Here is a 123,568-nt window from a genome sequence, read left to right as displayed (position 1 = left end):
TAATGCTTCAAAGTGTGTTTTCCAAATTATCTGGTAAAATAATCACTAGTTGAATAAATTTTAATATATTCTTGTACTTAGTTAAATGGGTCTGGCATGTTAATAATTATTTAAAAAAATTATGTTATATGTTATAAAATCTAAAAAAATGTGACTGGATAAATTATAAAAAAATTATTTTTTTTGTATTTATGTATCTCAGTATGGCTATGATCTGGCTCTGCCAATAGAGATTATTCGTTCACCTTGTCAACTTGTAATATGTGAGTTTAGCAAAAAAAAAACTTGTAATATGTGAGAAACTGGTTTCGACACCGCACCACCGATGATTAGAATAATGGTATTTAAACACTTTTGCCACCGGTGGTTAATAATAATAGCTTTTAGCACTTTGTGCAACCCATGCTACTAGGTTACGTGGCCATAGCCTATTGATGGGATTCTAGTATTAAGTTTTATGAAAATGATAATAAATTTTAAAAGAAAAATATGTTTATTGATCATTTATTTTCTAGTCAATATTTTGTGTTTTAATTAAATATTTAGCATGTTTTGACCCCACTCTGGGATATTATGTTGTTTACTGAACTAGTGTAGCTCACCATCATATTTTTTCTATTTTTCATATCCAAATGCATGATCGCATGAGACTGGGGAGTGCGTTAGATTTTTCTGAAGATACCTTCAGTTGACGACATTTTAGTCGGATTAGTTAGAGTGATTAATTTGATTATGTTAATAGTTAGTATATGTTGGCTTATGACACTTTAAAACTATTGTAAGAACTATTTGTTTAAGTTACTAACAAAATAAATTTTCATAAATTAGTATTGCTTTGATATGATCTGCAGCATTGAATGCCTTTATGGCCGCCTATAGGTGTGTACGTTTGTTGTGCTCTGGGTTCAGGGTGTGACACCGGTAATGGTTGCTACCCACTATCATACTTGGGCACTGATATCGGTGCACTAATAAAAAAATAGTACTGGGATTTATGGGCGAGTAAAAAAACCATTTCTTTGTTCGGTCTTTTCTCCTCCCCTTTTTGATGTCATACTCACATATATGCTGAAGTTGTAGATGGAGTAGAAGTTTGCTTTTTGGACTATGCAATGGGAATTGGCTGTTCGCTAGTTACTAGTGTGTTTTGGTAAAAGTTAGCCGATGGGATCCATTGTTTATATGTCTAGTACCAGAAAGTCCTATCCAGTATCATTAGAGATAAACTTAGTAGGTGGAATCTTTTCCAAGGATGATGCCTCTTACAAAGATAATTTAGGTATTGCTGGCAGTCCCTTTTATTCTCATTTGACAAAGTGAAAATGATTACGTATTCTATCCCGTGACATTGAGGACCATATTCCATATGATTAGGCTTTTACAAGGGTTGCAACACCTATCATGCTAACTGGACCTTTTTGCATATGTATCCTATGATGATCCATTAACATTTCTCAGTTCTGCATTGGACGATTACTACGGTTATTTTATGTGAAAGCTCAAAGCTCCATTCTCTGTTCTAATACCTTGCTTATCAAGGCTGAAAACTTCTGAACCAGAATCTTCTGATGAGGGTAGTCTTATTTAAGCAATAACTTAGAAAGTGGGCAAAGCCTTTCCGTCGTAACCAAAGACTAGTTTTACAAGTTAAGATTGAAAGTGAATTTAGAAGTCCAAATCTGTGCTGAAAATAGGAATTTAAAATCAAAGGCAGAGCAGAGGAAAGTTTAGACTGCTAAGGTTACTATAGATTGAGGAATTATTTTGTATTTAAAGGATCAAGGTAGATGTGAGGCCCAGCATCACTGGGCCAGATTGTTGGCCCGACCCGACGCTAAAACAGAGGCTCGAAGGCCTGTTTCGAACCAAAAGCAGGTTATGCCCTTAGTTGAACATATTGGAGTCCTCCTCCTCCTCCTCCTTGGACACCGCCGGAGGCTTGGAAACCCTAGCCTTCGTTCTATATTAAGGTTTTCCTTCCCTTCCATGATGCTCCACCACTGAGAGTTCTCCCTCTTCCTTCCTCATTCTTCCCCTTTCTTCCTTCTACTTCATCGATTCCTAGCACCGTGCTCGTTGGAAATTGAAGCCAGAGAGCTTACCGGAGCTCGAGGTAAGCTTTGATTCTTCTTCCCCTCTCTTTTACTCTATGGTAGGATCCTTTGCAATCGGATTCTGCCGGTAAATCGGCCGAAAATCGGTCGAGTTCCACTTCCATTGTTTTTCTGGCCCTTTTCTTCCTTTCTCCGGCCACGGCATTGCCGCCTCTTGACGCCGGACCGCTAGTCGAGTCCCCCAGCTTTCCATCCTCCACTCTTCTCGATGGAGCCATGGCTGTTAGTGAGCAGCCAATGGCCAAAAACGGGGAAAAGCACCGTTTCTCCTATTTTTCGTGCTTTTTTCCTTTGATTCTCGCCGCCGCCGTCTGTCCACCACCCTGCCTCTGATCGCCAGTCTTCCCTTGTTACTGGTCTTCTGGCTAATGTCCTCCTGGCTGTGGCTCTCTCTCCTTATTCTTCTTCGTCTTCCTCTTCGTCCTCTTCCTTTGTTCTTCTTTATTTTTCTTTGTTATTTCTCTCTCCTCTCCTTCTTTCTCTCTCTAGGCAGGCTCAAGGATCTTGGTTTAAGCTCCTGTCTCCCTTTGCTTGGATCCAGGTTGGCCCCAAGGTGGAGGCTTTGAACTGCCGCAATACGCGGGTGGGATGTTGGCCCGTTATCTCAGCCTTTACAGAATCTCTCTAGAATCGTTCACCTTTGATTTTTATTGAGTCACTTAAATCATATCCAATCTTGATAAGTTGCGTTCACTTTATTGGGACCAACTGGATAAGTCGGGCACCATCGCTGACCCATCTTGCCCTTCCTTCATCCTATTTGGATACGAAGTCGTGTCCCCAATAGTACCTTAATTTTTTATCTTTGTTTGGTTTCTATAATAATGATAAAATTAATTATATTTTAATAATATTAAAATAAGTGAACCTGACTTCTAAAGTGAAAGATTAAAATTTTTGAGGTTTATATGATTATTATAGAACATTTTTAACAAATGCTAAAGATCTTGATGAAGGAAACTCTAGAGGGATGGTTGAGTCGATTTTACTTAAAACAATTGATTTAAGGTTTCTAACTTAGTGGAGCATTGAGAATTTTTTTTTTTTTTGATTGTTTTTACTTGTAAGAATTTGACTTGGAATCATCTAGTTGAGTTAATAAGAAAATTAAGATTCAATTCATTTTGAATTATAGTAACTAGCCTATATAAGGGTTTTGAATGTATCAATTGACTCGAGGGTTAAGATGGATGTGCTCGAGTAAATTAGGGGATGAGAATCAATAATTCCTTTTTGGGCTTTATGTGGAAATTAAAATTTGGATCTTTTTAGTCCATAATACAAAGTAGTTTTTTGATCAAAATTATTAGTGAATTTAAAGAATTTTGATAGTTTGAATCAGATTGCCCAACAAAAGTGTATGGTCTGAATTATTTTTCTAAGTTAGTGAAAGTATTATCTTTATGATTTGGCAAGTTTCAATAACAAAAGCATTGATCTATTTCTTTGTATAGTAGGATTTCTTTGATAAATGAAAGGGCAATATTTTGATTTTTTTGGATGTGCTGCACTATCTTAGGTTCCCTAATTTTATGTCGTGCTAAGAAATTTTAGCATCTTGAGACTAGAATTAATGGATCATCAATTTTTGATCTTGGATCAGCAATATTTTGATGTAGACCTATTTTCTCCTAAATTTCAAGTTTGAACTTCTTCAATTAATATAACCCTCCATCTGATTGAAAGAAAGGAAGTTATCAATTGATTTTTGATGAATATCTACTAGGAGTGGATTAGAGTTGTTTATGATCTATTTTGTGATAGATCGATTAATCAGGAGTGGTTGATATTTTGACAAACCCTCCATCTGATTGAAAGAAAAGGAGGTTATCAATTGATTCTGATGAATATTCTACTAGGGAGTGGATTAGAGTTGTTTATGATCTAATTTTGTGATAGATCAATTAATCAAGAGTGGTTGATATTTTGACAAACAAACTTGATATTCTTATTTAGAATTAAGACGCTGATTTTTGTTTATAAGAGAGAAGCTTGATTTACATCATCTACAAAAAAGTATTTACAACAGATTATGTTTTTTGATTTTGACTTTTAACTCGAACTATGGTGAGTTATTATTGGGCCTGTTCCAAGACTAGAAGCAGGTCATAGTTGCTGTCTTTGTTCCCTTGCAACCCCACATACCTTGCGCTTTTAGTGTATGTCCTTTTCAGTTGCCCATGTATACATCACACATGATACGAGTTCTCTTTCAGCATCCAATTGGTGCCTGTGGGGCACTATTAGAAGGTGCCAGTTATGTTAAAAGTGAAACCTGTTCTTTTTCTTTATTTCCCTCCTCTCCTTTCAATAAAAGTTCCACTGTGACAAGAGTTTATGTGGGGAGCACATTATTGGAAGATCAATTTAGACGCCGAGCTAGATGTCACCCTCCTTTCTACTCACTCTGTCAACACATTATAAAAGTTGTTGGCTGTTGCCCATCACCATTGGCACTCATTGATTGCAGTACATATTATGCAAGAAACTAGGTTAGTTTTTAACTTTACATTTGAAAAGGTTAATATGATCAACTTTAACATCAGATATGATGATCCCATGAAGCTAGCTTCTTCCAAAAGATCACTGAGAGTATATAGTATATATTTTGAATAAGGTAAGGCAATATTATACACATTGCAGGGAAAGCGAGACTCCTTGAACAGGCATATGGAAAGGAGACCATGACTCTTATCGCATGAGATTCCAGCTTCCAAGCCCTTTCCCAATCATTTATTATTATGAAATATTATTGTAATTTTATGGATATAATATAAATTTATCATTTCATATTTCCAACATTGAGTTTTTTTTTTCTTGTTTCTCGCTTTTATTGTTTCTTGCATCTCTTTCACCTTATTGAGGGTGATACATATGTCGAAAATTTATTTTTTATTGGAAACTTCTGGGCGTCTCTAGCAAATTCTAAATCATTTACTCTAGAAACTCTTGCGAAAAAATTTACCCACGATGGTATGCCAAGAATGACCAAGGTTAGAACTAGAAAATTTATTAGGTGGACCAGATCTACTATGTAGTCACATTACTAGTACACATAAAAAAAAAAAAAGGGAGAAAAATAAAGTAATTTAGCATGGGGCTATGAGCTGCGCATCAAATAGTTTGTATACGGTTTGGGCAGAACCATTTTCATTTGGTTTGGAACGCCATGGGCAACAAGAACTCATGCACAGATCATTAAGAAATATGCATGGCTCAGTTCAACAAGATCTCAAACATATTATGCAATAAAAGAACTAGCAACGTAATCTAGAGAAGACCCACAAAATAAACCTATATAAACTATATAAAAACAATCTTTCCATAACATGTTAGTTTCTTTATTAATATAAATTATTAGCTCAAAAGGAAAAGAGACAACCATGCATGCATAAAATGCCATGCAAGGTGATGACTGAATATGTAAAAGTTATTACTAAATAAAAATTAGTTACTTCAACTCTAGTAGGGTTGTGAAGATATAGTGTACTAGTTCCAAGTTGGTTCCGGTTAAGATCAAGCCTGTCCATATTTATAACAGATTATGTTTGTTGATTTGGACTTTAACTCGAACTATAGTGGGGTTATTATTGGGCCCGTTCCAGACTAGAAGCAGGTCATAATTGCAGACTTTGTTCCCTTGCAACCCCTCATACCTTGCCCCGTTAGTGTGTCCTTTTCAGTTGCCCATGTGATACATCACACATGATACGAGTTCCCTTTCAGTATCCAATTGAGGATGACCCAATTGCCTGTGGGCCAATATTACTCTGCATCTTGACTCTTTAACCTCGACTCTAAAATCGGATCCTCTTATGAAATTCGAATACAGAAGTTGATCTTGTTCGGTTTCTTTGCCTACATCTGAACATCCCATTTCTAGTTGGATTGTTTCTCATATACGCGCATTTGAAATGAATGAATTTTTTGCTAGAGAAAGCCTCTTTTATTAATGAAGAAAATTGCCAAGTTACATTTGGGTTCGAACTTAATCAAACTTTTTCAAAGACAGCTGGATTATTACCATTGTTTCTAAAATCTTTCAGAGGTGAAAATCTATAGTCACGCGAAAGTATTGATTTCACCATCTTTTCCACTTCCTTCTCCGAAACTTCAAATAAATCTGGACAGCTACGGTATTAGAAGGTGCCAGCTATGTTAACAGTGAAACCTGTTCTTTTTCTTCATTGATTGCAGTCCATATTTATGCAAGAAACTAGGTTAGTTTTTAAGTTTTCATTTGAAAAAGGTAATATGCTCAACTTTAACATCAGATATGAAGATCCTATGAAGCTAGCTTCTTCCCAAAGATCCCTGAGAGTATATAGTATATATTTTGGAAAAGGTAAGGCAATATTATACACATTGCAGGGAAAGCGAGACCCCTTGAACAGGCATATGGAAACGAGACCATGACTCCTATCACACGGGATTCCAGCTTCCAAGCCCCTTTCCAATCAACAATTCTATTTGCCCGTTTCACAAAAAAAAAAAAGAAAAAAAGAAAGGAAAAAAAAAAGATAAGAAAGAATTGCCGGGGGGATAGGAAGCCATGAACAGCTTCTCATGTTCAACTCGCAATTCTTGGAGGAAAAAAGAGGAGGAATTCTATGATTCAGCTGCTCCTTGGTCTTGGCTCCCAATATTGACCAGCATCAAAAAGCTGTAGAATTTCAACCGCGTGGATGGAAAATTAGGTAATGATCTCATCCGGCAGGGCCACAAACCTGGTTCGCTTCTGAAAGTTCAAAGGAAAACAAGAATAAGGAAAGCTTCCATAGAATGAATAGGTATTTGAGTATTGCATCACAATCAAGAAAATCCATTTCTCAATTATAAATAAACAACCCATGTGAACTTTATATGGTCCGTTCTATAATCAACATTGTTTTTGATCCCTGAAACTTCTTCATCACAAGTGTTTTCAGAAAGACCCAGTCAGCTATAAAGATTAATACGATGACCTGTTCAGGTCAGCTATATGCAAGTCAACCATCAGAGGAGAGAATGGTAGAACCAATCCATGAGGTTGATCTGATTGACTACAAAGTTCCTTTGAATCTTGTAGCTAAAACAAATCATCCTCTAACAAGCATCTTACCAACTTTATCATTAAATTCTAGATTATCATCAAGTCCCCTCATAATACGATACTTCTGTTTGTCTGAATTGCTACGATCGTTCTTTCATTTTCCGGTCGCCCTTATTGTGGAAATTGGACCAAAATACAAGACTATAAGAGCAGGAAAAGTTATGATTGTTTACTATCTGTACAATAAATGGTACACGAATAGGTCAACTGAATCAAGTGGGAGTTCGATCAACTTGTCGCGAAGAATAAAAAGATATTGATCAGCCAGAACATGTTGACTTCTAAATCCTTGAAAGCCGGAGGATATCTAGGATCATGTGAAGGATCCTTGATGTATCGATGACTAGTACCAAATTAATTTCACGATCCTATAGGTTAAAGAAAGGGCACGTAGTAGAGATCAAACTGGTTGACAGAGAAAGTATATATGACTAAGATTTATCAGCAGAATTGGGTCCTTCATTTCATATATGTCCTCGATAAATTTCCTTATAAATCAAAGCATCAATGGTCAAGCATACCAAATCAAGGCTATCTAATCAAAACAGTTGTGTGGCACCCCACTGAGCATCATTTCGATACGACATTAAACATTGTCTATGTATCTCAGTAATAAAGGATAAATCATATGAAGTACAAGTAAAAGTTCTACATTCAATCTCTTAAGCAATGAACAGATAAAATATAATGGGGTGTTGGGATGGCCAGCTACCCTATCCGTAAAATTTATGGTGGGGGCTTACAACATTGAAGCCTTGGATTCAACCAAAGAAAGGAGACAGGGTAAGAAAATGGCAGAAGGGAAGGAAAAAACAATAAATTATGCAATCCCCGAAATTTTCAGGAACACCACAATTCTCCCTCAATTGATGGGAAGTCCAATGGATATTATAACCAGGAACCTGAACGCGTCCAAAGAGGACTGCCATTATGAATAATGTATCAGAAATATTAAATTGTCTTGCAAGTTGGTCTCTGTTTGTTTAGGGGGTTGCAGGTTGATAATGAGTTTAGTTATCTCCTTAAATTCTTTAAACCTTGACTTTGTTGGGCAAATTCAGATGAACTGACTTGGTTAGTACAATCTGTACCCTAGCTACTGTTCACCACAAAAAATTCACCAATATATCCGCATGGTTATTGTGTGCCTGATTTGTGTTATGTATGTAAATTAATCCATGAAAACACCATCTGGTTGGCCAAGGCTAAAATGGCATTCTGTTGTTGAGTGGGGTTTCTTAATGCTAAATGTATCAAAGTCGTATACAAAATTTGGGCTATGCCTCGTCAGTAACTGAACCACATCATTCTGATCTCCTTCAGATCTTCAGTTACTTTGAAAAATAATAATTCCAGGAATCTGGTGCTATTGTGCTTTAAATTCGGACACGACTCAATTTATCCTATTACAAATTTAATTACCTTTGTGCAACCAAATAATTAAAAAAAAAAAAAACACATTCCTGATCTCCTTTCCTGACATTTTTTGAAGTATGCAACCCAGAAGGAATTGGAGATGAATCTTATTCCTAACCGAACCAGCAAACCCAATGTCCTTCGGGGTACCATCTTCCATGATCTAAAATAAGCACAGACTTTTTCTACCAATGTTATTCTAGAAATTTTCCCCAACAAGAAAGAATCAAGGCCTTCCTTATTCTATTAAAGTTCCATGGTTTTTATTCAGCGTTGTACTAAAAGTCGCCCAAATGACAATGACTCAGTTCCGATAGCCAACCCAGTGAGTTAAACCGAGCTCGCCAGATGGGCAGCAGCAAGCCGAATGATGCAAACGGCAAGCGCAAAAAAAAAAAGAGGAACGGAAAGAAAGAAAAGAAGAGAAAGCCATACCTCCTTCCGCCGAGTCTTCGCAGACGGCGGTACAGCCGCCGCCGCCTTCGCCGTGTTGCTGTCTTTAGAGACGCAGAACTCCATGATCTTCTCGGCAGCCTCAGCGCAATCCTTGCTCTCCTCCATGAGCTTTGCCACCTGAGACTTTGGCAGCCTCACGCGGAGGCGGACCATGCCGTCGGTAACGGCCTCCACCGAAGATGGCTTGGTGGGAGTGAGGTCGGAGACGGAGCGGCGGGAGAGCACGAGGCTCTCCAGCCGCTCCTTGGCGCTCATATGGAGCGCCCCGGACCAGGCGCGCCGAGGGACGCGCAGGTCCGGGCGACAGGGAAGCTCTACGAGGAAGTAGAGCCTCCCCGGCTTGAGGGGAGTCTCGGGTTCGAGCGGCCGAGCCCGAAGGCCCAGCCGCTTGACCTCCTCGGACTCGAGAAGGGTGTATCCCGGGTGATCCCGGAGAACGTCCCCGGCCTGGGTCGGGGGCTTGGGACGGAACGTAGTCCCGTCTATCTTCATCACCTTAGCCGTCCTCTTCTTGCCCCCTATGCTGTTCCCATCTCCTCTCTTCGCTTTGCGTGTGGAGTAAATTGGTGGGATGTGAAGAGGGAGAGGGGGATTGCAGGGAAATATATGGGCGGGCAAGGAGGTAGAGAGTCGGGGCAATTTGACGATTTACTTCAATATATTTATGTTCTAAAACAGAGTTTTTTTTTTTATTTTTTTAACAAATATTGTGTTGAGAAATCTTTTTTTTTTCATAAAAATGATAATTTATATAGCTCTAACATGAGTATATCCTGCCAACTTACGAAAAAGTAAAGAGTACAAAAGAGAATAAATATCTCTTGTCTGTGTTGAGAAAGCTTTGATGATTCTATCTGGAGCAATTAAATTCAAAATTTGAGACAATGTCTTATTTCTTTTATTAAAAAAATTTAATAATAACGTAAGCTAAAATGAACCTCGTCACTTGGTTGGGCTGCATTTGGCTGGCTTGCTAGAGATAGGGATTAGTGAAGGGTCATGTGGAATTAGTAATTGTGAATTTCTATTCAAAATGCATAAAATGTTTCTCCTGGGATCATCAAATTTAAGAAATTAATGTGAATTAATAATTGCTTTCATTTAGTTAATTATATATTTGTGTCGTTAATGACATATGTATACTTGTTAGTTGATATTGCATATCTTGGTTGTTGGTAGCGCCTAAAGTCTTCATTTTTTATATTTTTTGCATGTATGTTAATGATTTAAATATGGACCAAATCTATACATATACTTTGTCAACTGTGTTTGGTCTATGTAGACCCAATTTGAAATGAAATATCCAATAGGTCATAAAATAAATGCTAAACTTTCCCCACTTCAACCCCTAAGAAAATGATTATGTTTGGTCTTGTGATTTTGATTAAGGATCAAGCTTGGAGTGCCACTTAGATAAAGCTACAAAGATAAATGAATTGGATGATGTTGAACATGGGAGATGACCCTGTCACTCACTCAAATAGCTTTGGTTAGATTGAAACCAGAATGGGTTGGAGTTCTACTAAATCTAAGTTTAGTTTCAAACGATTATCCTTTAATTTTTTAGTTCAGGTCAGTTAGGGCTAATGGAGTATGATAGGTAAGATATGAGGATACTGGTCCACCTTGCATCAATAATAATTTTACATACATTATGAGCATTCGAGAGAAACCAATTGATGGAAAATGTTCGTTTGTTTTGAGTTTAGGCCTGCCTACTAGGTGTACTAAACAAGGCTTGGTACCATAAACTAAGAATGCTAGTTAGTCTCCGATCTCAATATGTACAATAAAACCTGAGTGTATATCGTAAAATTTCAATGTTCGTAATGTTTGGGCTTGGGAAAGGAGGGAAGGTGGAATTGGTTCCCTCCCCAATTATGATGGCACCCTCTTAGAAATTTCCATGCAGTTATCACCAATCTAGCTTCTTCCATCATCCTCAGTAGGTGGTTTGTTCTAGATTTAGGTATTTACATAATGCTAGACTGACAAAAGTTAGACAAAGAACACTGGAAAATTTTGATTAGTGCTCAAAAACTGCTACCTATTGGAGGTGGAGGTGGAGGAAGAATAAGACTTCGTCTAGTTCAAGAATAGGAAAAATTGAAATTTGAATTATTCATGCGCTTAAAATAATCACTTCTTTGTTTAGGTAAAATTTCTTATTCAAGATATCTAGGACTAAATGTATTCTTGCTCATGTAAAAGAGGGTCTTGTTTTTAAAGTAATTCTATTCTAATCTCTTTTTTGAAATTGTTATTTCAAGAACAAACAAGTTTGACCAAAATAACTGTTCCCATGGTATACCCATTTGTTTCCGACCTAATTAATTAATAAAAGCAGGTTTTGAAAGGAATGAGGCTCAAAACATTAATTCCTAAGCCAAAGAAAACCTAAAAGCTAATAAGTAGGTGATAACCCTAATTTTGCAGGATTGTTAATGTCGAAGGAAACAAACGTGATGGTCCTCTTACATTAGTTTGCTCTGGTATTTCAAGAACAAACAAGTCTGACCAAAATAACTGTTCCCATGCTATACCCATTTGTTTCCAACCTAATTAATAAAAAGAGGTTTTGAAAGGAACGAGGCTTCAAAACATTAATCCCTAAGCCAAAGAAAACCTAAAAGCTAATAATTAAGTGATAACCCTAATTTTGTAGGATTGTTAATGTCGAAGGCAACAAAGGTGATGATCCTCTTACATTAGTTTACTCTCGTATCGAAATGGTGACGCAAAGGAAATAAATTCTTTCATGAAATTTCATTTCATTGCTTTTTTGTTACTCTTTGGGAATGTCTTACTATAAGATTTATCGAAATACAAGTGACACCTCACATGCTATTTATAAAAATGTACTCTAATGCCCAAAAGATAACCATATATTATGCACTTATGAGTTTCTAAGAAACACTATTTGGAAACTCTTCCAAACATTTCATGAACATTCTACAAAAATTAAGTTGCTCCAAGCAAGATAAAAACAGACAAAACCGTATCCTCCCAAATTAAATACAGGAGCTAACCCGCGTAGTATCAGACACTACAAAACCTGAAACGCAAAGCATCATAGAGCAAAACATGAAAAGACTCATCATCAGCCCAACATGAAGAAACTGGCAGATCCGGCGTTCCTCTTCATTCACCATGGGAGGAACTTTAAGTGAACATGCCTACCCGAGAAAAAATTCCATTATTCCTGGATCTCGAGACTTCCTATAATATAGCTACTGAGCAAGCATCCCAAGCCCTGATAAGATCTCTTTCCAGTTCTTTCTCATCTGCAAGTCGTTAGTCAAGATCCAATAGTTTCAGTTTTCCCAAGAAAGTGAAACAATATTAATTACGACTCTACTTGAACATACAATATCTTCACTTAATGTTTAACACTTCATTAAATTTGGTTTTAAAATTCAATAGTTAATTGTTTGAGTTGGTCTTCAGCATTTTTGCTCTCATTCCGATAGAAGATCCAAATAGTCCAAATGGACAAGCAGACATTATTGACCCACATACTTCATCCACCTTGTCAGCTATATATTGCATGGTTAAACTAGCTCGAAAATGCCAAGCAACCAAGAGATCTCGCCAAAACAGCGAACCTTCCTACCTACCTCTAATTCTTCAGCACTGATTAAAGGTGAGTCCTATGCTGGCTAGTTTGTAAAGATCTCAATCCTAGAGATTAGAGACCTTTTTTTATCCCTTGAGAACACAATCCTAGAGACACTAGCAGCAGGAGAATAAAAAACAAATGTTTAGAAAAACGGGAACCTAACCGCTGGACTTAGGGGACCAGTAGATTCAACAACTACCTTAATTTCAGGAGAGGGGGACAAAGAAATCCTCGAGTCACGAGGGCGAAGCCCGTGATGTACGGCGGTAATGGCCGTGTTTTGTAGTGATCGTCTCTCGAGGAAAAAAAAACCCAACCGAAGACATAGAACTGTTGGAGATTGGAAGTTAGCACGAGAGGAGCCGGCCGGTTTGATTTGTCAATGGAGGGGTGTTGCACACATTGATGATATGCTTGGTGAGAATGGAATCTCCGAATAAATAAGGTGCCACCCACCTTCTCCTTTTGCTGCTTCTATGCTTTTGTCGGATGAGACTACTTTGTCTTCTCCGCTTAGAATTCTTTGCCTGAGTATGTTTGATTCTGTGGAGCTAATCAGATGTCTTTGTGCTTGGATAAATAGATAAAGTATTGACTTCTTCTACCTTAGGAAGGAGACACTGGTATACTGGTAACAAACTTTTAGAAATAGCACCTACTTCACAATTAAGAAATATACACCTACCACAATTTAGAGCATGATGCTTTCTGAACTCTGAAGTTTCATCTAGAAAGCCATATAGGTGTATTGGAGGATATACGTTTGGACGTCTGCCTTCGATATCCATGCTGCAATTAATCTTGAGATTTTCAGGTCCTTGTCCTAACGGAATGGAATGCGGGAGTTTTCGATATCCATGCTTGCAGTCTCGAGATTTTCAGGTCCTTGTGGTTCCTCCAAAATGTGAAATTGTAGATTACAAATTTGAGAAGCATGGAGAATCCTAATGGAATGAAATGTGGATCATGTTGGATTATTTATAATTAAATAATTCAAAATTTTATTGTTTTAAAATAGTCCCATGTTGAATATAAAGTTAAATGAGTACCTATGTAAATATAAATTCTTATATTAGATAGCTAAAAAACATAAAAACTTGGTTCGTTAAGTGGATAAAATTTAATTGTTATCTTTATTTCTTTGTCCCCTCAACAGAATTGAGACAGTAAATTGATTGACTTAAGTGCATCTTCAAGCATTTGAGAATAGATGATGAGTTCACCAAATGTAATTAAGACAGATTTTCATCAATCTATTTTGCTGAGTTTCATCCTATCTAGATTTGGTTAGTTGAGGTTTAACTTTGGTTTTCCTTCATTAGAGTGCACTGCAAATTAAGAGATTGCATGGTAGCTCATTTTTTAACCATTATCCACTATTTATACCAGGACAAAGTAAACACTGCTCTAAATGGAGTGCCTCGGTTAGCATGACTCGAACTCGGTAACATCTATAACTTAACTATGTTTATTTATTATGCATGCAAAAAGTTATTTGTTAAATTGTCATACCTCAAATCCGAGATATAGCATGACCATGTTACTGAGGGATATAACCCACTATAACATGAAGCCAACAAATACATTTAGTTTCCAAATCCATCACAAACAAAATATAGTAAAAAAGGTCCAATTGAATCATCCATTAAATAATAAAGCCAACATTGGTTAAGAGCGTCTAAATCCAAATATTGATATTAAAATCATAATCATAAAAATTCAGAAAATTACTAATTACCACTTTATAGCTAATTAAAGCACTATCATTCTTTTACACAATCACCAAGCTTGCTAGCGCGAACTCCAAGCCTGTACCATCTTTCGTTCCTAGTGACCCTATTCATCTAGAAAGAGAAAAGAAAAAGTGATATGAGCTACATAGCTCAGTAAGTAAAATTTATACTACCTTACCAGATCAAGCATAATTTTTATGACAATGCATCATTTAAAAAAAATAATAGATATTACAAAAATAAAGTATTACATATGCAATAACCAACTAGTCTCATTAATTTTGGCATTCATGCCAACTAAGTATTACATATTTTTTATGAATAAATGATCAAGATTGACCAACTATATATTACTATGCCTATGCCCTGTAAACTTAACGTCATTATCATTGGGACTAGACACAAAGCATATAGAAAATTCAAAAGTAACTTAAAAACCTTTATCACATAATTGACTTATACTTAAAGATTATGTTTTAGACTTTCTACAAGTAAAACATTTTCAATAAATGAAGAGGGAGTGATACGAATTTTACCAACTCTAATAATCTTTCCTTTGTCGCCAAAGATGAATCACCCCTCCTTTCTTGTTTCAGAGAAATGAATTGAGATTCGTGCCCTATCATATGTCTAGAGCACCTATTGTCGAAGTACCATTTTCTATTTGCTCCATAGGCTGCAAGAAATACCTGCATCATGGAAGTCAAGTTTTATATTTAGTACGCAAGCTCTCTTGGGTCTTCGTAGGTTAGCAATTATGGTTTCTTTTCGAATCCATATTTTCTTGATAGCTACTTTAACATTTAGGTTGTTCGCTTTAAGATTACAGGTAAAGTACTTGTGCCTAGTGTTACCACATTTAAAACGTCATCATTTTTGTTTGATAGCTTGAAGATTTGATAAATATTTTCTTGAAGGATTTTTGTTTTAACTGAGGGTTATAGCCTAGGCATGCTTTATCAAATACTGTTTGTTGGCTACCTAAAATCATTTTTAATTTTTCAAAATGTAATATAAATTTATCTACAATTGGTTTTAATTTATTCACTTTTTTATTTAGGTTTCGATTATCTTCTAGTAAAATTTGTTTGGATTTTAAAATATTTTTATTCTCACTTACAAGAGTTTGATTTTTCAGTTTTAGTTCTTTATTTTTTGACTGAGCTTTTTAAGTTCATTTAATAGATCATAAAAAGCTTTTAGGAGTTCATCAAAAGTAAAATCATTTAGAGGTTCAGAAGTTACCTCATCCTTATGAGCTATGAGACATAGGTTTGCTGCTTCTTGGATTTCTTCTTCTGAGCTTGATTTGTCGCTTTCACTCCAAGCAACGACCATTGCTTTTGTTTTAGTCTTCTTGGAAGCAAGTGAATTTAGGCTCTCACATTCTTGGTAAAGACCTGAGAATCTTCCTCATTGAATTACTGTTAAAATATGATTTACCAAAAGATTCAAGACCAATAATAATATTTATAAAATAAGAAAATATATCAGAAATAGACTCACTTGACTCCATTTTAAACAATTCATAATTATGTACAAGCATATTAATTTTAGATTTTTTAACCTGGTTAGTGCCTTCGTGAGTTTCTTCCAGCCTATCTCAAATTTTTTTAGCAGATAAACAAGTTGAAATATGATTAAATTCATGAGCATCTAATGAACAATATAAAACATTCATGGCCTTGGCATTCAGTTGAGTCATCTTTTTGTCTAGTTCATCCCATTCTCCATCGAGTTTGAGAAGAGACATCATTAATAATCTTTGTAGGTGTGTGAGGTCCATCAACTATGACTCTCTACATGTCATAGTTAGTGCAGTAATAAAAATATACATGCAATCTTTCAAAAAAGTGTAGTTTGGTGCCATTAAATAGAGAAGGTCCATTCAAAGACTGACCCTCGAGGAGAGAGGTACCAATAGGGGCTGCCATAGATCTTTTACTCATTAACAGTTAGGTTAATGAGAGACTTGAGTATCAGAATCTGATATCACTTATTGCCTAGCTATACAGCCTAAGAGGAGGAGTGAATTGAGTTTTTCAAACTTTTAGCTAACAGTACAACAGAATTAAATGCTTAACAGTTGAATATTTATTTCAGTAAATGAACTTTAAGTAAATATGCAGAAACTAAATCAAAAAAACAAGCAAGAAAACATAGAAGATTTATAATGGTTCGGTGCCAATCCTGCATCTACATCTACTCTCCAAGACTTTTTTCTTGAAAATTTCACTATAATCTAAGCCCAAATTACAACCTAGTTTTTTTTCCGAATTCACAACCAATCCTAGTTGATTTTCTCAGGATAATCAACCAAAACCTACAACCGATTATTTTTCGGGTTCATAGTCAACCTAGTTGATTTTTCAAGCAATCAACTACAACCTTTTTATGAGCCTATCCTAGTCTCAACACAATCCAATTTTACGTTTGGATGGATCTTTTCCTAAGTTTCAATCTCTGAAACTTGTTACAGCAAAGAATAGAAAGAAGTAATTACTATTACAATAAATATAGCTCGACTCTGTTAGTTGACTTCAAATGCTCTTGAAGGCACTTCATCAACTCTCTAATGTTGAAAATGTGATCTTTTAGCTTTTAATAATTTTTTTGTTTTTTTTGAAGCTCTCTTTTTACTTTTTCTCTTTGAAGCTCTCTTTTTACTTTTCTTTCTTGCTTGAGTGATTTATCTTTGTTGTGCTTGAGATTACTATTTTATTAGATGTTTCTAAGCATTTATACTCTTTGGAAAAGGTTGGAATACTTTTCTAGCCATTAGACATGTAATAGAGTCGTTGAGAGAGGAAAACAACCATTTAGACTCGTAAAAAAACTAGTCGTTACAGTTGTTAGATGCAGAGGGGTTGTGTTGCCCAAGGTGACAATCCAAGAGGGGGGGGTGAATTGGTTTCTTCTAAATTTTTGGTACTTTTAAAACTTTCTAAATTAAGTGCGATGGATGCTCTCTTAGGTTATTTAAGTGAGTTAATCTAATGCCAAGAAGAGAAGATAAAGCAAGAGAAAATGAAAGCACAAACACAATGCAAACACACCAATATATAGTGGTTCGGTGCTCTCCTTAGCACCTACGTCCACTCCCCAAGCGTACCCTTGGGAATTCACTATAATCTTGCGGATTACAGTTGGATTGTTTTCCGGGCTCACAATCCAAAAACCTTGTTGGTTTTACGGGCTCACCAACGAACCTATACACTTGGTTTTCCGGGCTCACCAAGAACCTTGTTGGTTTTGCGGGCTCACCAACGAACCTATACAACTTTGGTTTCCGGGGTTCACCAAAAACCTTTGTTGGTTTTGCGGGCTTACCAACGAACCTTTGTTGGTTTTGCGGGCTTACCAACGAACCTTTACAAAGTGTTTATACAAATGAAAAGAAAAGATTTAAACTCCTAGATGAGCATATAAAGCAATATGAACAACAAGAAGAGTTAGAAAGAAATTATCGCTTTGAAGTCGCTTTGCTCTTCTTGGTCAAGGAAGCTTCACTCTTCAATGGGGAGGAGCTCTTAATGCCTCTTTGAATCTGCTCAATCCCTTTCTTTGATTCTTGAATGAAGCTCTTGATGAAGCTTGTCTTGCTAGGGTTCTCTCTTGATGCACTTGATGTATTTTTCCCAAAGCTTGCTTCCTCTGATGAATACTCCCTCTTAAATACTTCTCCAACCTCCAAATAGTCCTTTCTGACCGTTGGATTGAAGAAACTAGCCGTTTATAGCCGTTGGGAGTCCAAAAGCATTTCTGCACAACTAGCCGTTATGTTCAGCCCGTGTTTGGGTCGGCTCAACCTGTCCTTGGGTCGACCCAACCTTCACTTGGGTCGACTCAACCATTTCTTGGGTCGACCCTCTCAGAAAATACAGAAACTTGAAATTCAGCTTTCTGTTGCCTTGGGTCGACCCAACCTTTCTTTGGGTCGACCCAAGTCAGCTTCAGAAAATTCAGAGCCTTGAATTTCAGCCTTTCTTCACTTGGGTCGACTCAACCTTTCTTTGGGTCGACTCAAGGTTTACTTGGGTGACTCAACTTCTTCTTGGGTCGACCCTCTCAGTAAATCCAGAGAGCATTCTTCCTTTGCATTTTGAGGTTCTTTGGAGGTTGGGTCGACTCTTGCTTACCTTGGGTCGACCCAACTCACTGTTCATTTGTGCTGTTTTTGCAGGAGTGTGCCAGATGATTCCTCGATGTGCCGGGGTCGACCCAATCAACCTATGGGTCGACTCAATCCACACTTTGCTGCATTCTCAAGGTTAGTTTCATCCAAATGAACAAGACCATATATATATTTCCAATTAAGCAAATGTACTGAGAGCAATGAACTTATAATGAAGTATCAATTTTAACTTATAGCATACTCTAGAGAATTGCTTGTTAATCATCAAAATAACACTATCATCCTCAATCTCCCCCTTTTTGATGATTACAAAATAAAGAGTATAAGCCTATTGATACTTGTCTTTAAAATCAGTTTATAAAAGGGATTGAATTTCAGAATTTCAGCTTTTCATATATATAAGTGAAATCTCCCCTATATCATTCAAAATTTGCCAATTTGATTTTTTGAATGGCTCCCCCTTTCATTTATAATTCATTAGCAATGAAACTTCAAAAATTTGAGATAAAATAAGAGTTTCAGCTTATGTATCGGGGTGAGAAAGGAGCGTGCCAAATTCTGATTTATATGTGCCAAATTCTGAATTATGATAGAAATTTTTGATTTGATGATTTCATTGTTACAAATTGCTCCCCCTTAGATATGTAAGCTTTCTTATATGATTTTCAATTTGTTTGCACATTTATTTCTCTTTTCTTTTCATAACTTCTTTACTCACTCTTTCTCACAAAGTAATACTCTTTCTTCTCCCTTTATATACTCTTTCTTCTCTTCTCCCCCTTTTTGTTATCATCAAAAACATATATATGGGAAAAGATGCAATAAAGAACAAACTTCAGACTTCATTGATCAAAATAGGAACATTTTCATATATTAATGCTCAAAATGATGAAAAGTACAATGTTCCACAATCAAGATTTAAAGATATAAGGGAAAGACAAGATTCATAGGGGAAAAAGCAAGATACATATGAGAAAAGGCAAGATACATACGAGAACTAGATTTCTAGCCTAGGCTCTAAATATAGATGCTAAGATCAGCCTAGGGAGACTCTAATTGAGAGTGGGAAAATAGGGTTTTCGGAAGAGGACAAAGGGTAAACAGTGCCCTAGATAGCTCACGGGTCCCCCTTTTAACAGTGGGGTCCCGACGTTGGGTCGACTCAAGAATTTCTTGGGTCGACTCAACGTTGGGTCGACCCTATTCTGGGTTGGGTTTGACCCAAGTGCAGAATTTTTCTTTTCTCTTCCTTTTTGCTTCTAAAAATTTTCCTTGCTTCCGATCCTTATAAATTCTTTCTGGGACAATGATACATGAGTAAGAAATCTATAGATAACAAGTTTGACTCATGTTTCATAGATTTTTAGAAATTGGAGGAATGTATCATGAGACTACTTGCTCCCTTTTATATTTCTTCAATAAAAAGGATCACATATACCTAATTCTTTCCTTAGCATGCAGAATCTATCTTCACTCAAGGGTTTTGTGAGTATGTCGGCTAATTGTTTTTCAGTGCATATATGCTCAACACATATGTTTCCATTTTGCACATGATCCCTAATAAAGTGACATCTTATTTCTCTTTGTTTGGCTTAGGAATGAGATATTTACGATGTAAGCCGGAAGTGATCTCTAAATGTAGATTCCAAGGATAGTTTTGAAATCAAGTGTAGATGGAATCTTTTTCAAGTTATTTTAGGAGTATCAAGAATAATATTCAAAGAAAGGCACGGATGAAAATCCAACATTTTTTTTAATATATTAAGTATATAGCAAAATGAGAGCAATCTAATTAATTTTCAGAGTATAGTATAAGATCAAATAAAGATCAAACCTTATATACTTGAAAAACATAAGATTATGTTGAATCCTTAATTCTTAATGACTTTAAAGTTCTTTCATGATATAAAAGTATTGGGGCATAGACACCAAGACATGAATTTATGCAATGTAGGATATATAAAATTCAGGGCTTTGAAAGTTCTTTTAAACCTCTCTTAAAGACTTTCTTTTACTCCTTTAAAGATCATAGCATCAAAATCAATTAAAATGAATTGGCTCATGATTGAAACACTAAAGGCAAGCCAATAAGAACTCATTAGTAGATTCCAAGTAAAATTTCCAATACTAAGACAAATGGAATCCTTTTCACTTAGTTTTCAAAACAAGTGATTTACCAATTAAGTACAGATAAAAATCCAACTTTCAAAAGATATTCAACGAAGCACAAAGTTTAATACACTTCACATTTAGTATTCTTTCTCTTATCTTTAGTTGAATTTCAGATTTTAATGATAAACGTGAATAAAACTGAACCTTTATGATATCAAGAATGTAGAGTGATCTAGAATTATTCAAAATTTATAGCAATCACTCTTTTTAATCTTTTAAGAACAAGTTATGCTTCCTCTTAATCTTTGAGAAAATGTACTGAAATATTAATCATTTACATTTTCTTTCTTTTAAGAATCATTTGAGTGAGCTGAAATATTTCTAGACTTGAGATCATTCACTCTTTTAATAATATATATACATATATATTTTGATGAAAGTCTTTAACAATGTAGGAGAGGAAAAAAATATATAGATGATCATTGAAGTATATGTATTTATAGAACTCAATTTCTTAATCAAGGTTTTTCAGCAATATAATATATGAAGCACAATAAATCTTTTCAATATCAAAATAAAATCATATATTAAAAATATTTGTTTGCAATCAAGATCATCAAAAGACACATCATTCAGACCAATATTAGTACACTTTGAAGATAAGAAATGATATGTTTCAGATGCGTATCGGGGCAAGCAATCAAGGCATCAGAATTATTCTATTTTTCTTAAGCTGTAATTTTATCTAGAAATTCATGTTGAGTTTAAGCTTTTATATAAAATCAGATTCTGAATTTCATAAAGATTCTCAAGGAGGCTTTCAAAGTTGTAATTTGAGATATGTATCTTCTCATTGTAGCTCATCTTAAATCATTACGATTGAAAATACATATTTCAAGAACATTAGAGCACATCCAGAATCTTTGTAATTCATATTAAATTTTGGTACAAATTGGAGGACATGATGTTCTAATGTTAGGCAAGATAAAAGATAAATCAGAATCAATTCATTTTGCCTAATTTGCAAATTCAAATTATGCTTTTCTTTTATTTTTCAAAATATATTCATTAAAACAGAATGATGTTGTTGTTGGTAGTAATATGTTTCAATCAAATTTTATAGGCATGAAGCATTACAAGTTATATTCAGGAAAGATCTTTGGTATTTGAATATTGAAGACACATAATTCAAAATATCATGTCACATGCAAAACATAATATGCATTAAGTCATAACATCATGTATTAAAACATTAAGAGCAAGCATGTCAAAGATCAAAATTTATTCTTTTCAAATAAACTCTCCCTATTTATATATAATTCTACACTGATTTTATCCTTAAGGTGTGTTTTCAAGTGATCGAAACTTCATTTGGCTTTTCACAAGCTTTATATATACTTTTATTTATCTTGTCATTCATTTCCGTATTTTTGAATTTCTTCCTTTAACCATTTAGTGAACATTCTAATCTTCATTTCTTTTGGTATTACTTTTCTATGCTCTATACTCTATTTGCTCCCTATCCGGTGGAGTTGGAAGGGGCACGAGGTACTACCACTAGCCTCCCTCTTGTGCCGTCCCTAATATGCCCTACACCGAATAGTTGGGTCAAATAGTGCCGGGTACTACCACTAGCCTCCCCATTGACACCATCCCTATAATGAGCAATGTAGAAATGTTCAACTGTTTTCTTTAGCAACAAGATATTCACTCCAAACTCTCCCTATTTAAATATAATTAATTACGGATTTTATCCCTTCCAAAAGAATGTTCACACAAGTCTCACAAATATGCTGAATATATTATGCTTGCGCTGCTTTTACTTAAGATTGGAGTATTTACTTAGCTTTTACTTCTTCTGAGCAATGTTCATTTTCTTTTTCTTTATCTCTCTCTCTTTTTGTTATTTTCAAGTAGTTACATGAAAGAGCAGAATAAAGAATTAATCTAATATGCTGCATATAAATATATATCATGCAAACAGCATTTTCATTATGCCCAATGATTCATAGCTTATCACAAGTTATTTTGAATTAGAACTTGAGGCATAAACTTGTGTATTTCATGGTTATGCATTATACAGGCAAAAGTAAACTTCAATTTAATCACCATGAAACAATATCATTAGCATGAGAATGAAGCATGATATCAAGATGATAGCAATTAAATGTTTAATCATGCTACCATATAATTTCAGACTATTGATTTTGCTCAACTAACTCACAAGAGAAGAGTTTAGATTACCAGTGCATTTAGCATTCTTCAAGCCAAATACCTTTTAGATTCTTTACCCTTGGCTGAAGAAAATCTCTCTCCTTTTTTGTTTGCAAAGGAATGTTTATTGTATCTTTCATCAAGGTGTCCTTCAAGTTGAAATTTCTTGCTCATAAATCCGTATCATATAATAAACTCTTTTTTTCCTTTCTTGAAGGAAAGTCATTAGTTTCTTCAAGATACAAACATTCATACAATATATTTCTTTAGCTAGATGACTTCAACATAAGATATGAAAATATTTGAATATTAAGTCACTTTACTCAAGAGATTGTCTAAATATAAGCAAGCACAAGTCACTTGAACTAAAGAGATAACTTCATTAAGTAAAATGGTTCAAGGACAAGCATGTGAGGCAATAGAAAAGATTCATCAAGATCAAATCAATTTCTTATTGTCAGAAGCAATTTAGCTTAGATTCTATTGCTTAAGATAATTATTAATAAGATATACCAGTTAAGTTTTAATCAAATTATCTTAAATAGTTGTGTCTATCAAATTCTGATTGTTACATAGAATCAAAATGATAAACTATATTCTCAATAAAGGATCTAGTTTTAATAAGAATAGTATGAATTGATATCTCTACAACTAGTATCTTTTCATTGAATTTCTATTATGCATTGCTTGAAGAGTAATATCCAAAGGAATATTTGTTTTAACCAGATTTGACATTATTTCATAAGAATATATCAAGCATGACATGTATGACTGAAAAAATATAAAAGATATACCAATATATCATTTTCTATTTTTCAGAAGATCAAAAGGAGTTTTCTAATAGAAACCATATGTATGACAAGCAATGATGATAGCTTTTAACAGAAATCATTTAAGTAGATGACTATCATACAACATTGTCTTTTTCATTTCTTCAAGGATTCTATCAACTCTATTTTTTTATGGTGTTCTTGGTGTAGAAACAATTGTATTCAACATTATTTTCTGTGCACAACTCAATAAGATTGGTTTTCAAAACTATGCCATGATACAATTTTATTTTCATAGTTTGCAAACCTTTTTCATTTGAACCCTTTTTGTGAGTTTGTGCCAATGCAGAAAATATTTCAATTTAAGTGTCAAGAATAAAACCAACATTAGCTTTGAGAAATCATCCATAATTACAAAATTAGAAGAGCTTATCTCCTAGGTTCACAATCCTAGAGATCCAAATTTCTTATGAAGAGTTTTCAAAGGCTAAAAGGTGAAAAACAATATTTTCAGATTTAGAAATGATTCTAGTTTGTTTTTCTAGATGACATACATAGCAAACTTTGACCTTGCAAAGAATAATCTAAGTGAACCAATGACAAGGTCTTTTGAGATCAAGTCCATACTAGTATGAGTTGATTTTATATGCCAAAATTAGACTCTTTAATCTTGGTATTCTTAATGCATAAAAAAAAATTATACCAAGTAGACATTCTTATGTTTGTGATCAATAGAAGATAATGTCATGGATAAGACCTCTCAATCAAGCATATAGAGAATTTAAAAGAGTTATTCTAAGAGTATTGATTAAGCAAGTTATCCATCAATAACTGAAGCATAATATAGAAAGATGGAGTGATTTGGATATATTTTCTTTTCATGCCAAAAGTATCACTTATATCACAAAAAATGATTAATACCTGCAATTTATGTTTAATTGATACTAAGGCAAAGAGAATGATGATATATGCAAGGATTACTAATTTTATTATTCTTTTCATTTCAATTACTTTTCTTAAGTATATTTTAAGTTTCATTCTTTAATATATGTCTAGAGCACCCAATGTCTAAATTAACATCTTTTGGTTGGAGCCTTGAGTGCTAGATATACTTACAGAAAATATTCAGATTTTCAACTTAGGAACCCAAGCTCTTTTGGGTCCTTGTAGGTTAGCTATTATTGTTCCTTTTGGAACCCAAATTTTCTTAATAGCTATTTTGTCCATAGACTTGCAAATTTAGGATTACAAGGAGTGAATTTCTGCATCATCTTGTTAAATTTGACAAACATAGATTTAACATGAGTAGTAGATAAACTTACAATTTTCTGTTTTTGCCTATTAGGTTCATCAGATAAATTAGAATCTGTTTTAGGACAGATAGTAGAGGATTTAACACACATGTCATTAAGGGATTTTTGTGTGTACCAAGATTGATATCCTAATCCAGCCTTTTCAAATTCAGCTCTTTGATTATTTATCATTAAGTTCAGTTTTTCAGAGCTGATAGTAGATTTTTCAACTATAGACTTAAATTTGTTAACTTCTTTAGTTAGCCTTTCATTGTCTTCTGAAAGTAATTTATTATTTTTCTGAGTTATATCATAGCTTTCAGCAAGAGATAGAATTTTCTGATTTAGCTTTTTATTCTTTAACCTAAGCTTCTTATATTCAAAGTATAGATCATGAAGAGCATCATGAAGTTCATCAAATGTAAAATCAGATTGAGCTTCAGTATGTACTTGATTTTTGAATGAGAAATCACTTTGTGTTCGAGTACATACCTCATCTTCAGGTGCTCCAAAGCATAGATTTTCAGTTTCAGTTTGATGCTCTTCTTCTTCGGAACTAGTTTCAAATTTACTAGAAACGTTAGTGCATTCATATTTAACTTCAAGCATATTCCATATTTCCTTAGCAGTTATGCAAAAAGATATGCTATTAAGTTCACTATCATCTAATGCACAATATAGAATATTCATGGCTTTTGCATTTTGCTGAGCCCTTTCTTTATCATGATTAGTGTTTGTGTGTAGCCCATTGACTATGATACTCCATAAATCGTAGTCATGTGCTTGAATGAAAATGCGCATGCGTGCTTTCCAATATGTGTAGTTTATACCATCAAATAGTGGAGGTCTATCAATTAATTGTCCCTCACTCATAGAATATCCCACTTGGGTTGTCATGATCTTTAACTCTTGATTGTGAGATCAATGAGTACTATTAGAGCACCTTGCTCTGATACCACTTGTTGCCCAAGGTGACAAGCCAAGAGGGGGGGGTGAATTGGTTTCTTCTAATTTTCGGTGCTTTAAACGTTTTCTCAATATAAGTGCGGTGGATGCTTTCTTAAGCTATTAGAATGATTTAAACTAGTGCAAAGATAGAAGATGATGCAAGAATAAACGGAAACACAAGCACAACACAAACACAACAATATATAGTGGTTCGGTGCTCTCCTTAGCACCTACGTCCACTCCCCAAGCGTCCCCTTGGGAATTCACTATAATCTCTCGGATTACAGTTGGATTGTTTTCCGGGCTCACAATCCAAAAACCTTTGTTGGTTTTACGGGCTCACCAACGAACCTATACACTTTGGTTTTCCGGGTTCACCAAAACCTTTGTTGGTTTTGCGGGCTCACCAACGAACCTTTACACTTTGGTTTTCCGGGTTCACCAAAAACCTTTGTTGGTTTTGCGGGCTCACCAACGAACCTTTGTATTTTGGTTTTCCGGGTTCACCAAAAACCTTTGTTGGTTTTGCGGGCTTACCAAGAACCTATGTTGGTTTTACGGGGTTACCAACAACCTACGTTGGTTTTACGGGCTTACCAACAACCTACGTTGGTTTTACGGGCTTACCAACAACCTACGTTGGTTTTACGGGCTTACCAACAACCTACGTTGGTTTTACGGGCTTACCAAGAAACCTTACAACAAGTAGTTTGACAAACAAAAAGAAAGATTCAAACTCCTAAATGAGCATATAAAACAATATAAACTACAAAGAAGAGTTAGAAAATATTTATCGCTTTGAAGTGGCTTCTCTCTTCTTTGTCAAGGAAGCTTCACTCTTCAATGGGGGAAGGAGCTCTTAATGCCTCTTTGAATCTGCTCAATCCCTTTCTTTGATTCTTGAATGAAGCTCTTGATGAAGCTTGTCTTGCTAGGGTTCTCTCTTGAATGCACTTGATGTATTTTCCCCAAAGCTTGCTTCCTCTGATGAATACTCCCTCTTAAATACTTCTCCAACCTCCAAATAGTCCTTTCTGACCGTTGGATTGAAGAAACTAGCCGTTTATAGCCGTTGGGAGTCCAAAAAGCATTTCTGCACAACTAGCCGTTATGTTCAGCCCGTGTTTGGGTCGGCTCAACCTGTCCTTGGGTCGACCCAACTTGGCCTTGGGTCGACTCAAACATTCCTTGGGTCGACCCTCTCAGAGAACACAGAAACATGAATTTCAAACTTCCTTCACTTGGGTCGACCCAACCATTCTTTGGGTCGACTCAAAGTTCACTTGGGTCGACTCAACTTCTTCTTGGGTCGACCCTCTCAGTAATTTCAGAGAGCCATTTTCTGTCTGTCTTTCTGTCTTCCATTTGGGTCGACCCTTCTGGTTTGGGTCGACTCAAAGTTCACTTGGGTCGACTCAACTTCTTCTTGGGTCGACCCTCTCAGTAATTTCAGAGAACCATTTTCTGTCTGTCTTTCTGTCTTGCCTTTGGGTCGACCCTCTCAGGGTTTGGGTCGACTCAAGCTTGGGTCGACTCAACCACTGTGTGGGTCGACCCTCTCAGTAAATCCAGAGAGCATTTTTCCTTTGCATTTTGAGGTTCTTTGGAGGTTGGGTCGACTCATGCCTACCTTGGGTCGACCCAACTCACTGTTCATTTGTGCTGTTTTTGCATGAGTGTGCCAGATGATTCCTTTAAGTCCCGGGGTTGACCCAATCAACCTATGGGTCGACTCAATTCACACTTTGCTGCATTCTCAAGATTAGATCCATCCAAATGAACAAGACCATATATATATTTTCAATTAAACAAATATACTGAGAGTAATGAACTTATAAATGAAGTATCAATTTAACTTATAGCAAGCTCTAGATAATTGCTTGTTAATCATCAAAATAACACTATCATTCTCAGAACCCAAAAACCATAAACAAATCCTAAACAAGGATCTCACAAAAGAACTTAATGATCTAAAAGCAGAAAATCAAACACTAACTAAAGAACTTAACAAATACAAACCCTTAGTTGAAAAATTTACCTATAGTTCTGAAAAGTTAAACATGATACTTAATAGTCAACGAGCCGTATTTAATAAAGCGGGGTTAGGATATAAACCAAGAAATAAACAAAAACTTCTTAGTAACTTCTTTGTTAAAGCTGGAAAAACTAAAACTAAGAAAATAACCTGCTTTTGTTGTGGAACTATCGGACATAAGGTAAATGTATGTGACTATAGGAAAAGTAAAACAAAAAGGAAAATAAAAAGGGTATGGGTTCCAAAAGGAACCAACTTGACTAACCATGAAGGACCCAAGAAAACTTGGGTACCTAAGATGACATGATTTACTTGTGTAGGAGTGTCTTGCAGCCAAGGTCAACAAAAACTGCTGGTATTTGGATAGTGGCTGCTCAAGGCACATGACGGGTGATAAAGATCAATTCTTCACCCTCGAAGCTAAGAAGGGAGGTGCTGTGACTTTTGGAGACAACAACCAAGGTCACATCATTGGTATTGGTAAAGTTCAAATCACCCCTTCTACTTTTATAGATAATGTTAGATATGTTGATGGTCTTAAGCATAACTTGTTAAGCATTAGTCAATTATGTGATAAAGGATATGATGTTATGTTTAAACCATCACTATGCATTATAACAAATCCTAATGATAATAGTTTAGTTTTTAAAGGGATTAGGCGTGGAAATGTATATGTTGTAGACCTAGAAGATCTTGCAAAACATAACCAATGTTTAGTTGTTAATGAAACTAAAGAAAATGATGCTAGTTGGTTATGGCACCGTAAGTTAGGTCATGCAAGCATGGACACAATAACTAAACTAGTTAAAAGAGACTCCGTGATAGGTTTGCCAAAATTAAAATTTGAAAAGAACAAAATATGTGAAGCATGTCAATTTGGCAAACAATCTAGGAACTCATTTAAATCCATAAAATGTGTCTCTACTTCTAGACCTCTAGAATTATTACACATGGATCTATTCGGTCCAACTAGAACAACAAGCCTAGGTGGAAATAAATATGGTCTAGTCATTGTAGATGATTATTCTAGGTACACATGGGTTCATGTTCCTAGCACATAAGGATCAAGCATTTTCTGTCTTTAAGAAATTCCATAAAGAAGTAACCAATGCTAGAGATAACTCAGTAATAGCTATTAGAAGTGACCATGGTACCGAATTCGAAAATCAGTCATTTGAGGAGTTTTGTAGTAAAAAGGGGATAACCCATAATTTTTCAGCTCCTAGGACACCACAACAAAATGGAGTTGTGGAAAGGAAAAATAGAACACTAGAAGAAATGGCTAGAACTATGTTATGTGAAAGTAAACTCCCTAAGTACTTTTGGGGAGAAGCCATTAATACTTCTTGCCATATATTAAATAGAGTTTTGTTAAGACCCATTATAAAGAAAACACCTTATGAACTTTGGAAAAACAGAAAACCAAAAGTTAATTACTTTCATGTTTTTGGATGTAGGTGTTTTGTTCATAATAATGGGAAAGATAATCTAGGTAAATTTGACTCTAAATCGGATGAAGGAATATTCTTAGGTTATTCTACAACTAGTAAAGCCTATAGAGTCTTTAATAAAAGAACCTTAGTTATAGAAGAATCTATACATGTTGTTTTTGATGACTCTAGTGACATCTCGTCTAGTAAGAAGATTAATTTTGATGATGATGTTGAAATACTTGAAGAAAAGATAGATGAGATGGGATTTCAAGATAATAATCAAAAGTTGATTGAAGGAGAATCATCAAGCCAAGAGGGTATTGTGGATCATGGGCTAACTAAAGCTTGGAGGTATGCTCATGGGCATCCTAAGGAACTAATTCTAGATGATCCATCTCAACCCGTTAGGACTAGAGCATCCCTTAGGAATTTGAATAACCATCTAGCTTTTGTTTCACACTTTGAGCCCAAACATATAGAAGAAGCCGAAAATGATGTAAATTGGATAAATGCAATGCAAGAAGAACTAAACCAATTTACTAGAAACAAAGTGTGGAATCTAGTAGAGAGACCTTCTGAATATCCAATTATAGGTACTAAATGGATATATAAAAATAAGCTAGATGAAAATGGAATTGTTATAAGGAATAAGGCTAGACTAGTAGCAAAGGGTTATAATCAAGAAGAAGGCATAGATTTTGATGAAACCTTTGCTCCCGTAGCTAGACTTGAGGCTATTAGATTATTATTAGCATATGCATGCTCTAAGGACTTCAAACTATATCAAATGGATGTAAAAAGTGCTTTTTTAAATGGGTATATTAATGAGGAGGTATATGTAGAACAACCCCTGGTTTTGAAAATCATCAATATCCCAATCATGTATATAAACTAAACAAAGCACTTTATGGTTTAAAACAAGCACCTAGAGCATGGTATGAGAGGCTTAGCAAATTCCTATTAGAACATGAATTCTCTAGGGGAAATGTAGATACATTATTTCTGAAAAAGCAAAATAAGGATATGTTATTAGTACAGATTTATGTTGATGATATCATTTTCGGTGCTACTAACAATCGCCTCTGCGAAGAGTTTGCTGATTTGATGCAGAGTGAGTTTGAGATGAGCATGATGGGAGAGCTGAACTACTTCCTCGGGCTTCAAATCAAACAGTCTGAAGGAGGCATCTTCATCAATCAAGCTAAATATATCAAGGAGATGCTCAAGAAGTTTGATATGGAGGGAAACAAATCAATCAGCACCCCCATGAGCTCATCATGCAAATTAGACCAAGATGAATCAGGTAAATCTGTAGATCAAAAACTTTATAGAGGTATGATAGGATCTTTACTGTATCTTACTGCAAGTAGACCTGATATTATGTTTAGTGTGTGCATGTGTGCTAGATATCAGGCTAATCCTAAAGAAACACACCTAGCTGCAGTTAAGAGAATTTTTAAATACTTAATAGGAACTAAGAACATAGGGCTATGGTACTCTAAAGAATCTAGCCTAAACTTAATAGGATACACAGATTCAGACTTCGCTGGATGTAAGCTTGATAGAAAAAGTACCAGCGGGTCGTGTCAATTTTTAGGAGAAAACCTTATCTCATGGTTTAGCAAGAAACAAAACTCGGTTGCATTATCCACTGCAGAAGCTGAATATGTTGCAGCCGGGAGTTGTTGTGCTCAAATCTTATGGATTAAACAACAGTTAGAAGATTATGGCATTAAACAAGATAAAATTCCCATTAATTGTGATAATACAAGTGCCATAAATCTAACTAAAAATCCAATTCAACATTCAAGAACTAAACACATTGAGATAAGACATCACTTCATAAGAGATCATGTATTGAATGGTGATGTGACACTCCAATTTGTTTGTACTGATAATCAATTAGCAGATATTTTTACAAAACCCCTAAGTGAAGAGAGGTTTAGTGTGCTTAGGAGGGGATTAGGAGTGATTGATCCATCCTAGTGGTAGTTTCCACTAGATTCATTGATTTTGATGATTACAATGTGGTTAAATAGAGCTCCTTTTCAATGATCATCAAATCATATCTTAATTAGGTGATTTTCCCTCATTTGGCACGATTATAGCATGATTTTTAGGTGCGTGCCAAGGTTAGAGATGACTCGAGTAAGTTACAGAGCCGGCTCCTAAGGGGGAGTCGACTCGCGCATTGGCGGGAGTCGACTCGCAAAGATGGCAGCAGAGGGGGAGTCGACTCGCATATTGTCGGGAGTCGACTCGAGGCCTACAGGCGCATAAGGAGAGTAGACTCGCGCATATTCTGGATTCGACTCGAGGTCGAGTCGACTCGCGACTCAGTGGAGTCGACTCGCAGTCGGGATCCGACTTTTTAACCCTAGGTTTGTCGTTTCGAAAACACTTTTCTCTCAAGCCGCCACTGTTCAAAAAGCCCTAGAGCCGACTCCTAGGTCGTCCTCGATCGTCTCCAACCCTTTTTTCGTCGATTTTTCACCGGTTCTTGGGGTTTTCGTCCGTTCCTAGGTCGTCTCCGGTCCGTCCCAAGCTTCCTCCGTCGACCCTTCTCCGTCCTTTAGGTTCTTCATTCCATTTTAGGTCAAAATGCCACGTAAGACCGTGGTTAGGAAGAGGTCCCGTCCCGAGGCCGGTCCCGAGCGGCGCTCCAAGGCGCGGCACGATCCCGCGAGGCAACCACCTCCGGCTCGTTCCCCGCCTAGGGCGGTTCCTGCGAGGCCATTGGCCGGGAAGGTCGTTTCCACCGGGAGGTATGTTGATTTCGACTTCCTCTCCCGGGAAGGGTTCACCATAGGTGAAAGACTTAGGGTCCAGGGCTTAGAGTTCTTCCTTACATTGGACCTCCCCACATATCCAGGGCTCGTTAGAGAGTTTTACGGTACCGTCCATCGGGGAGATGGGGGTATCGAGGGCACAGTAGCCGGTGTCCCTGTGTTTGTCACGGAGGATCTTATTGGCCACATCCTCCACCTTCCACTAGTAGGGGTGGCTCCCACACATCCCGAGGACAGAGTTGAGGCCCTTACGGCCGTTCTCGGGCATCCACCCCAGTCACCCGTAGACGAGGTATCCGCCAGCTCACTACCGATTGAGATGCGGATCCTCTTGAGTATACTGTCTAGGTCCATCTTCCCTAAGACAGGGAGATTTGATTTTGTAAATGAGAGGGACCTAGCTCTTATGTTCTATATGCTTCATGACACCCCAATCAACTTCCCTAAACTCATATATCGATACATGTGTGAGCCCCTAGATAGACCTAGGCTCACCCTCCCATATGGCATGATATTCACCCTTCTGTTTAGGGAGTACGAGGTTCCCATTCCTGAGGGGGAGCCCTTTCGCGCTTTGCGATGGACTGATCGCACGCGTGCGGGGACCCTACACAGGATGGGGTTTCGGAAGAGAGAGGGGGTATGGGTTAGGAAGTCTACCCTCACCGCTCAGACCACCAGACCTTCACCCAGTCCTGAGCCCGATTCAGACTACCCAGACCTTCCAGACCATCCAGACCTTCCATCCACTCCTCCTGCTCCTACCACCTCCGCCGGACCTTCCTCCTCGGCACCACCCTCTATGGCGGTCCGGATTGATCCTGAGCAGCTCCGGGAGCTGCGACAGGAGATAGTCAGAGAGGTGAGGGATGAGCTACTTTGGGAGCTCCGAGGTGCGGTGCCTGCTCCCACTCCTGCACCCGTATCTTCTCAGTTGGTCCCTTCCTTGACAGCCGTGACTGACATGACGGCTCATGTACGGGAAGAGATCTACAATGTCCGGAGTTTGGTCCATGCCCAGTTCCAGAGCATGAGTGAGGTCACGAGCACCACTCGACAGATGCGAGAGGACATAGGTCGTGACATGCACACCACCACCGAGGGGGCCGAGCGCTTGTCGAATGTACTCATCGACAAGCTGGACGCACTTCAGACGTCAGTGACTGGGCTTCAGACGTCGGTGACTGAGCTCTCCACTACACATAGCAGAGCCACTACGTCTATTATCACGCAGCTCGGACATGTTACAGATGCAGTCACCCTCCTCATGGAGCAGAGCCGATTGAGAGGAGGAGCACCATCCTCGAGAGGAGGAGCCACATCCTCGAGAGGAGGAGCCACCTCATCGAGAGGGGGAGATACATCCTCGAGGGGGGGATCTTCATCCTCGAGGAGACCATAGATGTTCTTTTTGTTTTGTTTTGTATTGTTTTGCTTTACTTATTGTATGCTCAAATGTATTCACATTCATATCAATACAATGAGTAGACATCTTATCTTCATTTTTGTGCCATTTGATGATTGGTTGTGCTATTTGTGCCATTGATTGTGTGTGATTACCTCCTTTTTGATATGATGACAAAAAGGGGGAGAAATATGTATAAAATATGTAAAAGGGGAGAAACATGGATAAAATATGTAAAAGAAATAACATGGATAAAATATGTAAAAGAAATCAATAAAAAGATAAACTCTTAAAAAACACACAAATTTGTTCTAAGTGGATTCGGTACCTCGAGGCTCATTATCTCTCTTTTGGGGCTCCTAATGGAGTAATCTCCAGAATCTATTCAAGGGATATTCGGAGATTAGCTGAATCCTACTCATGAACAAATTGACAGATTTTCCCTCTAAAAACCAAAAAATTCAGTTCAAAAACTTCAAAGCATTAAAAGAAAATTCAGAGAATCAAAACATAGTTGAATGCATATGTTGAGGGGGAGAATCTGAATTTTAATCAAACTAAATCATTAATGACATATAAGCCAAACAATTGATTGCATAATATGAAGGCTTATATAATTCCAAATGAAAGGGGGAGTTTTAACTCCGAAATTTAATGTTTCACTTCTTTCAAGCTTGGATAAATTGAATTACCAGACATTTGAATTCATTTATAGATTTTATTTCATTATTTATTGAGCAATTCATTTTACATATACTCAATGTTTTGTCATCATCAAAAAGGGGGAGATTGTGGAGTGATTGATTAAAACCCCATTTGATTTTGATGAGCTCAAAGCATTTGAGTATATCTTTTAATTACTAATGAATTCAATTGAGTGTTTCAGTGAAAATCCTGTCTAAGTGTCCCAAGACTTGGTTCATAATTGTTGGATAAGTTAAGGAGTCTGTTTGAACCAATGTCTGAGACTCGAGTCGACTCCCGAGTATCACGAGTCGACTCCAAGCGTATCAAGTTCACTGGCACGAGCTCGAGTCGACTCCAGATGAAGTACGATCGACTCCGACTGAGAAAGAAAAAAGAAACAGAAAAGGACAACTCAGAACCTGTCAAGAGTCGACTCCTGAAGTGCGTGAGTCGACTCCAATGTTCACCAAGTCGACTCCAGGGAAGTAAGAGTCGACTCCAAGCAGTCACAGGCAGAAAAGTCAGAGAGCAGTTTTCGGGTCTGAGATCGAGTCGACTCCAGTGGAACGCGAGTCGACTCCGAGGTTGACAGTCGACTCCAAAGAAAGCAAGAGTCGACTCTCAGCGGTACACAAAGAAAGTCAGAGACCATTTATGGACTCTGAGATTCGACCTCGACTCCCGCAATACGCGAGTCGACTCCAAGACACCGCGACCCAAGACAGACAAAAAAACCAAGTTACTGCCTCTGAATCGAGTCGACTCCCAGACAGCTCGAGCCTCGACTCCAAGACAGCTTCACGTCAAAAGAGCAAGACCATCTTTCGGAAACTGAGAGCCGAAGTCGACTCCAAGGAAGTTCGAGTCGACTCCAAGACTGGACGAGCCAAAAGACAGAGGATCGAGAGTTCGCGGCTCTGAGATTCGAGTCGACTCCCGGGACAGTCGAGTCGACTCGAGTGAACAAAATCAAAAATTGATCCACGGACTTCAGTGGAAGCACGACTCCAAAATTGCCAAGTCAGCTCAGAAGTTGACGAGTCGACTCCAAGGTCAAGACGAGTCGACTCCCAGTCGTGAAGGCAACTTTAATTCAAATTTGGAACAGTTGCCGAGTCGACTCCGGAAAAGCTTGAGTCGACTCCCGCTACAGCCGAGTCGACTCCTGATCGCGCGAGTCGACTCCAAACCCACCAACGGTCATATTGTCAGGCTGCGCAGAGTGTTCAGAACGGAGCAAAAAATGACTCTAACAGCTAGTTTCCGTGGGGGTGGCTTAAATACGCCACAGATTGACAACATACACAGAGAAAAAACAACTATTTCTCCAAACTAAAACTATCAAGCATTCAAGCTCTGCAACGTGCCTTTCAACGAAAAAGAGAAGATCTGCATTTACTGCTTCCAACTACATCTTCCCAGCAATTAAACGCCCTTCTCCTCATTCAAGTCGACCCTATCTTCAAGAGGAGAACCAGAAGTTTAAGAAGCCATCCTCATCCTCCAATCTAAAAGCGTTGAGGCTTAACTTCAAATCCATTGTTCATATTGTTTTCATCTGCTTTTTGAGAAGCTCATTTTCTGTTTCTTTCTACAACTTGTATTTACTTGGTCAATGGGGATGAATCAAGGGGATTGAGGTTGGTTTGGTAGCCGAGTTAAAACAACGTGTGTAAGGGTCGATTGTGATCCCGGGAAAACAATCGGGGGTGGTTCTAGTCGGTGAGCCTGGGAAAATCGATCGAGTTGTTGTTGAGCTCCGTAAAACAACAAGTTGGTTGTGAGCTTGAGAAAACAACCGCTGTAATCCTAAGGGGATTATAGTGAATTCCCAAGTGAGACTTGGGGAGTGGACGTAGGAGCAAGGGTTAGCTCCGAACCACTATAAAACTTGTGTTTGTGATTGATTGTCTCTTCTTCTTCTCATTTCATATTACTCACAGCACATAGTAATTAATTAAATAACTTGTAATAGTTTTTAATTAATCATCCATAACGTTTTAAATTATCTAAATTATTTTAAAACCCAATTCACCCCCCCCCCCCTCTTGGGTTGTCTATCTGGGCAACAGCTGGGGAAAGTAAAACTAAGAAAATAACCTGCTTTTGTTGTGGAACTATAGGTCATAAAGCAAATGTGTGTAATTTTAGGAAAGGTAAAACAAAAAGAAAAATTAAAAGGGTATGGGTTCCAAAAGGAACCAACTTGACTAACCATGAAGGACCCAAGAAAACTTGGGTACCTAAGATGATATGATTTGCTTGTGTAGGAGTGTCTTGCAGCCAAGGTCAACAAAAACTGCTGGTATTTGGATAGTGGCTGCTCAAGACACATGACGGGTGACAAGGATCAATTTTTCACCCTTGAAGCTAAGAAGGGAGGTGCTGTGACTTTTGGAGACAACAACCAAGGTCACATCATTGGTATTGGTAAAGTTCAAATTACCCCTTCTACTTTTATTGATAATGTTAGATATGTTGATGGTCTTAAGCATAACTTATTAAGCATTAGTCAATTATGTGATAAAGGGTATGATGTTATGTTTAAACCATCACTATGCATTATAACAAACCCTAATGACAATAGTTTAGTTTTTAAAGGAATTAGACGTGGGAATGTGTATGTTGTAGACCTTGAAGATCTTGCCAAACATAACCAATGTCTAGTTGTTAATGAAACTAAGGATAATGATGCTAGCTGGTTATGGCACCGTAAGTTAGGTCATGCAAGCATGGACACAATAACTAAACTAGTTAAAAGAGATTCCGTGATAGGTTTGCCAAAATTAAAATTTGAGAAGAACAAAATATGTGAAGCATGTCAATTTGGCAAACAATCTAGGAACTCATTTAAATCCATAAAATGTGTCTCTACATCTAGACCTCTAGAATTATTACACATGGACCTATTCGGACCAACTAGAACCACTAGCCTAGGTGGAAATAAATATGGTCTAGTTATTGTAGATGACTATTCTAGATACACTTGGGTTATGTTCTTAGCACATAAAGATCAAGCTTTTTCAGTATTTAAAAAGTTTCATAAGGAAGTAACCAATGCTAGAGATACTTCAGTAATAGCCATTAGAAGTGACCATGGTACCGAATTCGAAAATCAGTCATTTGATGAGTTTTGTAGTAAAAAGGGGATAACCCATAATTTTTCTGCACCTAGGACACCACAACAAAATGGAGTTGTGGAGAGGAAAAATAGAACTCTAGAGGAAATGGCTAGAACTATGTTATGTGAAAGTAACCTCCCTAAGTACTTTTGGGGAGAAGCCATTAATACTTCTTGTCATATATTAAATAGAGTTCTATTGAGACCCATCATAAAGAAAACACCTTATGAACTTTGGAAAAACAGAAAACCAAAAGTTAATTACTTTCATGTTTTTGGATGTAGGTGTTTTGTTCATAATAATGGAAAGATAATCTAGGTAAATTTGACTCTAAATCTGATGAGGGAATATTCTTAGGTTACTCTACAACTAGTAAAGCCTATAGAGTCTTTAATAAAAGAACCTTAGTTATAGAAGAATCTATACATGTTGTATTTGATGATTCTAGTGACATCTCCTCTAGTAAGAAAGTTAACTTTGATGATGATGCTGAAATTCTTGAAGAAAAGATAGATGAGATGACATTACAAGATGATAATCAAAAATTGATTGAAGGAGCATCATCAAGCCAAGAGGCTATTGTGAATCATGGGCTAACTAAAGCTTGGAGGTATGCTCACGGGCATCCTAAGGAACTAATTCTAGATGATCCATCTCAACCGGTTAGGACTAGAGCATCTCTTAGGAATTTAAATAACCATCTAGCTTTCGTCTCACACTTTGAGCCCAAACATATAGAAGAAGCCGAAAATGATGTAAATTGGATAAATGCAATGCAAGAAGAATTAAACCAATTTACTAGAAACAAGGTATGGAATCTAGTAGAGAGACCTTCTGAATATCCGATTATAGGTACTAAATGGATTTATAAAAATAAACTTGATGAAAATGGAATTGTTATAAGGAATAAGGCTAGACTAGTAGCAAAGGGTTATAATCAAGAAGAAGGTATAGATTTTGATGAAACCTTTGCTCCTGTAGCTAGACTTGAGGCTATTAGATTATTATTAGCATATGCATGCTCTAAGGATTTCAAACTATTTCAAATGGATGTAAAAAGTGCATTTTTAAATGGGTATATAAATGAGGAGGTATATGTAGAACAACCTCCTGGTTTTGAAAATCATCAATACCCTAATCATGTATATAAACTGAACAAAGCACTTTATGGTTTAAAACAAGCACCTAGAGCATGGTATGAGAGGCTTAGCAAATTCCTACTAGAACATGAGTTCTCTAGGGGTAATGTAGATACAACACTATTTCTGAAAAAAAAAACCAAGATATGCTACTAGTACAGATTTATGTTGATGATATCATTTTCGGTGCTACTAACAATCGCCTCTGCGAAAATTTGCTGATTTGATGCAGAGTGAATTTGAGATGAGCATGATGGGAGAGCTGAACTACTTCCTCGGGCTTCAAATCAAACAGTCTGAAGGAGGCATCTTCATCAATCAAGCCAAATATATCAAGGAGATGCTCAAGAAGTTTGATATGGAGGGAAACAAGTCAATCAGCACCCCCATGAGCTCATCATGCAAATTAGACCAAGATGAATCAGGTAAATCTGTAGACAGAAACTGTATAGAGGTATGATAGGATCTTTATTGTATCTACTGCAAGTAGACCTGATATTATGTTAGTGTCTGCATGGTGCTAGATATCAGGCTAATCCTAAGGAATCACATCTAGTTGCAGTTAAGAGAATTTTTAAATACTTAATAGGAACTAAGAATATAGGGTTATGGTACTCTACAGAATCTAGCCTAAACTAATAGGATACACAGATTCAGACTTCGCTGGATGTAAGCTTGATAAAAAAGTACCAGCGGGTCTTGTCAATTTCTAGAGAAAACCTAATCTCATGGTTTAGCAAGAACAAAACTCGGTTGCATTATCTACTGCTGAAGCTGATAGTTGCAGCCGGGAGTTGTTGTGCTCAATCTTGTGGATCAAACAACAATTAGAAGATTATGGCATTAAACAAGATAAAATACCTTTTAACTGTGATAATACAAGTGCCATTAATCTAACTAAAAATCCAATTCAGCATTCAAGAACTAAACACATTGAATAAGACATCACTTCATAAGAGATCAGTACTGAATGGTGATGGACACTACAATTTGTTTGTACTGATGATCAATTAGCAGACATTTTTACAAACCCCTAAGTGAAGAGAGGTTTAGTGTGCTTAGGAGGGGATTAGGAGTGATGATCCATCCTAGTGGTAGTTTCCACTAGATTCGTGATTTGATGATTAGATTGGGTTAAAATAGAGTTTCTTTCAATGATCATCAAATCAGATCATAATTTAGTGATTTTCCTCATTCGGTACGAACATAAATGATTTTTAGGTGCGTGCCAAAGTTAGAGACGACTCGAGTAAGTTTCAGAGTCGGCTCCTAAGGGGAGTCGACTCGTGCATTGCGGGAGTCGACTCGTGCATTTGCGGAGTCGATCGCAAAGATGGCAGCAAGGGGGAGTCGACTCTCATATAGTCGGGAGTCGACTCGAGGTCTACAGGCGCCATAAGGAGAGTCGACTCGCGCATATTCTGGAGTCGACTCGAGGTCGAGTCGACTCGCGACTCAGTGGAGTCGACTCGCAGTCAGGATCCGACTTTTTAACCCTAACTTTGTCGTTTCGAAAACACTTCTTCTCAGCCACCACTGCTCACAAGCCCTAGAGCCGACTCCTAGGTCGTCCCCGGTCGTCCCAAAGGCCTTTCCCGTCAATTTTCACCGTCCTTAGGGTTTCCTCCCTTCCTAGGTCGTCCCCGGTCGTTCCCAAGCTTCTCCATCGACCTTTCACCATCCTTTAGGTTTTCATCCCGTCTAGTCATTATGCCGCGTAAAACGTAGTCCGGAAGAGGTCCAACCCGAGGCCGTCCCGAGAGGCGCTCCAAGGCTCGGCCGATCCGCGAGGCCACAACCTCCGGCTCGTTCCCCGCCAAGGGCGTTCCCGCGAGGCCATAGCCGGGAAGGCCGCACCACCGGGAGATATGTCGACCTCGACTATCTCTCCCGGGAAGGGTTCACTATAAGTGATAGACTTAGGGCCCAGGGCTTAGAGTACTTCTCACCTTAGATCTCCCCACATATCCAGGGCTCATTAGAGAGTTTTACGGTACCGTCCATCGGGAGATGGGGGTATCGAGGGCACGGTAGCCGGTGTCCCTCTGTTCATTACGGAGGATCTTATTGCCCACATCCTCCACCTTCCACTAGTAGGGGTGGCTCCACACATCCCGAGGACAGGGTTGAGGCCCTTACGGCCGTCTAGGGCATCCACCCCAGTCACCCTTAGACGAGGTATCCGCTAGCTCACTTCCGATTGAGATGCGGATCCTCCTAAGTATATTGTCTAGGTCCATCTTCCCTAAGACCGGGAGATTTGACTTTGTATCTGAGAGAGACCTAGCTCTCATGTTCTACATGCTTCATGACACCCCAATCAACTTCTCCAAACTCATACATCGATACATGTGTGAGCCACTAGACAGACCTAGGCTCACTTTGCCCTACGGTATGGTCTTCACCTTGTTATTTAGGGAGTACGAGATTCCTATCCCTGAGGGGGAACCTTTCGCGCATTGCGATGGACTGATCGCACGCGTGCAGGGACCCTACACAGGATGGGGTTTCGGAAGATAGAGGGGACATGGGTTAGGAAGTCCTCCATCACCACACAGACCACCCAGACACTCCCCCTAGTCCTGAGCCAGATTCTGCTATCCCTGACTTACCGCGACTTTCATCCACTTCTGCTCCTACCACCTCCGCGGACCCTCCTCCTCGCTCCACATCCATGGAGGTCCGCATCGCTCCTCGAGCAGCTCCGGGAGCTGCGGCAGGAGATAGTCCCGAGATCTGAGGGATGATTGCTTCGGGAGCTCCCGAGGTCGGTGCCTGCTCCCCTCCCCGCTCCATCTCAGCGTTGGTCCCTTCCTGACGGCCGTGACTGCATGACGGCTCATGTGCGGGAAGAGATCTACAACATGAGGACTTTGCTCCAGGCCCAGTTTCATAGCATGATGAGGTCACGAGCACCACTGACAGATGAGGGAGGACATCGGTCGTGACATGCACCCCACTACCGAGGGGGCCGAGCGCTTGTCGAATGTGCTCATCGACAAGCTGGACGCACTTCAGACGTCGGTGACTGAGCTCTCTACTACACATAGCAGAGCCACTTTGTCCATTATCACTCAGCTCGGGCATGTTACAGATGCAGTCACCCTCCTCATGGAGCAGAGCAGATTGAGAGGAGGAGCTACATCCTCGAGAGGAGGAGCCACGTCCTCGAGAGGAGGAGCTACATCCTCGAGAGGAGGAGCCACGTCCTCGAGAGGAGGAGCTACATCTTCGAGAGGAGGAGCTACATCCTCGAGGAGACCATAGCTACTTTTGTGTTTTGTTTTGACTGTATTGTTTTGCCTTATTTTTTGTACTCTCAAATGTATTTACATGCAAATCAATACAATGAGTAGCCATATTTTCTTCAATTCTGTGCCATTTGATGATTGATTGGTTGTGCCATTGATTGTGTGTGCTTACCTTCTTTTTGATACGATGACAAAAAGGGGGAGAAATATGTATAAAATATGTAAAAGAAATCAATGAAAATCAAAAAAAACCTGTTAAAACACACAAAATTTGTTCTAAGTGGATTTGGTACCTCGAGGCTCATTATCTCTCTTTTGGGGCTCCTAATGGAGTAATCTCAGAATCTATTCAAGGGATATTCGGAGATTAGCTGAATCCTACTCAAGAACAAATTGACAGATTTTTCCTCTAAAAACAAAAAATTCAGTTCAAAAACTTCAAAAGCATTAAAAGAAAATTCAGAGAATCAAAACAAGTAGAATGCATATGTTGAGGGGGAGAATCTGAATATTAATCAAGCTAAATCATTAAAGATATATAAGCAAACATTGATTGTATAATATGAAGGCTTATATCAATTCCAAATGAAAGGGGGAGCTTTAACTCCGAAATTTATTGTTTCACTCTTTCAAGCTTGGATAAATTGAATTACCAGACATTTGAATTCAATTATGGATTTTATTTCATTGTTTATTGAGCAATTCACTTTCACATATACTCAATGTTTTGTCATCATCAAAAAGGGGGGAGATTGTGGAGTGATTGATTAAAACCCTATTTGATTTTGATGAGCTCAAAGCATTTGAGTATTCTCTTGTTTACTAATGAATTCAATTAAGTGTTTCAGTGAAAATCTTGTCTAAGTGTCTCTAGACTTAGTTCATAATATTTGGATAAGTTAAGAAGTCAGCCTGAACCAAAGTCTGAGACTCGAGTCGACTCCAGAGTATCACGAGTCGACTCCAAGCATATCAAGTTCACTGGCACGGGCTCGAGTCGACTCGGATAAGTACGAGTCGACTCCGACTTAGAACAGACAGACGAACAGAAAGCATCAACCTCAAAACCTGTCAGCGAGTCGACTCCTGAAGTGCGCGAGTCGACTCCCGATGTTCATCGAGTCGACTCCAGGGTAGCAAGAGTCGACTCCAAGGAGCCACAGGCAGAAAAGTCAGAGAGCAGTTTTCGGGTCGAGATTCGAGTCGACTCCAAGTGGAACGCGAGTCGACTTCGATGGTTGGCAAGTCGACTTCAAAGAAAGTAAGAGTCGACTCTCAGAGGAACACAAGGAAAAAGTCAGAGAACGTTTTTCGAACTCTGAGATTCGAGTCGACTCCCGCAATACGCGAGTCGACTCCGAGACTCCGCGACCACAAAGAAGACAGAAGACCAATTTACTGTCTCTGAGATTCGAGTCGACTCCCAGACAGCTAGAGTCGACTCCAAGGCAGCTCTACATCAAAAAGACAGAAGACAGTGTTTCGGAAACTGAGAGCCGAGTCGACTCCGAGGAAGTTCGAGTCGACTCCAAGACTGGACGAGGCAAAAGACAGAAGATAGGGAGTTCGGGCTCTGAGCGCCGAGTCGACTCCCAGGATTGTCGAGTCGACTCGAGTGGACCAAATTCAAAAATAGATCCACGGACTCCATGGGATGAGCCAACTCCGAGAAAGCCAAGTCAGCTCCAGAAGTTGGCGAGTCGACTCCAGGTCAAGACGAGTCGACTCCCAGTCTAAGAGGCTACTTTAATTCAAATCCGAAACAGTTGCCGAGTCGACTCCAGAAAAGCATGAGTCGACTCCCGCTACAGCCGAGTCGACTCCTGATCGCGCGAGTCGACTCCAACCCCACCAACGGACACATTGTCAGGGTGTACAGAGTGTGCAGAACGGGCAGAAAAAGCTCTCTAAACGGCTAGTTTCCGTGGGGGTTGGTTTAAATAGCCACAGAGGACTGTAGCAAAGCAGAGAACACCATTCCACTCCAAGTAATCAAGCTTTCAATCTCTACAACTTGTTCTTTCAACGAAAAAGAGGGAAGAGCAGCATTAACTGCATCCACCTACTTCTTTCCAACATTGAAAGAGCCTCCTCCTGCATTCAAGTCGACTACACATTCAAGAGGAGACCCGAAGTTCAAGAAGCCCTTCCTCTTCTCCAACTTAAAAGCGTTTGAGGGCTCTTAGCTTCGTTATTGTTCATATTGCCATTTATCTGCTTTTGAGAAGCTGTATTTTTCTGTTTGTTCTTTTCATCTACACATTGTCTTTGCTTGGTTCAATCGGGGGATTGAATGAAGGGTATAGAGGTTGGTTTGGTGAGCCGAGTGTAAAACCAACGTGTAAGGGTTCGATTTGTGATCCCGGAAAAACAATCGGGGTTGGTTCTAGTCGGTGAGCCTGGGAAAACCGACCGAGTTCGTTGTGAGCTCGTAAAACAACAAGTTTGGTTGTGAGCTTGGAAAACAACCGGCTGTAATCCAAGGGGTTATAGTGAATTCCCAAAGTGAGACTTGGGGCAGTGGACGTAGGAGCAAGGGTTAGCTCCGAGCCACTATAAAACTTGGTGTTTGGTGATTGATTGTCTCTCTTTCTCTTACTCTCATATCACTCACAGCACATAGCAATTCAATCGAACAACTTGCAATAGCTTTAATTAGTCATCCACATCGTTTTAAATTGTAAGATTATTTTAAAACCCAATTCACCCCCCTCTTGGGTTGTCTATCTGGGCAACACTTGGAGTCGACTCGAACTTTGCGGAAGTCGACTCGGCTCTCAGTGTCCAAAATTTGCTCTCTGACTTTTGCCTGTATCACACTGGGAGTCGACTCTCGCTTCCTTTGGAGTCGACCTGCCAACCATCGGAAGTCGACTCGAGTTCTTCGGAAGTCGACTCGGCTCTTAGGATCCAAAATAACTTCTCTGTCTTTCTATCTGTAACTCCCTGGAGTCGACTCGTACTACCCTGGAGTCGACTCGGCAAGCATCGGAGTCGACTCGCGCTCTTCAGGAGTCGACTCGTTTGACAGGTTCTGAGATGGATCTTTCTGTCCGTCTGTCTGTTCTCAGTCGGAGTCGACTCGTAATGTACAGGAGTCGACTCGAGCCTGTGCCAGTGCTTCTGATACGCTTGGAGTCGACTCGTAATCTTCCCGGAGTCGACTCGAGTCTCAGACTTTGGTTCAAATTGAGTTCTTTACTTATCCAAAATGTATTGAACCAAATCTAGAGACACTTAACCATAAATTTACAAGTATTTGACTGAAACACTAGATTGAATTCATTAGTACAACATAAGATATACTCAAATGCTTTGAGCTCATCAAAATCAAATAGGGGTTATAATCAATCACTCCACAATCTCCCTCTTTTTGATGATGACAAAACATTGAGTATATGTAAAGTGAATTGCTCAACCAAAAAGAAAATTTATAGTAAAATTTTAAAATGAATTCAAGTGTCTAGTTATTTAATTTATCCAAAACTGAATGGTGTGAAACAGTAAATTTTGAAGTTCAAGCTCCCCCTTTCATTTGGAATTATATAAGCCTTCATGTCATGCAATCAATTGTTTGGCTTATATATATTTAATGAGTTTGCTTTCTTAAAATTTCAGATTCTCCCCCTCAACACATGCATTCAACTTTGTTTTGATTCTCTGAATTTTTCTTTTAGTGTATTGGAAGCTTTTGAAACTTAAATTTTTGGTTTTTAGAGGGAAAATCTGCCAATTTATTCTTGAGTATGATTCAACTAATCTCCGAATATTCCTTGAATAGATTCTGGAGATACTCCGTTAGGAGCCCCAACAGAGAGATAATGAGCCTCGAGGTATCGAATCCACTAAGAACAAATTATTGTGTGTTTTAAAAGTTTTCTTTGTATTGATTTCCTTTACATGTCTTATTCAATATATTTTCTCCCCCCTTTTTGTCATCATAGCAAAAAGGAAGAAAGCACATCACACAAGCAATTAGATCAAATGTGCACAATACTGAAGAAAAATGTCTACTCATTGTATTGTTGTAAGTTTTAAGTACACTTGTAGATACAATCAAAAAGTAGTAAGTACATATCAAAAAGAGAAAAAAAAAGGAAGCTAGGATTTCTTTGAGGAGGATGTGGCTCCCTTGCTCAGTCTGGATTGTTCCATAAGTAGACTAACCCCATCTGTGATGTTCCCTAGCTGCGTGATGATCGCCGAGGTGGCCCTACTATGGATCGAGGTGAGCTCAGTCAGATTCTCCTGAAGAGTATCCAACTTGGAGATCAATACATTTGCCAGACGCTCAGCCCCCTGACTCTGGCGCCTAAGTCCTGTCGGATGTCTTCTCGCATCTTTCTTGTGTTGCTTGTGACATCGCTCATATTTGAGAATTGGGCTTGTATAAGGCTTCTGACATTGTAAATCTCTTCCCTCAGATGAGCCGTCATCTCGGTCACGGCTGCCAATGAAGAAACCACTGCAGTAGAGGGGGGCAGTCGCTGGACCTTGGAGCTCCCTCGGTAGGTCGTCCCGAAGATCCCGCACGATCTCCTGCCGCAACTCCCGGAGCTGCTCAGGAGAGATCCGGACCTCTCGTGGCTGAGTAGGTGGTTGCTGAAGAGGAGGGTCCGGCTGAAGTGGATGGTGCTGAAGTGGAGGGATAGGTGGGAAAATCGGAATCATGATCAGGGCTGGGGAGTGTCGAGTAGTAGGGTCAGTAGGTGTGGAAGAGGATGGTTTCCCGGACCCAGGCTCCCTCAACCTTATGAAATCCCATCCTGTGAAGGGTTCCCTCACCCATGCGATCTGTATATCGTAGTGCGCGAGAGGGTTCCCCCTCAGGAATGGGGACCTCTGACTCCCTAAAGATCAGGGTATATAACATCCCATAGGGAAGAGTGAGCCTAGGTTTGTCTAGAGGCTCACATAGGTATTTATAGATAAGCTTAGGGAAGTTGATTGGGGTATCTTGAAGAATGTAGTATATTAGGGCTAGGTCCCTCTCAGATACAAAGTCAAAGCGGCCGGTCTTAGGAAAGAGGGTCCTAGATATAATACTTAAGAGGAGCCGCATTTCAACTGATAGCTGACTAGCGGACACCTCATCAAGGGGGGACTGGGGTGGACTCCCTAGTATAGCCGTAAGGGCCTCAGTCCTATCGGCTGGGTGAGAGGAAAACACCCCTACTTGGGGAAGATGAAGGATTTGTACAATAAAATCCTCTGAAATAAATAAAGGGACACCCGCTACGGTTTTCTGTATCCCACCATGAACCCTGGTTACTGTCCCGTAAAACTCCCTAACTAGCCCCGGGTAAGTAGGGAGATCTAGGGAGCAAAACATCTCTAACTCTTAGGCCCTTAACCTATCCCCTATTGTGAAGCCTTCCCGGGAGAGGTAGTCAAAGTTGACATACCTCCCGGTGGAGACCGCCTTCCCGGTGCACGGACGCGAGGGAACCGGCCTCGGCGGGGAAGGAACCGGAGGTTATGGCCTCACGGGTTCATTCCGAGCCTTGGACCGTCGCTCGGCGCCGCTCGCGGATTGGGGTCTCTTCCGGCTCGGGACAACTACTTTCCGAGGCATCCTAGACCTAGAGAGGGGGAAAGGACACGAGGAATCGGAAGAAACTCGACGGAAAAGCCCTAATGGAGGTCGGAGAAGAGGTCGGAGACGACTCTAGGGTTTGTGAACAGTGGAGGCGGTGAATAGAAGTGTCGATTAAACGCTTCGATTGGGGTTAAAACATCGGATTACCAACCGCGAGTCGACTCCAATAAGTCGCGAGTCGACTCGACCTCGAGTCGACTCCAAAATATGGCGCGAGTCGACTCTCCCTATAATGCCATCGACCTCGAGTCGACTCCTATCTATGTGCGAGTCGACTCCCCCTCATGAGCCGACTCTGAAACGTATCCGAGTCGACTTCGAACTCTGGCACGCACCTAAAAATCATGCTATTTTCGTGCCAAACAAGGGATAATTACTAAGTTTATGATCTGATTTGATAGTCATAGATGAGAAACTCTATATTTAACACAAGCTAATCATCAAAATCAATGAACTAGAAAAGAACATCACTAGGATGGATCAATCATCCTAATCCTCTCCTAAGCACAACAAAATCGCTCTTCACTCAAGGGTTTTGTGAAGATATCAGCTAGTTGATCATCAGTGCAAATAAATTGAAGTGTAACATCACCATTCAGTACATGATCTCTTATGAAGTAAATGTCTTATTTCAATGTGTGTTTGGTTCTTGAGTGCTGAATTGGATTCTTAGTTAGGTTTAATAGCACTTGTATTGCCACAATTAATGAGAATTTTATCTTGTTTAATTCCATAATCTTCAAGTTGTTGTTTGATCACATGATTTGAGCACAGCAACTCCCGGCAGCAACATATTCGGCTTCAGCAGTAAATAATGCAACCGAGTTTTGTTTCTTGCTAAACCATGAGATTAAATTTTCTCCTAAGAATTGACATGACCCGCTGGTGGCTTTTTCTATCAAGTTTACAACCAGCAAATCTGAATCTGTGTATCCTATTAAGTTCAGGCTAGATTCTTTAGAATACCATAAACCTATATTTTTTGTTCCTATTAGGTATTTAAAGATTCTTTTGACTGCAATTAAATGAGATTCCATAGGATTAGATTGATATCTAGCACACATGCATACACTAAACATGATATCAGGTCTACTTGCAGTGAGATATAATAAAGATCCTATCATACCTCTATACATCTTTTGATCTACTGATTTACCTGATTCATCTTGGTCTAGTTTACATGATGAGCTCATGGGTGTGCTGATTGACTTGTTTCCCTCCATATCAAACTTCTTAAGCATCTCCTTGATGTATTTAGCTTGATTGATGAAGATCCCTTCTTCAGATTGTTTGATTTGAAGCCCAAGGAATAGTTCAGCTCTCCCATCATGCTCATTTCAAACTCACTCTGCATCAAGTCAGCAAATTCTTCGCAGAGGCGATTGTTAGTAGCACCGAAAATAATATCATCAAACATAAATCTGCACTACTAACATTTCTTTGTTTTTCTTCTTTAGAAACAGTGTTGTATCTACATTTCCCTAGAGAACTCATGATCTAGTAGAAATTTGCTAAGTCTTTCATACCATGCTCTAGGTGCTTGTTTCAAACCATAAAGTGCTTTGTTTAATTTATACACATGATTGGGGTATTGATGATTTTCCAAAACCAGAAGGTTGTTCTACATACACCTTCCTTATTAATATACCCATTCAAAAATGCACTTTTTACATCCATTTGAAATAATTTGAAATCCTTAGAGCATGCAAATGCTAGTAATAATCTAATTGCCTCAAGTCTAGCTACAGGAGCAAAGGTTTCACAAAGTCTATACCTTCTTCTTGATTATAGCCCTTTGCTACTAGTCTAGCCTTATTCATAATCACAATTCCATTTTCATCAAGTTTATTTTTATATATCCATTTGGTACCTATAATTGAATATTCAGAGGGTCGTTCAACTAGGTTCCATACCTTGTTTCTAGTAAATTGGTTTAGTTCTTCTTGCATTGCATTTATCCAATTTACATCTTTTTTCAGCTTCTTCTACGTGTTTAGGTTCCAAAATGTGAGACAAATGCTAGATGATTATTTAAGTTCCTAAGAGATGCTCTAGTCCTAACAGGTTGAGATGGATCATCTAAAATTAATTCCTTAGGATGCCCATGGAGCATACCTCCAAGCCTTAGTCAGCCCATGATCCACAATTGCCTCTTGGCTTGATGATGCATTTCCAATTAATTTTTGTTCATCTTCTTGTAATGTCATCTCATCAATCTTTTCTTCAAGAATTTCAGCATCATCATCAAGATCAACTCTCTTGCTAGAAGAGATATCACTAGAATCATCAAAAACAACATGTATAGACTCTTCAATAACAAGGGTTCTTTTATTAAAAACTCTATAGGCTTTACTAGTTGTAGAATACCCCAAAAATATACCCTCATCAGATTTTGAATCAAATTTACCTAGGTTATCCTTCCCATTATTATGAACGAAACACCTACATCCAAAAACATGAAAATAGTTTACTTTGGGCTTTCCTATTTTTCCAAAGTTCATAAGGTGTTTTCTTTATAATGGGTCTCAATAAAACTCTATTTAATATATGATATAAGGTATTAATGGCTTCTCCCCAAAAGTACTTAGGGAGGTTACTGTTCACATAGCATGGTTCTAGCCATTTCCTCAAGGGTTCTATTTTTCTTTCTAACAACTCCATTTGTTGTGGTGTCCTAGGTGCAGAAAAATTATGAGATATTTCCTTTTTACTACAAAATTCATCAAATAGATGATTTTAAAATTTCCGTTCCGTGGTCACTTCAATAGCTTATGACTGAAGTATCTCTAGCATTTGTACTTCCTTATGAATTTCTTAAATACTGAAAATGCTTGATCTTATGAGCTAAAAACATGACCCAAGTATATCTAGAAAAATTATCTACAATAACAAGACCATATTTATTTCCACCTAGACTTGTGGTTCTAGTTGGTCCCGAAATAGATCCATGTGTAGGAGTTTCAGAGGTCTAGAGGTAGAGACACAATTTAATGGATTTAAAGGAGTTCCTTGATTTGTTTGCCATATTGACAAGCTACACATATTTTATTCTTCTCAAACTTTAGTTTTTGGTAAAACCTATCACGGAATCTCTTTTAACTAGTTTTGATATTGTATCCATACTTGCATGACCTAACTTACGGTGCCATAACCAGCTTGCATCATTATCCTTAGTATCATTAACAACTAAATAGGGGTTATGTTTGGCAAGATCCTCAAGATCTACTAACGTACACATTGCCACGTCTTATTCCTTTAAATACTAAACTGTTGTCAATTGAGTTGGTTATGATGGCATAAAGATGGTTTGAACAGAACACAAAAATCTCTATCACACAATTGACTAATGCTAAGTAGGTTATGCTTAAGACTATCAACATATCGAACATTATCAATAAAGGGTTGAAGGGGTGATTTGTACTTTAACCTATACCAATGATGTGACCTTGGTTATTGTCTCCAAATGTCACAGCACCTCCCTTCTTAGGCTCAAGGGTGAAGAATTGGTCTTTGTCACCCGTCATGTGTTTTGAGCAGCCACTATCCAAGTACCAACAATTTTTGTCGACCTTGGCTGCAAGACACTCCTACACAAGCAAATCATACAATTTTAGGTACCTAAGTTTCTTGGGTCCTTCATGGTTAGTAATGTTGGTTCCTTTTGGAACCGAAACCCTTTTAATTTTTTTTTTAGTTTTTTCTTTTCTATAATCACACATATTTGCTTTATGTCCTAATGTTCCACAGCAAAAACATGTTATTTTCTTAGTTTTGCTTTTCCCTGCTTTTACAAAGAAATTACTAAGGAGCTTTTGCTTATTTTTAGGTTTATACCCTAAACCAGCTTTATTGAACACAGCTCGTTGACTATTAAGTATCATTTCTAATTTTTCAGAGCTATATGTAAACTTTTCTACAAAAGGCTTGTACTTTTCAAGTTCTAGTGCCAACTTTTGTTTTTCTGTTTTTAGTCCATTTAGGTCTTTTGTGAGACTCTCTTTTATGATTTGTTTATTGTTTTTAAGTTCTAATATTTCTTTGGTCAGTCTTTCATTATCTTTAATTAAGGTATTAGTCTTTTGAATTAACATTTGGTTGTTGTCTTAAGTTCTGAATTTTCTTTAATGATAACATCTTTATCCTTAACTAATGTATCATACTTACGGAGGTGAGTTTGGTTAGTTAGTTTCAATTCTTTGTTCTTAAGGTTTATTGTCTTATACTCGTCCATTAATTCATTGAAAGCATCATATAATTCATCGAAGGTAAAGTCTAAATGTGTTTCGGATGTTACCTCATTGTCGTTAGCCATAAAACATAGGTTGGCCTTTTCTTCTTGTTCCTCATCCGATGATGATGATGATGTATCGGAGTCCGATAGGGTGGAGACGAGGACTTTCTTTTTCTTGTGCTTGCTCCCTTCTTCAGCAAAGGATAATCAACTCTGAAATGCCCCGGCTTCTTACACTCATAACATCCGATCCCCTCATTTTCCCTTTCCTTACCTTTATCCTTGTGATAGGAACTTGAGGGGCCTCTCCTTTGATGAGAGGACTTCTTCCGGTTGATGAATCTACGGAATTTTCTTACAAGAAGAGCCTCATCATCATCTCCCTCATTGTCTTCCTCTTCACTGCTACTGCTGCAAGACAAATCTTTGTTAGTAGAAACAGATTTTAGGGCTATTACCTTTTTCTTGTGAGAGGACTCTTCTTCATTGTGTTGTTTCATTGTTAGCTCATGCGTCATGAGGGATCCAAGTAGCTCCTCGAGTGGCAGCTTGTTCAAGTTCTGGCTTCTTGGATGCCGTTACCTTGGCTTCCCATGACCTTGGTAGACAATGAAGAATCTTCCTGACAAGTCACTGTTAGTATAATTTTTGCCAAGGCTTTTTAGGCCATTGACAATGTCAGTAAATCTAGTGAACATGCAAGTGATGTTTCATTAGAATCCATCTTAAATAATTCATACTTATGAACTAATATATTTATTTTAGATTCTTTTATTGATTTGTGCCCTCGTGGGTCACTTCAAGTCGATCCCAAATCTCTTTTGCAGAAATTCAAGTAGAGACTCTATTAAATTCATTTCTATCTAAAGCATAATAAAGCACATTCATTGCTTTGGCATTTAGTTGTGCCTTCCTTATGTCATTGTCATCCCAATCCTTTTCAAGTTTGGGTATAGTGACACCCTCTACAAAAATGGATGGGATGTATGATCCATTAAGTATGGTGGTCACATCTCATAGTCTTGGCTTGGATAAATATTCTCAACCTAGCCTTCCAATATGAGTAGTCGGATCCATTAAAGAATGGAGGTCTATGGGTGGACTGGCCCTCAATATGAGAAGATCCAAATGGGGTTGTCATTTTGATCTTTTACTCTTTGGGTAAAAGAGTTCCAGCTCTGATACCACTTGTTGCCAATAGACAACCCAAGAGGGGGGGTGAATTGGGTTTAAAATAATTATTGCAATTAAAAGGTTTGTGAATAACTAATTAATACTTTTGTAAGTGATTAATTAGATGCTATGTGCAGTGAATGAAATGAAAGTAAGAGACAACAAAGCAATCACAAACACAAGGAAATTTATAGTGGTTCGGAGCTAACCCTTGCTCCTACGTCCACTCCCCAAGCCTCACTTGGAATTCACTATAACCCCTTGGATTACAGCCGGTTGTTTTACAAGCTCACAACCTAACTTGTTGTTTTACGAGATCACAATGAACTCGGTTGGTTTCCCAGGCTCACTGACTAGAACCACCCGATTGTTTCCCGGGATCACAATCAAACCCTTACACCGTTGGTTTCAACCTAGGCTCACAACAAACCTTTACACCCTTGATTCAATCCCCTGATTGAATCAAGTAAGGAACAAATGTTTGAACAAAAGCTAACAGAAAAATAAAGCTTCTTAACAAGCAGATATTCAGCGATATAAATAAGAGAGAAGTTAAGAGCCCTCAAACAAATTTATGAAGATGTAGAGGAGGGCTTCTCGAACTCGGGTCTCCTCTTGAGTATCTCGAAGACTTGATGACTGAAGGAGACTTCTTTAATGCTGGAAAGAGTTGGTTGGATGGAGTTAATGCCCCTCTTCCTTCTTTTCCTTTGAAATCCTTTGGTAGGTGAAGATTTTTTGTTTTCTTTGAATGGAATGTCACTTCTCTGCCTTGCTACAGTTCTCTGTGGCTATTTAAGCCATTCCCCACGGAAACTAGCCGTTAGACACAATCTCCTAGCCATTCTGCACATTCTGCACATCCTGACAATGTTTCCGTTGGGATCGGAGTCGACTCGGCTGCATCTGGAGTCGACTCGTGCTTTCTGGAGACGGCTCGGCAACTGTTCCGGATTTGAATTAAAGTGCTGTCTCGACTAGGAGTCGACTCGACTTAACCCGGAGTCGACTCCCAAAGTCTGGAGCTGACCTGGCACTTTTGGAGACGACCGACTAAGGAATCCAGGATGCATTTTTCAAGTTTGCTCACTCGAGTCGACTCGAAAATTCTGGGATCGACTCGGCGCTCAGAGTCCGAACTCTCCCGATCTTCTGTCTTTTGAACTCGTGCCTTGGAGTCGACTCGAACTGTTTCGGAGTCGACTCGGCTCTCAGTATCCGAAAAACAGTCTTCTTCTTTTGGGTTCGCTGCCTTGGAGTCGACTCGAACTGTCTTGGAGTCGACTCGCCTCTAGAGACGAAATACCGTCTCTATCTTTGGTCGCCGTCTTGGAGTCGACTCGAACTTTGCGGAGTCGACTCGGCTCTCGTGTCCGAATTTGCTCTCTGACTTTGCCTTGTATCACCACTGGGAGTCGACTCTCGCTTCCTTTGGAGTCGACTTGCCAACCATCGGAGTCGACTCGAGTTCTTCGGGAGTCGCTCAGCTCTCAGGATCCAAATAACTTCTCTGTCTTCTGTCTGTAAGTCCCTGGAGTCGACTCGTACTACCCTAAGAGTCGACTCGGCAAACATCGGAGTCGACTCGCGCTCTCAGGAGTCGACTCGTTGACAGGTCTGAGATGGATCTTTCTGTCCGTCTGTCTGTTCTCAGTCGGAGTCGACTCGTAATGGTACAGAGTCGACTCGAGCCTGTGCCAGTGCTTCTGATACGCTTGGAGTCGACTCGTAATCTTCCGAAGTCGACTCGAGTCTCAGACTTTTGGTTCAAATGAGTCTTTTACTTATCCAAAAGTATTGAACAAATCTAGAGACACTTAACCATAATTTACAAGTATTGACTGAAACACTAAGACGATTCATTAGTACAACATAAAGATAACTCAAAGCTTGAGCTCATCAAAATCAATAGGGTATAAATCAATCATCCACAGAAATCATTATTCAGTAGAAATTTGCTTAGTTGATCATACCAAGCCTAGTGCTTGTTTAGTCCATATAATGCCTATGTAGTCTAAACCAGATTTGGCAATTCAGATTTCAAAACCAGAGTGCTCTACATATACCTCTTTCTCTATAAAACCGTTAAGAAGCACTTTTTACATCCATTGATACAACTTGAAATCCATGAAACATGCAAAAGTAGAAGTAACCTAATAGCCTCTAACTACCACGAGAGCAAATATTCCTCAAAGTATCCCTCTTCTTGATTGTATCCCTTAGCTACAGTCTAGCTTATTTCATAACTACCCCATTTTCATCTAATTTATTTCTAAAGACCCATTTTGTTCCAATTACAGAGTATGCTTAGTCTCTCAGTTAATGTCCATACATTACTTCTTTTAATTGATTTAATTCTTCTTGCATAGCATTTATCCAATGGTATCTTTTCAGCTCTCATAAGTTTTAGTTCTAACTGTAAATAAAAGCAAGATAATCATTTAAATTTCTAAGAGGATCGAGTCTTACCCCTTGAGATATCACCAATGATTAAGTCTTAGGTGTCCATATCATACCTCCATTCCTTTGGCAAGTCTTGAGATGTGTGGCACCGATCATTTCCTTATCTGATTCGCACTCATCAAGATTCAATTTTCAGTAATAATCCTGCTCATCATCTCAAGGATATTTCTTCCTACAACCACATCAGACTCATCAAATATGATATTAACTGACTCTTCGACTACAAAGTTCTTTTTAAACACTCTGTTGCCCTGCTAGATGTGGAGTATCCTAAGAAATACCTTCACTGACTTGGCATCAAATTTACTTAGATCCTTTGCCATGTTTAAAATGAAACTCTACATCCAAATACTCTAAGATATTAGCGGTTGGTTTCTTATTCTTCCAAAGTCATAAGGAGTTTTCTTGTTAAGGTCGTATTAAAACCCGATTAGAATATGGCAAGCAGTGCTTATAGCTTTAGCCCAAAAGTACTTTGGAAGATTTGACTCGCACACATGTGCGTGCCATTTCTGCCAAGGTCCTATTTTTCCGTTCAACAACCCCATTTTGTGAGGTGTTCTAGGTGCTGAAAATTGATGAATACCATTTCATTACAAAATTCTTCAAAGTGTTGATTTTCAAATTCATTCCATGATCACTTCGAATTGCTATTAAGGAGCTTCTTTTCATTTATGATATTATTATAATATTTCAAGAATGCTGAAATGCTTCATTCTTATGTGCCAAAAATAAAACCCATGTATATCTTGAAAATCATCTACTATAACTAGTCCATACTTCTTCCCTCCTAGACTCGCAGTTCTAGTGGGTCCAAATAGATCCATATGTATGAGTTCAAAAGGCCTAGTCGTTGATACTATATCTTTGATTTGAAGGATGATTTTGTTTGTTTTCTAATGAGCATGGTCCACAATTTGTCCTTTTCAAAGATCAATTTTGGCACATCTTTTATTAATTTCTTCTGACTAGTTTGATATTAAATCCATACTAGCATGTCCTAGTCTACGATGCCAAAGCCAACTTTTTCATTTTTATTTTCTTCATTAATAATTAAACATAATCCATTTTTCTTGCTAATTCATGAAGATCTACCATGTAAATATTTCTTTGCCTTTGTCCTATAAGTACAATGCTATTATCTTTAGAATTTATGATATGCATACTGATGCTTCAAATGTGACTTTAAACCCTTTATCACAAAATTGCTTATGCTAAGTAGGTTATGTTCAAACCATTACTAATAAGAATTTTCTATGAAGGTAGATGGAGTAATGAAAATTTTATCCTTTCAATGATAAACTCTTTTCCATTGTCTCCATAGTTACTACTCCACCCTTCTTAGACTCCAAGATGACAATTGGTCTACGTCACTGTCATGTCTTGAACAGCCGCTATCTAGATACCATCGTTATCCACCTTATTAGCTACAAGACACCCCTGCAATCAAGATCAAAATGAGCTTTAGATACCCAAACTAAGTTGGGTCCTTTAGGGTTTAGTACTTGATGTCCTTTTGGAACCCAAACTTTCTGGATTTAAGCTTATAATTGTTACTCAATTTGTTGTAGCTAGACTTTCTATAGTTACATTCATATACTTTATGTCCTAATTTATTGCAACAATGGCAAGTTATATTTTCATTTTTAGCTTTTACAAATATGTTCTTTAAGTATTTTTGTTTTCTATTTGTTTTAATATCCTAATCCAGCTTTATCATATACAGCTTTTGACTATCAAGAATCATATTTAATTTGGTTGAGCTAAGTGTTAACTTGTCTACTAAGGATTTATATTTTTCAGCATCTTCTTTTAACTTGACATTTTCAGCAATTAGATTCTTGGTTCATTGTGAGTCTCCTACTTAATGTTTCATAATTATTAGATAGTTTCAGCTTATCTTTGATAAGAGATTGATTTTCTTCCTTTTAGAACTTTATTTTTTATTGATCAGTTTTTTGTGTTCTTCCATGAGTTCTAAAAATGCATCATATAATTCATCAACAGTAAAATCACATTCAAGTTCAAAATCTACCTCATCGTCATTGGCCATATGGCAGATTTGGGCCGTCTCTTGATGATCTTCCTCTTCCGAACATGACTCCTCACTTTCACTCCATTCAGCCATGAAGTTCTTCTTCTTAAGGCTTCCTTGCCACCACTTTAATTCCGGGCAATCTATCTTTAAAATGCCCGGGCTTGTTACACTCATAACAAATTGGTGTTTCCTTTTCTTTCTCTTGTCCTGACCCTTTTCTTGCCTTGAGCTACCTTTGAAGAAGGGTTTTTCTTTTTATGAAATCTCTTCTTACCTCTCATAAATTTCTGAATTTTCTTCCAAGCATAGCCATTCCTTCTTCATCAAGTTCATCATTATCAATCAGATTCTTCCGATTCAGTTTCTTGTTTTGGAGTGGTAGACTTTAGGGCAATGGTCTTTCTTCTCTTGACCTCATCTTCTGAATTTTTGCCTCATGGTCAACTCATGGGTCATGAGTGATCCTAGAAGTTCCTCCAATTTGCAGTGTATTGAGATCCTTTGCTTCCTGAATTGCGGTTACCTTGGCCTCCCAAACTCTTGGTAGAGACCCTGAGAATTTTTCGCACCAATTCAGAGTTAGTATAAGACTTTTCTAGACTCTTTAGCCCATTTATGATTTCCGTGAAACGAGTAACATTTCAGTTATGGACTCAGTGAATTCCATTTTAAACAACTCATACTTATGTACTAATATGTTTATCTTTGACTCCTTAACTTGATTAGTTCAGTTCATGTGTGACCTTTAAGTTTATCCCAAATTTCTTTGCGGAGATGCATGTAGATATTCTATTGAATTCACTTACATCAGTGAGCAGTAAAGAACATTATTGCTTTAGCATTTTAATTGTGCTAGTCTTCTATCATTCTCATTCCAATTATATTTCTGTTTGGGAATGATAGTGCCCTCTATACTGATTGTGGGTGTGTGAGTCCTCTAATTATAATATACCACAATTCATAGTCTAGAGCTGAATGATATCCTCATCCTAGCTTTCAGTAATGTAATTAGTGCCATTAAATAGAGGAGTTCTATTTGTGATTGCCCCTCACTCATAGAACATCCCACTTGGTTGTCATGATCTTTGTCTCTTGATTGTAAGATCAACAACATACTATATGAGCACCTCGCTCTGATACCACTTGTTGCCCAAAGTGATAAGCCAAGGGGGGAGGGTGAATTGTTTCTCTTGAATTTTTACTATCTTACTTCTGTCAATTGATGAGTGAGTGAAATTAGAACAAATGTGCAATACAAACACAAAGAAGTATAGTGGTTCGGTGCTTCTCCTAAGCACTTACGTTCACTCCCCAAGCGGACCCTGGGAAATTCACTATAATCCCGCGGATTACAGTTGAATTGTTTTCCGGGGCTCACAATCTAAAAACCTTACACTTTGGTTTTCCCGGGATCACCAAGAACCTATGTTGGTTTTTCGGGGCTCACCAACGAATCTTCACAATTGGTTTTATGGGTTCACCAATAAACCTACACCGTTGGTTTGTGGGCTCACCAACAAACCTTACAAGGTGATTAATAAAAGAAAGAAGAAAAGTTGAAAGCTCCTAGATGAGCAATAAAATTTATAAGCCTACAAAGAAGAGTTTAGAGAAATGTTATCGCTTGATGAGACTTCTCTCTTCTTTGTCAAGAATGCTTCACTCTTCAAGGGTGGATGGAGCTCTTAATATCTCTTGGAATCTGCTCAACCACTTCCTTTTGACTCTTGAATGAAGCACTTGGATGAAAAAAATTAGGCACTTGTCTTTCTTGTGTAAGCATTGATATTTTTCCAAAAGGATGTTTCCGCTCTGATGAATAGTGTCACTTTGTAAATAGTTTCCTTCATCCATTGGACAAGCCCCAATGGTTAGAATTCAAAACTAGCCGTTACTCACTGTTGGAGGTCAAAAAGTACTTCTGCAGAACTAGCCGTTATGCTTCTGCCCGTGCTGGGTCGACCCAACTTTACTGGGGTCGACCCAACTTTCACTTGGGTCACTCAACTTTACTGGGGTCGACCCTCTCAGAACCATAGAACCTTGCATTTCAGCCTTCCTTCACTTGGGTCGACTCAACACCTTTTTGGTCGACTCAAGGTTCAGTTGGGTCGACTCAACTTCCACTTGGGTCGACCCTCTCTTGTTTCCATAGAACCTATTTTTGAATGTCATTGCCTTTGGGTCGACTCATGTTAATTGGGGTCGACTCAATTTGGTTCGACTCAAGTTCATTTGGGTCGACCCTCTCAGGGTTTCCAGAGAACTGTTTTCTTGAGGCTTGAGGATTGGGTCGACTCATCCTTTTCTTGGGTCGACCCAAGTACTGTTCATCCGTGCCAGTTGCAGCAGTGTGCCAGATGGTTTCTTGGATGTGCCGGGTCGACTAACAATCTGGGGTCGACTTCTAATCCACACTTTGCCCTGCAACTTAAGATTAGATTCATCCATATTAATCAATGAAGTAACCTTTAAAAATTTGAAATCATATATAAATGTAGTGCCTACATACCCAAACAATGAAAAATTACTATTGTCCCACTAATGAGTATTTCACTTTGAAACTTTGCGGATTAGAATTAGAATTCACTATCCTTCCTAGTCACAAATTTTATCTCAATTAATAACATGACAAGACCATCTTAATCCCATTATACCAATGTATGCGAGAGTGCAGACTTATTAATGATGTATTCGAATTTAACTTGTAACATACTCTTAATCATGTGTACTAATCATCAAAAATACCACTATCATCCTCGAATTGGATTATGGTGCTCTCCCTAATCTTATTAGGAGTAATAGGACTATAGACCTACTCCTGATTAATGCCAAGTGTCCAATCCGTTGTGCTCATAGATGCGTGACATGTGTCCACTTAATCAATTGATTAATTTTCTAATTACATTAGGATTCCTAATCTCATTAGGAAAATTAATTGATTTGGGAGCATGCATCCTACGATGCCATGTGGATTTTAAAGTCCGCATAGTGTGAACATGACTTAAGTCATATTCATCCTAAGACGACATATGGTCTTTAAAATCCGCACAAACCTTGGTTTAATCAAATTGACCCAATCATGAATTCGAATCAATTTGGGTCGAACCCAATTTGATTTGGTTCATTAAATCAGCCCAATTGAAATTCAATTGAAAATCAATTCCACTTAATTCTTCATCCATTAACTCACTAACACTTAGTGGGTTTAATTCAATCATCAATCATATTGATGATTAATTTCTATTGTGATTCACAATCACAATTATGATAGTCTGACTAATTAAATCCTCTATGTGTGTGATCCGTAGGTTCTATTCTGACTGTAGTGAGACATATTGAGATCTCCATCTAATATCACGGAAACTCCTTTCAGTGGACTGAAACGATTTCAGTTCTACTCTCAGGGTTCACTTGATCACAAGTGAATGCCTTCGAGTCTCACAATCCACTAGTGACACCTAGCAGTATATGGTGGCAACCCAGCAGAATGGAATGTCTGAACCTCTAGGTGCGTTAGTGTATGATACAATCCCTCTATCATGGATTCCGACGTGACGGAGGTTATGGATATCTCGTCAAACTCCATCGTTCCGTCATATGTCAAATTTATACAACTTCCAGTTCGAGATATGGAAAACTCTTTTTTTCAAAATATCTGCCAGAAATTTATCAAACGTCGTCTCATAAATCACATAGGATCACTATCTAATCTATAAGGTTCCGATAGATCCCATCTAGATGCAACTCTATTCCAAATGACCTAACTGTAGGCCAATCCGCACTATAAGGACCCCGAATGGCCTAGGGCCCCATGTTCACATGCTCGTCCAAACTACAACAACACCTCATGAGTGAATACGCTGAGGTTAATCGCAGGTCAAGGAACCAGTCATACAAACTACCGCATAAGTAGTCACTTGACGAAGTGGATAGACATCCCATGTGACTAACTATCTTTGGATCACGCTTCAGTACTTTTTATTCTCTAACAAGTACTGTACATAATCACTCCGGTGTCCTTCTTACACCAATGGACTCGAGACTCGTTCTTATGCTACTAAGTGATGCTGTGCACTAATCTCAGCGGATCGATCACTGTGCCTTTCTGATGAATCCATCAATCAGGAGCATTTAAAAATTAAATTCCGTCTATGATTATATGCCGTCAAATTCTCACTCCTTGAGAATATGTGTCAGCATCTATTAATTCTGGTATGATTTTTGTGGACACTACAGTACAGAACATGAATGAAAAAAAAATTGCCCAATCTATTTATTAATAAGAGTCAAATTATAAATTGTACCCAGATTACAAATATGAGTCAGCCACGTTGGCTTCCTAGGGCATACTTCTACAATCGCATCACCCCAAAAATTTGGAAAGTAATGTCTGCAGCCTCAACTCCTAGCCTTCTCTATCAATGTATGGTTCATCCTCTCTGGCCACACCGTTCTCTGGAGAGTCATTGATAAGTGCTAAATAATGCATATAATAATATCTTTCTCATAGCACTATTATTATTTTAATTCACATATTTAAATGTAAACATAAAAATGTGTTTCCCTCATCATTGCATTTTAATAAATTATTTGGTAATTCGAGGTTGATTTAATTATTTTGGGTCGAATTCAAACATATGCAGTCGGGTCAAACCCTATCATCTGACTCATAACCATGAAGCTGATCATGCTAGAGCACACGTGGCAGCCATCCCGAATGACACATGCCAAAGTACATGGGATTTCAAGAAGAAGAGAATCATGAACGCCTGGATGGCGGGATTACTTTGCAAACAAACATGCATCCAATCATGATCCAGCATTTCCCACTTCTCCATGATACAACCCATGCATCCAGCTCGTTTTCTTATCCAGCATCTACAGCCAACTTCATGTTATCTTACACATCCAACAAACATTCCTTGTTTCGGGATTAATTCCAGCATCTCAGCCACATCCAGCCAACGGCGATTATCCCAAACTTCCGGATCATATATCCACGTCCATGCTCATCTCGAGTGTTCTCCTCACATCCCGCTCAGACTAACTCCAGGACAAGCCTCCCTGCTTCCTTCCGCAACAATGCTCCACATCACAGCCGGTAACCTCCTTCAAACCAAATCCAGAGCCCGTCCCAGCCTCCCTCCGATCATGTTCGTTACCAAACTTCATCCCACTTCATATCATCCTTCCCCCAATCCGTGAACGCGATCCAGCACCCCACGTATCTCCCAGCTTCATCTCGTTCATATCCGCATCCCCTGCAATCCCAGATCCCATCGAATCAGCCAACCTCCTTTGATTCCTTCATGTCCACGAACAAAGCCATCTCTTCCCTTGTTTCGGAACCACTCCCAGCTATATCCAAAGTATCCTTATCCCACGGATTGCATCCCAGCCCGTGGTTCATCTTCATCCCGTTGCGATCCATCTTTCGGACTAATCCTAGCAAACTTCCCACGCCTATCTCCCACGAATAGAACCAAGTCAACCGAATCCAACATTCTTTCGGATCACCTCTTCCCAGCCGAGATTCTCTCAGCCTCACACAATCCTTTCCTCCCCTGTTTAGCTTCAAAATAGAGCCAATCTCCCGTGTCATAGCTTCCAATCCCTCTTCCCAGATTTCACGAAAATAGAATAGAGCAAGGGAACTTGATCTCTAGCATCCATGGATTCCGAACTCCCCGTTAGGATCAGATCACGTCCTCCACAGCTCTGCGATCGAGTTTATCTTCCCAAATTCACGGATCGGTTCCTAGCTCGCATCCAGCCACTTCATCCTCCCGAGCTTCACGGACCAGCAAACTCGGCAACCATCTCCTCTTCATCATGGATCAGCTTCTTCCGGATTCTTCACGTCCATGGATCACAGCCAGTAGCCGTCCGCGATTCAAGGCTCTTCTGCATCATCTCTCAGCATGATTCACCGAATCCAGCTCCTCCCAATCTCCTTGCTATTCCTTGCATCCAAGGATCAATCGGCATCCATCTTATCTTCTTCGCAACTTCCGGATCGGCTCCAATCTCGTCGTCCAAATCTTCCACACACGCATCAGCCGTTCTTCTACCCTTATCTCTTCACTCGGGAAGCTTATCCTCCGCACAATAACAGAGGTTGGGAAGGTTATAAAAGGGGGAGGAGACGGATCCCATGGTGTCTTTCACAGGCCAAGTTCCCACAAGAATAAAGTGAGAGAGTAGTTTGGGTATTCTGGGAATTACTTCCCACAAAAAAAAAATGAAGTCATAAGAGGGGAGTCGCCGAAGGAAGAAAAGGAAGAAATGGGAACCACTGCTGTGCCACTGTTGCTGTCACCCCACGATTCCATGAAAGGTTGATCTTCTCTCTAGGGCCGGATGCAATCCTAACAAAAGGATAAGAAATTTGTATTTATTTTTTTATTCCTATTCTTGAGGTTGTATGAACTTATTGTTTTTAATGGATATTTCTTTTAACTCATATTTAATTTTTGTGATTTTAAGTATGACGTTTATACAACCGTTCTTCATGATCACTAAGTAAATATAAGATAGTCCATGCTTAGGAAAGATGCAGTATCCTGCCACATTAGTTTAGGGTAGACATTTCATGCCAACTGAAGATGGATTATTTCCAAATTACTTTTGTGAATTTCTATTTAAATGCTTATTAGGCTTATAGCCAATTTGCATGTTAATCCAAGAATAAATTAAAATACAAATAACCCTTGTTCTGATGTTAGTGGTGAATTCCTTACCCTAGGTTTTTTCTCAAACTGATATCATTTTAATTGCATTTTTTTATTAAATTCCTTAGTTTAATTTTCTTCGCAAACTCTTTCTTTTAAATATTTTTATTTTTAAAGAAAAAACAACTGTATCCCAATCCCTGTGAATCGATATCCGTAATCACTATCCTACCAGATACGTGCTATTGCGTGGTCTTTAAAGTTGACTATCAATTTTTGGCGCCGTTGCTGGGGATTGCTAGCATAGTTGTTTTTCTTTTCATAAATTAAACTTTCAAAAATATATATATATAGATAGATATATATCTAAAATAAAAAAAAATATTTTCTATTTTTACTTTACTTATCTCCTTTTTCTCTCTTACCAATTTTGGATTATCCTCTTTGCATTATTTAATCAGGAATCGAAGAGGAAGTCTGGGACGATCAAAAAGAGAACTACTGGAAAAGGAATGCTGTCGAGGTTTGTTTTAAAAAAAATTGCTGGGAAAATTTCCTTTGGTAACATCTGAACCTTTCTTATTTAAATTGATTCCCAGTTTGCTTGAAATTTTATGATAATTATTTGATTTTAAATTCAGTAAAAGTGTGAATGCATGCTTGATACACATACACCAATTAATCCGCACATAGTAAGAGCAATCACCCCAACAAGATAAGAACTAGATTTCATCACCAGATTCTTACCTAAATTAGGTGAACCAATTCGCACATAGCTATCACTTTAATTAAAATCAATTAAATGTTGGCTCCTAGGGACATTCGAGCTCAATAGGACGAAGATCACCGAAAGTTGTATCAATTTCTCTCTGTGGCTCAGTTGATGTCTAGGCAAACTTTGTCCCAAGGGAGACAGTCCATCTGTTCGAGGCAAGTGGTTTTTTAGTGGGACCTTTGCAACGCATCGTGACCCCCCCACTTACCTGGGAGCTTACCTGGTCAACTCAGTTCATTAGACCAGATTGGAGGCTTAGGTGCTCTCTTCAAACCAGTTAGGAGCTGTCTAGTGATTTTAGGGCAAACATAAGGATTTAAAGTGTTTCATTTAATGCATGCTGGACTGCACTTGACTGATTAGAAGAATATTAGTGTATGCTAGGGTGCCATTCCAGATCTCCTGAATTAGTACCTTTTGATTCTGAAATGGAGCGTTCTATTAGGGCCCTTCGAGTCGAAATCTGCACCTATAGAAGCGTCTCGCTGAAGACGTTAAACTTAGCACTTGTTGGGAGGCAACCCAATTCTAGTCAAACTCTCGAAAGTCGTCTTTCGTATCTCTTTTTAAAATCGCATTTTTTTTAGGAATCCTCATATTACTGATGCAACTAAGATAAAATGCTTCTATCCTCCATATGCATCATATTTTCGTCCAAAACAAAATAACGCAAAAAAAAAATAATAATATAATATTAACACCTGATAGGTGCATGAAAATGTACCTTTTAACACTACTACTTTAGGATAAATTGTTAAGACTTAAGCATGATTTGGGTATTTTTATGATATTTTTCTAATCTGAGCTTTACTTCACAAAGTGTCCAAGTCTTAATTGATTTTGGTGATTTTATTGTAGGAATGGAGTTAAGGAGATTGAATATTCCATTACAGTCCAAATGAAATGAAACTTGGTGGGGATGAAGTAGACATGTTGAGGTTTCATATGCATCAAGAATCAGGTCAATTGGAGCTCCAGAGAGAAAGTTATGAGGTTGCAAAGTTAGGTTTTCCTAAACCGCCAGCCTGTGCCCTAACAGATCAGACCTTTGTGTAGTATTTCGATAATTTCGGGAGCTACAGAAGTCCAATTGAGATGATTCAAATTTTGTTGGAAATTAGACTTCTAGAGATTTCAAATGACTATAAGAACACAAAATTTAAAGATCAGATGCGATCTAGAGAGTCTCCCGAACTTCATGCTGACGTTGGTGCTCGAGGGTAAAGTCGAAAAAACACATGCAAACGTGTCTAAGTCATGTTTCCTAGGGTTTTTAGCCCCAAAATCATATATATACTTGGAGGAGCACGCCGTTCTGAAGAAAAAAAGGCTGCATTACAAAAAAATCATCAAGAGGAGGCAAAAATTCATGGAGAGCTAATTCTTTGGTGAAGCTAGGGATGAACTCGCTTGGATGATGGTAGTTTTATTTATATTTGATCTATGTAATAGATTCTCATGTTGATATAATTCTCGTTTATCATTTCTCATCAATAGATCTTTCTTGTGTTGGAATAATCTTGAACCTATTCTTTTCATAGATTCAACCATGTCTTTTTCTATAGAATTGTTGAGGTGCTTGATTATATCTAGATTTGATTGTTTATCCAGTTAGTGTGATTTTTTGCTGAAATATTGCCATTGAGTATATTTTTGTCTTTGAATCTGAGTTTAAAAGGATAACAATCCTTGGTTTTAAAAGAGGAGAATGATTTTCTAGAATTACCACTAAATATTTTGATTGTAATGCTATATCTTCCGATTAGAGAATCTGGTCCTATGATCTCTAATTGAGTTATCCAATGGATCAAATATGAATGGAATTACCTGATTCAAGTGAGAAATTCCCGATGCTTTGCTGCCATTAATTCTGGTCACATCTTTTCACTATTACAATCTAATTGTCAATTTACTTTTAAACATTCACATCACATTTTACTGCTTTGATATTTCTTTTTAGTTTTGTAGTTCCTTTTAGTGTTCCTACCTTCTCCCTGTGGAATCGACACCCCAATATATACTGCGATAGCTGCATTATTATTTGGGCGTAATCAAATTTTGGTGCCGTTGCCGGGGAGAATGGTACAAGAAGCGCTTCAAGGAATAGGTTTGCTGAATTAATTCATCAAAGCGGTAACCTCGTTTCTTCTTTTTTTTTTTTCTCTTGCTTTTTGTCTTCAGTTTATTTTATTCATAGTTTTGATTTGATTGTGCAAAAAAAAAACAAAACAAAAAGAAAATAATATACATATATTTTGTGTTGCATGCGTAGGCATAGAGACGAGTTAGGTAGATTTGCAAGAAGACCGGATGATGCCGGACCAAATCTGGAGGAAGAGCTTCAGCGGGAATTTAAACCAGAACAGAGAAGAGGGAGAAGAGAAAGAGGAGGAGAAGGAGAAGAGGGAGAAGAGAAGAAGAGAGAAAGAGATTAGGTGGGGAGAAAATTTCTAATTCTGCATTCAACCCTAATCAGCTTACAAGTTTCCTTTAAATAGGGCCTCATAAGAACAATTAAAATAAACCCCTTACATAAAATAATTCCCCACAAATAAGCCCTAAAATGAAAATAAGCCCAGAATAAAATAAACCACAAATAAATCCCTAAACACAAATAAACCCAGAAATAACAATAAGCAAATATGCAAATAAAATGGGGACCTAGCTGATGTCCCCATCAACTCCTCCCGGGTGAGAAAAACTCGACCCCGTCGAGTGTAAATCGGGGCGGCCGTCGTACTGCTCCAGAAGATCCGGGTCAAGGCGCTGCAACTCAGCTCGCGAAATCCACGACACATCTGATTCGGGTCGACCTTTCCACCGAACAAGGTAACGTTGGTAGCTTCCTCTCCTGGTAGAGATAACCTGCTCATCTAATATATGTTCTATGTGTTCTCTGCGTGCATGAAACTGGGGAGGTGGAGGCTCACTAGCAGGTGCTAGAGCAGGGTGATCAACAACAGTGGATGTATCAACAAAAGGGTCAGAAGGAATGAATGTTGATTTCTTGTATGGGACTAAATCTTCAATATTAAATGTCGCACTAATCCCATAGTCTTCAGGAAGATCTACAACATACGCATTCGAACTGATTTTCTTTAGGACTTTGAATGGTCCCGCACTATGAGATTGCAACTTTTTGAACGTCCCCGAAGGAAGTCGTTCAGGTCTAATTCTTACCATGACTGAATCACCTACATTTAATTCTTTATAACGGCGGTGCAAATCAGCAAAGGATTTATATTTTAAGTTATTAGAGTGAATAAGTTTGCTGATCTCCTGATGCAATGAATGCAGGTGTGAAGCAAATGATTGTGCAGACTCAGAGACTCTATGTTGATGTGACATGGGAATCAAGTCTATGGGCTGCCTAGGTTTATATTCATTCACCACTTCGAAAGGACTCACGCCTAAGGACCTATTGACCGAACTATTATATGCAAACTCGACGGTCGGTAACACTAAATCCCAGGTCCTAGTATAGACCGACGAAAATTTTAATTTAGTGCCAATCATGTGTCCAAGAATTTTCCTAAAGGAACTCACGAATCTAACATCTCTATCAGATATAATAGGTGTTGGAAGGTCAGGAGGTCTAACGACTTCATTGAAATAAAGTGTGGCAATTCTAGAATTGTTAGAAGTCCTAGGACATAGGAGAAAAGGAGCCATATCCGAAAAATGGTCCACAACCATAAATATGGAATCGTGCTTGATATAGGTACGAGGAAGTCCCAACACGAAGTCCATATTGACATCTTGCCATGAGATCGTGGCACTAGACATAGAATCGAAGAGGTCGTTCAACCTAGGGATGGAAAAACGATACTGAACCATAATTTTATTGGGGGTGCGGAATGTGGGTTTAGCACTGGGGCTCAAACTCTCACAAATATACCCTCGAGTGAGGAGTTTGTCAACTTTACATTTCAGTTCGGTGTGGTCGTTTGGGTTGAGCCTATGATGGGGAAGAGTTGGTACGGATGCTCCAGGAATGAGGTCAATGACGTGCTGGAGGTCACACATCGGAGGAAGTGTATCTGGAAGATCCTGAGAGAAAACAGAGTGAAACTCCTCCAACAGGGAAACTACTGCGGGTGGGTGCTCAGGATTCGACTCCACATTGATAACTCTAGCCACAAGGTTAAACACAGGTGATTGGCTGTCGATATCTTTCATTACCTCGTTCGAAGTAATGATGTGAAGTGATTTATCTTTCCGTAGGGTAGCACTCTTTTTTGTAGAGGCGGGCTCTCGGGGAGGCAAGGAGTTCAGTACAATTTTCCGACCCTGGAACATAAAGCTACACGAATTCGAACGTCCATGAAGTGTGACGTCCCTATCATATAACCAAGGTCTCCCTAAAATGACTTGACCTACGTCCATCGGAAGGCAGTCGCACCAGATCTCGTCTTTATAAGATAGGAATTGAATCGGTACAAGGCATCTTTCCGACACCGAGATGGATGTCTTATCTACCCAGGCTACCTTATATGGGTTGGGATGAGGGGTAGATTTCAGGCCGAGGCGGGAAACAACTCCAGATGCAATGGCGTTGATGCAACTCCCGCTATCAAATAGGATTTTGCATGTTTTATCATTGATCTTAAGAAACGTGTAAAATATGGAGGTTCTACGCCAATCTTGTTCGGTCTTGGTTTGAGCTAGAGTATACCGAACCACATGAAGCCTAGGATTTTGGTCATTCCGATCAGTGGGCTCATTTTGGGGTGCAGACTGGATAAACTCTAACCCGGTCTGTTCGTCTCCAAAGTCTTCTACAAAATCCTCGATGTTTGGTTCATAGACTTCTTCGACACATTCAGTCTCCTGGTTTCCTACTTCAAGTTCAGTCATTAGATAGGTCTTGGCATTACATTGGGACGCGATATGGCCAAACTTTTGGCACCTGAAACATTGGGTTTGGCTTCTAGAACGAGGATTGGGACCTAGTATGCCCTTTTCTTTATCATTTGAAGAGTTCTGGACAGGTATCGGGGATGTCCGAATCGGTGCTTGGCTAGGGCCGGGCTGGTTAGAATGATTGGGAAGCTGCCTGGGTTGTGGGAGGTAGTTTTGATTAGGTCGGGCCCCTGGGGCCATGGGTCGAGGGTCGGTATGCCTCACTACAGGGGCTTGTAAGAAACTATCTACATCTTGAGCCAACTGGTATGCTTGGCCAAGGGTGGTAATCTCTCGGAGGATTAATTCTTTCTGAATCTCCTGGCGGAGTCCTGCCCGAAACCTAGAAAGAGTAACAGTCTCCTCTTCGATTACACCGCACCTCATGTGAAACTCTTCAAATCGTGCAATGTAATCGGCGACGGTTAAAGTCCCTTGAGTTAGTTTCTGCCACCTATCCATAAGGCGTTGTCGGTAAGAGAATGGCAGATACTTTTCATTCAGTTTTTCTTTCATATCCTCCCAGGTAGTGATACGAGGAAGCCTTTGGGTCTCACGCATATGTTCAACGTTATGCCAGTACCAGTGAGCTTGCCCAATAAGCTTCATTTTAGCAAATCGTACTTTTCTATCTTCAGTCATATCGTACCACTCAAAATAATTATCCATGGCTGCTCTCCAATCAAGGTACACGCTCGGCTCTAATTGACCAACAAATGTGGGGGCTTCTACTCGCACAGTACGAAGTAGTCGCTCATCAAGATCGCGCTGATGATCAGGATGATGTTGGTTCCTAGGGGAATGGGGAAAAGCTGCCGGCGGTGTGGTCAAACCAAACTCGGGGTAAGCTGCGATTGGGGATGATGGTTCCGGAGGCCTAAGGTGTTGTATTTGAGCACGGATCTCACGTTTGAATTCGTCGTGATCAGCTCGTATTGCAGCTAATTGTTCCAGAATATCTTGTATGACTCTGGGGTCCATGGTGGATGAAGGGGTCTGGGAGTCAGTGAGGAGGTACTCTCTACCACTACGGGTGGGCATACAGGAACTACTCTAGTTGGTAATATGATATGCAATACTACTAATGAACCCTAATTGTCCAAAGGTAATGCAGGACAACCTACTGATGCAACCCACTAATGCAACCTACTATGAATTCGGAAATCAGCAAATTTTTACAAAAATAACTTAAAATTAAATATCACTAATTTGCACTTTGGTTATTTCAGAATTAAGGCAAGAAATTAGTCACTATAAGAAATTAGGTTGCAAACACGTATTACAGTCATTCAAAGTCCGAAAGTAATCTGATCTATGGATGTTGAGAACTATCCTGTCGCTAAGGTGTGCTAATTTAATATTTAGATTTTAAATGGTGGATAGAATGGGTGTGGTAGTAGATGTTCTGGGTTGTGCAGTTTGACAATAAAATAAGTTTCAAGATAGGGTTGTCATGCAAGAGAACTAGAACATATTTAGATAAACAAGCCCAAAGGAGGAAGAACCTATTACCTGTGGTGGATACAGCCAATCAGAATCATGTACTCGTGGGCTGGGGCGACGGTCGGGGCGCGGTGAGTCGGCTCGTCGGATGGCGTGAATCTGGTCGAGTTACAGCAAGTGGGGAACCTGCTGAACCTGTCAACTTTGGGGTATACTGTATGGTGTGGCTAGCGGGCCTGTAAATGAGGGATGCTTGTGAGTTGACCCTTGAATCAGTGGCGGGCCCTGCAGTCAGTTGGGCCGCAGGTGCAACAGTGGATCGGGCGCAGGAATGGGGCGCGATGGAGCTCGAGTGAAAGATAACACACCACCCGAGTGGAGGAGATGGGCAGCGGCAAACGGCAAGCGGAGATGGGCGTAGCGGCGGGGCAGTCGGACCGTGAGAAGGAGAGGACGGCGGAAGGAGGGCGGCGGCAGCCTGTGGAGTCGGCCGGTGGTGAGGAAAATGGGGGCGGAAGGAGGCCGTCAGCGTCAGCTCGGGCCCCGGCGGGATGATGGCGTCGGCTCGGGCCCCGGCGGGATGGTGGTGTCGGTTCGGGCACCGGCGGCTCGGGCGGTGGACGACGGAGGAGAAGAGGATGGAACGGATCTCGGCGGCGGCAGGAGGTGGCACGGGCGGAGGCAGCAAAGGCGGAGCGACTGGTGGTGGCGCTGCAGGCTGAGCTCGGCGACGGCGGCGAAGAGGTGGCACGACGGCGGCGAGGGGAAAGGCGGAGCGGCTGGTGGTGGCGCTGCAGGTGGAGCTCGGCGACGGCGGCGAAGAAGACGGTGAAACCCTAGGGTTTCCCTTTCGGCAGAACAGAGGTTAGTTTTTTTTTTTTTTTTTTTTTTTTTTTTTTTTGGTTAACCCTTTCGGGTTCGGATTATCGGATTCGGGTTTTTAGAACGCAACCCGCTCCGATACCCGTTAACGACCGCACGTGCAATTCACGTGCACGTTTTTTTTTTTTTTTTTTTTTCCGGAACGGGTCCGGGCTAGTGGGGCGGGCTAACGGGTCTGATACTTACCCGTTAGTCTGTTCCCAACCTCCCGACCGTTTCGGGAGGGTTTCCCGACTCTCGCTGCGGCGGCCGCGGAAAGGGGGGATGGGCGGCGGCTGCGGATCGGCCGTAGGGGACGGCGACGGAGCTCGAAGCCGCGGCTCTGTGGTCGGCGGCGACAGGTGGCGGCCGATCACGGCGGCGGGCAGCTTCTTCCCGGATCGGGTGGAGGGCGTCCGAGGCTGTCACAGGGCGGTGGTGGGCGGCGGCGACGACCGAGGGATCAAGTCAGATGGACGCGAGGGGAATCCGGCGCAGGGACTGTGGCTGTGGCTCTTTCTTCCCTCTCGGTTGCAGACTTCTCTGTTTTTTTTTTTTTTTTTTTTTTTTTTTTTTTTGGTGAGCGGACTGACAGAGGAAGGGGGGGGGGCTGGTGAAAACCGAGAGAGAAAGGAAGAGAGGAAGATAGAGAGAGAAGGAGGGGAAACACTGGACCGTGGCTTTGGCAGCAGGGGCAAAACCAGCCTTGCTCTGATACCAAGTTGATGCCGGACCAAATCTGGAGGAAGAGCTTCAGCGGGAATTTAAACCAGAACAGAGAAGAGGGAGAAGAGAAAGAGGAGGAGAAGGAGAAGAGGGAGAAGAGAAGAAGAGAGAAAGAGATTAGGTGGGGAGAAAATTTCTAATTCTGCATTCAACCCTAATCAGCTTACAAGTTCCCTTTAAATAGGGCCTCATAAGAACAATTAAAATAAACCCCTTACATAAAATAATTCCCCACAAATAAGCCCTAAAATGAAAATAAGCCCAGAATAAAATAAACCACAAATAAATCCCTAAACACAAATAAACCCAGAAATAACAATAAGCAAATATGCAAATAAAATGGGGACCTAGCTGATGTCCCCATCACCGGAATTAGAACCTGACATTTTTCCTGTGAATTTGCCCGATACGCCATCTAATTCTAACACCATGAGCAATCACGAAGATAAGCCCATTAGGACTCTCCAAGGCTATCTCCATCCTACACGCACAGCCACACCGTCATGCATTATGTTCCCACCCAATGTCCCACAACAGGATTTTAAACCAGGAATGATACAGTTACTTCCTACCTTTCATGGCTTAGATAATGAAAATCCTTACGTGCACATTAGAGAGTTTGAGGAGGCAGTGGTGACTTTTCATAGTCAACCCGGTACAATAGATGCAATTAGACTTAAGTTTTTTTCCATTTTCTCTGAAAGATAGAGCGAAAAGTTGGTTGTATTCACTGAGACTGCGGTCAATAGGATCTTGGGATGAGATGACACAGGTTTTCTTTAACAAATACTTCCTCCACCATAAGACCAGTGGTTTGAAGAGACAGATTTCAACCTTTGCACAAAAGGATAGTGAGACTTTGTATCAGGTGTGGGAGAGGTTTAAAGACTTGTTGAACTTGTGTCCTCATCACGGTTATGAGAGTTGGCGTTTAGTTAGTTAATTTTATGAGGGACTTACACCTAGAGAGCGCCAATTTGTAGAGATGATGTGTAATGGTGAGTTCTTGCAGAAAGATCCGGATGAGGCCATAGAGTACCTGAATAACCTAGCTGAGAAAGCTCATACTTGGATAGGACCTAGTGCGACTGATAGTACTAGTAGGTCACGACCTACAACTACTCCTTCTAGTGGAGGAATTTACCATCTTAGAGAGGAGGATAATCTCAAGGCCCAGATAGAAATTCTGACCAGGGAGTTAGAGGCCTTAAAAACAAAGGATACAAAGGTTACACATACTGTTTCTCATGTTGAGATCCATGGAACCTATTTTGTATGTGGTGGAGTGGATCACCTAGCTCAGGATTGTCCCACATTTGCTGAAATGAGGGGTGTGTATGAGGAACATTGTAATGCCCTAGGTATGTACAAAAAGCCTTTTACACCCTTTTCAGATACCTATAATCCTGGTTGGAGGAACCATCCTAACTTTAGTTGAAAATCTGACCCGCAACATCCTGCACAACCACAGCTGCGTAGAGCTTATTCTACACCTCCATACCATGCCCCATCTTCTAGGAATCCTTTAGAGGACACATTACATGCTTTTATTGAAGCTCAAAATAAGACAAACCAAAAGTTTGAATCAATGATTACTCAGGTGGTTGAGAAAAATAAAGAGATTAGGAGTAAAGTGTCTAAGTTGATTAGTGCTTTAACCATAAATGAGCGAGGAAAATTTCCATCCCAAGCTCAACCCAATCCCCAAGGTCAGCATATGGCACAAACTTCTAACCCTGATAGGCAAGATCTTAAGGAGGTTAATTCCATAACTACTCGAAGTGGTAAGGTTATAGAAGGGGTTCCCAAGCCTAAGGACACACAAGAGAAGTTGAGTAGTAATGTAGTTGATGTTCCAAGAGAGGAAGAGATAGTGAAGAGTCCTGTTAGAGTGCCCTTTCCTCAAGCTCTCAAGTCTACCTTAAGAGTTATGGACCATAGTGGCGAGATCCTAGAGAACCTAAGTCAAGTGAAAATTAATCTTCCTTTGTTACATGTGATAAAACAGGTTCCAACTTATGCAAAGGTCCTTAAAGATTTGTGCACTGTAAAAAGAAAACATCATGTTAAGAAAACAGCTTTTCTGATGGAACAAGTAAGTGCTTTGATTGAACAGAGAATCCCACCAAAATATAAGGATCCAGGATGCCCCACAATTTCTTGTATTATTGGGAATCATGAGTTTGCACAGGCCTTACTTGATTTGGAAGCTAGTGTCAATCTCATGCCTTATTCTGTTTACTTGCAATTGAGATTAGGAGAGATCAAACCCACCTCTGTGGTCTTACAGTTAGCTGATCGGTCAGTAAAGATAGCAAGGGGGATAGTTGAGGATGTGTTAATTCAAGTTGATAAATTTTACTATCCTGTTGATTTCTTGATTCTAGACACACACTTTGTTGTTATTTCTAAATCAAAAATCCCCATTATTTTAGGTAGACCTTTTCTTGCCACAGCTAATGCTCTTATTAATTGCAGGAATGGGTTGATGAAGTTGTCCTTTGGGCATATGACCCTTGAGGTCAATATCTTCCACATAAGCAAACAACCATAGGAGGACGATGAGTGTCACCAAACTTACCTGATAAACACACTTATGCAAGAGGAAGCCATCACAAAACATGACCCCGATCCTCTTGAATATTTTCTTATTAATTCTGGGTTTGATAGCATATTTGACTCTAATGATGTTACTAATATTTGTGCTGTTTTTGATTCATCTCAAAGATTATGGGACGAGGACATGGCAACCAAGATTTGAGGAGCTGCCCTTGATGCGAGAACAACCGAAGCCATCTACCATTGAAGCCCCAAAAGTTGAGTTAAAGCCACTGCCTAAGGGTTTAAAACATGCATTTCTTGGTCCAGGTGATACCTTTCCTGTAATAATTTCTTCTGACTTAAGTGCATCACAAGGTAAAAAATTACTCACAACTTTGAATGAGCATAAATCTGCACTTGGTTGGACCATGGCCGACATTAAAGGCATCAGCCCTTTAATTTGTTTTCATAGGATTCACTTGGAGGAGGGAGCTAACCCTCGTAGAGACCCCCAACGTAGGCTAAATACTACTATGAAAGAAGTTGTGAAAAATAAAGTCTTAAAACTTTTAGATGCGGGTATTATTTACCCGATTGCCGATAGCAAGTGGGTTAGTCCTACGCAGGTAGTTCCTAAAAAGTCAGGTGTCATAGTAGTGAAGAATGATGTAGGAGAATTAGTCCCTACCAAAGCAGTAACCGGGTGGCGCATGTGCATTGATTATAGAAAGTTAAACGCTGCCACTCACAAAGATCATTTTTCCCTTCCATTCATCGACCAAATCTTAGAGCATGTAGCTGGTCATCCCTTTTATTGTTTTTTAGATGGTTATTCTGGTTATTATCAAATTGAAATTGCTTTAGAGGACCAAGATAAGACCACTTTTACATGTCCCTTTGGAACTTATGCATTTCGTCGTATGCTATTTGGTTTGTGTAATGCTCCAGCTACCTTTCAAAGGTGCATGATGAGTATTTTTAGTGATATGGTTGAGAATTGCATGGAGGTGTTTATGGATGACTTGACTGTTTTTGGTGACTCCTTTGATGTATATTTGTTTAATTTAAAAAGGGTTCTAGCTCGTTGCAAAGAAAAAGGCCTTGTATTGAATTGGGAGAAATGCCATTTTATAGTGCCTTCGGGTATTGTTTTGGGCCATATTGTTTCCTCTAGGGGAATAGAGGTTGATCAATCCAAAATTGAGTTGATCTCTAAGTTGCCCACACCTAAGACTTTGAAGGATGTTAGATTATTCCTTGGTCATGCTGGTTTCTATAGGAGGTTTATCCAGAATTTTTCTGCCATATCTAGACCATTGTGTAACCTTCTAGTTAAGGATACCCCATTTGAGTGGACACAAGAGTGCCAAGAGACATTCCAAACGCTCATTGGGAAGCTCACTTCAGCTCCCATAATGCAGCCACCAGATTGGAGTTTACCTTTTGAAATTATGTGTGATGCAAGTGACTACGCAGTAGGGGCTGTCTTAGGTCAATGGAGAGAGGAAAAGCCCTTTGTCATTTATTATGCTAGTAGGACTTTAAATAGTGCTCAAATGAATTATTCTACTACTGAAAAAGAACTACTAGCTGTAGTATTTGCATTAGATAAATTCCGTGCTTATTTGATTGGCTTGCCTATTATAATTTTTACAGATCATGCAGCCCTTAAGTACCTTTTCGCAAAGAAGGATGCTAAGGCGCGATTAATTAGGTGGATCTTGCTTTTGCAGGAATTTAATCTAACCATCAAGGATAACAAGGGTTTAGAGAATAGGGTGGCTGATCACCTCTCAAGGCTAATATTTGAGGATACTACAGATACACCACCGATTCGTGATGATTTTCCAAATGAACAATTATTTTCTATCACCTCCATGCCGTGGTTTGCATATATTGTCAATTATTTGGTAACAGGTGAGATGCCATCAGAATGGAATGCACAGGATAAGCAGAAGTTCTTAACAGAGGTACGTTCTTTTTATTGGGATGATCCACATCTTTTTAAGTACTGTCCTGACCAAATTATGAGAAGATGTGTCCCAGATGATGAGATAGCAAGTGTCTTAGAATTCTGTCATTCCCAAGCTTGTGGAGGCCATTTCTCTATGAAGAAAACCACTGCAAAAATTTTGCAGTGTGAATTTTATTGGCCATCATTGTTTCGAGACACAAATGTTTACTGTTGTTCTTGTGAGAGATGTCAAAAATTAGGAGCTTTGTCCTGTCGTAATATGATGCCTTTGAATTCAATTTTAGTGATAGAAATTTTTGATTGCTGGGGTATAGATTTTATGGAACCTTTTCCTCCTTCATTTGGTTATCTATATATTATTGTTGCAGTAGATTATGTGTCCAAATGGGTAGAGGCTGCAGCTTGTAGGAACAATGACAATAAGACAGTAATTAAATTTCTAAAGGAAAATGTGTTGTCTCGTTTTGGTACACCACGTGTTATCATTAGTGACCGGGGTACACATTTTTGTAACCGTTCCTTTGAAGCATTGATGAGGAAGTATGGGGTGGTGCATAAGATTTCTACAGCTTACCATCCTCAAACAAGTGGGCAGGTAGAGCTTGCTAATAGAGAGATTAAGCGTATTTTAGAGAAAACGGTTAAACCCGACCGGAAGGATTGGTCATTGCGATTAACTGATGCACTTTAGACATACCGTACAGCTTTCATGACCCCCCTAGGCATGTCACCTTATAGGCTTGTTTTTGGTAAACCTTGCCACCTACCGGTATAGCTAGAACATAGAGCCTATTGGGCTATTAAGAACTTTAAATTTGATTTACCTAAAGCCAGTGAGCTTAGGAAGTTTCAGATGACCGAGTTAGAAGAGTTGCGAAATGAAGCTTATGAAAATTCTAAAATTTACAAGGCTAAGATGAAGGCATTTCATGATAGAAATATCCTTAGAAAAACGTTTGCACCTAATCAACGAGTATACTTATATGATTCTAGGCTTCATAAACACCCTGGTAAATTACGATCTAGGTGGACTGGTCCTTTTGTGGTAAAGCATACATTTGAGAATGAAGCGGTAGAGATAGAAGATCCTAGAGATGGTTGGATGTTTAAGGTAAATGTCCAAAGACTCAAGCTGGTCCTTGAGAAAGAGGCTCCAGTAGAGGAAGATATTCTTCTTATGGACCCCGTCTACGAACAGTGATGCTATGCCCATGTAGGTACGTTTCTCTTTTTTCTTGTTTCTTTTTGTTTTTCTTTATTTTGTCTTTGTTTCCATTTTTGTTTTTGCTTGTTTTGTTTTATTTCGTTTGGTTTCCTTAGTTTAATTTTCAGGTTTGCCAGCTTCCTGTTTTTACCATGGATTTGTGCTCCGCTAATCAGGTGACCTCTATCCTATTTTGTTTTCTATGCTTTTATTTCCATACATTGAGGACAATGTCATGTTTTAGTTGGGGGAGGGCAGCCCATGTGTATGTGTTTTTGCATGAATTTGCTTATAAAAAAATAAATGATTACCGAGTATTTTTGCTGGAGTCAATTTTTCTATCTTAGTCACACTATTAAGACACCCTTTGAATTCTTTTTTTTATGCACGCATCTAAGCCGTGTGGTTTGATGGATGTTCAATGCATACAATTAGAGAACTCTCAAACTTAAGTATTTACGCATTAGTGAGCACTAGAGAGAGAGTTCATCATGTTCAGAGACTTGTGGCATGCATTCATTGATTTTTTTGAATTGGTTGCTCTATTAGGAATTTTTATTACACAGTTTGTGGTATGTTGGTTGATTATACTTAGGAGATGATGAAGGTCAATTTAGGATGAACGTTTGAGCCTTTCAAGCTGACCCATGTTTTATCCATTAGAAGCCATTTTGAGCCCAAAAAAAAGAACCCTTTCCTTTGTAAACCCATATGTCCTTACCCCCGCTCAACATTGGAGTTGAGCCTAAATTATTATATCTTTCCTACCGTTTACTTTCAAGTACATGCTAGGGATGATAAATGTTGGTCCACAAATAATGAAGACAAGAAAGGGGATGTACTGTGGTGGTTTCTCATTGGTGCTGGCAGGTTTGCTGAAATGGACTCCATGATTGCAACCAAAGGTTGTGTTTAAAAAAAAAAAAAAGGAAGAAGAAAAAGAAAAGAAAGAAACAAAGAAACAAATCAACTTCACCAGCAGCTTCAGCTTTCTATTACCATAGGCCTTGAAAATATCTCAGGCTCTAATCTCCATTCTGAAAATGATTCTATTGGTTCCTAAACCGCTTGTCACAAGTTCAAAATGCTAGTATAAAGTTGTTGATGAAATAACCAAGTACCATGGTTGTATAACCCACATGTTTAGCCTAATACAATCCAAATGGCATGACTAGCATGAAAAAAAAGAAAAAAGAAAAAAAAAAGAGAGGTACAAACGGTTTGAGGAAGTTGTGCTTGATGTTATATCTTGTGAAGACCTCTAGCATGTACTGAAAAATTCTTTTGAATTCTCTTATCCATCCTTTTATTATTTTTATTTTACTTAACTTTAGCCTCATTACAACCTTTTATTATTGACCTTTTTGATCCTAAGTGGGTTTGTGGTAAGAATGGTTGAGTTCCCAATGGTTGGTGATCCTATCATAAGATCAATGCTTGTTTGTTGCTTGTTCATGAACACTTGCCTTCTCATATATTTGTGTGAACACCCTTTCTCAACTCCATAGAGAGACTCCTTACACCAGTCTACTATTGAATATTATACCTATGAGATATGGAGTTGAAGCTTTTGATTAAAATGTTCTCGATGTTGTACGTGTCAGGGTTGGTGGTAAGATGGTTACGGCTTAGAGTACACACACACACGAATTCTGGGAGTTGGTCTTGATGGACTGATTTTGATAGTATTGTTGATCTCTTGCGAGTACTTTGTTTGTTATACTTGAATATTATTGCTTAGCTCATGCAAAAGCTGTCTACACTGGGTTGGATATAGTCCGTTCTTTTTCTTCGCTTAAATTGCTAGCGACTAGCAATAAGCTGGTTGGGAGGTGTGATAGGCGCATGAAAATGTACCTTTTAACACTACCACTTTAGGCTAAATTGTTAAGACTTAAGCATGATTTGGATATTTTTATGATATTTTTCTAATCTGAGCTTTACTTCACAAAGTGTCCAAGTCTTAATTGATTTTGGTGATTTTATTGTAAGAAAGGAGTTAAGGAGATTGAATATCCCATTGCAGTCCAAATGAAATGAAACTTGGTGGGGATGAAGTAGACATGTTGAGGTTTCATATGCATCAAGAATCAGATCAATTGGAGCTCCAGAGAGAAAGTTATGAGGTTGCAAAGTTAGATTTTCCTAAACCGCCAGCCTGGGCCCTGACAAATCAGACCTTTATGTAGTATTTCGATAATTTCGGGAGCTACAGAAGTCCAATTGAGATGATTCAAATTTTGTTGGAAACTAGACTTCTAGTTACTATAAGAACATAAAATTTGAACATCAGATGCGATCTAGAGAGTCTTCCGAACTTCATACTGACGTTGGTGTTCGAGGGTAAAGTCAGAAAAACACATGCAAATGAATCTAAGTCGTGTTTCCTAGGGTTTTTAGCCCCAAAATTATATATATACTTGGAGGAGCACGCCGTTCTGAAAAAAAAAAGGCTGCATTACAAAGAAATCATCAAGAGAAGCCAAAAATTTATGGAGAGCTAATTCTTTGGTGAAGCTAGGGATGAACTCGCTTGGATGATGGTAGTTTTATTTATATTTGATTTATGTAATAGATTCTCATGTTGATACAATTCTTGATTATCATTTCTCATCAATAGATCTTTCTTGTGTTGGGATAATCTTGAACCTATTCTTTTCATAGATTCAACCATGTCTTTTTCTATAGAATTGTTGAGGTGCTTGATTATATCTAGATTTGATTGTTTATCCAGTTAGTATGATTTTTTGCTGAAATATTGCTATTGGATATATTTTTATCTTTGAATCTGAGTTTAAAAGGATAACAATCCTTGATTTTAAAAGAGGAGAATGATTTTCTAGAATTACCACTAAATATTTTGATTGTAATGCTATATCTTTCGATTAGAGAATCTGATGCTATGATCTCTAATTGAGTTATCTAATGGATCAAATATGAATGGAATTACCTGATTCAAGTGAGAAATTTCCGATGCTTTGCTGCCATTAATTCTGGTCACATCTTTTCACTACTACAATCTAATTGTCAATTTACTTTTAAACATTCACATCACATTTTACTGCTTTGATATTTCTTTTTAGTTTTGTAGTTCCTTTTAGTGTTCCTACCTTCTCCCTGTGGAATCGACACCCCAATATATACTGTAATAGCCGCATTATTCTTTGGGCATAATCAACACCAAAAATAATAATAATAATAATAATAATAATAAACATTGAGGACAATGTCTAATCTAGGTTGGAGGGTATAGGATTCGAATTTTTGAAGAAATTTTTTGCATTTTCAAAATTTTTCGCATTTTCGTATTTTTGAATAAATTTTTCGAAAAAAAAAACCTAATTTCTATGCCTTAGTGCTGACATGATCAACACACGAAGTATATAAAATCTAAAAAAGCCCAATGACTAGTCAGGAGTAAGACAATTTGAGTTCTTTTAAAAGTTCTTTTAGCGAGTTGTAAGATAATTTTTTACTTTGGAATTTCACAACACACATGGCCTACACTTCTAAGGGTTAAATTCAACATTATGTTGTTAAGTCTGGTAGCAACCTTGAGTCCTGATGAATCATACTTATCTAATTCACTTTTATCTCAAAAAAAAAAGAATGAATTTAGTCAGGTACATCGAAAAGGGCTACCTATTGTCAAAGGTCAGTGGGCTTGTGATGATGAACCCGAGCATAGGTCCGTAGGGGAGTCTTGATGCCCAACACCTTATGCCATCTGGTGTGGGAGTTGTTGACTGAATGCTCGCTACACGGAGGAATCATTATAAGAGTAAAAGTGCATAATTTATTTATAGATACAAAATAAATAAATTTAAAAAAAAAAGAAAGAGAAAATAATATTGACCTTGAAAAAGACGATAACGTGAAAGCCATCGTTGTAAAAATTCAAGTAAAGTGGAATATTACAGATAAAGCCCTTGAGGTATTAAAGAAAACATCCACAACTCTCGAAATCCTGTAAGATAGGATGATTTTGAATCAGCGAATAGGTCTTATCTAACCAATTCTTGGAAACTACTAGCTTTAGCAGTATGTTGGAAAATCTAAAGCCTTAGCTTGTGTATGGTCCAGATATCACCAAGCACCTAAGTATAAATAAGCCTTACAACTCTCTAACAGAAACTTAATAACTTCAACTTAAGTTGCATACTGACCTAGGATTTAGGCTGACTTAGCAATTAAAACTTTGTGTGCTTTCGAAATTCTTGGCACTTATGTATTTGAAATTAGATTTTATAAAATAATAAAATAAATTCTTTTAACAGCAGTTTGTGGGTATCTGAGCCGGAAACCCTCACGAGACAAAACTCGTCCACTAGGACCATCTAGGGATTTAAAGCCTTATAGCATAGGATAAATGCAATCGCGATTCCTGCGAAAGTGAGTTAGTTTTTATTTTGCTTAAGGACTAGCAAAATATAGATTTAGGGGTGTGATAAGTACTAAATAATGTATATATTAATATCTTTCTCATAGCACTTATTATTATTTTAATTCACATATTTTAAATGTAAACATAAAAAATGTGTTTCCCTTCATCATTGCATTTTAATAAATTATTTGGTAATTCGAGTTTGATTTAATTATTTTGGATCGAATTCAACGTATGCAGGTCGGGTCAAACCTATCATCTGACTCATAACCATGAAGCCTGATCACGCTAGAGCACACGTGGCAGCCATCCCGAATGACACATGCCAAAGTACATGGGATTTCAAAAGTAAGAAGAATCATGAACGCCTGGATGGCGGGATTACTTTGCAAACAAACATGCATCCAATCATGATCCAGCATTTCCACTTCTCCGTGATACAACCCATGCATCCCAGCTCGTTTTCTTATCCAGCATCTACAGCCAACTTCATGTTATCTTACACATCCAACAAACATTCCCTTGTTTTGGGATTAATTCCAGCATCTCAGCCACATCCAGCCAACGACGATTATCCCCAAACTTCCGGATCATATATCCCAACGTCCCATGCTCATCTCGAGTGTTCTTCCTCACATCTTGCTCAGACTAACTCCACGGACAAGCCTCCCCTGCTTCCTTCCCGCAACCAATGCTCCACATCACAGCCGTAACCTCCTTCCAAACCAAATCCAGAGCCCGTCCCAGCCTCCCTCCGGATCATGTTCGTTACCAAACTTCATCCCAACTTCATATCATCCTTCCCCAATCCGTGAACGCGATCCAGCACCCCACGTATCTCCCAGCTTCATCCCGTTCATATCTGCATCCCCTGCATCCCAGATCCCATTGAATCAAGCCAACCTCCTTCGGATTCCTTCCATGTCCACAAACAAAGCCATCTCTTCCCCTGTTTTGGAACCACTCCTAGCTATATCCAATGTATCCTTATCCCACGGATTGCATCCCAGCCCGCGGTTCATCTTCATCCCGTTGCGATCCATCTTCCGGACTAATCCCAGCAAACTTCCCATGCCTATCTCCCACGAATAGAACCAAGTCAATCCAACATTCTTTCGGATCACCTCTTTCCAGCCGAGATTCTCTCAGCCTCACACAATCCTTTCCTCCCCTGTTTTAGCTTCAAAACAGAGCCAATCTCCCGTGTCATAGCTTCCAATCCCTCTTCCCAGATTTTACGGAAATAGAACAGAGCAAGGAAACTTGATCTCTAGCATCCATGGATTCCGAACTCCCCATTAGAATCAGATCACGTCCTCCACAGCTCTGCGATTGAGTTTATCTTCCCAGGTTCACGGATCGGTTCCTAGCTCGCATCCAGCCACTTCATCCTCCCAAGCTTCACAGACCAGCAAACTCGGCAACCATCTCCTCTTCATCACGGATCAGCTTCTTCTGGATTCTTCACGTCCGCGGATCACAGCTAGCAACCATTCGCGATTCAAGGCTTCTTCTGCATCATCTCCCAGCATGATTCACCGAATCTAGCTCCTCCCAATCTCCTTGCTATTCCCTGCATCCAAGGATCAATCGGCATCCAGCTTATCTTCTTCGCAACTTTCGGATCGGCTCCAATCTCGTCGTCCAAATCTTCCACGCACGCGTCAGCCGTTCTTCTACCCTTATCTCTTCACTTGGGAAGCTTATCCTCCGCACAATAACAGAGGTTGGGAAGGTTCTAAAAGGGGGAGGAGACGGATCCCATGGTGTCTTTCACAGGCCAAGTTCCCACAAGAATAAAGTGAGAGAGTAGTTTGGGTATTCTGGGAATTACTTTCCACGAAAAAAAAAGAAATGAAGTGATAAGAGGGGAGTCGCCGAAGGAAGAAAAGGAAGAAATGGGAGCCCGCTGCTGTGGCACTGCTGCTGTCGCCCACGACTCCATAAAAGGCTGATCTTCTCTCTAGGGCCGGATGCAGCCCTAACAAAAGGATAAGGGATTTGTATTTATTTTTTTTATTTCTATTCTTGAGGTTGTATGAACTTATTATTTTTAATGGATATCTTCTTTTAACTCATATTTAATTTCTATGATTTTAAGTATGACGTTTATACAACTGTTCTTCATGATCACTAAGTAAATATAAGATAGTCCATGCTTAGGGAAGATGCAGTGTTCTGCCACATTAGTTTAGGGTAGACATTTCATCCCAACTGAAGATGGATTATTCCCAAATTACTTTTGTGAATTTCTATTTAAATGCTTATTAGGCTTGTAGCCAATTTGCATGTTAATCCAAGAATAAATTAAAATACAAATAACCCTTGTTTCGATGTTAATGGTGAATTTCTTACCCTAGGTTTTCCTCAAACTGATATCATTTTAATTGCATTTTTTTATTAAATTCTTTAGTTTAATTTTCTTCGCAAACTCTTTCTTTTAAAAATTTTTATTTTTAAAGAAAAAATAACTGTACCCCAATCCCTGTGGATCGATATCCGTAATCACTATCCTACCAGATACGTGCTATTGCATGGTCTTTAAAGTTGACTATCAGTCGTCCTTACTATGAAATGGCATTTGATCCCATTCTCCTCACAGTACCTTTTGAACTTAGTGCTTGTGTACTCCCCACCATTGTCAGACCTTAAGCACCTCACTGACTGTCCTGTTTTCTTTTCAACTTCAGCCCTCCAGGATTTAAACCGAGCAAACACTTTTGATTTTTTCCTAATCAGATAGACCCATACCTTCCTGGAGAAGTCATCAATGAAGGTCAAAAATTACCTTGCTCCACCTCTAGCTAAAACAGGCGCCGGTCCCCAAACATCCGAGTGAACTAGCTGCAGAACGCCTTTACTCCGCTTGAAACTGCTGGCAAACTTTACCCTATGTTGTTTGCCATAAATGCAAGGCTCAGATATGTCATTTCCTTCCTTTTCTACTACTGGAAGCAGACCTTTCTTGCCGAGTTTCGTGAGCCCCCTGTCGCTCATGTGACCCTTCTGATAGTGCCACAGTTTGTAGACCAACTGCTTCTCTTGTGCTGCCGCCAACACCTCTGCACCATCTATCACCACTGAGCCTTCTATCTCATAGAGATTATTGGCCATCCTTCTGCCCTTCATCACCATCAAGGCCCCCTTGGTGATTCTCAAACAGCCGCTGCCCGGTTGGCTACTAAAAGCACACCCGTGCTTCTCCAAGTAGCCCAATGAAATCAGGTTCTTCTTCAACTCCGGGACATGCTTGACATTGGTCAATGTTCTGATGACTCCATCATACATCCTCAGCTTAATGGTGCCTACCCCAGCAACCTTGCAAGGATGATCATCATCTAAACTCATACTCCCTCCATCGGTTTTCTCATAGGTATCGAACCACTCCCGATGTTAAGTGTAGTGATGCGAACATGCTGAATACAATGTCCACCAACTGTTTTCTATCATGTGACCATCTGAAACTATTGGAAATTATATCCTAAATGTCAATCGTCAGCATATTGATGATTAAATTTTGTAAATGAATTGACAAATTAATAAAGTATTATTTGGCATTATTCATCATTTCATCTTCAAATGAACTCTTATATGATGAAGTCCTTAGGACTTATGTTATGATAAAGAAGGATTTATCTTTGAGTCCTTAAACTTGTTTGCGACTAAATGATATGTTGTTACTAGGACGACAACATTATCAAGATTAGGTCGTTGTGTGACATATACGTTGGTTGTCCTCTTAACCAAGGAGTGTGGAGACATTGGTATGCCATATAGATGAAGTGTAGGAGTATATTTCACTGAATATGACCAATTCTGGAACGCTCTACTGTCAAGAGATGTTCCGAGTGGATATGAGTATAAGTTTGGCCCTCTGACCTAAGATCGCAACCTGTGACTAGCAAGCAACTCACTGTACTTTGGTACCGGACTATCTGAATTTCTAATTCAGTGACGGAAGGTCACTGGGTGCAGCCAAGTACTTGCGTAGTCAGTTGTGAGTCGAGATGGAATTGACCCTTTCTGAAAATAGGAGATAATGTCTTGTGATTAATTTAGCAAAACCTTGGCCAGGGTAATCCTAGTGAGGAGTCACAGGATATCTAAATTTAATCACATAATGGATGTACTAATTATAGGGTTGACAGTGAGCTCTAAGTCATCCTGGCATTAGGAGTCAAAGAGATTGAATTATACAGTAACCATAGTCCAGGGTTCCAGAATATTTGCTTCGCATATATTCAGCCTATCCGGACGTCGGGTACCATTGCTAGATGGTCACATCAATTAGTATAGGAAGACGTTCCTATACTACTGGCTTAGGTTCGAACCTATGAGGTCACACGCATAGAAGTTTCTAGGTTGATTAAATGGCTGATTGATGATTAAGAATCATTCAGGGATAATTTGGTCGATTCGATTGACAAATTATCCAAAGCAAAAGTTGCATTAAAATAATTATTGAATTATTGAAGGATTAATTAGCAATTAGATTGCTAATGAACTCAATTTGATTGAGTAATGGGGCTTAGGTTGAGCCAAATTGAATAGCTTTCAATTTGGGTTGCATCAGAGTTTGACCTAATTGGATTGGGTTCAACCCAAGTAGATTGAGCTTGACCCAATTGATGGAACTTGATCCAATTGGATTGGGCTTGATCCAAATCAATTAGAAGACCTTATTTGATGAGGATTATGAGTCCAAATAATCAGAATTGGATAAGGAGAAGAATCCCTAAATTTTAGGAACCCATCCTTATCTTCTTGGAGAAGAATGACATCTAAATTTATCCCCAATATTTTCTATGCCTATACTCTTTATTTTTGACCAAAAATTGGCGTGAGAAGAGAAGAGGAGTGGGGCTATATTTTCTATAAAAATGGCACCTTAAATCTTTCTGAAAAGATTTAGATGAATTTCCTAATTTGTAGGGATTGCATGGTGCATGAAATAGGGTGTTCTGCGGCTGAATTTTGGATGCATGAATTCCTATTTTTTAGTGATCTAAAATGCACAAAATTTGGATAGGTTTATCTTCTCTTATCTGCCAAACCACCAAAATTTTTTGGGAATTTTATCAATCAAATTAGTTGGCTAAATTAGGTGTGAGGCGTGGGGCGGTCTTTTAGCTATAAAAGACCCCCATGCCTTGGGTTCAAGATATACCATATTTAGAGGTTTCAAAAAATTCTGAAAAAATTCTCTGAGGGCCTCCATCCCTTCTTCTCCTTCTTCCTCATGTCCATCCTCCATCTCCTTGAAGAACAATCAAAGGTTGAGTGTTTAGAAGGAGAAAACTTCAGCCACTGCAGTGTTCCTGTGCAAGCTAGCACTCCCGTGGAAAACGATCTACCTAGGGCTTCGCGTGTACTTCTCATAGAGCCATTCATGTGCGTGGCTGCGAAGTCAAGGATCAGATCCATAAGTTTCTTCCTTCATAAAAGGTATTAATCCCACATCAATATTTTATTTTGGAGTCAGGGTCTAGGTCTGATTCCCCGAGATTTTACCCTCCTTTGGGGCTCCTCACGGAGTTATCTCCAGAATCCATTCGATGGATATTCGGAGATTAATCGGAATAGAGTGTTTACCTTTCAGATCTGATAGTTAATCATGCATGAATGTTTTAGCATAATTGTTTAAATGATTCCGGCATAATCCTATGTGTTCTTAAGGTGCTGATTTATAGATTTGATCATGTAAGCATGCATGAATTAAATTATTTGATTCGGTTTTTCCGCTGCATTTTAAAACTTAAAAAGAACTACGTATGGCTTGATCCCCCTTATGAAGGGGTACGTAAGCAACCCGATCAGGTTCAGCCATGATTTTTTTAAAAAAATAAAAATTTCAGCATGCTTAACACCGAAGAACCTAGGATACACTTTCAGTGGTATCAGAGCAAAGGTCCAAGAGTTGTGACCAATCTCCGGAAACTCTCATGCATGATCGTGAGACGAAGCATGGCTCTCCGTCCGGAGGCATATAGAGATGCGTGCTCTGATAGGTATACATGGGTGTCACCCTACTTTTAATAGGACCGAACCCATGTAGGAGTGGAGACTCCCCCTTCAGTGGTATCAGAGCCAGGTTTATGTTTAAACTTTTATGTTTTAATTCTTGCAATTAAATCTGAAATCATTAACATGTTTAGATTAGATCTAAAGTATTTTTATGATTGATTTATTTGCTGATTATGCATGATTAAGTAGATCTGAAATTTTGGATGCATATGATGCATGTTTGTGTTAGGATTAGTAATATGAATAAATCTGAAATTATAATATTGTTTAGATTAGATCTAAATAAAGTTTATGATTCATATGATCTCTAATTTTAATGAACAAATCAGATCTGAAAATAAAAGTAAAAAAATAAATACATAAAATGTATGTTGTTTGAATTAATTCATGTTGTTATGTATATGTGATGCATGAACATAAAACATAATGACTTAAACATGAATTAAATCTGATTACATATGATTAATTATAAAAACTCAGATCTGAAAATATGTTTTAAGAACTGAAAGATTGTAATTAATATGTAACTAAAAAGAAATATGCAATGATCAAAACTTTCATAAGTCTAAACTTAATTGAGAATTAAGTGTTATGAAATAGAATTGTAACTCAATTAATTGACATTGCATAATTCTTTGGGCATATGGGTTAGCTTGAATCAAGTTCCTAGGATTGGGTTAGACCTAAGGTTAGAATCATATATGGACAAATAGAATTAATTGATCAAATCTAATTAAGTAGTAACTAGATTAGGTCAAGAAAATTCTAGGTCAATTTACAATAGTTGTAGATGGATCAAGTCCATGTCTTTGATTAGACCAAGATGAAACTTGATTTAGGCTCAGAGGTATAGCCCGAGTCATTTGAGTAATCAAATCAAAATTGATTAACCAATCGGTGTCTAAGGTAAGTTTGGCAGTTTTGACCAGTGGTTTTTAATTGGGAGCTACTCGCACTAATTCGTCTTTGTCGAATTAATGGCATATCCCTTCTACCGATCTCACTTACCTGGCTGACATGGTCAATCACATTTTAATTGGATCACTTAATGATTCGAGTTAGCCCATGCCTATAAGGAAAATCAGTTTGACTGATTTAGGTGCCTCCTTAACCGGTTTGAGTCTAATCTGATTTGGTGAAGTCAGTGGAAGAAATTAGACTAACCGGATCTTCTAATCTATCCTAATTATGAAATCCTCTAAAATTATTAGGTCCTTAAAATGAAATAGTTATGGGGATAACTAGATCATAGCCTCCCATTAAGTTGGGTGATAATGGGTCCAATATTTTGATAATTATTGGAGGCGCCACACGCCTGGTACTTATCAAGCATTGGAATTGTCATTCAATATATGATGAGTTAAATGTACCTTCAATAGGCGGTCAGGTGAGCGAGCCACACTCGGGCTTGGTCGTCTATTAGTTGATTAGATTTAACCCTATCATTTAATGGTTGGACCTGACTAGGGTATTCGGTGGAGGCGCTACACGCCTGCCGAAGAACCTAGAGCAAAATTATCACTAGAAGTTGCTTGGTGAAGCAACTGGTTTAGAACCTACCAATAGGTGCATATGGGTTAGCCGAGCCACATTCGGGCCTATATGCGATCTATTAGGTTCTAGTGCCCACTAAAGAATTAAGAGTAATTTTTTCAATTGGAGGTAGAGGCTACCAATTTGTATAAAATAGTGGGAGTACCTTTAGACTAAAGTCCAAGTCTAATGTGTTTAGTCAATTCATATACTAATAGCCAAATTTTCTTTTATACAGAAATGGACACTAATTTGTCACTTCGCTCATTATTGGATAATGACAAGTTGACTGGTCCCAACTTCAATAAATGGTATAGAAAATTGAAAATTATGCTAGAGCATGAATGGATCCTTTATGTGATAACAGATTCGGCACCTGAGCAGCCTGCTGCTAATGCACGGGGTACGGTCAGAGACACTTATCAGAACTGGCTCAGCGATCATATCACTGTCCGTTGCATTATGCTTGCTGCAATGAATGATGAGTTTAGTAGGCGTTTTGAGAATGCGCAGCCGGAAGACATCATTCAAGTGTTGAATGAATCATTCGGTATTCCTGATAACGTTGAAAGGCACAAGACTAGTTGTGCTATTTTCAGCGCATGTGTGAAGGATGGGGCTTCGGTGACTGATCATGTATTGTACATGGTTGAGTTAATTGAGCGCCTAGGCACTCTCGGATTTTCCCTACATGATCAATTGGAGAAGGATGTACTGAATTCTCTTCCTGGTTCATACTGCCCATTTCTCACCAACTTTCGTATGACGAAACTGGTAGCAAATTATCACAAACTTTTGAGAAGGATCACCAACTCCTAAAAGTGTCGGTAAATTTAGTGGGAGGTTCGTCCAGGGGTCGTGGTACCTTTAAGAAAGGAAAAAATAAAAATAAAATCCAAAAGAAATAGGTGCACCATGCTCAGCCTAGTCAGAAAAAGAATAAAAAGGCTGATCAGAGCAAGATGGAGTGCTTCTTCTGCAAGAAGCAAGGATATTGGAAGAGGAACTGTCCTCTTTACATTGCATCCCTCGATCCGAACCGGCTTAAGAAAAGTGGGCAATCAGTTGCCAATCAAGGTACTTATATGATAACACCTTGGGTATTGGATACCGGTAGTCCTTTTAATATTTGCAATTCGTTGCAGGGGCTACAAGTCAGTGAGAGGTTTGAAGAAGGAGAAAGGTTCCTGAATGTTGGAGATGAAAGATCAGTTCCAGTTCTAGCTTTAGAAATTCTTAAACTTGAATTCAGCTCTCATGTAAATGTTCTTAGTGATTGTCACTATTATCCAAGTTTTTTATTGAATGTCATTTCTATAGGCCTTTTGGCCAAAAATGGTTATGAAATATCAATAAAAAAAGTATTATTGCAATATCATTTGGAATGGTGCTATTGTAATGAATGGAACTCTGAGTAATGGCATTTACATTTTGTCACAGCCTGTTCATGTAATGTACAAGTCCAATAAGCACCCTAGAATAGATAATGTCACGGATGTCTACCATTGGCATCATAGGCTACGACATATTAACAAGAACAGGATGAACATATTAAGTAAAGAGGGAATCCTCGATGTTAATGATTGTGAATCATTGACAACCTGTGAATCATGCCTTCTTGGTAAAATGACCAAATCACCTTTTACCGAAAAAGGTGAACGAGCCAGTGACTTATTTGTTGGGGTTTTCCAGTGCCCAAGGGCGCAGCGGAAGATACGGAATTATAAAATTTTCTTATAAAACCCATTATATGAAACCCTAATAAGCCAAGATCGCCTTAATAGTATAACCAAATAATGTAGAAAATATAATCTTGGTATAGAAGAATACCTATCACGCTATATCCAATATGTCTGAAGACGTCCTAAGGTGCCCAAATGTTCACCCTCCGATGTTGATCCACACAGGAATGGGTTCAAGACTCTAGCTCCACCAAAACTTGATTCTAATTGTTCAATCCTTCCAAAGGATTTAATTGGCTAATTTTCCTTCACTTCCTTCTTCCTTTCTACCTCTAAAACATTCACTAGCCTTTTTGTCCTAAAGAAGACCCTCTTGTCTTGGGTTAGGACAAAAGAGAGAGGCTTGTAAGAAAGAAGTGATAAGGGAGAGAGAAGGAGAAGCTTTTTCTTGGATGATCTTTAGAACCCCAAGGCACCTCCTTATTTATAAGAGATGGAGGGATGCATCATAAAGGGATGCATCCCATCCACACACCTCATCATGATGAGGCATGTGCCAAGAGATGCATCCCATCATGATGGAGTGCTAAGGAGAAGGGTGTATCAACTTCTTTCTCATGTCTCCCTCTTAAATCCTGATGATCCAAGGGCCCAAATGCAGTGAACCAAAGCCAATGGTCCAGATCTAGGTGCCATCTAATGGTCCAGATCAAGACATCATCATCCAGGGTGCCATCCAATGGTCCAGAAGTAAGATGCCATCACCGATGGTCCAGATTCAGGCGCTGAGCAACGGTCCAGATCTTTCATCCAGAGAGCCATGCAGTGGTCCAGATTCAGGCGCTAACCAGTGGACCAGATCCTTCATCCAGGAAGCCATCCAATGGTCCAGATGAAGGCGCCAACCAATGGACCAGATCCTTCATCCAGGAAGCGATCCAATGGTCCAGAAGTGAAGGCCCTATCAAACCCAATCCAATTGGGTTTAACCAACTTAAAGAAAACATTAAACCTAATCAAATCAGGTCTAATTAAAGCCAAATGGGTTCCAACTCTTGGCTATCCTATATTAGGTCATGATCTAATTATATTAGATCAACCTAACCTAAGAATCAGATTCGAATTTAATTTGAATCAGGAGCTAGGGTTTGCAATACGTGCTAGCATGTTCATCTTGCAAACATGATCTAATCCAATTAGACCCTTGATCAATTCCCTTGTATGTGACCCATTGGGTTCCTTATCTTAGCCAGCAGTAGGTGCAGGTGCAAGTTGACCTAACCTGATTAGAATACCTCTAATCCAATTTAGGTTCAATTTAGTGCTAAACCTGACTTAGCAATCAGAACCTTTATGATGCTTTGATCTAATCAAACTCTTTGATCCGATCAACCCACAAGACATGATTGACGTCTAGCAACGTATCATGTCTACCCAGAAGATGAGGAATGTATTGGACAAATCCAAACATACCCTTCAGTGGCAAGTTACTGTGCAATTCAATCCCTCAGTCATACTACATCCTGAATAAGTGCATGAGTATGGATCAATATCAAACTCAATCACTTATTCATGTCTCTCTCAATCTTTTATATGATAATTCAAACAATGAAACATTAGAAACTCTTTCTAATATTCATTTTGCTTTGATCAAAGGCTTCTTGAATCATCATAAGATTAGAGTAAGTAGGATGTTACCTTCTCTTACTAGAAGTGACTGATTCCTTGTTGACCTACTCACAACCTTCGTACAAAATCCACCATATCCAGAATATCCCGTACACAACGCAATGTCGTGAATGAGGGTAAACCAAAACATAGCTTCAAGTGCACAAGGTACCATGGTGATCTTAGGTCTAAGGATCACTTGCACAACTCCCACTATGAGAACCATCTTTTGATAATTAAGTAAGAATCCAAAAGATGTTCTCATGGCTGGTTATTTCAGTGAACTCATTCCTCTAATGAGCACCCACATCTTTGTATTAGTGTCTCACACAAGTGATTGTGAGATCAATCACCCTCTACATTGAGCATACATAAGATGTGCCAGTCTTTTCGGTAATATTGATCCCCGACTCAATATACCAATTTGACTGGAAATATTCTAAATTAGGATTTTAGGATTTTAGGTCTCACTGGTATGATCTCATCATAACCCTAAAACCAATGTCCTAATTTATGGGGTTCATCATCCAATAATAAAACAGATAAGCAGCAAATGATGAAACACAATGCCTTTATTGATATATATATCGAGTGTCAAAGTACATGATTTGGAGGATTACAAAGAGAAACCCATCAAATGATTGGATTATAGGGCATCTACTCTTTCATTATTGACCCTTGTACATTCTGATATATGTGGGCCAATAAGTACAAATACTAGAAGTGGGTTTTCATATTTCATTACATTTACAGATGACCTTTCTAGGTATGGTTATGTCTATTTAATGAGATATAAATCTGAATCATTTGAAATGTTCAAATTATATCGTAATGAAGTAGAAAAATAAACTGGAAAGAGTATTAAAACTCTTCGATCAGATTGAGAAGGTGAATACCTCACCAGTGAGTTTCTGAAATATCTAGGAGAAAATAGAATTCTCTCCCAATGGACTCCTTCTGGTACACCACAGTATAACAGTGTATCAGAAAGGAGAAATCGAACTTTGTTAGACATGGTTCGATCCATGATGGAGTTTGCTGATCTGCCCATATCCTTTTGGGGATATGCTCTTGAGTCAGCCTGCTATATTCTAAATAAGGTTCCAAGTAAGTCTGTAAATAAAACACCACATGAAATGTGAACTGGACGTAAGCCGATGCTCTCTCACCTTAGGGTTTGAGGGTGTCCAGTGTACGTCAAACATTTGAAAACAGACAAACTTGAATCCAAGTCTGACAAATGTTTCTTTGTTGGTTATCTTAAAGAAACTAAAGGATATTACTTCTACTTTGCTGAAGAACAAAAGTTGTTCGTAAGCAATAGAGCTATTTTCCTAGAGAAAGAATTCCTTAGTGAAGGAACTAAAAGCTCTAATGTTGAGCTTAGGAAAGTTCAACATGTAGAAGATCCGACACCATCCACTGAACCAATTGAGTCGGATTTGATTAGATCAGATCCAGAACCCATCTTAGATGCACCATTAAGGCGATCAGGTAGAGTACCACGTCAGCCGGACAGATACTATGGTTTCTTGGTCCGGGACAGGATCCTATCGAACTTGATGAAAACGATGAGGATCCGATCACATATATGGATGCAATGCAGAGGTATGACTCTGATAAATGGTTTGGAGCCATGCAATCCGAAATAGAATCCATGAAGGTTAATGATGTATGGACATTAGTTGACCCACCCGAAAAGATTAAACCCATAGGGTGTAAGTGGATATTCAAAAGGAAATGGAGCACAGACGGAAAGGTAGAGACCTATAAAGCCCGTCTGGTTGCCAAGGGATATCGTTAACGTTATGGTATTGACTATGACGAGACATTTTTTCCTGTGGTAATGCTCAAGTCCATTCAGATTGTGCTTGCAATAGCAGCACATTTAGACTATGAAATCTGGTAAATGGATGTAAAGACCGCATTTCTAAATGGAGATTTAGAAGAGGAGGTATATATGATACAACCTGAAGGTTTTACATCTACAAATGAGTCTAAGGTGTGCAAGCTACAAAGGTCCATTTATGGATTAAAGCAAGCTTCACGGAGTTGGAATATACGTTTTGATAAGGTAATCAAAACATATGGCTTCATTAAGAGTGAAGAGGAACTTTGCATTTATAAATAGGCAAATGGTTCAGTTATTATATTTCTTATTTTGTATGTGGATGACATTCTTTTAATCGAAAATGACATTCCTGCATTACAAGAAATAAAGGTATGGCTATTGTTAGAAGTATGCCCTAGAAGCCAATTTGGCTGACGCATTATTTTATTCTAGAACATAAATTTGTACTTGACCTAATTAAGTTGGGCATTCTTTTCATTCATGTTCTTACGTGTCCATGAATCGTCCAAGGAATTAATACGATGATGATGCATATTCTCAAGAGTTGAGAATTTGAGGCATGTGTCATTGGTGATTAATTCCTGAATTGCTCCTGATCGATGGATCATCACGAGGACGGTGATTGATCCGCTGAGATTAGTGCACATATTGCTTTCTTTGATGGACGAGTCTTGAGTCCACAGTGTAGGGACACTGGAGCAATTGTGCAAGTGCTTGTTAGAGAACAAGGGTACTCATCGTGACCAAAACAAGAAGTCACTTGGATGTCTATCCACTCGTCAGTGACTTGCTTGATGTTGCAGTAGTGTGACTGGTCCTTTGACCTGCGGTGCTTCGGCTACTCACAGTGAGGTTATTGTAGTTTGACTGCACATATACATGGTCCTAGACATATGGATCCATGCAGTGTAGATTGGCTGCAGTAGGTTCATTGTAGGAGTAGGATATGCACCTATATGAAATCTATCGACCTTGGTAGATAAGGAGAGATCCTATGTGATTTATGAGACTGAGTTCGTAAGACCTCGGCCGGGGCAGTATGTACAGTGGAGAAAGAGTTTTTCACTCTCGAGCTTAAGTCGAATAAATCTTGACATATGACAGATGATGGGGTTTGACGAGTTGTCCATGACCTCCGTCCTGTAGGGATCTACGATAGAAGGACTGTATCATACGATAACTGTACCTAGAGGTTCATCATTCCATTCTACTGGATAGCCACTACATGCTGCTAGGTGTCACTGGTGGATGGTGAGACTCATAGGGAATATCTTGATGATCGATAAACCCTGATGAGTTGAGTTGGAACTGTTCCAACCCATCGAAAGAAGTTTCCAATGATATTATGATAGAGATCGCAATATATCTTACTACCAGTCTGTTGCCCAAGGTGACAAGCCAAAAGGGGGGGGTGAATTGGTTTCTTTTAATTTTAACTATCTTACTTGTGTTAAATGATGAGTTAGTGAACTTAAACAAATCGTAATGCAAACAACAAGAAGTATAGTGGTTCGGTGCTCTCCTTAGCACCTACGTCCACTCCCCAAGCGACCCCTTGGGAATTCACTATAATCCCGTGGATTACAGTTGGATTGTTTTTCGGGCTCACAATCCAAAAACCTATACACTTTGGTTTTCCGGGTTCACCAAAAATCTATGTTGGTTTTGCGGGCTCACCAACGAACCTATGTTGGTTTTACGGGCTCACCAACGAACCTTTACAATTGATTTTTCGGGTTCACCAATCAACCTATTCCGTTGGTTTTGCGGACTAACCAAACAACCTTTACAAGTAGTTTAATAAACAAAGGAACAAGATTTAAACTCCTAGATGAGCAAATATAACAATATAATTGATAGTCAACTTTAAAGACCACGCAATAGTACGTATCTGGTAGGATAGTGATTACGGGTATCGATCCACAGGGATTGGGGTATAGTTATTTTTCTTAAAAATAAAAATATTTAAAAGGATGAATTTGAATATTTAAAAGGATGAATTTGTGAAGACTATTAAACTAAGCAATTTAATAAAAGAAAATGCAATTAAGGGGATATCAGTTTAGGAGAACCTAGGGCAAGGAATTCACCACTAACATCGGAATAAGGATTAATTATATTTTAATTTATTCTTGGATAAACATGCAAATTGGCTACAAGCCTAATAAGCATTTGAATAAAAATTCACAAAAGTAATTTGGGCATAATCCATCTTCAGTTGGCATGAAATGTCTACCCTAATCTAAGGTGGTAGCATACTACATCTTCCTTAAGCATGGACTATCTTATATTTACTTAGTGATCATGAAGAACAGTTGTACGAACATCATACTTAAAATCACAGAAATTAAATATGATTCAAAAGAAGATATCCATTATAAACAATAAGTTCATACAACCCCAAGAATATAAAATAAAATATAAAACCCGTGTTCCTTTGTTAGGGCTGCATCCAGCCCCGGAGAAGAGATCAGGCTTCCATGCAGTGGTGGACGGCGGCAGCAGCACAGCAGCAGCAGGTCCTTCCTTCTTTATTTCTTCCTTTGGGAAATATTCCCAAAATACCCAAAAGGTTTCTCTCTCCTGGCTCTATGGGATTCGGCCTGTGAACCCGAGCTCTTCTTCTCCCCGTCGTGAATTTGGCCTCTGAGGAGATGGGAGAAGCCTCCCCCCCCCGGTGGGGGAAGAAGGAATGGGATCAGCCCCCTCCCCTCGTGGGGAAGAGGAGGAATGCCTTTCTCGGTTCACGCCTGGGCCTTTTATAGGCTCAGCATCCCCTCTCTCTTCTTCCGCGTTTCACGTTGCGATAAGGATGGATTGAAGCTGGATGAAGCTGAGGATTTGTTGCTTGATTTGATTCGCTGGGATCTCTGTTCCGCTGATGAGAGCTGATGCCGTTTGGGAGTGATCCGGAAGAGTTGGGGATGAAGACACGTGAAACAGGGGATGTTTGGATGAAGCGGCTTTGGGATGCGGCTGTAGGCTTTTGAGAAGATCTCGGATGGTTGTTCTTTGGATGCGGAAGGAGTTGAATTCCTGAACTTTATCCATGGACGATGGGACTCCGTTCCAAACGGGATGAGATCTGGGCGTTTTGGAAGGCTTATCCCTCCTGAGAAAAGAACTTGAGGATTCGGTTGGGAAGAACTTGTTCCGAAACAGGGGATTCTTCCGTGGCCAATTAAACCGAATAGGAGGGAGTTTGGATTCGGTTGTCAGTTGAGATGAAGCTTGCTTGGAATTCATTCGTGGGAGAAGAAGGTTATCGGAAGAGGATGAGAGCTGGAAGATCTGGGATGAGGTTGGCAGTTGGGATATAACGGAGGATAAGCTCGGGAAGAAGCTATCGTGGAGAGGATGGGATCTGAACTTGGTTCTGGGAGTGGTTGTTTGGGATTTGGTTGATTAAGGATTAGTCGGTATGGGATGCAGGGGATGCTGAAGCTCGGGAGAATTGAAGGATGGAGTTGTTCCGAAAGCTTTGGAGATGAAGACACGAGAGGAATGAGCTGGGAATGGCTGGTTTGATTCTGTTCGTGGGAGACCTGGGAGATGAGTGGATCACAGGGAAGATGGGATTGAGCTTTCCAACGGCTCTGTTCCTTGGATGTGGAGGTTCGGTTTTGGCTGGCATTGGTTCCGAAACAGGGGAAGAGCACGTGAAGCTCGGGTTGCTAGGAACAAACGCTGGGAGATGATCGCGGATGGGGAGTTTTAATCCGTGAATGTTAGAGATCAAGCTCCCTTGCTCTGTTTGTTTCCATGAAATCTAGGAATATGGATCGGAAGCTATGACACGGGAAGATGGAATGAATGAAGGATGCCTGTTGACGTGGATGCAGTGGAAGAGAAGAAGATGCTGGGATAAGGATGATCGCAGAGTACTCGGACGCGGAAGGAACTGGGAGCGTGGAGTTGGGATCAATCCGGAAGAAACGGAGTGACGAGGGAAGAGGGCTGATGAACTTGGGACGGTTCTATTCGTGGAAGGATCCGTGGGATAAGGATGAACTCGATGTGGAAGAAACTCGGACGTGAGGGGAAGTTTAGATGTGAGCGTGGGAAGGATGACGTGGATGCGAGATGAATTTGGGATGCTGGGATCTAGCGGAAGAAGCTGGGTGGAAACGTGGAGTTATGTCACGGAGAAATGGGTGTTTGATACAGGGGATGTGATTCTATTCAGTTGGTAAGATGGTTGTGTCAGAATCTGACAGAGTCTTGATTTGCGGGGTACATGTGGTTTAGGTCCAAGAATAATTCCTAATAAATTTGACTCAACCTGCATACATTAGACTCAATTAGTAAATAAGTAAAACTTGAATAATTTATTAAAATGCAATGATGAAGGTAACACATTTTTTAGTTGAATTTATAAAATATATGAATTAAAATAATGATAAGTGCTATGAATAAGATATTAATTTATGCATTATTTAGCACTTATCACACCCCCAACCTACATTTTGCTAGTCCTCAAGCAAAATAAAAGCTAACTCACTTTCGCAGGAATCGCGATTGCATTTACCGTATGCAATAAGGCTTTAAACCCCTAGGTGGCCCTAGTGGACGAGTTTTGTCTCGTGAGGGTTTCCGGCTCAGGTACCCACAAACTGTAGTCGAAAGAATTTATTTTATTAATTTATAAAATCTAATTTCAAATGCATAAGTGCCAAGAATTTTAAAAGCACATAAAGTTTTAATTACTAAGTCAGCCCAAATCCTAGGTCAGTATGCAATTTAAGTTGAAGTTATTAAGTTTCTATTAGAGAGTTGTAAGGCTAATTTATACTTGGGTGCTCGGTGATATATGGACCATACACAAGCTAAGGCTTTAGATTTCCCAAAATACTGCTAAAGCTAGTAGGTCCCAAGAATTGGTCAGATAAGACCTATTCACTGATTCAAAATCACCCTATCTTGCAGGATTTCGAGAGTTGTGGATGTTTACTTTAATACCTCATGGGCTTTATCTGTAATATTCCAGTTTACTCGAATTTTTACAACGACGGCTTTCACACTATCGTCTTTTTTTCAAGGTCAATATTATTTTCTTTTTTTTTCTTTTTTTTTATTATTATTTTTTTTTTTGAGATTTATAAATTACACACTTTTACTCTTGTAATGATTCCTCCGTGTAGCGAGCACTCAGTCAACACTCCCACACCAGATGGCGTAAGGTGTTGGGCATCAAGACTCCCCTACGGACCTATGCTCGGGTTCCTCATTACAAGCCTGCTGACCTTTGACGATATGTAGCCCTTTTCGATGTACCTGACTAAATTCACTTTTTTTTTTTTAACAGTAAATACGGGATAATAGTGAATTAGATAGGAATGATTCATCAGGACTCAAGGTTGCTACTAGACTTAGCAACGTAATGTTGAACCTAATCCTTAGAAGTGCAGGCCATGTGTGTTGTGAAATTCCAAAGTAAAAATTATCTTACAACTCGCTAAAAGAATATTTAATAAAAAGAACTCAAATTGACTTATTTCTGACTAATCATTGGGCTTTTTAGATTTTATATACTTTGTGTGTTTATCATTTCAGCACTAAAGCATAAAAATTAGGTTTTTTTTTTTTTTTTTTGAAATTCATTTTTTTTTCACTTAAAAATGTGAAAATGCGAAAAAATCCTTCAAAAATTCAAATCCTATTACCCCCCAACCTAGATCAGACATTGTCCTCAATGTTTTTTTTTTTGAATATTATATTATTATTTTTATTGTTTAATATATTTTTTTTATTTTGGACGAAAATATGATGCATATGGAGGATAGAAGCATTTTACCGTAGTTGCATCAGTAATATGAGGGATCCTGTTAAGAAAATAAAAAAAATGCGACAAGAAAATATGCAAAAATAACCAACGAGAATTGGGTTGCCTCCCAACAAGCGCTAAGTTTAACGTCTTCAGCCAGACGCAGTGCATCCTTATCAAATCATACCGGGTTTATGCGGGGTTCCCCAAGGAAGAAAATTTGTGGAAGACTGATTGTCGGGCATAGAGTTATACTCTTCTGATCAGTCAAGTCAAGCATGCACTAAAAGAAAATACGTCAAATCCTTGTATTTGCCCTAAAATCACTAGACAGCTCCTAATTGATTTGAAGAGGGCACCTAAGCCTCCAATCCGGTCTAATGAACTTAGTTGACCAGGTAAGCTCCCAGGTAAGTGGGGGGGTCACGATGCGTTGCAAAGGTCCCACTTAAAAACCACTTGCCTCGAACAGATGAACTGTCTCTCTTAAAGGGACAAAGCTTGCCTAGACATCAACTGAGCCACAGAGCGAAATTGGTGCAACTTTCGGTGATCTTCGTCCTATTGAGCTCGAATGTCCCTAGGGGCCAATGTCTAATTGATTTTAATTAATGTGATAGCTATGTGAGAATTGATTCACCTAATTTGGGCAAGAATCTGGTGATGAAATCCAGTTCTTATCTTGTTGGGGTGATTGCCCTTACTATGTGCGGATTAATTGGTGTATGTGTATCAAGCATGCATTCACACTTTTGCTGAATTTAAAATCAAACAATCACCACACAAGAAAATTTAAATAAGAAATGTTCAGATGTTACCAAGAGGAATTTTTCCAGCAATTTTTAAAGCAAACCTTTACAGCATTCCTTTGCCAATAATTCCCTTTCTGAATGTCCCAAACTTCCTCTTTGGTTCCTGATCAAATGATACCAAGAAAAATCAAAAATTAGTAAGAGAGGAGAAGGAGATAAGGAAAGTAAAAATAGAAACTATTTTTATTTTATTTTTTTATTTTTTGAATTTTTTTTTTGAAATTTTTTTTTTAATAAAAAGAAAAACAACTATGCTACCAATCCCCGGCAACGGCGCCAAAAATTGATAGTCAACTTTAAAGACCACGCAATAGCACGTATCTGGTAGGATAGTGATTACGGGTATCGATCCACAGGGATTGGGGTATAGTTATTTTTCTTAAAAATAAAAATATTTAAAAGGATGAATTTGAATATTTAAAAGGATGAATTTGTGAAGACTATTAAACTAAGCAATTTAATAAAAGAAAATGCAATTAAGGGGATATCAGTTTAGGAGAACCTAGGGCAAGGAATTCACCACTAACATCGGAATAAGGATTAATTATATTTTAATTTATTCTTGGATAAACATGCAAATTGGCTACAAGCCTAATAAGCATTTGAATAAAAATTCACAAAAGTAATTTGGGCATAATCCATCTTCAGTTGGCATGAAATGTCTACCCTAATCTAAGGTGGTAGCACACTACATCTTCCTTAAGCATGGACTATCTTATATTTACTTAGTGATCATGAAGAATAGTTGTACGAACATCATACTTAAAATCACAGAAATTAAATATGATTCAAAAGAAGATATCCATTATAAACAATAAGTTCATACAACCCCAAGAATATAAAATAAAATATAAAACCCGTGTTCCTTTGTTAGGGCTGCATCCAGCCCCGGAGAAGAGATCAGGCTTCCATGCAGTGGTGGACGGCGGCAGCAGCACGGCAGCAGCAGGTCCTTCCTTCTTTATTTCTTCCTTTGGGAAATATTCTCAAAATACCCAAAAGGTTTCTCTCTCCTGGCTCTATGGGATTCGGCCTGTGAACCCGAGCTCTTCTTCTCCCCGTCGTGAATTTGGCCTCTGAGGAGATGGGAGAAGCCTCCCCCCCCCCGGTGGGGGAAGAAGGAATGGGATCAGCCCCCTCCCCTCATGGGGAAGAGGAGGAATGCCTTTCTCGGTTCACACCTGGGCCTTTTATAGGCTCAGCATCCCCTCTCTCTTCTTCCGCGTTTCACGTTGCGATAAGGATGGATTGAAGCTGGATGAAGCTGAGGATTTGTTGCTTGATTTGATTCGCTGGGATCTCTGTTCCGCTGATGAGAGCTGATGCCGTTTGGGAGTGATCCGGAAGAGTTGGGGATGAAGACACGTGAAACAGGGGATGTTTGGATGAAGCGGCTTTGGGATGCGGCTGTAGGCTTTTGAGAAGATCTCGGATGGTTGTTCTTTGGATGCGGAAGGAGTTGAATTCCTGAACTTTATCCATGGACGATGGGACTCCGTTCCAAACGGGATGAGATCTGGGCGTTTTGGAAGGCTTATCCCTCCTGAGAAAAGAACTTGAGGATTTGGTTGGGAAGAACTTGTTCCGAAACAGGGGATTCTTCCGTGGCCAATTAAACCGAATAGGAGGGAGTTTGGATTCGGTTGTCAGTTGAGATGAAGCTTGCTTGGAATTCATTCGTGGGAGAAGAAGGTTATCGGAAGAGGATGAGAGCTGGAAGATCTGGGATGAGGTTGGCAGTTGGGATATAACGGAGGATAAGCTCGGGAAGAAGCTATCGTGGAGAGGATGGGATCTGAACTTGGTTCTGGGAGTGGTTGTTTGGGATTTGGTTGATTAAGGATTAGTCGGTATGGGATGCAGGGGATGCCGTGAAGCTCGGGAGAATGGAAGGATGGAGTTGTTCCGAAAGCTTTGGAGATGAAGACACGAGAGGAATGAGCTGGGAATGGCTAGTTTGATTCTGTTCGTGGGAGACCTGGGAGATGAGTGGATCACGGGGAAGATGGGATTGAGCTTTCCAACGGCTCTGTTCCTTGGATGTGGAGGTTCGGTTTTGGCTGGCATTGGTTCCGAAACAGGGGAAGAGCACGTGAAGCTCGGGTTGCTAGGAGCAAACGCTGGGAGATGATCGCGGATGGGGAGTTTTAATCCGTGAATGTTAGAGATCAAGCTCCCTTGCTCTGTTTGTTTCCATGAAATCTAGGAATATGGATCGGAAGCTATGACACGGGAAGATGGAATGAATGAAGGATGCCTGTTGACGTGGATGCAGTGGAAGAGAAGAAGATGCTGGGATAAGGATGATCGCAGAGTACTCGGACGCGGAAGGAACTGGGAGCGTGGAGTTGGGATCAATCCGGAAGAAACGGAGTGACGAGGGAAGAGGGCTGATGAACTTGGGACGGTTCTATTCGTGGAAGGATCCGTGGGATAAGGATGAACTCGATGTGGAAGAAACTCGGACGTGAGGGGAAGTTTAGATGTGAGCGTGGGAAGGATGACGTGGATGCGAGATGAATTTGGGATGCTGGGATCTAGCGGAAGAAGCTGGGTGGAAACGTGGAGTTGTGTCACGGAGAAATGGGTGTTTGATACAGGGGATGTGATCCTATTCAGTTGGTAAGATGGTTGTGTCAGAATCTGAGAGAGTCTTGATTTGCGGGGTGCATGTGGTTTAGGTCCAGGAATAATCCCTAATAAACTTGACTCAACCTGCATACATTAGACTCAATCAGTAAATAAGTAAAACTTGAATAATTTATTAAAATGCAATGATGAAGGTAACACATTTTTTAGTTGAATTTATAAAATATATGAATTAAAATAATGATAAGTGCTATGAATAAGATATTAATTTATGCATTATTTAGCACTTATCAATAATCTACAAAAAAGAGTTTAGAGAATAGTTATCGCTTGATATGACTTCTCTCTTCTTTGTCAAGGATGCTTCACTCTTCACGGGTGGATGGAGCTCTTAATGATTCTTTGAATCTGCTCAATCACTTTCTTTTGACTCTTGAATGAAGCACTTGGATGAAGCTGTTGGCGACGCCCTGCACCGGAACCCACTCACATCGGTACAAACACCAACGTCGGACAAGCAAAGAGAGAAGCAAACGGATAAGCACTCTCTCGCTCCCTCGACACCAGACTCAAGGATCACCGCTTCGCTTCCGCTACGAAGGGCAAAAGATTACCCCGTGGTTTCAATAAAAACACTTGAGCACCGCAGCGGATTATCAAACCAAAGGAAGAAGAAATAGGAAGAAAATAGCAAAGCAAACACAAAGATGTAACGAGGTTCGGCTACAAGTAGCCTACGTCCTCTACCGCTCCAAATCTCAATTAGGATGAACAGATTACAGAGATAGCACACACCCGAACGATCACACGCGATCGCTCTACAAGAGATTCACACAGAATTCCCCTTGCACAAGAAGTAGGATCCCAATCCTCTTCTTCTCTAGAACCCTAACCGCACAAAACAAGAGTCTCTCTCAAAATATCCTTGAATATATCTCCTCCTAGGGCTCTCATGAGTCCTATATATAGTCTCAAGACCTTCAGATGATCATAGCCGTCGAAACGCTACCAAAAAACACCAAAAGAAAATCGTCCGTACGATTTTCCGCGAGCCCGAGTCGACTCGGCTGTGGTTCGAGTCGACTCTGGCACGTCTGGACAAAACTGGCACGATCTAGGGTCGACTCGACTGTAGCTCGAGTCGACTCGACGATGCTTCGAGTCGACTCGACTGTAGCTCGAGTCGACTCTGACAGTCCAGACAGAAACATGGTTTTCTCGGTCTTCTGGTCTTTCTCCTCCCGGGTCGACTCGACTGTTCCCGAGTCGACTCGACTGTTTCCGAGTCGACTCGACTGTAGCTCGAGTCGACTCCGCCAGTCCGCCAAACAGAATTATGCAGAATTGATTCTCCTTCAATTCTCTTCATCACCAATGGTCTCTACATACCCCAACAATCTCCCACTTGGAGACCTTGGGTATATCCTCTTGTTACTTGGCTCTCCTCTGTGCTCCCACTGAAACTGAATCATCCTAGTGAGATAGGTACGATGCCTCCTCAACGTCTTCAAGCATGAAGACCAGCAGAAGCTGAACAACTCCTTAGCTTCTCCACCGTGACGACCTTCGTCAACATATCTGCAGGATTCTGACTTGTATGAATCTTCTCCAACTTGACGAGTCCCTGCTCGAGCAATGACCTCACGAAGTGGTACCGTATGTCAATATGCTTCGTCCTTGAATGGAAAGCTGAATTCTTTGCCAGATGAATTGCACTTTGACTATCTGAATATAACATGCAATCCTTCTGCTCCTTCCCAAGCTCCTTCATCAAGCCCTGAAGCCATATTAGTTCCTTGCACGCCTCTGTGGCTGCCACATACTCCGCCTCCGTAGTCGACAATGCAACAACTGGTTGCAACCTGGAAATCCAACTGACGGCTCCACTGCCCAAGGTGAACAAGTACCCTGTCGTGCTCCTCCTGCCGTCCAAGTCCCCTGCCATGTCTGAGTCCACAAAGCCCTGTAACCGGATCTCAGAACCTCCATAGCACAATGACATGTGCTCCGTGCCTCTCAGATACCTCAGTATCTATTTGTCCGCACGCCAATGCTCCAAGCCTGGGCAGCTCATAAAGCGACTCACAACTCCCACTGCTTGAGCAATGTCAGGTCTCGTACAGACCATAGCGTACATCAAGCTCCCCACCGCCGATGCATACGAGATTTTTGACATATTGAGCTCCTCCACCCGCGTCTTCGGACTTTGTCCTTTTGAAAGCTTTAAGTGGGCACCTAGTGGTGTGCCAACAGGTTTGGCACCCTCCATGCAGAATCTCTTGAGTACTCGGCTGATGTACTCCGCCTGAGATAGTCTGAGGATATGTTTAGATCTATCTCTGCTGATCCGCATCCCAAGGATCTGTTTCGCTGCTCCTAGATCCTTCATTGCAAATTTTCTTGACAGCTTCAACTTCAATTTTGCAATCTCATGCATGCTAGCTCCTGCAACTAACATGTCATCAACATATAATAGCAAGATAATGTAAGATGTACCGAAGTCCCGGAAGTAGCAACAGTGATCCTCCTGACATCTCCTGTATCCTATCTCAAGCATGTAACTATCGAACTTGAGATACCATTGCCTGGGCGCCTGTTTCAAACCATAGAGGCTTTTCTTCAATTTGCAAACCAAGTCACCCGTGCCAGCTGCAACGTATCCCTCCGGCTGCTGCATATATATCTCCTCATCGAGATCTCCGTGAAGAAAAGCTGTCTTCACATCAAGCTGCTCTAAGTGAAGATTCTCTACTGCCACCATGCTCAGCACCGCCCGAATAGAACTCATCTTGACTACAGGAGAAAAGATCTCCGTGAAGTCGATACCTGCTCTCTGCTGAAATCCTTTTATAACCAGCCTGGCCTTGTACCGTTTCTTCCCATTCTGCTCTTCCTTCAGCCTGTAAACCCATTTGTTTGACAGTGCTTTCTTCCCCTTGGGCAGATCCACCAAATCCCACGTTTGATTCTGCTCCAATGACTCCATCTCATCATCCATGGCCAACTCCCACTCCTTCCTAGTATCAACCTCCAATGCCTCCGTGAAGCATTCAGGTTCTTGCTCTGACTGAGTCTTCTGACCAGAATTTGTAGACTCCTCTTCAGGATCCACAAAATACGGCTCAACAGGTTTTGTTTCTGATTCAGTGCTCTGCTGCATTTTCTCATTAAATACCACATCATTACTACGAATGATCTTCCTGTGTTCGGGATCCCAAAACCAATACCCAAACTGTTGACCTCCGTATCCAACAAAAATGCACTTCTTTGATTTGGCGTCTAGTTTGCTTCTTTGACTGGAATCAACATGGACATAACTGGTACAACCGAATACTCGTAAGTGCGCCAAATCAATCTTCTTCGCTGTCCATGCTTCCTCAGAAATCCCAAATTCAAGTTTTTTTGATGGCCCTCTGTTGATCAAGTAGGCAGCAGTGTTAACTGCTTCCGCCCAAAACTGCTATGGCAATCCAGCATGTATCCTCATACTCCTGGCACGCTCATTAATTGTTCTGTTCATCCTTTCAGCAACTCCATTTTGTTGTGGTGTCCCTGGAATTGTCCTCTGCCTGACGATCCCAGCCTCTGCACAGTAGTCCTCAAACTCCCTGCTACAATACTCACCACCGTTGTCTGATCTCAGGCATTTTAACCTCCTTCCTATCTCGAGTTCTACCATTGCCTGCCATCTCCTGAAGACCCCAAATACCTCTGACTTGTGCTTCAAGAAGAACACCCAAAGCTTCCTGGTAGCATCATCAATAAAAGTAACATAGTACTGAGATCCACCAATGGAAGAAACCGGTGCAGGCCCCCACACGTCCGTGTGCACGAGATCTAGCTTTTCTTGCTTCCGAGGTTTACCTTCTTTGTTGAATGAAACACGCTTCTGCTTTCCGAGAATACAATCCTCACAGAAGTCCATCTCAACACTCCTGAGACCCTGCAGCTTTTCCAACTGGTGCATCACCTCCAGTCCCTGATAACTCATGTGCCCAAGTCTGCAATGCCATAACTTGGCGTCCACATCTGCTGCAGCAACTCCAATAGAGTTCTCCGTGCCGTTGGCGATATAAAGTGTCCCAACCTTCTTGCCACTAGCCACCATCAACGAACCCCTGGATATCTTCCACTGATCAGCTGTGAAAATAGTCTTGTACCCCTGGCTCGCCAACTGTCCAATAGAAATCAGATTCCTCTGCAGTTGAGGCACGTACCGTACGTCCTCAAGCTCAAGTGAAGATCCAGAAATCAACTTCACTTCCGCGCTTCCCCTTCCTTGTATGGTGCAAGGCTCTCCATCCCCTAAGTAGACTTTGCCGAAGTCTCCCTTCTCATATCCTCCAAGAAGCTTCCGTTGGGATGCAGCATGGAAAGACGCGCCCGAGTCTATCACCCAAGACTCGTCACCGGTAGATAAAGATAGAACGAGGGCATCCATGTCACCGTTTTCAGCAAGATTTGCCAGATCCTTGCTGACTCCTTCGGTGTGGTCGCCTTGCTTCCCTTTAGGAGATTTGCAATCCCTCCTAAAGTGCCCCATCTTCCCGCAGTTCCAGCACTTCGCTCCCTTGTTCTGAGGTGCTCGAGACCTGCTGGATCTCGACTTCGAGTCGCTTCGAAATCGACCGTCCTTCTTTTGTCTTCCCCGGTTAGAGATGTTTAGTGCACTTCCAGACGACTCCGTAGCTCCAGAAGATTTCCTTCTTGCTTCTTCACTCAGAAGCACTCCCACAACGTCATCAAAGATCAACTTCTCCGTCGCCGAAGAGTTGCTCACCGCCATCACCAGGCCCTCCCAGCTATCAGGCAATCCGGAGAGGATTAGCAATGCCCGAATCTCATCGTCAAAACTAATCTCCACTGACTCCAACTGGGCCGTGAGTCCATTGAACTCGTTGAGGTATTCTGCTACGCTGCCGCCATTTTTCATACGAAGATTAAACAACCTCTTCATGAGAAATACCTTGTTTGATGCTGAGGGTTTCTCGTACATCCGCGACAATGTTGCCATCAACTCCATCGTCGTCTTCTCGTTTTTGATGTTGAATGCCACTTGGGATGCAAGTGACAATCTTATGGTGCCGAGCGTCTTCTGATCGAGGACCTCCCAGTCTTCATCGGACATCTTCTCTGGTTTCTTCGCTCTACCTCCAAGAGGTAAATTGAGATCCTTCTGGTAAAGATAATCCTCTATTTGCATCTTCCAAAATCCGAAGTTCGTGCCATTGAACTTCTCAATTCGCAACTTTCCTTCATCCGCCATTGCAGAATACCAATAGCTCTGATACCACTTGTTGGCGACGCCCTGCATCGGAACCCACTCACACCGGTACAAACACCAACGTCGGACAAGCAAAGAGAGAAGCAAACGGATAAGCACTCTCTCGCTCCCTCGACACCGGACTCAAGGATCACCGCTTCGCTTCCGCTACGAAGGGCAAAAGATTACCCCGTGGTTTCAATAGGGTAAAACACTTGAGCACCGCAGCGGATTATCAAACCAAAGGAAGAAGAAATAGGAAGAAAATAGCAAAGCAAACACAAAGATGTAATGAGGTTCGGCTACAAGTAGCCTACGTCCTCTACCGCTCCAAATCTCAATTAGGATGAACAGATTACAGAGATAGCACACACCCGAACGATCACACGCGATCGCTCTACAAGAGATTCACACAGAATTTCCCTTGCATAAGAAGTAGGATCCCAATCCTCTTCTTCTCTAGAACCCTAGCCGCACAAAACAAGAGTCTCTCTCAAAATATCCTTGAATATATCTCCTCCTAGGGCTCTCATGAGTCCTATATATAGTCTCAAGACCTTCAGATGATCATAGCCGTCGAAACGCTACCAAAAAACACCAAAAGAAAATCGTCCGTACGATTTTCCGCGAGCCCGAGTCGACTCGGCTGTGGTTCGAGTCGACTCTGGCACGTCTGGACAAAACTGGCACGATCTAGGGTCGACTCGACTGTAGCTCGAGTCAACTCGACGATGCTTCGAGTCGACTCGACTGTAGCTCGAGTCGACTCTGACAGTCCAGACAGAAACATGGTTTTCTCGGTCTTCTGGTCTTTCTCCTCTCGGGTCGACTCGACTGTTCCCGAGTCGACTCGACTGTTCCCGAGTCGACTCGACTGTAGCTCGAGTCGACTCCGACAGTCCGCCAGACAGAATTATGCAGAATTGATTCTCCTTCAATTCTCTTCATCACCAATGGTCTCCACATACCCCAACAGAAGCTTGCCTTGCTAGGGTTCTCTCTTGAATGCACTTGATGTCTTTTCCAAAGCTTGCTTCCTCTGATGAATACTCCCTCTTAAATACTTCTCCAACCTCCAAATAGTCCTTCCTGACCGTTGGATTGAAAAAACTAGCCGTTTATAGCCGTTGGGAGTCCAAAAAGCATTTCAGCACAACTAGCCGTTATGCTTCTGCCCGTGCTTGGGTCGACCCAAACTTTTCTTGGGTCGACCCAAACCACTGTTCATCAGATTTGGGTCAGCTCAAACTTTTCTTGGGTCGACCCAAACCACTGTTCATCAGATTTGGGTCAGCTCAAACTTTTCTTGGGTCGGCCCTCTCAGAACCATAGAACCTTGCATTTCAGCCTTCCTTCACTTGGGTCGACTCAACATTTCTTTGGGTCGACTCAAGGTTCAATTGGGTCGACTCAACTTTTACTTGGGTCGACCCTCTCAGGGTTTTCAGAGAACCTTTTCTGTCATGTATTCTGTCATTGTCTTTGGGTCGACCCTCTCACTGTTTGGGTCGACTCAAGCTTGGGTCGACTCAACTTCATCTTGGGTCGACCCTCTCAGTATTTCCAGAGAACCATTTTCCTGAGTCTTTGAGAGGCTTGAGGTTTGGGTCGACTTATGCTTTCCTTGGTGTGCCGGGGTCGACCCAATCAACCTTGGGGTCGACTCAATCCACACTTTGCTGCAACTCAAGGTTAGATTCATCTAAATAAACAATGAAATGCATTTATACAAATATACTGAGAGTAACAGACTTATAAATGAAGTATCGAATTAACTTGTAACATACTCTTGATTATTGCTTGTTAATCATCAAAATAACACTATCATCCTCAATCTTCCCCTTTTTGATGATTACAAAATATAGAGTATGAGCATATTGATACTTATCTTAAGATCAGTTTTTAAAGGGCTCAAGTTGCTGAATTTCAGCTTTTCAAATATGAGAGTGAAGTCTCCCCCTATATCATTCAAATATTTCCAATTTGACTTTTTGAATTGCTCCCCCTTTCATTTATATTTCATTAAAGATGAAACTTCAAAAATTTGAGATAAAGCATAAGTTTCAGATTATGTATCGAGGTGTGAAAGGTATGTGCCAAATTCTGAAATTCTATGTGCCAAATTCTGAAATTCAATGGAAATTTTAGATTTAATCATTTTTATTGTTACAAATTGCTCCCCCTTAAATGTATATGCTTTCCTATTATAATTTTCAACTTGTTTGACAACTTATTTCTCTTTCCTTACTTCTCTTATTTCTCTTCCCTTACTTCTCCCCCTTTTTGTTATCATCAAATAGGTGCATGGGAATAGACACAATAATTAACAACCATTTCAACTTCATTGATCAAAATAGAAACATTTTAGTACAATAATGCCAAAACAAAAACAAATGCAATGTTCCTCAATCAAAGTTCAAAATACATGATCAACACAAAATTCATATGAGAACTAGATACATATCCTAGGCTCTAAACAGAAATGCTAATATCAGCCTAGGGAGTATCTAATGGCTGTGATCTAGTCCTCATCCTCCTAGTGTACGTGGCACGGGGAGGTCGGCTCTGTAGCTTCTCTTTCCGCACGTTGGATCCGTGAGACTCTCCCGGATCGCTTGGCTACGGCTCTCTTGGGTCCCATTTCTCCAAGATCTTGAAGTAATCTAGTGTTTGGAGATGATTGGAGGAGATTGGAGAGTGGGGAATAAGGTTTTCGGAAGAGGACAAAGGGTAAACAGTGCCCTAGAAGCTCATGGGTCCCCCTTTTAACAGTGGGGTCCCGACGTTGGGTCGACTCAAGAATTTTCTTGGGTCGACTCAACGTTGGGTCGAACCTATTCTGGGTTGGGTCGACCCAAGTTCAGAAATTTTTCCTTTCTCTTCCTTTTCGCTTCTAAAAATTTTCCTTGCTTCCAATCCTTACAAATTCTTTCTGGGACGATGATACATGAGTAAGGAATCTATAGATTACAAGTTTGACTCATGTTTCATGGGTTTTTAGAAATGGGAGGAATGTATCATGAGACTGCTTGCTCCCTTTTATATCTCTTCAATAAAAAGGATCACATATGCCTAATTCCCTCCTTAGCGTACAGAATCTATCTTCACTCAAGGATTTTGTGAATATGTCAGCTAATTATTTTTCAGTACATATATGCTCAATACATATGTTTCTATTTTGCACATGATCCCTAATAAAATGATATCTTATTTCTATATGTTTGGCTTTAGAAATGAGACATTTAAGATGTGAGCCAAAAGAGATCTCTAACTGTAGATTCCAAAGATATTTTTCAAATCAAGTGTAGATGGAATCTTTTTCAAGTTATTTCAAGGAGTATCAAGAATAATATTCAAAGAAGGCATGAATGAAAATTCAACACCTTTATATATATATATATATATATATTAAGTATATAGCAAGATGAGAGCAATCTAATTAATTTTCAGAGTATAGTATAAGAGCAAATAAAGATCAAACCTTATATACTCGAAAAACATAAAATTATATTGAACCCTTAATTCTTAATGACTTCAAAGTTCTTTCATGATATAAAAGTATTGGGGCATAGATACCAAAACATGAATTTATGCAGTGTATGATACATAAAATTCAAGACTTTGAAAGTTCTTTTAGAGCTCTCTTAAAGACTTTCTTCTACTCCGTTAAAGATCATAGCATCAAAATCAATTAAAATGAATTGGCTCAGGATTGAAACACTAAAGTGCAAGCCAATAAGAACTCATAAGTAGATTCCAAGATAAATTTTCGAAACTAAGACAGATGGAATCCTTTTCAATTAATTTTCAGAAATAAATGATTTACCGATGAATACAGATGGAAATCCAACTTTCAATTAATTTTCAGAAATAAATGATTTACCGATGAATATAGATGGAAATCCAACTTTCAAAAGATATTCAATGAAGCACAAAGTTTAATACCACTTTACATTTAGTATTCTTTGTCTCATCTTTAGATGTGAATTTATACGATTAAGTTCTATATGATCTCTCACTCTGAAATTTTCTTTCTCCCCCTTAATTAATCATTCCATTTGAGAGTTTAGAGTTTGAAGATAATTTTCAATAAAGAGATTGAGTATTTAAAGCTCCCCCTCAAAAGATGCATTTTCTTTCAAACCTTTTTTTTTTTTGTTCTTCTATAATATCAAGAATGTAGAGTGATCCAAAATTTTTCAAAATTTATAGCAATCACTCTTTTTAATCTTTCAAGAATAAATTATATTTTCTCTTATTTTTTTTTGAATATGTATGGAAATATTAATCAGAAAATAATTCTTTTGAAGCTCAAATTTCTTTCAAAAGTAATTACATTTTCTTTCCTATAAGAATTATTGAAGTGAGTTGAAATATTCTAAGCTTTAGGATCATTAACTCTCTTCTTAAAAATAGCTTTTCCTTTTAATGATAGAAGCATTTAATTATGTAGGAGTGTATATTCAAAGTATTAATTTCTTAGTCATAGTTTTTGTTGCCCAGATAGACAACCCAAGAGGGGGGGGGGGTGAATTGGGTTTTAAAATAATTTAGATAATTTAAAACGTTATGGATGATTAATTAAAAACTATTGCAAGTTATTTAATTAATTACTATGTGCTGTGAGTAATATGAAATGAGAAGAAGGAGAGACAATCAATCACAAACACAAGTTTTATAGTGGTTCGGAGCTAACCCTTGCTCCTACGTCCACTCCCCAAGTCTCACTTGGGAATTCACTATAATCTCCTTGGATTACAGCCGGTTGTTTTCCAAGCTCACAACCAAACTTGTTGTTTTACGAGCTCACAACGAACTCGGTCGGTTTTCCCAGGCTCACCGACTAGAACCACCCCCGATTGTTTTTCCGGGATCACAATCGAACCCTTACACACGTTGGTTTTAACTCGGCTCACCAACCAACCTCAATCCCCTTGATTCAATCCCCGATTGAACCAAGTAAATACAAGTTGTAGAAAGAAAACAGAAAATGAGCTTCTCAAAAAGCAGATGAAAACAATATGAACAATAAATGAAGTTAAGAAGCCTCAAACGCTTTTAGATTGGAGATGAGGAATGGCTTCTTAAACTTCTGGTCTCCTCTTGAAAGAGTAGTCGACTTGAATGCAGGAGAAGGAGGCTTTAATTGCTGGGAAGATGTAGTTGGAAGCAGTAAATGCAGATCTTCCTCTTTTTCGTTGAAGAGCACGTTGCAGAGCTTGAATGCTTGATTAGTTGGAGTGAAATAGTTGTTCTCCCTCTTGCTACAGTCCTCTGTGGCTATTTAAGCCAACCCCCACGGAAACTAGCCGTTAGAGTGCTTTTTCTGCCCGTTCTGAACACTCTGCGCAGCCTGACAATATGACCGTTGGTGGGTTGGAGTCGACTCGCGCGATCAGGAGTCGACTCGGCTGTAGCGGGAGTCGACTCAAGCTTTTCCGGAGTCGACTCGGCAACTGTTCCAAATTTGAATTAAAGTTACCTTCACGACTGGGAGTCGACTCGTCTTGACCTGGAGTCGACTCGTCAACTTCTGGAGCTGACTTGGCAATTTTGGAGTCGGCTCATCCACTGAAGTCCGTGGATCCAATTTTGAATTTTGTCCACTCGAGTCGACTCGACTGTCCTGGGAGTCGACTCGAATCTCAGAGCCCGAACTCCCGATCCTCTGTCTTTTGGCTCGTCCAGTCTTGGAGTCGACTCGAACTTCCTTGGAGTCGACTCGGCTCTCAGTTTCCGAAAGATGGTCTTCTGCCTTTTGACGTGAAGCTGTCTTGGAATCGACTCGAGCTGTCTGGGAGTCGACTCGAATCTCAGAGGCAGTAACTTGGTTTTCTGTCTGTCTTGGGGTCGCGGTGTCTTGGAGTCGACTCGCGTATTGCGGGAGTCGACTCGAATCTCAGAGTCCATAAAATGGTCTCTGACTTTCTTTGTGTACCGCTGAGAGTCGACTCTTGCTTTCTTTGGAGTCGACCTGTCAACCATCGGAGTCGACTCGCGTTCCACTGGAGTCGACTCGAATCTCAGACCCGAAAACTGCTCTCTGACTTTTCTGCCTGTGACTGCTTGGAGTCGACTCTTACTTCCCTGGAGTCGACTTGGTGAACATTGGAGTCGACTCGCGCACTTCAGGAGTCGACTCGTTGACAGGTTCTGAGTTGATCCTTTCTGTTCTTCTGTCTGTTCTCAGTCGGAGTCGACTCGTACTCATCTGGAGTCGACTCGAGCTCGTGCCAGTGAACTTGATACGCTTGGAGTCGACTCGTGATACTCGGGAGTCGACTCGAGTCTCAGACATTGGTTCAAACAGACTCCTTAACTTATCCAACAATTATGAACCAAGTCTTGGGACACTTAGACAGGATTTTCACTGAAACACTCAATTGAATTCATTAGTAATTAAAAGATATACTCAAATGCTTTGAGCTCATCAAAATCAAACGGGGTTTTAATCAATCACTCCACAGTTTTTCAGCAATGTATATATGAAGCACCATAAATTTTTTTAATATCAAAATAATATCATATGTTTAGAACCATTTATTTGCAATCAAGATCATTGAAAAACACATTATTTAGACCAATTTCAGTACACTTATAAGATAAAAAATGATATGTTTCAGATGCGTATCGGAGCAAACAACCAAGGTATCCAAAGTAATTCTATTTTTCTTAAACCGTAATTTTTATCTAGAAATCATATTGAGTTATTCCCCAAAATGATGCAATCATTAAAGTATATAATGAAAGTTACAAAAATGCAACGATAGAAGCATTTTTAAATTAAGTTTAAGCTTTTATCCTTAAGGTGTGTTTTCAAGTGATCGAAACTTCATTTGGCTTTTCACAAGCTTTTTATATACTTTCATTTATCTTGTCATTCATTTCCTCATTTTTGAATTTCTTCCTTTAACCACTCAGTAAATATTCTAATCTTCATTTCTTTTGGTTTTACTTTTCTATGCTCTATACTCTATTTGCTCCCTATCCGGTGGAGTTGGAAGGGGCACGAGGTACTACCACTAGCCTCCCTCTTGTGCCGTCCCTAATATGCCCTACACCGAATAGTTGGGTCAAATAGTGCCGGGTACTACCACTAGCATCTCCATTGGCACCATCCCTATGATGAGTAATATAGAAGGGTTAAAATGTTCACTTCAAACTTTTTCTGTAATTAATTACGGATTTTATCTCTTCCAAAAGAAATGTTCATATTAGTCTCACAAATGTGCCAAATATATTATGCTTGTTTTGCTTTTCCTAAAGATTGGAGTATTCCCTTGAATAATTGTTCATTTTCTTTTTTTTATCTCTCTTTCTTTTTATTATTTCAAGTAATTACATGAAAGAGCAGAATAAAAAATTAATCTAATATGCTGCATATAAATATATACCATGCAAACAGCATTTTCATTATGCCCAATGATTCATAGCTTATCACAAGTTATTTTGAATTAGAGGTTTGAGGCATAAGCTTGTGTATTTCATGGTTATGCATTATATAGGAAAAGGTAAACTTCAATTTAATCACACCATGAAACAATTATTACTAGCATGAGAATGAAGCATGATATCAAGATGATCAGCAATTAAAGGTTTAATCATGCTACCATATAATTTCAGACTATTGATTTTGCTCAACTAACTCACAAGATAAGAGTTTAGATTACCAGTGCATTTAGCATTCTTCAAGCCAAATACCTTTTAGATTCTTTACACCCTTGGCTGAAGAAAATCTCTCCCTTTTTTTTTGTTTGCAAGGGAATGTTTATTGTATCTTTCATCGATGTATCCTTCAAGTTGAAATTTCTTGCTCATAAATTCTGTATCATTAGCAAAATCTTTTCCTTTTCTTGAAGGCAATTCATTAGGTTCTCTAGGATACAAAAACATTCATACAACATATTTCTTAACTAGATGACTCAACATGAGACATGACAATAATTGAATTTGAGTCACTTTACTCAAGAGATTGCCTAAGTATAAGCAAGCACAAGTCACTTGAACTAAAGAGATAACTTCATTAAGTAAAATGGTTCAAGGACAAGCATGTGAGGCAATAGAAAGATTCATTAAAGTTAAATCAAAATTTTTTTTGTTTTCAGAATTAATTTAACTTAGATTCTATTTGCATAAGATAATTATCAATAAGACATGCTAGCTAAGTTTTAATCAAATTATCTTAAACAGTTGTTTCTATCAAAATTCAGATTGTTACATAGAATCAAAATGATAAACTATATTCTCAATAAAGGATCTAGTTTTAATAAGAATAGTACGAATTGATATTTCTACAACTAGTATCTTTTCATTGAATTTTCAATATACATTGCTTGAAGAGTAATATCCAAAGAAATATTTGTTTTATCAGATTTGACATTATTTTCATAAAAACATATCAAGCATGACATGTATGACTGAAAAATATAAAAGATATACAATATATCATTTTCTATTTTTCAGAAGATCAAAAGGAGTTTTCTAATAGAAACCATATGTATGACAAGCAATGATGATAGCTTTTAACAGAAATCATTTAAGTAGATGACTATCATACAACATTGTCTTTTTCATTTCTTCAAGGATTCTATCAACCCTATTTTATTTATGGTGTTCTTGGTGTAGAAACAATTGTATTCAATATTATTTTCTGTGCACAACTTAATAAGAAATTGGTTTTCAAAACTATGCCATGATACAATTTTATTTTCATAGTTTGCAAACCTTTTTCATTTGAACCCTTTTTGTGAGTTTGTGCCAATGCAGAAAATATTTCAATTTAAGTGCCAAGAACAAAGCCAATGTAAGCTTTTGAAAAACTCAATGATGTAAACAACATCTTTAGATTTAGAAATTGTTTTTTGTTTGTTTCCTTAGTTAACATGCGTAGCAAACTTTGACCTTGCAGAAATTAATCTAAGTAAGTCAATGACAAGGTCTTTTGAGACTAAGTACATACTAGCATGAGTTAATGCCAAAATAAAGGTTTCTTTAATCTTGGTATTCATAGTGCATATATTTAAAGGCATACCAAGTAGACATTCTTGTGTTTATGATCAATAGAAGATAATGCCGAGGATAAGAACTCTCAATCAAGTATATAGAGAATTCAAAGAGTTATTCCAAGAGTATTGATTAAGTAAATTATCCATCAATAACTGAAGCATAATATATGAAGATGGAGTGATTTGGATATATTTTTTTTTCATACCAAAAGTATCACTTATATCACAGAAATGATTAATACTAGCTACAATTTCAATATGAGAGGATGCAAGGATTACTAATTTCATTATTTCTTCCATTTTGGTCACTCTTCTTAATTATATTTTAAGTTCTATTCTTTAACAAGTGTCTAGAGAACCCATTGTCCAGATAACATCTTTCATTGGAATCTTGGGTAGCTAGACGCATTTGCTAAAAATGATCATGTTTTCAACTTAGAAACCCAAGCTCTTTTGGGTCCTTGCAGGTTAGCTATAATTGTTCCTTTTGGAACCCATATTCTCTTAATTACCATTTTGTCTCTTAGTTTGCAGGTTTTAGAATTACAAGTAATATACTTCTGCATACTCCTGCTAAATTTAAACAACATAGATTTAGCAAAAACATATAATGAATTTTCAGTTTTCTGTTTCTGTTTATTAGTTTCACCAGATTTGTGAAAAATTGTTTTAGGATGAATAGTGGAGGATTTAAGAAATATATTCTCGAAAGATTTTTGAGTGTACCAAGGTTGATATCCCAATCCAGCTTTGTCATATACAGCTCTTGAATTTTCTATCATTAAATTCAGTTTTTCAGAGCTGAGAGTGAATCTTTCAACAGTAGGTTTCAAATTATCAACTTCTTTAGTTAATTTTTCATTATCTTCTGAAAGCAATTCATTGTTTTTCTTAAGTTTATCATGGCTTTCAGTGAGAAGTTGATTTCTCTGATTTAGTTCTTTATTTTCTTTAATTAAGATTTCAATTTCATTAGTCAGTTTTAGTTTTTCATCTATTAGGATTTGATTTTCATTCTTCAAGTTCTTGTTCCTACAAATAAGTTTCTTATGTTCTAAATACAAATCAGAAAAGACATCATGAAGTTCATCAAATGTAAAATCATTTTTAGTTTTAGCATGTACCTCATATATCTCATCTTCATGTGCCATTAAGCATGAATTTGCAATATGATGCTGCTCTTCTTCTACACATGATGTTTCAGATTTGTTAGTGCATTCATATTTAACTTCAAGCATATTCCATATTTTCTTAGCAGTTGTGCAAAAAGATATGCAATTAAGTTCACTATCACCTAATGCACAAAATAGCACATTCATAACTTTTGCATTTTGCTGATCCATTTTCTTATCATGATTAGTGCTTGTGTGCGGTCCATTGACTATGATACTCCATAAATCATAGTCATGTGCTTGAATGAAAATGCGCATGCGTGCTTTCCAATATGTATAGTTTATGCCATTAAAAAGTGGAGGTCTATCAATTAATTGTCCCTCACTCATAGAACATCCCACTTGGATTGTCATGATCTTTAACTCTTGATTGTGAGATCAATAAGTACTATTGGAGCACCTTGCTCTGATACCACTTGTTGCCCAAGGTGACAAGCCAAGAGGGGGGGTGAATTGGTTTCTTTTAATTTTAACTATCTTACTTGTGTTAAATGATGAGTTAGTGAACTTAAACAAATCATAATGCAAACAACAAGAAGTATAGTGGTTCGGTGCTCTCCTTAGCACCTACGTCCACTCCCCAAGCGACCCCTTAGGAATTCACTATAGTCCCGCGGATTACAGTTGGATTGTTTTCCGGGCTCACAATCCAAAAACCTTTACACTTTGGTTTTCCGGGTTCACCAAAAACCTATGTTGGTTTTGCGGGCTCACCAACGAACCTATGTTGGTTTTACGGGCTCACCAACGAACCTTTACAATTGGTTTTCCAGGTTCACCAATCAACCTATTCCGTTGGTTTTGCGGGCTAACCAACCAACCTTTACAAGTAGTTTAATAAACAAAGGAAGAAGATTTAAACTCCTAGATGAGCAAATATAACAATATAATCTACAAAGAAGAGTTTAGAGAATAGTTATCGCTTGATATGACTTCTCTCTTCTTTGTCAAGGATGCTTCACTCTTCACGGGTGGATGGAGCTCTTAATGACTCTTTGAATCTGCTCAACCACTTTCTTTTGACTCTTGAATGAAGCACTTGGATGAAGCTTGCCTTGTTAGGGTTCTCTCTTGAATGCACTTGATGTCTTTTCCAAAGCTTGCTTCCTCTGATGAATACTCCCTCTTAAATACTTCTCCAACCTCCAAATAGTCCTTCCTGACCGTTGGATTGAAGAAACTAGCCGTTTATAGCCGTTGGGAGTCCAAAAAGCACTTCTGCACAACTAGCCGTTATGCTTCTGCCCGTGCTTGGGTCGACCCAAACTTTTCTTGGGTCGACCCAAACTACTGTTCATCAGATTTGGGTCAGCTCAAACTTTTCTTGGGTCGACCCAAACCACTGTTCATCAGATTTGGGTCAGCTCAAACTTTTCTTGGGTCGGCCCTCTCAGAACCACAGAACCTTGCATTTCAGCCTTCCTTCACTTGGGTCGACTCAACATTTCTTTGGGTCGACTCAAAGTTCAGTTGGGTCGACTCAACTTTTACTTGGGTCGACCCTCTCAGGATTTTTAGAAAATCTTTTCTGTCATGTATTCTGTCATTGTCTTTGGGTCGACCCTCTCACTGTTTGGGTCGACTCAAGCTTGGGTCGACTCAACTTCATCTTGGGTCGACCCTCTTAGTATTTCCAGAGAACCATTTTTCTGAGTCTTTGAGAGGCTTGAGGTTTGGGTCGACTCATGCTTTCCTTGGTGTGCCGGGGTCGACCCAATCAACCTTGGGGTCGACTCAATCCACACTTTGCTGCAACTCAAGGTTAGATTCATCCAAATAAACAATGAAATGCATTTATACAAATATACTGAGAGTAACAGACTTATAAATGAAGTATCGAATTAACTTGTAACATACTCTTGATTATTGCTTGTTAATCATCAAAATAACACTATCATCCTCACAGTCAGAATAGAACCTATGGGGTCACACATACTAGAGGTATTGATCGATCCGATGGTTGAAATGTGATTATGAATCACGAGTAATCAATTCGATTGATAATCAAATTGAAGAAGGAACAATGGAATTGATTAATTGGACTTGGAACATGAATCCTACTTGGAGTAGGATTTCTGGAGTCCTAATTAGATTAGGACTGGAAATCCTACTTGGACTAGGACTGGGAGTCCTACTTGGAGTAGGATTCCAACAATCCTAATTAGATTAGGATTTTGAATTCAATTTGGATTCCTACTTAGAATAGGATTCCTAGAAGTCCTAATTGGATTAGGACTTTGGATTCAAAGAAGAGTCCTAATTGGATTAGGACTAAAATTAAATAAGTCCTAATTGGATTAGAATTTTTTAAGTCCCAATTAATTATTAATCTAATGACTCCTAATTAGATTAGGATTGAAGGGTTCAATTGAGTCATGATTCATTGAGTTCTAATTGGATTAGGACATTGCATGGATCAAACCCAAAATTGGTTCACCATTGGACTAAGCCTAATTAGATTAGGGCTTAGCCACATTAGGGCATCCCAATCCTTACTTAATGAGGATTAGGGTTAACCATGAGGGAGGGGCTTGCGCCCCTCCCCCTTTTTCTCCTTGGTGCGGCAATACAAGAGGGGCCGGCGCCCCTCTTGGAAAAAGATCAAGGGCTCCTAATTTGTAGGAGCCCTTCATGCCTTTAAAAGGAGAAGTGGGCGGCACCCTAGGGTATTCATTGAAGCCCTCTCCCTCTCCAACTCGTAGCCACCCTTTCTCCCTTTGTTTTTCAGCCGCAAGCAAGGTGAGAAGAAAAGAAAGCTTGGCGGCCATCTTCTTCCCTCCTCCTTGGTTCCAATGCAGGGAAAAGGAAGTAGGCTGCAGGGGCTTTGATTCTTCTTCAAACTTCATCCTTCTTCTTCCTCCTCCCAAGCACAATCAAGGGTTGATTCAAAGGGAGGACATCATGTTGGGAACCCGCCCATGCCGCTGATATTTCAAATAAATTCAGATGGCAGCGGAATCGACATAAGCGGGATCGACGTTCATCTCATGAACGTTGTTTCATGAACCGTTCGTAGTTAGGCAAGAATTAAAAACTTTTAAAAACATTAGAAGATCAGATCTTCACCTTGTGCGGGTAGATGATCACCGCAAACTGAAGTTCGTGGTTTTAGGATGAAGGTTCGTTTGAAGCCGTTCAAACGTCCGGCCTCTACGGGTATCCACACGAAGCAGAGGACCGATCAAAGCTTTCTTGTCTTCCCGGGGTGCTAGCTCCCTTGCAAAGACTTCTTTTGATGGCTGATTTCCTCCCTTTCAATCAACCCTTGATTGTGCTTGGGAGGAGGAAGAAGAAGGATGAAGATCAGAGAAGGATCAAACCCCTTGCAGCCTACTTTTTTTTCCCTGCGTTGGAAGGAAGAAAGGAGGAGGAGGAGGCCACAAAGGCCTTCTTCTTTTCTTCTCTTGCTTGCGGCTGGTTCCAAGAGGAGAGGAGAGAGGGCGACGGCTTGGA

General features: G+C 39.3%; 1 protein-coding gene, 1 non-coding gene and 1 pseudogene across 2 annotated transcripts; 1 reads left to right on the top strand and 2 right to left on the bottom strand.

Moving 5' to 3' along the window:
* Positions 1 to 6,415: 6,415 nt before the first annotated feature.
* On the bottom strand, positions 6,416 to 62,700 carry LOC103715344 (uncharacterized protein At1g66480-like). The gene is made up of 3 exons (XM_039120728.1): positions 62,563 to 62,700; positions 9,058 to 9,618; positions 6,416 to 6,852 (listed from the first exon to the last, which is right to left on the bottom strand). Exons 1-3 carry the CDS (start codon positions 62,698 to 62,700, stop codon positions 6,808 to 6,810), a joined length of 744 nt encoding a protein of 247 aa, XP_038976656.1. The 3' UTR covers positions 6,416 to 6,807.
* Positions 62,701 to 73,457: 10,757 nt separating this feature from the next.
* LOC113461943 lies at positions 73,458 to 73,565 on the bottom strand. The gene has a single exon (XR_003384200.2). It is a non-coding gene; the product is annotated as a small nucleolar RNA R71 (small nucleolar RNA).
* Positions 73,566 to 73,593: 28 nt separating this feature from the next.
* On the top strand, positions 73,594 to 78,364 carry LOC113461026 (annotated as a pseudogene).
* Positions 78,365 to 123,568: the final 45,204 nt, after the last annotated feature.

The sequence above is a fragment of the Phoenix dactylifera genome, unplaced genomic scaffold (genome assembly GCF_009389715.1).
Source record: "Phoenix dactylifera cultivar Barhee BC4 unplaced genomic scaffold, palm_55x_up_171113_PBpolish2nd_filt_p 000871F, whole genome shotgun sequence".
Taxonomy (NCBI): domain Eukaryota; kingdom Viridiplantae; phylum Streptophyta; class Magnoliopsida; order Arecales; family Arecaceae; genus Phoenix; species Phoenix dactylifera.
Note: the sequence above shows the minus strand (reverse complement) of the source record. Positions and strands in the feature narration are given on the sequence as shown.

Coding starts and splice junctions, on each gene's coding strand:
- LOC103715344 (XM_039120728.1), bottom strand. CDS start 62,700: ATGGATCGCAACGGGATGAAGATGAACCACGGGCTGGGATGCAATCCG. Junction 9,619..62,562: donor ACATGAAGGAATCAAAGGAG/GTTGGCTGATTC, acceptor CGCAAAGCGAAG/AGAGGAGATGGGAACAGCAT. Junction 6,853..9,057: donor CGAAGACTCGGCGGAAGGAG/GTATGGCTTTCT, acceptor TTGAACTTTCAG/AAGCGAACCAGGTTTGTGGC.